We start from the raw sequence: 144,179 nt of genomic DNA on the forward strand, positions 1-144,179 counted from the left end.
CTCTATGCACCCAAGAAACATCCTCAAGGAGGATATAAAAGACATCATCTTCAATCGAGAGTCACTCCCAAACATGGCCAAAAGGACTGACAACCTGCACATCCCAGGCAGGCAGAAAGCCAAGCCATGTTTGTAAAATGAGGCAAACAAGAAAGCCATTGTTATCCCTGGGAGAGAGAGTATCAATAATAAATTGTCCTGGATTTGGAAAGGAAGGAACAATGTGAAATTTTATTTTCTTCTCAGGACTAGGCTCCGTAGGTAATCGGTTTACAAAAACTTGCAAGGATCTTGCTTGGTTTAAGAAATTCTTTAACTATGGCTCCTAGTTTGGCCTTTGACCAAGGATTGAAAAATACCTGAAGAGAATCACCCATTGCGTTGGGTGTTCTTATTTCAAAAGGTAACCATTTAATAGTCTCTTCAGAATGGAAAGGCAATTCTAGACAATATTCAGTACTAGATTGAGTACTCAAAGAAAGTAAAGGGGAATTACATCAGTCTTATAGGTCAGTCTTACAATTTTTTGTGTAAGATATCTTTTATCTCTTTACTTTTTCATGGGCCTTTTGCCATGAATCTTTCAATGAAACTATTTTAATGAAAGCACCTACTTAATTGGCATGAAATACCTGGTATCCCATTTAAAATAGGTATCCCATTCTCTTTGTCTTGCAATTTTGGAGATGTGGCTTTCTAATTTAGTTTTGAGAAAAACAAGTTTGGCAAGATAGAAAGTTCCCAGGGTGCTTTGGTGGCTTAGTTGCTTAAGTGCCTACCATTGACTCAGGTCATGATCCCAGGCTCCCGGAATGAGTCCTGCTTCTGGCTCCCTGCTCAGCAGGGAGCCTGCTTCTGCTTCTCCCTCTGCTCCTCCCTTGTGCTCTTGCTTTGCTTTCTCTTGCAGGCTGTCTCTCTCAAATAAATAAAATCTTAAAAAAAAAGATAGGAAGTCCCCCATAATGGCCATTGAAAATTTAAATTATCTCTAGTTAAGTTGCCATTACTCAAAACCAGAGGTTCACAAAAACAAACAAGTACTCCCCAGAAGGGAAAAAGACTTCATGAAAACAAAAAGGACAAAGCCTTTGAACAGATCCCTAAATATAGCCTAGAGAACTCAAAACACAAAGAGAGTAGAGCTTGAAAACATACCCTCAAACTCCAGGGTCAGGGACAAAGCAGTGAGCTCAATGGCCTCAGTGGGTACCGGCAAGTGTTTGATCACCAGCCTTGGAGCTGTTGAGGTCTTTTCTGGATCCTATTTCTCTGGCACCAAGTAATGTCAACCTTAAAAGTAGAACAACCCATTATTTTACCAGCCAAATGTGTTTGTTTGGGAATAACAAAGGAATTGCAATCCAGGACATGCAAGCTATGGCAAACCAGAGGCAAGTCTGGAGATCAAAGAAGAGGTGAGAAAGGAAGAGAGTTGGGAGGGGTTGAATGCCACATAAAACTGTGTGGTGTTATTTAAAGGTCGACTCAGATTAATCAAAACTATATATTGTGAACTCTAGAGCAACGATTAAAATGTTTTAAGAAGTATAATTGACACACTAAGAGATGATAAAATAGAATTATATAAAATGTTCAGCTAAACCAGAGAAGGCAGAAAAAGATGGAAGAAACAAAAAACAAATGACAAATGCAATAAGTAGAAAATGCTTTATTTATCTACATAAATAATCACTTTAAATGTGAGTGGTTAAATACACCAATTAAAAGACAGAGATTGTCAAGGTGGATTAAAAAAACAACAACACAGGATTCAACTATATATTACAATAAATACACTTCAACTCTAAAGACTCGGGATAAAAGTAAAGGGATAAAGATATGTCATTCTAACACCAATCAAAAGAAAGCCGAGTAGCTATGTTAATTTCAAACAAAGCAGACTTCAGAACAAGGAGGTTTATCAGGGATAAAAAGAAACACTACTTAATGATAAAAGGGTCAATTCTCTTTGAAGACGTAGCAAACAGTCTTAAATATGTACGCATCTAACAACAGAGAATCAAAATACATAAGGCAAAAACTGATAGAGCTGAGAGGAGAAATAGACAAATCTGCTATTAGAGTTAGGGCTTCAATACCCTTTCATCAATAAGTGCATAGATAAAGCATATAGAAAATCAGTAAGGTTACAGATCATCCAGATAGCACTATCAATTGATCTAACTGGCATTTATAGAACACACCATCCAATAACAGCAGAATATATTTTCTTCTCAAGCCCATCTCTATCTTGGAACATCCACCAAGATAGACCACATATTGGACTATCACACACATCATAATGAATTTACAAGAATGAAAAACATATAAAGTATGTACTCTGACCAAAATGGAATTAAACTAGAACTCAATAACAGAAAAATATCTGCTAAGTCCCCAAATATTTGAAAATTAAACAACACATTTCTAAATAAGCCACTAGTCAAAGAAGTCTAAAGAGAAACTTAAAAATATTTTTAACTAAATGAAAATGAAAATACAACTTATCAAAATGTATGGAATGCAGCAAAAGTGGTGCTTAAAGGGAAATATACATCCTTACATGTATCCATCAGAAAAAGAAGAAAGCTCTCAAGTCAATAACCTGAGCTTCCACTTTATGAAACCAAAAAAGAGAAGAACAGTTTAAACCTAAAGCTTAAAGAAGATAAAATGGAACCATAAAATGCTTGCAACTAGAAAAGAAAGTAAAAGAAATCAGCAAAAGTGGTTAAGTCTGTAGTTGCCCTCATATCTGGTAGATAAGTCCTTGATGCATTCTTTTTAAGGTTGGCAGATTCTCATGGAACTTAGACCTTAATTCCTCCACAAAAGTTTTACAGCCAGTTTATAAAAGCTCATTTAAAAATCTAACTGGATTTTATTTTTATATTGAGCAACCAACCCATTTATTGAGTGGTGTGAAGGCTAGGAATTTTAAGTGGTCCAAAATAAGAAAGGGCTCTCCAGCAGAGTGGTGGAAAGATGGTCTTCTTAATGAATGGCATTGGAACAACAGGAAAACAAATAGAATACCTTACACTATAGTAGAATAAACTGCAAATAAATAAAAGATTTAAATGTACCAGAAGAAAAATATCAGAAAATTCAATTCTTAAGAAAAAGATAAGAAAATTTAATTAAAAACACAAAAGTACTAGAAGAAAAACATGAGAAAATTCAAATAGAGCCTTAGAGAAAGGAAAGCCATTCTAGTTAAGATTAAAAATCTAATTAAGAGTAAAAGGCTAACAAGTCCACATAGATAAATATAAAAACCTTCCTTATAGCCGAAAAAAAAAAACTTTATATTCCTTTTAAAAGGAATGTGTATAAAGCTTCTTTGATAAGTATAAATTTCATATACTTAAATACTTAAAGTTCAATAAATGTGAAATCCTTTGGCATATAAAATTTGTCAAGTGAAGAAAGTTTCCTTGCTTTCCTAATTTTCCAAAAGTTACTTTTACTAAGATCATAAATGTGTTTTTCAATTTTCTAATATAACTTGCATAAAACCAGAATTAGCTTTTCCTCGAAAATTCTATAAACTGTACTCATAAAAGTGCATGGGCTGGCGGGTTTTGAGCGGGAGGATCTTTGGCCATCATTTCCATATATTTAGTTCTTATTGGTTGATCCAAGTTCCCTATTTCCTCTTGCATCAATTTTGTCCTTGTATTTCTTTCTAGGAATGCAGCCATTTCATTCAAGTTTTCCATTCTCATAAAGCATATATCATTGATAATATTCTTTTATTAATTCTAAATCTCATTTCTATGATTGTTTTTCCTTCTTCTGTATTATAAAGGATACTGAATCCAGCTCTTTCTTCTATGCCTATATTACCTTTATTAGGAGTTGATTCTTTTGTATTTATTTTAACATCTACATTTTTTTTTTAGAAGAAATCAATAGAGCTTGGAATTGGCCAAAGAGGTTGTCTTTTTAATAGAGATTTTCCTTGTTGAGACTCCCAAGGCAAGTTGCATGGCCAGGCCACGAGGCTTGTTTGAAACTGAGATGAGGGTAGAAACCAGAGTAAGAACGATTTGAAATGCAGAAAGGAGGAGTGAGATTAAGAAATCAGGCAGCTAGAGGTTGTTATTGTACAATTTTATCACTTAATGTGTCAGATGTAACGTCACCTGAGGCTGGCCTCTGAGTATGAGAAGCACATTCTGTCTCTGCCTATTCCCAAGCAGCACAAAACTTAGTGCAAACAGGACAAAGGACAGCCATCGCTCATTGCTGATTTTGCCCTCAATTCTGTCTGAAGAAAATGGGCCCATCTTTAAAACTCAGATTTTACTTGCACACATACCCAATTCTGGATTTTAGCTTAATTAATCAGAAGGTGTTGTGTGGCAATGAGCGTTAGCAATATTCCCTCCTCGAGCATGTATGTTTCTCTTGGCCCACTGCTCATCTATTTGTGTTATCTGCCATCTTAGGTAAACATTTGAATTTTTGGATCCTGGTATTATATAGTCCCTTTGCAATCATTACAGACTCGTCACCAGAGAACATAAGGTTTTCTGTGCACGGACCCACCATGTCCTGCCATTTATGCTCCTGCCCACCAGCACAGCATCCATGTTCTCTGCTCACACCTGACCAGTGGTAGTTACCAACCCATAACACGCCCTAGCCAGACCCTGGGTTTTGAAAATATCCTATGAAATCAGAGCTTGCTACTTGCTCTTGAATTTAACTTTTCATTGTGATAAGAAATGTCTAAATGTATTGCATTAAAAATTGTGTCTCTAAAACTCTTATGAGGATTAGTGAGAAGTGCTCCTAACAACTAATACAAGGCTTTCAAAAATAGGATAACAAATTGTGCATAATCCAAACTATATAAAATAAAATTTAAAACAATTTAAAATCATTTGGAGAAGACCTTATGGATGGACATGTACCAGAAATATCTTAGGTGTTGCCTCCACGGGTAATGTGACTGAGGGTGTTTTTTGTTGTTCTTGTTTTTTACTTCTCTTTCCTGTGTCTTTCAAATTGTAATGAGAATGTCACAGATGCCATGGGTGATGCTCAGATCTCCCTTACTCCCCACAGGCCATCCCAGCTGCTGCAAGTGATTACTAACAGCTTGAATCTGTGACCTTCTCCCCAGACTCCTCCCTACCTGATGGGACAGAGGGAATGGGCCACCTCAGGGCCTGTGTATGTTTGATTCAGAGTACAGGGGAGACAATGCAGTGTTAGAGTTTAAGCTCCAGAGTACCCCCTCCACCGACTTGGATCCAGACAAGGCAAGGCTTTACCTGCCTACAACCTCACTTAGCCCTTTTCTCTTCCCTACAAAGCTTCCCTCACTGCCTTGCAGGGTTTTAGCAACCAACCCATTTACTGAGTGCTGTGGAAGCCTGGGAATTTTCAGTGGCACAGAAGAAAGGAAGGCTCTGCAACAGAGCTCTATAAGCTGTGGCATTAGCAGCCCTACTACTCGAGCCATTTGGACATATGTGTGAGTCCTTCCGAAATTCATATGTTGAAATCCTATCCCCCATTGTTATAGTATTTGGAGGTGGGGCTTCTGGGAGTTAAGTAGGTCTCAAGGGCCGAGCCCCCATGATAGGACTGGTTTCCTTATAAGAAGAGAAAGAGGGCACCTGGGTGACTCAGTCAGTTAGGCGTCTGACTTTGGCTTAGGTCATGATCCCAGGGTTCTGGGATTGAGTCCCTAGCTGGGCTTCCTGCTTGGCGGGGAGCCTGCTTCTCCCTCTGTCTGACACTACCCCCTGTTTATTCTCTCTCTCTCTTTCTTTCTCTGATAAATAAATAAAGTCTAAAAAAGAAAAAAGAAGAGGAAGAGTGCTCTCTCCCTCTCTCTACCTATTTCCCATCCTTATTTCCCCCTCTCTCCCCAGTAGCACTTGCTGAATTTCCCAATAGTCAGATCTACTAAGTGTTCAAGGTGTCAATAACTGAGGAACACCAGGAAAAAAAAAAATTGGAAAGAATTCAGTATTTGAAATTGCACAAAACAAAAAAACTTACTATAGGAAAAATTAAAAGCAGAACTTTGCTGAATTTTCTTGTGCTCATTATATGGTTCATTATGGATTTTCTAACAATATGTACAGTCAGGCAATGTAATCGTTTTTAATACTTAGGGCTCCTAAAGATCTTAATCTAGTCCTGTCCTTTTCTTTAGCCCCTACTAATCTTCAGGTCATGACAGTATGGCATCCTAAGTATCCCTGGCATCCCCACTGTCACCCACACTGCCCACACCCCTGTCCTTAACTGCCACCACCCTAGATCGGACTCCCGTCCACTCACCTGACGTTGTACAAGAGTGCTCCTAATTATCTCCCTGTCTGGATCACACCATCCTTCCCACAGGACCGCTGGACTGGCTCCTCTCAAAAGCAATTCCAAAACCATCTCAGTCTCTTGCAACAAACAAACTAACAAGACAGAACAAAGCAAAATAAAACTTCATTAGTGGGTACCACATGGACAACAGGAACACCTTAGCGTGACTCTCAACAGTTCCCCTGGTGTGTTCCAGTGGTTCTCAAATGTGACTTTCTGACCAGTTTTATCAGATCCATTTGGAAACTGTTGAATTTCCTGGAAGGGGGCCCAGGACCTACATATTTATCAAGTTTCCCTAGTATAAAATGTGAAAACCTCTGTCTACCACCAAGCTCAATTCTTGTTACTCACTCACTCACCAACAAAAACTGTTTCCCAGCCTGAGGCTTGTGAAAATCATCTCGGACATGTTTTTTTTTTTTTTTTTTCTTTTCTTGTTCTTTTTTTTTTTTTTTTTTTTTTTTAGCAGCAGTACCCAGGCATCTCCAGACAAAATAAAGATTATGTGGGAATGAAGACCAGAATTTCCTTTTTTTAAGATTCTTTTTATTTATTTGTCAGAGAGAAAGAGAACAAGGAGGGGCAGCGGCAGGCAGAAGGAAAAGCAGACTCCCCGCTGAGCAAGGACCCCCCTAAAGTGGGGCTCGATTCTAGGACCCTGGGATCATGACCTGAGTCGAAGGCAGATGCTTAACGGACTGAACCACCCAAGTGTCCCAAAACTGGTAGTTTTAAAGCCCAAGTGCATCTAATGTGCAAGGAAGATGATGACCCACTGGCAGTATTTAAGGTTGAGCTGCTCTGACAAGTACACACACACACACACACACTGCGCCTTACCTCCATTCTATAATTCTCCCTACGTAGAACATAGCTCTGCCCTGATATTTGCTGAGCTAACGCCCCTTAAGACTTGGCTTAGCTAGGGGCACCTGGGTGGCTCAGTTGGTTGATCGTCTGCCTTTAGCCCAGGTCATGATCCCAGGGTCCTGGGATAGAGACCCGCATCGGGCTCCCCGCTCAGTGAGGAGTCTGCTTCTCCCTCTGCCTGTTTCTCCTTCTGCCTGCTGCTCCCCCTGCTTGTGAGCTCTCTCTCTCTCTAGCGTGCTCTCTCTCAAATAAATAAATTAAAAAGAAAAAAGACTTGGCTTAGCTAATGTTAATAATCCCAGGGAGCTCTCTCAGACTCCCTCCTGCAGACTGGGTTTGGTGCACTTTCTCTGGGGTCCTATACTAACTGCATTTCTCTAACATTGTAATATTGATCACTGTGTACACAATATAATTGTTCCTCTCTATCTCCTCCAAATAAGTTTGGGCTCTTTAAAGGCAAAGACAGTCATTCATGTATCTTTGCCTCCTTTGAACTTAGTGGTGTTTGGAATGTAGTGGGTATCGGATAAATAACTGTTGACTGAATAAATGAGTGAATGAGAAAAGGAATGGCTTACTCTTCTTGATAAAATCGTGCTTGGGTCACCTGCCTAGAGTAAACGTCCTAGCGTGAAGTTACAATATTGGAAAGAAGACAATATTTGAGAGCGTAGTTGTAAATTGCCAGGAGATGAGTGGAAAAATGGAACTTTGCAAATATACAAAAGTGTGGGAATAAATTTCCTTACTGTATTTAAAACATTGGCTTAACCATGCAATCCTCTGTATGTGTAAGGTACTGCAGGTACCGCAAGGCTGTATGAATGTAATTAGGGAAGTCCCAAAGAAGATTTAGTTATTATTATAATGGATGGTCAGCCCTTTACACCTTAGTGTAAATAAAAGCTTTGAAGGTAGAAGGGTGCCATCTACTGAGAAAATGGAGCATAACAGAGACGTGAAAGCTTCAGAGATTTCTCATTTTTAAATTGTTCCTAGAAATTGTCCTACGTAATTTCTTGCTTTGTCCATCACATATTTTATCAAGTATTTTTCTAGGTAATTTTAAACATATCCATATTTAGGAAAACTTCATATATCCTCAATAAATATTCCATGCCCATTTTTTGAAAAAGATTTTTTTCTTTATTTGAGAGAGAGAGAGTGAGCAGGAGTGGGGGAGAGAAGCAGAGGGAGAGCGAGACGCTGACTCCCCACTGAGAAGGCAGCCCGATGCAGGGCTCCATCCTAGGACCCGGGGATCAAGACCTGAGCTAAATACAGACACTTAACTGACAGAGCCACCTAGGTGCCCCTCCATGCCCATTTTTAAATACATCACACTTTGGGCACCTGGGTGGCTCAGTCAGTTAAGCGTCTGTCCTTGGCTCAGGTCATGATCTCAGGGTTGTGGGATCAAGCTCTGCCTCGGGCTCCCTGCTCAGCAGGGAGTCTTCTTCTCCCTCAGCCTCTGCCTCTCTCTCCCCCACTGCTGCTCGCTCTCTAGCTCTCAAAAATAAAGACATAAAATCTTTTTAAAAAAATCACACTTTGTTCATATTTTCCTTAAAACTTACAGTGTTTTTTCCTAAATACCTTTAATTAAGATTTTAAAGAATAAAAATTAGTGGATAGCATACTTCCAACGTCCAGGATGCTATTCGTTCATAAACAGAAAACACTGCCACTTGTTCTGTGAATAAATTCAGGGGAGGGGAAGCAGTTTTGACACAAGGCAAGGACCACGTATGTTCACATTATTTAATACAAAAGGCAAAGGATGCACAACTAAATGCATCGTTGGAGCCTTTACAAGAGGGCATCTGTGACGTTGTGGAGCACACACATACAGCAGAGGGAATCACGTGGACCACTCTTGAAGGAAGGGCCACCTGAAACCTGCTTGTTAGTTCCGAGGGGCAGAGTATGGCTCATACTCTGTTAGTTGCATAAGATTTTCTCAGAATCCTTCCTTGTTCCCAAGAGACTTAGTTATTATTCAAATGGGAGCTGAACCAGTCAATTCCGTGGCGTTCCTGCTGTGATCCCGATAGTCCAAGCACAAGCAGCAACCACATTTATTGACCAGTACAGTCCCTAAGATTTTTACCTTATAGATGGTGTATCATTTAATCAAAATGTTCATAGGAGGTAGGGTTGATTTCGAGTTTAATGAGGAAGAAAAAGAGACTCAGAGAAACGGAAGAAACTTACCGGAACTCATACATCCAGGGAGTAGCTGAAATTCCAAGGCCAGTCTCTCTGACCCTCGGACCTAACTTTTCCCCACATGCTGAGCCTACGTCGCAAGGGGAAAGGAGACAGTCTCCCTAAGAAAAAATAGTTGTGGACAGCATTAAAGAGAAACTAATGCTTAGACTGGGGATAGAGAGTTGAGCAAACCCCCATTAATGGAAATTCTTTATAATATCTGTGGGGAAGTGTTTCTCAAAAGGCTTGATGGGAAAACTCACCATTCTCAGGGTCCTCAGGAAAAAAGGGTGATGCATGTTCAGTTGGATTTGGGACTGCAGCAACCCGTATTCTTTCTTGAAGAGTCAAAATGTTCATTTTATAGCAAGAGCTCTGAGAGGTAAAGAGCTCTGTTTAAATTGATTTATCTAAGGCTTCATGCAGAATTTTTCTTGTAGCACATCTAACACCTGGGGAAAGAGTTAGAAAGTCACTGTGAGGGGTTGTTATTGGGTTTTAAGCAGGACATTGACGTGGTCGGATTTGCATTCTGACACAGCACTCTGGCAGGTGGGTTTGGGACTAGGGAGGGACTGATTATGAAAAGCAGCCACGACCTGAAATAAAATATCTGGGGGAATAGGGAGAGAGAGAGAGAATGGAAAAATATTTAGGAAGTAAAATCAATAGGACTTGGAGAAAGATTTGATTTTAAAGTAATAGTGAAATAATCTGCAGATTTCTAACTTGAGGGGCTGAGTAGATGTTATAACATAAGAGAGAGAAAAATTGGTTTAACATTTTAAATTCAGTGATTTCCAAATGTGTTTAAATCTAATCTCTTTTCTTTTTCCTTCCTTCCTTCCTTCCTTCCTTCCTTCCTTCCTTCCTTCCTCCCTCCCTCCCTCCCTCCCTCCCTTCCTCTCTTTCTTCCTTTCTTTCTTTCTTTGATATCGAATGGAACTGATGTCCTGCAGAACATACTTTCAGAAACACGGCCAGGAGAGGCTTATGCCTCAGAAAGGCGACTGGCCCAGAAAATCTGCTCTACGTCATTCAACTTTTACAGGGGAAATCCTGAGAAAAATCTCGTTGAAGCAAATGACTTTTGCAGTATAAGTTAACGGTGTAAAAATAATTTAAAGTGACATGTAAATGTATCTGAAGAGAACCCTGATCTTTTCTGCCACTCTGAGATCTAGAGCAAAGGGTCGACAAACTAGAGCTCTCAGATCAAATCCAGCCCACCGCCTATTTTTGTAAATAAAGTTTATTGGAACATAGCTGTACTCCTCTGTGTATATATTGTCAGTGGTCACTTTCGTGCACCAATGGGAGCATTGAGTAGGTGTCCCAGAGACTGAATGGCCTGCAGAGTTTAAAACATTTACTATGTGCCCCTTAATAGAAAAGTTTGTGAAACCTTGAGCCAATGAACTGTGAAGCACATTGGAGATGTTTGTAAAAAATCAGCAAATTGATACATTGAAATCCAAGAATCTGAACACCGATACATTTGCAACCTATTTCCTCAGGCTACGCCAGCTGATGAGAACAAAGGAATCACCAGGAAGAAATTCGAAGTGGAGTTCTCTGTCCCGCCTCCCACCCTGCTTGCAGAAACTCAGGAACCCCAGCCCAGCACTTACCTACCAAGGCTTATGTACACTTGGCATTCGCCAGCTCTCCCACCATCATTCTTGCCATTGCCTCTCACATCCCTGGTTCCCACTCCCCCTAGCAGGCTGGCCCAGGTAGCCACTAACCAACACCACCTTGGTGCTTCCTGGAGCCTCGATCAGTTCGGAATGTTTCAAGGGCAAATAGGAGATTCCTTCTATACAGAGATGTCAAAATACACACACACACACACACACACACACACACACACACACAATAGGTGTCTCTACATTCAAAAATATATATAGCCATAAGCATCGAGGGCTGGTTCCAACCAGGAAAGAGAAAGGAGGAAGAATGGCAAAGGGCTGAGGGAGCACTCCTGCCCGAATTGTCTTTTTCAAAGTCTTTCCTGGTAGCCCAATCTAATGGCTTCCATGAACACCTCATGACTCAGGACTAGCTCACATGGAAATCTCTTCCTTCAGGGAAATCTGGAAAGATGAGTGTGTAAGCTTTTCAAGCCATATAGTAGAGGAAGGGAAAGGACACTGGGAATGGCTTTGCAAGTACCCAAACTACAGTATCTGGCTCGGTGCTTTTGCTTTGTTCCATTCTCCAACACGTTTTCACCATTGTTGGTCCAAGCAAAGACAATGCCTCCCACTCCAGTTGGTACCCCCACATCTATGTGGGCCCCACACAGTCCTGCTGGCCGTGCTCAGCAGCTTACAGAGATGTAGATGTTGTGGTCTTGTGTTTGCCATTGGCCTTGACTTTGCCATTATCTCCCCTCCTTTCTCATTCTAAAGCTTGAAAGAATCTTGTATGTGTACCAGGTCTCTTCAAGAAAACTCTTTCTGATGTCCTCCTTAGTATCTCGTGTTAGTTCATCTCTGGAAGGTCTGTCAGATATCGCCAAACAAGGCTGAATCTACAGGTTGTATACAGCTCTGGATCCCCTTCTGTGATCCTCACAAATCAAAAGTAGATGGAAATAGGTTCAGGAACACCAGAGTGCTCAGGGAGGGAGTATCTATGAAATACCTACCATTTGCACAAGTTTAAGGTCTACATTTTAATGAAAAAATGTTGAATATTTAATATAATGTAAAATATTAAAGTCTGTATTTAAATTATGGATATTTTGCCTTTTTAAAAACCAGACCAGACAGAAATTCTTGGAAACATGGTGACTAGTACAATGTCATCTTCTTAAATTTAATAAGAGTCTGTACTGAGAGGGTGGATGAAGGGTTGGTTGATTAACTAATATGTTTTATTAAAGTCTATACTAAAAAAATACAAAATATGTAATATTCATTCATATTCTAAAAAATAATCTGCCTTCCAATCAATCAGATAGAGTTTTTATTCTCTAAATCAAAGAAGTTGTACTCAACTCAAATGCATCACAAAATAAATATTTACACCTTTACTAAATACATTGCTTTGGTCACATGTGACACTAACTGGGAATCTAACACTATAACATAATAATAAATTTTGGTATAGAAGATTCTAATTCAATTCATATGTATTATCCCATTTGACTTTCACAATTATTAAGTCACTCCATTTTCTCCAGACTGGATCAGCCAGCCACCTCAGAAACGTGGCTCCAAATTTAAGGAGCACTAGTTAATGGCTCCCTACCTCCCCCAAATATTTTTGCAAACTGCTCTCTAATGCTTGACATATTTTCATAAGAGATAAATCTTTCATTCCACAATTAGAAAGAAGACCAAGCAAAATGTCCACAGAACAGGTAATATTCTACTCAATTTCACACACAGGTGTGAAGGTTATGCACAGATGAAGGGTTCAGTCTCTAGACAGATAGGCCAAGGATCCAACATGAGCTCAGCCATTATTATGTTTTCTCGTCTGTAAAATGGGATGATAATTCTCTGTACCTCATGTGTTCTTTTTCCACGATTAAATAAAATAATATTTACAAAGCAATTAGTGAGCCTGTTAGCTAGGAAGGACTCCATAAATGTTAGTTGTTCTTGCTCTTGTTCCTGAACTCACGGGAAAAGGAGAGACGGTACAAAGGGCACCAAGGTATCTAACGGGAGAAGGGATATATTTCCACAAAGGAAAAAAGAACACCAGAAGAATAGAGAAGTTCCTGCGGCACATAATGGACAAACAGGCCAAACTTCCCGATTTTTGCACTTCGGTCGGTGGGCCGGCCAAGGGCTCAGGGGCAGTGGAGTCTAGGACTCACTGGAGGAGTCAGTACAGCAATCCACCAGCAGATGGCAGCATAGAGCCGCTACGGTTTTCACCCTCAGGCAGCATTGCAGTTTCATCCTGCTGAGCTGTATATGACGTTCTAAAGAATTGGGTTCAGAGCAGTGCAAATCGGTAATTATCTCAGCCAGACTCTATAATGCACAATCTAAGCCCTGAGTGCTAGTGTTCCGGGGATCCTATTTCCATCCACTTTCCCTCCCTCTACCTTTTCTTCTTGCTGTTCTTGGGAATAGAGAATGACTAGTAAATCTGATTTACTTGAGCAAGAATCAGTCTACACCCAAAGTAAAGAATTGCAGGGTTCACTCTCCAGTAAGCATTTTAGCTGTTCTTTCTAAACCCGTAGTACTTCAGCTATGGCTAAAACTTTTATTAAAACAAACCACCCTTCGCTGTGCTTAACAGAACCACGAGTAACAGGCAACCCACATTCCGACAAGAGTCGTTCAAAAACAAAGATGCCACAGAAACCAGAAACACAGAAACCAGAAACACAGAAACAAAATTGCTTTGTTTTGTAGAAAAGTCAAGCATTAGGGGTTCCTGGGTGGCTCAGTCATTAAGTGTCTGCCTTTGGCTCAGGGCGTGATCCCAGGGTCCTGGGATCAAGCCCCACATCGGGCTCCCTGCTCCTCTGGGAAGCCCGCTTCTTCCTCTCCCACTCCCCCTGCTTGTGTTCCCTCTCTCACTGGCCGTCTCTATCTCTGTCGAATAAATGAATAAAATCTTTAATAAAAAAAAAGAAAAGTCAAGCATTATTCCATCAACATCTTTTAAGACCAATTTTCCAATACTGAGTAGCTTCTAAATGGATTCCTACAAATAAAGCCTATTTCATCCCCAAACCCAAAATCTTTATGAATTTTCATTATCGATCCAGAGAAACAGGTCCTTTTCCTTTATAGCCACAATTAGGAATAACAATGTGATCTCCCCACCATAGATCAAAATATTGTAGGGCCATCAATCTAAATCTGTTCATTTTTAATTGAACCAAGGAAGTCATTCAAGGAGAAGCTCACAGGTATATATAATATTCCCTGAATGCTATAATTTACATTTGGTGCTTAGATTTAGTCAACAGATGTGAAAAATATTTGTATCCAAATCATTCCCTAGAAACTATACACTTGCAGAAGCTAACAACATTCCTGCTTAGGTCAACATTCCCTTATACCTGAAACATTTCCCTCATCTGAATTTTCGCCATGGTAAGACTCAGCCTGGTACTGCAGTATATTCACATCCCATTTCTGTAGATATGCCCAACTTGAATATGGATTAAATGGGAGCACATGTCATTTTAAAAAAAAAATCCAAAACTGTTTTTCAATAATGACACTACACTGAGCTGAAGAAAAAAAAAATCCACTATTTGATTTGAAATACATGTTATTACCCTAAAGTTAATATCACCAGTAATCAACTTTTTCAACTATTGTAACAAACCACAAAATGTGTCTCTTAATAGGATGCCCTGAGAAGGCTGCAGTTGTTCTCAGGAAGGACTCCTTGAAAAAAGCAGTCATGAGGAAATCGTGCGTAAACCCCAATTGAGAAACATTCCACAAATAATCGGGCTATATCCTTTAAAAATGGTACTCATGGAAGGCAAAAACTGATCCAGATCAAAGAAAACCAAAGAGACATGAAAACAAAATGCAACATGTGATTCTGGATTGGATCTCAGATCAGAAGAAAAAAACTGCAGTCTAGGACATTCCTGGGACCAAAATGTGAAATTCACACAAGGTCTATAGATTGGATATTAACCATGTATTGATGTAAAGTTCCCTGATTTCGAGATTCGTACATGGTTGTATAAATGGATGTCCTGTTTTTGGGAAATACACACTTAAGCATTTAGGAGTAAAAAACTATGAGCTCTCGAATGACTCAGAAAGAATATATAATTTTTATGTCTATAAAATACACATAAGAGAAAGTGCAAACATGGCAAATGTTAACGATTGGTGAACCTGAGTGAAGAGTGTATCAAAGTCCTTTGCACTCTTTCTGCAACTTTTCTATAAATTTGAATTGTTTCAAATAAAAGGTAATCCATTTTTTAAAAGTAGCCAGAAAGTCATTCCAGACTCAGATCCAGTAAAGCAATTTTGACTTTACTCTTTTTTTTAATAAAACAGCATGTACCAAGGGGGAAAAAAGGAACATTTAAAAAGAAAACAAGATCACCAACAACCCCCATCCCTATCCTGCAGGTGCTCCCCTGTCTCCAGGGTTCCTCCCCCATTTTTGCTGCCATGCGCCTTTTGTATCCTCTCTGTGGTTGCTGCAAGTGTCCACCTAAGCCTGCATCACCTCTTGACTGGAGATTGGGCTCCCTTGCCTGCACCTGTCCGCTCCCCATCCATTCTCACCAGAGCAGCCAACATGTGTCCTTTCATGTTCAGCACTTTCAGCAAAGTTGGACACAGTCACCAAAAACAAACAAATAAAACTCACCAAAGTAGAGATTTTGGCAAAATACATAATCTAGTGTCTGGATAAATATTTTGGTGTTTGAAGACATCCAGTTTTGTTTATGATCAGTAAACTCCTTCTACTCTCGTTCATCCCTAGAGTTCACCTTCTGCCAAATGCCCTCAACTCTAATTTCATCCTCCTCTCTCCACCCCGTCTTGAGTGGGCTGGCCAAATTCTACCTTACACTGTGGCTCCCTCCGCTGGGGCATTTCTGAAGCCAGGCAGCTGTATCTTAATCTCTCAGATCAGGTGAGATTGGGCTCTGCCCTCTGGTAGAGCCAGAGCCTCACGGGTCTCCCTGAAATCTTCAGGTCAAGGGTTAGGCCCTCAAGGCTGAGTGTAATTCTGAACTAACTGGCTGCAGGCCTTTGGCAAATTGTATAATCTTTCCTGTTCTCAAGTTTCAATTAAGCAAAACAGAGGATTAAATAATTCCTAAAATCACTTTTAGTTCTGAAAGACTGTAATTCTATGATTCTATAGCCAGGAAAAACAGAAATAATCAGAAAATCAGGAGCAGAAGAATTTTGAAATGCAACAGAATGAAAGATGATCGCGAGCATTATAGGTTTATTTTAGGGCTTCGATGCAGAGGATAGAAGAGTAACACTCCGCTCACACAAGCTGGTAAAACAGAATTAGGTGATTAGAGACTAGTAATTATAGAATGAGATAATAAATGACTTAGTAAAAACGGTTGACCCTCACTCTGACCAGCGATGGATGAATGACACATCTCCAAATGCTGTAATTAACTATCTCTGAAACCAAATTCTAGCAGTGAGTAAGCTTTTCTTCCTTTATACTTTCAGCAGCTTGAGAAGTACAGTTTTTTTAGGTTACTTAGGTCAGTGGTTCTCAAAGCATGGTCTACGAGTCTAGACTAGAGATCAGAGCATTTCGGTGAGGAGGGAAGTGTTGATGAACAGCAAGTCTAACTTTTCATTAAGCAGATGAGGAAAGTAAAGACGAGACTGGTTGAAAGACTTGTCAAAGGTCACACAGAATGGTGGCTCACTCCCAGAATGCCTGACGGGGTGTCTCACTGCCGTATGTCCTCATCCATGAAACGCTTCTCACCGGTCCGTGTTAGGCTCCTCTCGATGATTTTACTGAAGCGAAGGCCATGATTGATTTCCGGCATTGATTCACACATTTCAGCGCTGTCCAAGCCTCTGGGACCGCATGTCAGCCTAGGTACATCATGTACGAGGCCATCTTTTGCAGTGTTGGGGTCATTTCACCCCTCCGGGATGGGGTCTGACATGCACACCTCCTGCCTCCCTGCTGTGGGTCCCTCTCTAAAGTGGATCCAGAAAATACGATCACAGGCAGCTCTTCAGCTGCAACCACCCAGGTGTTTTCTTTTTCGCAACAGCAGTAAGACACTACTTAAGGGCTACTTATTGCCCCAGGGGCTTATCTCTCCATCAAAGTGCCTCTAGAAATTTGTAATGTTGGAAAGCCATTTCACTAGAGTACTTTGTGCATATGCTGAATTCACACCAGCATGTCAAAGAAAAAAGCCAATTCACTTAGAGGAATCCTCAACATCTCTTCCCTGGATTTGTCTGGAAAGAGAAAATCAAGTTAAGGGGAATTCCATGATAGAAGACAATTCCCTTCATTACAGCTATTGGCAATAATAAAGATGGCCTTTGTCACTTGATATGGTGATGGTCACTTCCATTTTACCATGTGAGAAAACAGAACAAATAGGCATCATGTTTCGTGCTGGCTCTGTAGTGAGCCTTCTCCAGCACCTCTTGGGTTAATCCCTAGACACTGCCAAGGCTAGATGCGAGCTATGCCTTTGCAGCAACCCCTGCTCTGTGCAGGGACCACTTCCTCCAAAACCCTAGGATCCAGCAGAACCTGCTATCACGTATCCCCTTGCAATATTTTTTCACGAAAGCAAATATAACTTTTTTTTTTTAATCAGGTAGGAAGCATCTTCAAAACAAACAAGAATGTAATCCCTTGCATCTCAAGGTCTCGGGTCTTGACACTTAATAAAAACCTTTCCAGTCATCTAGGTTTTGGGTTTGTTGTTTTTTTTTTTTTTTTAATTGTGACTCTACACCTTGCCAGGTCTCTCAAGCTCTTTTGTAATCCATAGCATTCCAGAAGAATGAAAGTGATTCTTCGTCAGTTCAAAAGTTTGAGAATTCCTAACCCAGGAATTTGGATTTAGAAGGACAGAAGTTCTGAGTCCCTTGTTCTAGAGAATCTAGACACACAATTTAATTTGTGAGATTCTTCACAGGAAGGGGGAGTAGTAGAATCAGAGGATTCAATTTCTCCTTGTTGAAAATCAGATTATTTGCATCTAAATAAATATCCCTTAACTTACTAGCCACGGAGCGTGGGCAAATCACTTCACCTCTTCAAATCTCATTTAGGTCATTGGTAAAAACAGGTTTGATAACAAGTTGGATAATAAACAACACATTCCAGTTATTATTATTATTGTTATTAGCAGCTGCTGAGAAAGCAATATCACATAGCATTTAAGCTTGTGGGCTCTGAAATTACATTGCCTACTTTAAAATCCTGCCTCCATCCCATACTAATTAGGTGAATATGTGCAAGTCATTTAACCCCAAGTCATAGGTGTTTCTTCTGTAATGTAAGGTTGAAGGTTGCCATGAAGAATAAGTGAGAAAGAAAAGCAACGTATCCATAGAAAGTGCACAGCACAGTGCGTGGTGCACAGTAAGCATTTAAAAATATTAGTTATTGTGATTACTAATGGAAATGTAGCAACAGCGGCAGCAGTGGTAATAATATTGCTTTATTATGGAGACAACTCGTAGTTATTAACAGTGGAATATCTCCCCCAAAAATGTTCTTGGCAGAATGAGTGTTTCCATCTTTAACTAGTGCTCATCACAAACACCCATCTTCTCTGAATGGTGCAAGGACCTTTGAAAGAACGTTCTAGAGGAACTGAAAGAACGCATTATCCAGTAATATTCTAGACAAGGACACATTTTTCCCTCCTGAGCCTATCTGTTCTGATTTTATTAAAAATCTTTCTTGTGCCACTTTAATCGGACACTGATAAAAACAGTAACAATTCCTGCCAATAGTTCTAATATAAGAATATTCACTGGTCTCACATTACGAATATTTTAAGTATTTACCTGCAGTCAATTGGTTCTCAAGAAGCACTGTTATATAATAGACGGGCACTGGATTTGAAGTTGAAACAAAACCAGACACATCGTATATTAACTGCCCCTCCATCCACCGTCTTGGACAGAATACTGTGGTCCTGGACTGTTGCTGAATATTTTTTTAATCTATTTCCTCATCTATGAAAATAGGAACCTTAGGAGCTGCCCTGCCTGTCTTCTCAGGTTGTTATTGGAGATCAGATGAGGGAAAACTTGGATGGGATTGTAATTGAAGTCCTGGTACAAATTTAATTTGTTCTTATTTCAAAATGTGAGCTCACTCACCCACACAAACACGAATTCTTGGATTTTGTTTGTACTCACTGAAAAACAACTTATTTGCTTGGTACATTTACCCCATCGTCGGGGCCTGGATTTGGCTCTGGAAAAGGAGGGACAGGCAGCTGCGGAATATGCTTTCAGGTATTCAGATGTAGGTCTATCTTCTCTGGGAACAGGGAGGCCTGCTCCGGCCCCAAGAGCTTTTCAAAGACTCCTTTAAGGAATTTTACCAGGCCTTCTCAGAGCTGTGCACGCGCCAAAACATATATTGACATGATAAACCACAATGGATTTAAGTGTTTAAAGTCAAAAATACACTGTTAAAAATAAGTACTTAAGTTGGCTGATGGCGCAATCATACCTGGATGCTGAATTGAATTTGTTTAGCATAAACCACAGAGCAAACTTCTTCTGGACATTTTGCACAGAAGCAGGGAAAACCAAAGGTGAAAAACACAATTCCATGAAACGTTTCCTCGTTGCTACAATATGGAACAATTGCAACTCGTAGCAGAGTTTCACAGCTAAGCCAACAAACCCTGACATCTCTGTAAAAATGTTTAGGTTCAAATTAAAATTAAATATGCTTCCCGTGCCCCTGGCTCTGTGTGCTTACTTCTGTCTCACACTTGTCCCTGATGCTTCCTGTTCTCCCCTTTCTGATGTCCAGAAAATTTGCTACAGAAGAATCCCCCAAACTTGAAAAAAAATTTGCTGAAAACATCAGGTGCCTATTTTTCACCTCTGTGTTCTGTGTTTGCTTCTTGGCGTTAAAAATGGAGGCATCCAGACTCTTTTCTTTTCCTTTGGTATATACAGTTCCTATTACATGTTCCAGTTGTCTCCATTGTTTTATTTTTATTTATTTTTATTTTGGGGGGGAGGTGGAGTTGGGGCTAGAAGTTGGCCTGCTTTGAGTCTTGGACCCATTACTTAGCCTCTCCGTCTATCTTATACACAATCTCATAGATCTCTCTTAGGTTTGGATTCTGTAATAATAAGCCTCCCTTCTGTTGGGTCAAGTGAGTTTCTGGGTTATTTGTTTTTTGGTGTTTATTTGTTGTGACAATGAAATGATTATGACTTAGACTCACTGTGTAGTCCCATACGAGGAATTGCTGAATCCAAGTGAATAAAAATATTAATAGAGAGTATATCCTTATACACACACACACACACACACACACATAATGTACACACAACACACACACACGTATATTTGGATGCTGCCCTCTGAAAAGATTTCACCATTCTGTTTCTATATCCATTTTCTACATCTATTAACAATGGGATCATTTTTCCAAACTTTTAGGTAAAATGTTTATTCCAATTTTTTTTATTACATGTAATTTTTTATAAGATAAACTTTTTTTTAAACATATGTAAGCTATTTGTTTTTCTTCTTTCATTGATTGTCTTTCTTGTACTTCGTTTATTTTCCTTTTTGGGTAATTGTGCCTTTCTTAGTGATTTCTAAGTAATTTCTTCTTACTGATTTGCAAATATGTTCATAGTTTTAAAGTTCCTTGCACTTACCCATGGTCCTGCCCCCACTGTTGTCCTTTGCTGCCTGGATCCTGGGAAGCTTTGACACTAATTTTCACTGGTGCATTTTCATTTCCTCAGTCAACATGATTTTCAAGTTCTTTATATGCCTATTCCTGCTCTCACTGGGACGTTCATATGACCTCTTTTACTTCCACATCCTAAAATCCAGGAGACATTCATTAGAAAAGCAGTCAACCATTTGGGCGGTAGCCTGAACCACCACCAGAGAGAACTGAGCTCTGTTGCCCGAGCCCCTTGCCATACCCAATACAGCCCCTGCCCACCGACATCTCCTTGCTCCTCCCCCTTCTCTTGCCTTCAGGGTCCTTTTGTTCACAGCACTTATAATTTTCTAATATGCTATCTAGTTCATTTATTGTGTTTATTGCTAATTCTCTTTCTCTCTCTCTCTCTCTCTAATCAGAGCAGTCCCAGGAGAGCAGGGGTCTTTGCCTATTTTGTGCAGTAATAAATCTCATTTGCTTTAAATCTCTTTAAGGACAGTGTAGTACCTATAGTAGGAATTCAATAAATATTTGCTGTACAAATGAACAGGTGCCAAAGATAGGTACTTCTCTAACACTCAGGTTATAGAGCCCCCCTTACTGACTGCTCAATCTTTCCCTTGCTTACTTTCCTCATCTCTGGGTGCTGAACTCTGGCAAAATTTTAAACTCCGTTCATCTCTTTCTTCTACAGTCCCCTGTGGCCCAGAACTTTTACCTAATCAAAACACACCCATTTCTTTGATCCATTCTGACCCATATTCTTCAAAGTGCCTTATGTTTCAATATATAATTTATTCACTCGTGGTTATTCACCCCTTCTAAGTAAATCCATCCCATCTTTTGTTTTCTTGTTTAGGGAAATATTCAGAACCTCAGAGTCATAAACATTCCAGGAGGAAGGTCTCTATTCAGATTAGCATAATGCTCTATCTTTGTAAATATGCTGTTGTCTGATTGAAGATTATTGAGTTGCCAAACCATACAATCTTATGCATCTGACTCTCTCCCTAAGAGATATCCAGATAGTAAAATTACTATAATTGATTTGGTAATCACTCAGCACTAAAGAACTCTTATGCGAGGGTTCTATTTGAGAACAGGAGGAGTTCAAAACATGGAAGTAGATACTATGGATCTACTATTCCAGCAAATAAAAAAGGATAAGAGCCTTGATTTTCAAAATTTAAACCCCATTATTTGAATGGAGGTTTCGTAATTTTTTTTTTTTTTACTTTTCCTTCTCTTGAAAAGGTGGTAATAGAGAATAAAAATAAATAATCCTTTATGGGGTTTCCTATGTGTCAGTCCCTGTGCCAAAGCTTTTTACAGATATCGTTTGATTCAATTCAACCACCCTCTGAGGTTGGTACTTTACAGTTTTAAAACTAGATACCTTTACATCGAGCAGTTTGTCCAAAGCTCATGGCTTAGCATAGCTTAGGATAGTTAGAAAGAAGTGGGGGTATGAATCTAGTCAGTACAAAGCAAAGCACACACCTTCAACGACCAGCTGTGCATGTCCTATACTATACCTCGTTTCTGCAGCTTGTCACATCTTCTCTCCACTCCCCCTTACCAAAATTATAAATAAAGGATTTTTTTCCCAAAGAGATAGAGGTAAGTGACCCTAACACTACTCTAAACAATCCTATACTAGATACTAGGGGTCAAAGGCTGTGAAGGGCTGGAACCGCGGACCCTATGGTTGACAGGACTGCAGAACAAAGTAACCAGTCCAGGTTTTGTTGTTGTGTCCTCATTGTTCGTTTTTGTTTTCCCAAGAGGTAAAGAAATGTAGTCTACTGAGGTTGTGCAAGGCAGTCTTCAAAAGTGGGAATTATATACCGAAGCTGCCAAGGGTTTGGAATGCTGTTCTACAGGATGACATATACATCTGAAATGAAAGAAACAGAGAGACAAGATGGCACTCCAGTTGCCAAGTATACGAACTATCAATTGAAAACACCCCCACCCCAATCCACAATTCTCCGAGTCTTTAAGGAGCCTATATGTGTGTCAGGAAGCTCTTCAGTACAACGAAATGACAAAACCAGCCTTTTTATCCAGAAAAAAACAAAAAAAAATCCACTCTGCAGATTACCCGGACCTTTTGTGTTCCTCTCCCGTGCTATTTCATGACAAAAAGCACTGTCCTCTCTCACTAATGTCACATCTCACTATCACTTCAAGAGCAGACGCAGAGACAGGGTTGACAGGGCGCACAGAGTCAAACATTTTGAAAGAACTCATCAATGAAAGGTTTGGTAGAGAATCCACTATACAGTCAATGGTGCTGACTAATTTGTAAATTTCCTCCTAGAATATAAATTTTCTCATTCACTTTTACATCCCCTAGAGAAGCCTTTTATCTGTGTGCAGACTCAGTAAGTGCTAATTGGCAAAATGAATACTAATCTGAATAATAGCCACAGTCAGGAGCCGCAAAGAAACGGAAAGGCACTGAGGAGGCAGTATCCACCACAAGGAAAACGGGAGTGTGCGTGGGGGGCAGGCAACAGGACAACAGTGCTCAATCGCAGGCTCCTTAAGCTACAAGGGTCTCAATCTCCCATCTGCAAGCCAAGGAGAACACCGATTTCACAGGGTTGGGGTGGGTTTTAAATCCGATCGATCATGTTTCTGACAATACCTTGTGAACTGCAGGGTGCTGTGCAAGAGTGAAGGACCATAACGGTCTCTGCTTTTGCGATTCGGGGCAGGACGTGACTGATACAACCTATGTGTACGATGCTGGGACAAAATGACAGGCACCAACATATAATCGGGGACAGAGTCAGAGCTGTACAGAGCACCAAGGGACAGGGAAGGGGCAAAGAGGGAAAGCTGCGTGTTAGGTTGAAGAGTTACCTGGGGACTAGGAGGAGTGTGGGGTACAGGTGACACACTGGAAGATTTCAGGGTGTCATTAGAGCTAGAGGTGGTCCCTAAAGGGAATGGAGGACAGTTTTTGAAGGGAAGAGAAAGGAGAGAACATTATAAGGAGAGAACATTCTGGGCCAAATTATATTGTGAAACTATAAAAGTGAAGGAGTGAAATAAAATAACAATCAGTTTGGCTTCTAGCACACATGGAGTTGTTTGGGTGTTATTCTAGGGGGGATTTTAAGAGAAGGGATCAAGTTGACAAGGTTATAGTAATTGAGATTACAGCTTTACCAAAGTAGACCAAAAATTAGCTAGGCTTTCACTTACTACAAATAAATTCAGTGTATCTATTTCTTATAAATGCATTTCAGGTGTTAATATCTACTTGCACAACACATGTGAAATCTTCTTTGGGTTTCACAAGACCTATAAAATAGGGCATTTTAAAAATACATATTCATGGGGTGCCTGGGTGGCTCAGTCAGTTATGCGTCTCCCTTCAGCTCAGGTCATGATACCAGGGTTGTGGGATCGAGTCCCACCTGGGGCTCCCCGCCCAGCAGGGAGCCTGTTTCTTCCTCTGCCGCTCCCCCTGCTTGTGCTCTCTCTCTCTGACAAATAAATAAATGAAATCTTTAAAAAATACATATTCATAATAGGAAATACTCTAAAAGCTGAAGCAATTTACTGTACAGGCAACAAGTGGCAGAGCCAGAACTCAAACCCAGATATTTTGACTCCAGACGCAATGCTGTTTCCAATAATGTCATGTTTTACTTCTGTGTATTAAGCAGGACTTTCTGGTGTAAGTTCTGGCATTGGAAGCTTTATTTTCATCATTACTGATCTTTTATTTTTAATTCTTCAGTGCTCATTGCCATCCAGAGCCAGCGCCCTGCACCCATTAAATCACTCCCATCTTCTCTCAGCCCCTCATCAGTTCTGTCAGGCCCTCTCCTCCCCTTGCCTAAACGTCCCTGCAACCTGCCTTCTTTGCCCTCCTCCCGCAAATACTGGAGTATGACTCTGTGAAATGACCTTTTCTTTCTTTTCATTTCTCTGGAGGGCTATCAGTGTTGGTGGGGGAATCGGAGTTGGTCCCAAGCCGATTTATTTGTGGACTCTAAACATAGTGATAAAAGAAACTGAAATGTCGAGCCCCTGCATGTAGGTGAGGTTGTCGTATAGACGGGTGACAGTGTTTGTAGACAAACGGATTTTTAAATGTAAATTTACAAGCTTTCCTGGAAGAAAGCAGGTGCTGTGAAACAAACGTTGCATTCAGTGTGCAAGAGCTCCACCCAGTAGACAGAGGCAGAGCCCAGCACCCTGAGAGACGTCCAGCAGGCTTGCGGAGTCTGAAGGCGGGAGGGGGGCAGACCTCACACTGACCACTGCACGCTCAACCACTGACAATTGAAACTGTTCGTAATCTTAAACCTGTCAAGGAAAATTGTTCTTTCTTGTGTGCGCAACTGAAAAGCAAACCAAGCCCACCTCTTTATAGCTCCTTTTCAGAATAAAGCATTTGACACTTAAGCAACATTTCTCATTTCCTTATTCTACAAAATAAAAACAGAAAGTGAGAAATTAAAAGAACGCCTAGGTGACTTTATTTGCCTAATGTTACCATGTCCGCAGCTACCCAGGGAATACACAGTGTCACCATAGAGATGAGCAGGGAATGAAGAAGTGACATTAACTCTGACCGGCAGTGCTAGGACTAGAGACGATCCATGTAAACTAAACCTGAGAGAGCACTTAACTGCAGCACTTGAGAGATGGCCACTCGAGTTGAGAAAATTGGTTGTGTTCGGGCAATGGAGAAGGTGGGGCAGCAAGACACCCCACAGGGCAAGGATACAGTGGGATATTTCCATATCTGCCTCCCTCGCTGAGATGGAAGGTCCTTGAAGACACGGGATTGATCTTGTGTGTCCAAAAGCAGACCCGTTCCTCACCTCCTCAAGCCTGCGCCCTTCACGAATGACCCCAGATCTTAAAGGACCTTGCGAACCAAGAGAAGGAATTTGGACATGTGTCCTGATGTAATGGATAAGTCTTGGAATTTTAAGTGAGAATTACTGTATTTGCATCTTGGAAAGACTCTCCAGGCTGCAGCATAGCGAAGGAATTGGAGTCAGGCAAGAATTTATGGAGGAAAACAGTTGAGACAGTTGCAGTGATCTAGGATCGTTGTAAAACCCTGTCTCGGCACCTCCTGAATTATTCTTCTAAACACGAACTGGATTTGACCCTCCCCATCACAAAACACTTTGTAGCTTTCCTTTAGATACAGAATAAGGTTTAAAGTCCCAAGCATAGCATTTAAGGCCCCTCATAACGTGAACCTCTACCCGTCTACATTTCTTCCTTCACATACTCTGGTCTCTGTCAGTAAAGGCTAATCCTCAATACCCCACATGCATGTGTCCCTTTGTGTTTATTAAGGTATTTACCCTCTTAGAAGTTTACTTTTGCTTCCACTGTGGTGCTCACTTCCTCCTCCCACACAGCATAGTGAAGTTCTTTGAGGGCCAGATGGTGACTTATTCATGCATGCTCCTCCACGCTGTTTAGCCTAGCACTTTGCACATTATAGGCACTTGGCAAATATTTGTGGAGTAGAATTGAACTGTAATAGCAGTACTTATACTTGGATTCATTTAATATTTATTGACCACCAGAAACCATAAACAAAAAGACTGGTCGATTTAATTACATTAAAATGTAAATCACTGCACAGAAATTTTAAGAGACAAAAGATATAGAATACCAATGACAGAGACGTAGTTTCCTTACAATATCAAGAGTTCCCCAAATCATTCACAACAATCTAAAAAAAAAGGACAAAGGAAATAAGTATACCCATTTAACAATTCTAAGGATGAAAAGGTTTTGAAGGACCCAGTTGGTGGGGGGGGGGGGGCTCTGGGTGGTGCAGTCCATTAAGAGTCAGACTCTTGGTTTTGGCATAGTCTTGAGATCCAGCGCCTCTGCACTCCGCCAGCATGGAGTCCGCTTAAGTTTCTCTTCCCCTCCCCCTCTGCCCCTCCCTGCCTCTCTCTCTCTCAAATAAATAAATAAATAAATAAATAAATAAATAAATAAATAAATAAATAAATCTTTTTTAAAAAATTGAAGTACCCAGTGGGACTGAGGGTGGGAGGAAAAAAACACTCACAGGCTTTGTTCATTGGAGTAGAAACTTGTGTGTCCCTCCAGGGAGGGTGGTTTTTCAATACTTACAATATTTAAAATGCAAGGGCCTTTAAACTAGAAATTCTATTCTTAGCAATGTATTATAGAGATGAAAACAGAACAGGCAAAGAGCCATACACAATAATGCTTGTTGCAACCTTGTCTCTAATAGCAAACCCATCAGCGGGAGGCTGGTTCAATGACAGTATAACCACACAAGGGAAAACCGCAACCGTTGAAAAAAATGGAGCAAATCTGTAATCACTGGTAGAGAATTATTCCCAATTATATCACTAAGTGAAAAAAACAAGGTACCTCCAGCTTACACACTATGCTATTCCTTTTGTGCGAAAGAAACAATATACAGATATCCTTTATATGCATAAAAACCTTGAAAACTTTTTGACACGGGCTGCTTCTGGGCAGATTTATTGACACTGTATACCCTTTTGCATTATATGGATCTTTGAACATTGCATACCCTTTTGTGTTGTTTGAGCGTGTTTTTCAATGTGTCAATTTTAAAAAGCCCCCCCTCAGCCCCCATACATACACATTTGTTGATCAATTACACACACTAGAAGCTTACCAGGTAGTAGGAATATAACCATGAATGATGTTGCTTATATCCACTGGGAGCTTTCAAGTAGGTAGTGATTCTTAAAAGGATTGTTTCTACATACTGCACTTACAGCGTTCCACTCTCTCCCACTGTGTGGAGAATCTGCAATGAGACGCTTCCTCTGAGAGATGCATGTGAACACAATAAAATGCCTTCTACACATTTTGTTAGTTGATAGTTGATATCAAAGGCTTGCCTGAAAATTTTCTCATTGCACCAACACACATCCTGATACAATTGATTTATCAGGTTAATTAGCTTCACTTCTCCGTAGTGTCTTGGAAAGAGAAGGACAATAGTGGCAAACTTGACAGTGGGGATGGGACCCTGCCTCTCCAAAGTGATGCAGCAAGGTCTTGCACAATCTGGGTACAAGAAGAGGATCCTGACGTGATCAGGGTATGTGTAGAGAGGCAAACAAGGAATTAGGGAATTAGTGAAGAAAAATTTAGAACTCAACATCCTTGCCTAAGTGGAGCCATATTATGATTACACACATTAAAGATTTACTGGTCAAAAATCCCCAATTAGTTTGTCACCAAGAGTACTTCACAGAAAACACACTTAAAGAAACCATTCATCAAAAAGCTATGCCATTACTACAAAGCTACAATAATCGAGACAGTGTATAGTATATTATACAGTATATATTAAAGACAGACATATAGATCAGTGGAATAAAATTCAAAGTCCAGAAATAACTCTAAAAATGCAATCGATTTGCAGTAGGAATGCCAAGACAATTCAACAGGAGAAAGCATAGCCTTTTCAACCAAAGTTGGTGGGACCTGGACAACCACATGCAAAAAAAAAAAAAAAGAAGAAGTTGGATTCCTACCTCATACCATACACAAAAATTAACTCAAAATGGATCAAAGACTTAAGGATAAGAGCTAAAACTACAAAACTCTTAGAAGAAACATGATGTAAGTCTTTTTGACCTTGAATTAGGCAATGCGAAAGCAACAAAAGAAAAAATAAATTGGACTTCATCAAAATTAAAAAGGACACCATAAAGTGAAAATACAACCCAGAGATGGGAAGAAAATATTTGTAAATCTCTATCTGATAAGGGACTTGTGTTTAATATAAATAAAGTACTCTCATAATTCAATAATAAAAATACACTACCCAACTTAGAAATAGGCTAAGGATCTAAATGAACATTTCTCCAAGGAAGATATACGACTGGCCAATAAGCACATAAAAAGATGCTCAACATCACTAGCCTTCAGGGAAATGCAAATCAAAACCACACTGAGATACCAGCTCACACCCACTAGGATGACTGTAATCAAAGGCAGATAATAAGTGTTAATGAGAACGTGGAGAAATTGGAACTCTCATACATGGTAAAATGGTGCTGCCACTTTAGAAAATAGTTCGTCAGTTCTCCCAAAGCTTGAACATAGTTACCATGTGACCTAGCAATTCAAGTCCAGTGGATATATTCAAAAAGAAATGAATGGGGGGCGCCTGGGTGGCACAGCGGTTGGGCGTCTGCCTTCGGCTCAGGGCGTGGTCCCGGCGTTCTGGGATCGAGCCCCACATCAGGCTCCTCCGCTATGAGCCTGCTTCTTCCTCTCCCACTCCCCCTGCTTGTGTTCCCTCTCTCGCTGGCTGTCTCCATCTCTGTCAAATAAATAAAATCTTAAAAAAAAAAAATGACCACACAAAAACTTGTACACAAATGTTCAAGAAACCGCATGACTCATAATAGCCCCAAAGCTGAAACAACCCAAATGCCCGTCAACTGATGGATACATAAAATGTGGTAGATCCATACATGGGAATGTTATTCAGCAACAAAAAGGAATGAAGGACTGATACACGTAACATGAATGAGTCTTGAAAACATCAGGCCAAGCAAAAGAAGCCAGTCACAAAAGACCACATACTGTATGATTCCATCCATATAAATGATCGGAATAGGCCATTCTAGAGACAGAAAATAGTTGCCCAAGTGTTGGACAGGTGGGGAGAAAGGAAGGTGTTAAGAGGAAATGAATGTGTGCTTATGGTTCTTCCTGGAGTGAATGGTTCTAAAATCAATTGTGGTGATGGCTGCACAACTTTGTCAATATACTAAAAACCACTGTATTGTACACTTTAAATGGATGATTTATATGGTATCTGAATTGTATCTCAATAAAGTTGCTGTTTTTTAAAAAAAGAACTAGGCAAAGACAAACAGCTGCCAGATAAACATTGACATTGGTAGGTACATTTAAAGAGGTGACAGTAAAATTCCAAACCCTTAAACAGCACACTTAAAATACTGAAATGCTTGTCACACAAGTAACTCTTAGTTTCTTGTCAGGTCCTATTTTAATCCATCATTTTTAGATCAATCAATACAAACCAAGGAATTTCTCAAACAATCCATCTTTTATTCAAATGGAATCACATTTAACAATCAGGGTCATATGGCTTAAAAACATCTGACCTGGGTTTTGGACTAAGACCAATGAGATGGATAGTTTGTTGTCAGCAGCCTTTAAAATAATACTCTTGATCCAGCACCAGATACAGAGAAGGGACATGAGCTATTTGTTTTCATTGATTTTTTTGTATACGTTAAATTTTGTTAAATAACAGGTTCTAAAACTGTTCTATAAACGAAATAAACTGGATTTGAAAAGGTGGTGGGTATGAAAGCTGACACACAACCCACCCCAATCGCCATATTGAACATTCCTGTGTTTATAGCAGAAAATGAAGTGGAGCTCTAGTCTCATCCCAGTGTGTTCACCTGTGAACCTTCATAACCTTCCCAGCCCATCTCTTTCTGCAAACAGAAATCCCCCCTTCTAAGAGAATCACCCTTTTTTCGCATTACTGTGCTTCAAGAATACTATGCCTGTGGGTTATCCAGTATGTATGGATTTTAGTCACAGAATCCTTTAACTAAAGCCTTTCCCTAAAGAAAGAAAAAAAAAAGAAAACCAGTTCTTTGGCAGTCCATTTATTTAAGACAACCCTCCTGCACCCCTGCTTCCCTGCCCAGTCAACGTACTACCCTTATTTAAACAAAGACAAGGGAGTGAAATGAGCACAAAGGTCTTTGGACTGAAATTTGAGGCCCACCACACATCCACTCTGAACTTACCTTCCCAGTCTCTGTTCTGCCACTCCACCAACCACCTCAAACTCTAGGTGGAACAGTCTACAGACCACTCACCAAAGTTAGCTTGAGCTTTCTTTCCAACATGCTGTTGCTCGCATCATTTCCCATCCTTGGAAACACCACCTACCTTTCACCGCCAGTAAGTGTTTACTTGTTACCTTTGCTTGTTACCCAGTGGAAAAGCTCCACTCCTCACGTCACCTTTCCTAATGCCCCCTTACCTTCAGGAAGTCACGTGAACTCAGCGGCATGGCACAGCCAGTGCTGCCAGACTATCATCATGGCAGTGAGAGCAAACACAAAGGACGCAAGGCTAACTTAACTTTATCTCCCCTTGTGGAATTTAAGATCGTCTGGGTAAGGCCTGAAAGGGGTTAAAAGATTACAGTAATCTGGGGCGCCTGGGTAGCACAGTCGTTAAGCATCTGCCTTCGGCTCAGGGCGTGATCCCGGTGTTCTGGGATCAAGTCCCACATCGGGCTCCTCCGCTGGGAGCCTGCTTCTTCCTCTCCCACTCCCCTTGCTGTGTTCCCTCTCTCGCTGGCTGGCTCTCTGTCAAATAAATAAATAAAATCTTTAAAAAAAAAAAAAAAGATTACAGTAATCTTCGTGAAAAATATTCATCTATTTCTAAATGAAATAAACAATTTTAATGCAAACAGTCAGTAAGGCATCTTTCCCATTGCCCCCAGGATCTCGTCTCTTTCTGCTGCTGTAGGCATAGATGGCTTCACTCCATTCTGTCTTCTCTGGACCATGATAGAATTCTGCAATTGGGTATAAAAAGAAGAAACCAAAATCAGTCATGTATTAATGCTAATCATTTGCCAGTTATTGGCCACTACTTCCTCAAAAAGGAAATTCTAAAAACCAAGTATAAAGATGAATCAAAAAACTAATTCTAGGACTTCAGATAACGTTTTTCAAACTAACAATTAAACAGAAGTGATCATTCCCCTAGGAATATGTTGATGGTGATTGGGATGGGAATATATACTGTTTAAGTACCAGAGCACAAGAGTCCAGTCCATCAAGAGGATCTACTAAATAATTGCCACATGAAAGCAACAGTTAATTTAGAAGAGGGAAAGGAAGTAGCTGGATCCAGTGCTCAGAGAAACAGAAATCATATACCAATGTCTCAAGAAAAATGGGACCATCATAACAACCAGGGGTGGCGGTGGGAAAGGAGAAGGCAGAAATGGAAGCCTAAAATGCGTTATGACAGAGCAAGCTCTCCATGCTGTTCATCTCCAGGAGAACTAAAATTATAAGAAGGTTATTGTTTTAAGACTGTGGCTCTTAAATACGCATAGGAAGACCGACCTATATGAGACCTGCATTCTTCCAGCCTGGAGGAGGAGGAGGCAGCCAATAAGGGCTCTCAAGGATCCTTCAGGACACACAGAGGAGAGTCAAAAAGTTAAGTTTCCCCAGTCATCACTAAGAAGAGATTGTGGTACTAATTTTGGGCTTCAGTTTCAAGCCTAAGAGAGGAGTTTTAACACAAAGGTAACCAAGCTAGGCTTACCCAGAATTTCCGGCAGTTTTTGTACTTCAAGAAGTAAGTGGAACACTGTTCCCTGTCATAGTTATTTTCATCCATACATCTGGTAGAAGCATCAGATTCCTTAAATATGTAAGATAGGCATCATTTAAGAGGGTGGAATGGGATCTAAAAAAAAAAAACCCCAAACTTCTGAAGCCGCTTCCCCCCAAAGCAGGTAATATGAACTCGTTCCTTTCTGTTCATTTTAATGAGCATATAATGAACGGAAACTGAACTATCTTTCTAACCATTCCAGCACTCATTCTGCTCAGGGCAGACATCTTCCTTTTCAGAGTCTGGGTCAGTTTTCTGAATATCCAATCGCGGGAACTTGAGCTGGAGCATGAACTGAGATCATTTATCCCAGTAACCATTTAACAAAGAAGCTGAGGCGAGGTGCAAGGTGCTGAAAATCACTACTGCACAGAGAGAATCAAAACCCAGTCTCCCAATGCGGACTGCAGCTGTCCTGCTTTTCCAAGTTCTCACTTTGACTTGACTGTTTGATGTTAAGCTGGTTTCAAGATCCTAAGTAAGTCGCTAATAACTACTCTACATCAAGGCAACTTAAATTAACACCACTCACTCAATGTATTTTTGGCTATCGTTCCCTCCATTACGCAAGTACATATACTATTATGTATGCAGTTTTAATAGATATCATTAATATCACTTCAAAACCTAAGAGAGCAACACAGGGCTGTGAGTTCAAAGGAAGGTAGGAGCCATTTGGGAATTAAAATTAAGCTGTCTAAACTGGAAGTAGATTGGATAACAAACTTCAAAGTGTAAAGTATGATTCTGAGAGGTCATCTAGAAGAAAGCTTTAACTAAAGGGGTAGGTAATTTGCTTCACAGATCTAAGAAACACGGTCTATCTAAAGAGACTTAATAAAGCTGTTCAAAACAGACTAATATACGAAACAAAGCTAAATTTCTATGCCAAATATTTAACATGAATGTGTATATTTGAAAAATACATATAGGTTCAGGGAATGGCACCAGTCTGACGACTGCATTATTCCAGGGTGACAAATCCACAAGTCACTATTGCTAGTCATACCAAATAAATTCCAATAAGACCTTATTACTACAACAAAACATTTTGTGTAGGTGATACCTTTGTGGAAAGCTTTAGGCTTTAAATAGGCAAATTCTATTATAGACCCTTATTCACAGCCAGGCTGTCTCAAGGACAGGATGAAATTATTGCTATTAAGACATCAATTTCAGTGGTAGTTGAAAAATATGCTTTGCAACTTTTCACTTTTGGACTACAGATTTTCCTTGGTGTTATATACCTCTGTCTGGTATGACAGTGGCTAGTAAATACTTGCACATTATACAAATGGAAACTTCGAAGGGACGGATCTTTGTTAGCTAAATTATGAATTCCTAAAAACACTCTAGTGAAATAAGGATACACTGGCCAGGAATATTTCTTGTATAGAAATAACTTTATTCAAGAACTGCAGAAAACAGATGCCCACAAAAACAGAACAAGCCTGTTTTTCCAAGTTAATACTCATGAAAATTAAAAGCAAACCACCTTACCGACAAGCAAGGGTTTATGTCAGGATCTCTCAGCCTCCTTGCTACCATGGGCATCTTAACAGTTTTCTTACTGCAGGCAAATGTTGGAGAAAAGAGTTACACAGTGAATGACAGAAAATAAATCAACACATCTCATTAGACCCATGAGTGCTTGAAAAATTAATTTTGGCATAATGATTATCCACTAAGGATCTTCACATGTCCTCTGTATTATGAGAATAAACATTTGTTTTTTTCCTTTGCATTGCCATGGTGCCTCAGCACAAGGGCCATATTTAAATTCATCCACTAAAATTTGATTATAACGTCCAGGAAGATAGTTCAGTTGTAATTCAGTTTTAGTTTATCTTTACTTCTAAAGGTTAAGCTATTAAATATACTAAAAAACCTTAAGAATACAGCATGCATTCTTTTAAAAGATTTTATTTATTTATTTACTTACTTATTTGAGAACGAGCAAGCATGTGCAAGTGGGGGTGGCGGGGGGGTAGTGCAGAGGGAGACAAGCAGACTCCCAGCTGAGTGGGGGAACCCACTGCAAGGCTTGATCCCAGGATCCTGAGCCAAAATCAAGAGTCGGACGCTTAACCGACTGAGCCACCTAGGCGCCCTAAATACAGCATGCATTCTAATGATTACTTCCTTATTATACATTTGATCATCACACAAAATAAGAGTGGAATAGTTAGTACAACCCAACTTTAGCAAAAACATTTGTTTACTAAACTTAACCGTGTACTCTGTAGCTAGCACCAGGGTGGTCAATATACTAAAAAAACAAAGTTATTTCTTAGTTGGCATTTTGAAGAGCTGAAACTTTACCTCCAGTGACATCTATTTAACATACTTCCCTTGGTTAAAGGAAGTCGCAGAATGCTACTGTGGTCCATTAATCTTCCAACTCAACCCTTACACATAAGTCTTTACGGATTAAAGATGATCACAGTTCCCTAAGAGCCACCTAGTGATTCCAAGTCAAGTCACAAAGTACTCATATATGTCAACTATATTGCAGGACGACCACTCTCTATAATGGAGTTCAATCGAAACTGGTATGCCTATTATCTTTGAAGACATGTCATAGAAAGGAACTAAAAGAGAAAATTAAAAAAACAATAATCAACGAACTGTTAATTATTTCAAAGTGATTTTTTTCATTTCAGTATATCGGTATACTATTGATGAGCCACTCACAAATATTTTTAAATGCTCTGCACTAAGTTTAAGGGGCTGAGCTAATCTGTACTCTCGAATTCGGTTCTAGCTTAACCATCCTCCACCTAAAGATGGAAGGAGAAACAAGTAATAATGTAGTATGACCTACATAACACCACCCAGTAAAAAACTGCATTAGTCAGTATAACCAAAGATCAGAATTTTTGTATGAAGTGGTTTCTACTTTTCTTTCCCTAGATGACACCGTCAAAAAATATCAGTAATGTTAAAAGAAATAAAGTACATTCAGGAAAATCAATCAAACCCCATAAGCTCCTAAATAGTTGAGGTATTTGCAATCAAGAGTCACCCAGTTCAGAGACCAGTATGCCCAGGCTAAAGGAGATCAATCTTTGCAAAGAAGCATGGGAGAAAAGTTTAGTCATTCCAGGATCCTTGAATTTTTAGGAATCCTCTAAGTAATCCTTACATTTCATGATTTCCATTGAACAACACATGAATATACCTAGTTAACAGAAGCATCTAGGTAAAAAAAGAAATTCAAGGTGGTATTCAGTTATATCTAGAAGCTTCTTCCTCTCCTAACAGAATTCTTTTGCAGGCTTGACTTCTTACTAAGAGATGATGGTACTAAGTAAACTCACACCCTTCTTTTTTACATCCATTCTATGATGTAAGAATACAGAACTCTGCTTAACTGTTCATGTTCGTTATATATATAATCTCAACAATGATCAGACATAGACAAAACTCTGGTTGCTGTGCCTTACATGAAAGTGTACTTTCACTGCATTTTATTATCATCAGTCAAGAATTCTTTAAAAATAACATCTAGGTAACATCACATACACAGATCAGGTTTGGAGAATGAATTTATTCAAATTTCATTTCCTTTCCCTTCTGGATTCTACATACAAGTCAATGTAAGTTTGGATTTCTAAATGTCACCTTCTTTGCATGAATCCTCACCTATCAACTGGAAATAAAGAGGAAATGTCAATTTACAGTGAGGAGAGGGGCTAAAGGGAAGATCGAGTGTTCTGCTAGAGAGGACTTATCTGCTTACTTTCTTAAGGCACTAAACAAATACTACAGAGCTCTACTTGCAAAGCTAGAAAAAAACCCAAAGATTTGAGGGAGGGGCCGTAAAAGCACGGCACAGTAGAGGAATAGCTCTAAAATCTTCTCCAAAAGGCAAACTGCTTTAAAAAGTATGTCTTGATTTCCCATCCAGTTCACATCCCCACTCTCCAACAAGCTTTGAAAGGGAAGAGGAAGAGAACGTTACTGAATACATCCATGCTCACATGCTGGTCAGAGCCAAAGCAGGGTCTGCGGTTCTGATAAAACGCAGATGGAACTAGCAGGAAGCTGAAACACGTTATGCGAGAACCTAAAGCCCTTAACCCACTGCTGGGCGCAGAAAGGCAGGGTCAGGAAGTCGGCATGGCACGGCGGGGAGGGACGGGGAAGTCGAATGGAGAAACTGGAGATGCGAGTCCCCGTTCTCGCTGCCTTCGGCGATGCTGCCTGTCCGTCTAACGGTGGACGACCCGCACAGGTGAACACACCTTGCTCTGACCTTTGGCAGAGCCGAGTGGGGCAGGGGGAGAGGAAAACGCAGGAAATTGGGGTTGGGGGTTGGCAATTACGCCCCAAAGCCTGAGAAGCAGGGTGAAGGATGAGTTAGAGGTGCTCAGGCAGGACGAGGATCACCTTCCTCGTCTCCAGCTCGAATAAACCCGTGTCGTGGAGAGAAGGAGCGACACGAAAGGGCCTGCGCTGAGGCAGGGCCTGGTGACAGCGGCTTCACGCCGAAGGAGAGGATTCGGGCCCGCGGTGGCCCAGGTGCACCCCTCTCTTCTCGCATCCCCGCAGCCGCCGCGGGAGGGGCGGGGGAAACCCACTCACCTCGAGCGGCCGCTTCGCCAGCGCCCAGGCCGTCTGCAGCTCCAAACACGTCAATGGCTCACGCAGCTGGACCTTAAGTAGCGCGCATCCCAACGTGCTGCCCCCGCTCCCCGGCGGCCGCCGGCCCAATCAACGCGCGGCGTCGCCAGACTGACAGCTGTTCCGGGCCCTGCCGGGCGGGGGCGGGCGGGTGTCGCCCCGCCTCCAGCTGGCGGGGGGGAGGGCCGAGGCGGGTGGAGTGGGCGGAGCCGAGCGAGAGGTCCCGCCCCTTTCCTCCGCCCCGCCGCGCCCCCCGCGCCGCGGCCCTCCTCTTAACACTTTAGTTTGACGGGCGGCGCCGTGGCCCAATCGGCGAGCTCGTCCCTGGCGGCGGCGGCGCCTAGTGGCCGGCCCCGGGGCGGAGCGCGCGCGGGGGGCGGGCACAGCGGCGGGCGGGGACCGGGGGCGGGCCGGCGGGAGGCGGGGGCGGTGGCCGAGCAGGCCGGGGGAGGCGGCGGTGGGCGCGACGTCGGCGGCGGCGGCGGCAGCGGCGGCAGCGGCAGCTGCAAGTTGGGCTGCAGGGGCAGCGCATACACTACAATGGCTGCTGGAAAGAGGCGTAAGGAAACAATTTCCAGGCCCGCCGCGTCCAGCCCGAAATATGAGAAAAAAATTATTAGAAATTCCGCGGGCGGTGTAAAGGCGGCGGACGGGCCGGAGGGAGGATGTTAAAGCCCCGCGGTGAGTTCTCCCGGGGTCCGGGGCGGCGGAGAGGCGTTTAGCGGGAGAAATATCAGGGTTATTTAAATTATGGGACTAGCTGAGGGGGCAGAGGAGCAGCAGCGGCGGCAGGAGGAGGAAAAGTTTGTGCTACTCTCAGCCCCTGCTCAGGACCCCAGAGAGAAAAATAATAATAAAAAATAAAATAAAATAATTAAGCGGGGGTGTGAGGACTCCCGAAGTCGCTTCTGACAGGGCAGGGGGCGATGCGGCTGGAGACCCAAAGGTGAGGTCGGTGGGAAAAAAAAAAAACCCTTTATTCAGGGTCTGGAAAGTTTGAAAAGTTTTCCTCCTCCTCCTCCTCCTCCTCTCTGGTGCTGTGAATATTGTGACAGCGGCAGCGGCAGCAGCGAGAGCGGAAGACATTAGAGACCCGAAAAATAAGGGAAAAATTAATATAAATTCAGTTTTGAGAGTAAACTCTCCGCATTTTCCACCAAAACATCCCGGGGGAAGGTCGCTTCCCAAAGGGCCTGGCGGAAACCCGCAGTCGGCAATATTTGGGGGGCACTTTGAGTGACTTGGGGTAACTTTGCCCCTTTTTCAAAAGAGGTTTTTCTTTTTTTGAGAAATGAATTTGTTTTTGCCCTTTCCTCAGGTGGGCGAGTCGGGGTCGGGGTGCGGGGTCTGCGGGGAGGTGTGAGCCCTGGATGTGTGGCTGCGAGGGGGGGGTAGGGGGAGGGGGTGCTAAATGAAAGCAGGAGATCTGCACAGAGCAGGGACAGCTTGTTGTCAGTATCATAAACAACCAAAATGGAGGGAGAACTCAGGCATATAACCAAATAAAAATTTTTTAAAAATCGCAAAAAATCCCTAAAAATCCGGGATGCTCCCCCCTTTCTCGCTAAAGGTAAAAGTATGAACCGCCTTTCCCCTGAAGTCCATTTTGACTTTGCAGGGACCAAGGAGTTAATATTTATTTATTTTTTAAAACTTTCGAAGGGCAAAAGCCTTTTATAACTCAACCGACAATGAGAAAACGTGAAAATCCGATGCAAGAGAAGGAGGGGGAGGGAGGGGGGAGGTGGTAGTGCAGAAACTGCTAAACTTATTGGTAATGTGGACTGATCTGAGATAAGATAAACACTATATTTGCTATTTTATAACTCTCTTTTAATGATCTTTGCGGGGTGGGTTTTTTTTTTTTTTTGGTGGAAAAAAAGTGATGCCATTTTCTTAATAGAGTTAATATGTGTGATTGGAAGAATAAACCTTTCCGGCTTTAGATTGCATTTTCGTCGCATTTATGTTTCAGGTTTTGTTAGTGGCTCCCTCCTTTCTTTAAACTGGGCTGTACAGAGGAGGGGTAGAGAGGTGATGTTGCACAGAGAAACTGGAGTGCAGGACTGGAGCACCTTTTGGGGAGGGGTGGGGAGTTGCTTGGTTTCTCCCTTCCTGACCCGTTTGCTTCACCTGTTCGTCCTCAGTAAAGAATATTAAGCTGAAGTTTTCTGGTTTTACGTATATAAAAGGATGGTGCCTCTTGCATCACATTGAAGTTAATGGGAAAGTGCTGCTGATGTTGGTTCCACGTGGGATATGGGACAGAGCAGGGCATTTTAAAGGGACAGCTTCTCTTTTCTTAAGATTTTCATCACCTGCACAGAATCACTGTCTGAGGACCAAAGGCAGAGGTGCTGGGAGGGTGTGTTGGTGGAAGAGGCTCCTCTTTCCATTACTCAAGTGCACCCACCTTTAGGAGTGATGGAGGGAAAGGAGGGATAAACAGGCTCAACAGAAGATGGATATTGTGTAGATTAGTTTGTATCCAAGCTGTTCTTTTGTGTAACAAGCCTCCCAGGAACTTTTCATGTTACATTTCTTTGCTTTGGAAGCTGATATTGGAAGGATTTGTGGAAAAATGGAAATAGTTTAAGGTGTGTGGTGTAATGGTATAGCATTATTGAACAGTTATGAATTCTGTGCAGTAAGATCAAAGAGCTGTGTATGCCCATAATGTGATTTTACAGCCATTTTGTTAAAGCTGTAAAATACCTAATATTCAATTTGGCTTAAGGTACATTGAGGACTTCTGGTTGAAAATTGCAGACAGAGTGGTGGAGATTCTTTTACACTGTAAGCAGTAGGCATTTCTTTAAAGGAAAAAAAAGCACATACACCAACACCATGGAAAAGTTTACGTATACCCATTTTTAAAGCCCATCCTATACATGTGCTGTAACTCTGCTAGTTTGAAATTAAAAGGTTTTAAAATCCTGAGACCTCTCAGTTTGCATCTTTTAAGTTGAATTTATTTGTGTTATTTCACAGGAAATGTTTACTGATGATATACTACTGTTGACTCTAGTGGTTGACATTTTCACAATATTTTCAAAATTTAAAATATGTCTATTTTGGTCTGAATTCTATTTGAGATTAAGGTTCATCTCAAATAGAATTTACTTGTGCTCCATTTGCCACAGGCATATGGAGTTTTGAAATAAATGCCTATTTTCCTTTGTTTTTTATGAGTTATAGAAATTAAAATTAGAGCTGGATTTTTAGACATCTTATACAGAATATTTTTTCTTTCCATACTGTACAGATTATTATTTTGAAGCCCATTGTATGTTAACATGTGTTCACAGCTGAGCTCCTATCTGCACCTTTCTGTAAATACCTCCCTAACAGCATTACATCGGTGTAGTGTTTGAGTACATCATCTCGTGGTTTCTGATTTTGGAAGCAATTACAGCTTTCTAAGAACTCATTAAAAATTATTCCATGGACCACTGTTAAATCAAAACTGATTGGAAAGTGATTAAACTATCAATGGGAAAGAGAAACTTCCCCTTCCCCCAAATAATCATCTATCCAGAGGTTTCAGAATGCCATTAATATTTATACAACCTTTAAAATTTCTCTTACATTTTTATTGTACTTTGGCTGAAGAAAGTTACATTATCTGTAAGTAGTCAGAATTAGGCTCTGTGTTTAAAATAAATGAGACTTTTAGATCTTGAATAGTTGCCACTTTGACAGACTAGATACTAATATTAAATAAATTCAGTTTCTGTAGAAGTGAAGGAAAAATATCTCTTCCAGTTACATTAGACCATTGAGTTAATCAGTTTGTTTGGACACTTAAAGTTATGATTAGTATATTGTCAACCTAAATAAAAATGCTGGTATTGTGATTTTTTTCCTCTCTCACAAAGGGTGGTATAAAAGTTTCTTCGTGTTTGGGTTTTGCACAACTAGCTGCTTATCTGAATTAGAAAATGCACTGAGAGTGCACAAGTATAAAATCTGCAATTCCTTAGAGAGTCTTATTTAGATAGGGCAGAGCACAATATCTAATTTGAATTGGTTGTATTGAGCTTTTTTAATGTCTCAGATATACTGTCTGTTGAACATACTTTTTCTGAAGCTACTACTAAATTATACCAATTTACAGAAATAATCCAAGGATATTGTGTACTCAAAATCCTTATTTCAGTTAGTGTTAGAGAAACCTCCTACTTTGAGATTCTTACTCTAAATTTAAATGCCTAATTGTGCTATTTGAAATTCTGTGAGGAGTTTAACTGTTGTGGAAGATAATTTATAGTTATGGGCTAGTACTGATAAAATTCCATATCTGTATATTTATTATAACTAAAATATTTTAATAGACAAACAGACGTCTTACAGCTAAATAAATTCGTGAATTTGCTTTTATCAATATAGTTTAAAATTTTTAAGGGTACTCTTTGTATTTTAATATCCTACAAAGGTGGGGATTTTTTTCCCTTCATTTTTGACATAATCCTGGTTGTTGCTATACACATTTTGGTTGGTATTCTGGAAATTTTCCTTCCTAAGGATTAAATTGTTGTTTGCTAAATGAAATGTAATGCTCCTGTCCTTGATATTTGAAAAGCCAGATAACTGAAACATGTATCTATAGCCATCTTTTAAGTTTTGTTTCAATAATCATTTGCCCCTTGAGCTGTGTAATCAAAATATTGGTTCCTTCTAGGAATGTTTTAATATTTTTTATTTAGAATTCTGTTCTTTGGAAAATTAAGATATACAAAAAATTACCTGTTACACACACATTTATGTACACATACACACAAACCCAAGAAAAAAAGAAGTTTTTCTGAATGAGTTTACTTACACTGCCTGGAATACTCGTTCTTTTTGATGTGTTTCCAAATGTATAGGGAATAAATATAAATTTTTTTCTCTTTGTGTTGATAACATCTTAGATTCTTTAGTTATTTGAGTAAGGGAAGAGTTTCAGAAGAAGGAAAAAACAACTGAATGTGTTCAACAAAATCCAAGATAGTGAATATGTTAAAGGTAAAAGGGCTATAAATTGTCCCTTGAGCCATGTTTTAAATGTTTTAAGAACCTGATAAACACCTTTGCTGAAACATCAAATACTTTGAATATGTATCAGCCACCGTGAAGAAACAAAAGTGGACCTTTAATTTCTTTAATTTTAACAGGAATTAATGTAGGCAGCATATTTAACCAATTAGTAAGTGTTTAGGTAGCCTTGTGAAAGTATTTACAAATAAGTTAAATGTGAGGGCAGGGTACATCGGATTGATAAACTGTAAAGTTAATTATGATTTTAGGATTAATGTGTGGGAATTCTTTTCCATTTTATGATAAGATCACTTTGGAGGTAGCTGATTTTTACTTTTTGCATTTATTTCAGTGCCTATTTTTTTTTTGAAATGCCTGAACCTGTCATCCACTGTATTACTGCTTTTCATTTGTAACAGGACAACTTTTATATTTCATTAGCAAATTTAATTTTTAAGCTTAATTAAGAGAAATTAAATGAAAATGTTTAGTTCATAATGTTTTATAAAAGTATCAGTGTATAGTTATTAACATTTGATGTTATAAGAAATATACATCTATGAAAGCCTTCTAGAAATTATGACAGAGGCATAAGTTCATTCTTACTTTTAAATCGCTTGGCCTGCTGTCCAGTGGTTTGCATTCTACTCAGTTTGTACACCTGTCCCTGCCTCCTCTTTCCAGAGTGGTATTGACAAGGATAGGGTGTTGGGGAACTACCAAAGGTGCTTTGGCATTTTTGTTTTCTACATGTTTGGTATTTTTGTTTTGTGTGTATATTGTTGTTTGTTGTCCTTAGGGTGTTAAGTCTTTTGCTTTTTTTTTTTTTTAATGTTTATCAGAAAACAAATCCATTTTTATAAAACAAATAATTTCTCATTTTAAAAAAGTGAAGTGGTGTGATACTGCATTAAAATTGTTAGTGTTTAAAAGTCCCTGGATGTCTTGTAAACAGAGTTACTGCAGGATCATGGTATTAAAACTAACCACAGTGTGTGTTGGGAATTTGAGATGACTACCTAAGAAATGTGTGTGCGTATGTAAAATGAGTGAATTTAGGCAATTAGGTCCTAGGTTAATAGGATAAGCAATTTGCTTGAAATGTTGTCTTGCATTTTTTTTAGAGTGAATTTTTTTTCCTAATCAAAAAACAGAAAACCTAGAACTATGAAGGTGTTAGAAAGTTTTTTTGATGCCTTTTAAAAATAAGAGTTTAAATAATGAAAGTGTGTAATGGGAACATAAGAATGGACTAAAATGTCCAAAATTGATGGGAAAGAAGTAGGGAGATGAGAATTTCAGAATAAAATAAAAATCATGGTAAATTTAAAAATTGACTTATGTGAGTAAAGAATAACTGCCTACAAAGCAAAAATAATAAATTTACCCCCACTAAAGGAGAGAGATAATTGGGGGAATCTATGAGTATTTCCAATACAAATTGCTGACTTTATGATAACCTTTTAAAAATAGATTCCCCCAAAGCCTTTCCTTCATATCTTCTTAGATTTGAATTAAACTAAATTAAATTCTAAGAATAATTTGTAGTGGTTATATTCAATTCTTTATTTTTACGTAAGGAAAAATGATTTTTTCCTATTTTGAAAAGATTTTAAAGATTATTTTAAATGTGTACCTAAGTGAAGAGTTCTGAAAAAAATCTTAGAACTAATATTGAAAATTGTTTTCTCCATTCTTCATCAGAAAGTTTAAAGCTTTCTGTTAGGTTAATGAAATAGATTTTAAAAACTTAGTCTAAGAACAAGGTACTTTGTGGGCTTTTTAGAGCAATTTATATCATTCCTACAGACTTAATAACACTTAAAAAGCTTATCACAAGGTAAAGATAAGAACAGTCAACAAAGTTCTTAATTTCTGGACTGTTTTTAGGTGTATGCTGACAGTTAAAGGAAAATTTTCTTTCCTATTTATTAATTAGCAATTGATTTTCTGAAGGAGGATCTAGACTTGTAGTGTTATATTCTGGTGCAGAAGTTTGCTTTAGTAGGAGAAAATCTTTTGAGAGTAGAGGAGGCATCTTTTCCTCAATGGCAACTGAATCCTCTCTAGATTGTGAATGATGATCTGCCCTTGCAGGGTCTTGAACTCTATTTTTTTTGAGAACGAGAGCCTCATTTTAGCTTTACAGTTATCAGATATTTGAATTATTGTCTCAAACCAATATTGAAATTGCACATGTGCATATTGATTACTTATGATAGCTATCTTTTGGTATCTGAATATGGGAATACTAATTCTCAGATTAAATGCTACAACTAAAGGGCTGTCATCAGTTTTTTAAAAAATTTCTATCGTTTTAATCAATAGTTAGACATTAGAGCCTTTAATTTTGAGATACATTTTTGGAGACTGTTAAACTAGAAATCGATCAGAGAATGAGGGATTTAGCTCCTTTGGCTAAAAGGCAAGCTGAGAAAATGTTTTAATCAGTTTTGTACACTTGAAGATATCTTAGTAAAAAGTTGATTGAATTGTTCTCCATCAGGAGAATTTTAAGAAACCGAACCTGGAAGATTAAGGTAGTTCAAACGTTCAGGTTAAAAATAACACCAGTTGAATTTTAGTCTGCTACAGTTTCTAAGTAATTTTATTTTATTTTCTTGTATTGTCTTAAAGCTGGAAATATGTAGTCCCACATCGCTTTTCACCATACCCTAAAAGAGAATAACAGGGTTGTTGTTTTTTTAAATCAACTTTAGTAAATGAAATGAAAGTACGGTTTTATTTAAGAATATATTACCTTTCTTAAGCTTTTTGTATTTCCTAAATATAATTTCTATAACTGTTCCGTTCCAAAGAAGAGAAATTAGCTCCCTTACTTTAAAATTGAATTTGTTCTAAATTTACAGTTTATGAGAGAATTGTGTCTTTATATAGCTGAATAAGATCTATTATAACCTTAAATATTAATATGACTAGTATATCTGATTAGAACCTACATCTCAAACATGAATTTGCTTTCCTTGTATTTCTAAACTTATTTTCTAAGTAAATTTGAGAAAATGCTTTTCATGTGTTTTTCTAATTTGTTATTGTCTGAGGTCATTTAATTAAATTTCAACCTTGGTTGTGTTACTTTTCTAATACTAGTAGTATTTTATTTGCAAATCACTATTCAGATGCTTAGGGTTTCAGCTCTAAAAAAGAATTAGACATATAAAAAAATAGGTAGGTAACTTATAGCAAAAGTGGTGGCAGCAGCTCTAGTAGTTCTTATTTGGGAGAGTTTAAAATGTTTCAAAGAAGGAAAATGGCTACAAATACAGGGCATTCTTCTAACAGCAGTTTGTGATATTTTATGCTTTTCTTTTAATGCTTCATAAAATTTGAGCATCCTCAGAGCTCCTATCATATAAACAGATAACTGATTTAACTGTACCCTGTGTAAAGTATATGGGTCAGGCTTAGCTTTTAAGGTAATTTGTTTTAGTTTCTTTTTAAGAAAAAAGTATAAAACAAATATTCCTTAGAAATAATTTGGCGTACAGTACATTTAAAAGGTAATACATGTAAAATATATAACCATAAATAAAATGAAAGTAACTATCATGTAACAGATTTAATTAGACATAGAATGAAGGTTTTAAATATTTGGATAACTTAATGTACTGCTGAAATTAGGGAATTTTAATTGAAAGCGGTTTCTGTACCTGAATTTATTTTTATATGCCTGGAAGCTTGTAAACAAAATGAATAATATAATTATCTGACAGGTTGTAGAAGTTCATAAACATCTATCTTTTAACACAATTAATGAGAATATGTTTTTCACATTTTCAAATACAAATTCTCTAATTACTTAGAGAATTTTAATATTTGATTATTGTAGTTATTTTTGAAGGAAGAATGGTGACAAATGGGTTAGAACTGTTTTTATCTATGTCACTTGAATATCTACTACATTTAATCATTAAGCATTTAAGAATCTTAGGGATATTTTATTTCATTTTAAGTAGCATTACAGATGTTTTCCTTAAAAGTCTCTCTTTTTGGATGTTATAACATAATTACGACAATTACTTGAAAACTTTAGCTGCTTGTATTTAATAACAGCAGTTTTGTTCCCAAGATCATATTCTTCTTAAAAGAAGTTTCTACCTTGAAGCACTTTTAATCATAGCTCAAGTGATCTTTTTAAATATGCACTAGGCTTCTCTTGTTTCTCGAGGTAGGCATTTATCACTATGAACTTCCCTCTTAGAACTGCTTTTGCTGCATCCCATAAACTTTGGTAGATTACATTTCCATTTTCATTTTTCTCTTTTACTTCTCTTTTTATTTCTTCTTTGACCAGTTGGTTGTTCAGTAGCATGTTGCTTAATCTCCAAATGTTTGTGAATTTTCCAGTTGTCTTCATGTTATTAATTTCTAATTTCATACCACTGTGGTTGGAAAAGATGCCTGATATGATTTTAATCCTCTTAAGACTTTTTTTCCTGGTCTAGCATATGATCTATCTTGAAAAATGTTCCATGTGCATTTGAGAAGAATGTGTATGCTGTTGCTTTTGATGAGATGTTCTGTGAATGTTAAGTCTATCTGTTCTAATGTATAATTTAAGGCCAATGTTAACTTATTGGTTTTCTGTCTGGATCGTCTCGCCATCAATGTTAGTGAGGTATTAAAGTCCCGTATTATTGTACTATTGTTTATTTCTTCCTTTATGTCTGTTAATATTTGTTTTATATATTTAGGTGCTCCTGTTTTGGGTGCATAAATATTTACAAATGCTGTATCTTCTTGTTCAAATGAACAACATAATTTTACACCTCAAGGAGCTAGCAAAAAGAACAAATGAAGCCCAGAGTTAGTAGAAGGAAGGAAATAACATATATTAAAGTAGAAATAAACGAAATAGAGACTAAAGAGATTAAAAAGACAAGAGGAAAGATCAATGAAACTAAGAGCTGAGTCTTTGAAAAGATAAAATTGACAAACCATTTGCTAGACTCACCAAGAAACAAAGAGAGAGGACTCAGATAAAATCAGAAGTGAGAAAAGGAGTTGTTAAAACTGATACCATGGAAATACAAAGGATCATGAGAGACTACCATGAACAATTATACACCAACAAATTGGATAACCGAGAAAAAAACAGATAAATTCCTAGAAACATGCAACCTACTGAAACTGATTCATGATGAAATAGAAAATCTGAGCAGACCCATTACTAACAGACCAATTATTTGTAAGGGGATTGAGTTACTAATCAAACATTTTCCAGCAAACAAAAGTTCAGGACCAAACATTCAAAGAAGAATTAATACTAATCTTTCTCAAAATCTTGCAAAAAAAAATATATATATATATATAAGAGGAGGGAATTCTTCCAAACTCACTTTATGAAGCCAGCATTACCCTGATACCAAAACCAAATCGGATGCCACAAGAAAAGAAAATTACAGGCTAATATCCTTGATGAACATAATATAAAAATCCCCAACAAAATGTTAGCAAACTGAATTCAATAATACATTAAAAGAATCATATACCATGATCAAGTGGGATTTATTCCAGGGATGTAAGAGTGGCTCAATATTCACAAATCAGTCAAAATAATAACCACATTAACAAAATGAAGGATAAAAGTCATATGATCATCTCAGTAGATGCAGAAAAAGCATTTGAAAAAAATCAGCATCCATTTATGATAAAAACTCTCAATGAAGTGGGTATAGAGGTACCATGCTTCAACATAATAAAGGCCATAATAAAGGCCAAGCCCACAGCTAACATCATACTCAATGGTGAAAAGCTGAAAACTTCCTCTAAGATCAGGAACAAGCCAAGGATGTGTGTTCTTGCTGCTTTTATGCAACATAGTATTGGAAGTTTTAGCCAGAGAAATTAGGCAAGAAAAAGAAATAAAAGGCATCTAAATTGGAAAGGAAGATGTGCAACTGTCAACTATTTGCAGATGATGTGATATTATGTATATGGAAACCCTAAAAACTCCCTCAAAAAGCTGTTAAATTTAATAACCAAATTCAGTGAAGTTGCAGGATACAAAATCAATATACAGAAATCTGTTGCATTTCTATACACTAATAATGAAGTATCAAGAAGAGAAAAAACAGGGACGCCTGGGTGGCATAGTGGTTAAGCGTCTGCCTTCGGCTCAGGGTGTGATCCCGGCGATCTGGGATCGAGCCCCACATCAGGCTCTTCTGCTATGAGCCTGCTTCTTCCTCTCCCACTCCCCCTGCTTGTGTTCCCTCTCTCGCTGGCTGTCTCTATCTCTGTCGAATAAATAAATCTTTAAAAAAAAAAAAAAGAGAAGAAGAGAAAAAACATTGCCATTTACAATTGCATCAAAAAAGAATACCTAGCAATAAATTTAACCAAGGAGGTGAAGGACCTATATGTTGAAAACTAGAAAACATGAAAGAAATTGAAGAAGATACAAATAAATAGAAAGATACTCCATGCTTATGGTTTAGAAAAATTAATATCATTCAAATGTCCATACTTCCCAAAGCAATCCTCATATTCAGTGCAGTCCCCATCAAAATTCCAATGGCATTTCTCACAGAAACGGAACAATCCTAAAGTTTGTATGGAACCACAAAAGACACCAGATAGCTAAAACAGTCTTGAGAAGAACAAAACTGGAGACATCACATTCCCTGATTTCAAGCTATATTATAAAGCTCTAGTAATCAAAACAGTATGGAGTTGGCATAAAAACCCACACTTAGATCAATGGAAGAGAATAGAGAGCCCAGAAATAAACCCACACGTATATAGCCAATTAATTCATGGCAGAGGAGCCAAGAATATACAATGAGGAAAACACACTGTCTTCAATAAATGGCACTGGGAAAATTGGGCAGCCACATGCAAAAGAATGAAACTGGACCACTACCTTCTACCACAAGCAAAGATTAACTAAAAATGGGTTAAAGAATTGAATGTAAGATCTGAAACCACAAAACTCGTAGAAGAAAACATAGGCAGTAAGTGCCTTGACATAGGTCTTTGGTGATGATTTTTAAAATCTGACACCAAAAGCCACACACACACACACACACACACACACACACACACGCAAAATAAGTGGGACTACATCAAACTAAAAAGCTTGTGCACAGCAAGAAAACCATCAACAAAATGAAAAAACAACCTGTTGAATGAGAGGAAACATTTGCAAATCATTTATCTGGTAAGGGACTAATGTCCAAAACATATAAACTCATACAACTCAATTGCAAAAAAAACAAGTAAAAAAAATGAGTAGAGGATCTGAATAGACATTTTTCAGTGAAGACATACAGGTGGCCAACAGACACATGAAAAGATGCTCAGCATCATTTGTCATCAGAGAAATGCAAATCAAAACTACCATGAGATAATCACCTCACACATATTAGGGTAGCTCTTTCAAAAAGCCTGGAAATAACAAGTGTTGGCAAGGGTTGGTGTAAATGTAAGTTGGTACAGCCACTGTGGAAAATAGTGTGGAGGTTCCTCAAAAAATTAAAAATAGGACTACCATATGATCCAGCTATTTCACTTCTGGGTATTTATCCAAAAGCAATGAAAACACTAGCTTTGAAAGGATAGGTGCACCCCCATATTCATTGCCGCATTATTTACAATAACCAGGATCTCGGAACAACCTAAGTGCCCTTGGATGGATGCATGGATAAAATGTGGTATTTATGGATAGTATACTATACGTTATGGACAAATGTGTAATATATAATATTATTTATAATATATGTTATATAGTATTATGAAATTTTATATATAATGGAATATTATTCACCCATAAAAAAGAATGAAATCTCACCATTTGTGACAATGTGGATGGACTTTGACGGTATTATGCTAAGTGAAAAGACAGAGAAAGACAAATAATACTACATGATCTCTCTTTTACTGAAATTAATTTAAATATATTAAAACAAAAACAAAACCAAGCTCATACATACAGAGAACAGATTGGTAGTTGCCAGAGACAGAGGGTTGGATGAGGGTAGGAGAAATAGGTGAACTGTTTTTGTTTTTAGTTTAAATAAATTGGGGGGGGGGACCCACAACACAACAGCAACAAAATGTGTGTGTGTGTGTGTATATACTTAAGATACAGTTGCTCTGCTTACACAATGGGTATGATGCGGTGCTTAAATTTAATCCTACTTAGTTTACCTTTTATCAGTGCAGGAAAAGGAAGAGAAAGCAGTTTGTTTTGAGAAAAATGCAATTGATCACATTCAGAGACTGACTCATAAGAGCTTTTCTAAAATGCAGGATACCTCTGCCAGAATTAAAAGGAATTTCTTAATTAAAACCAAAATCCCCGTGTGTCTAAGAAGTGTTTTCATAATCAGATTCCAGGCACACTTGTGAGGCTGCATTGGCCATTCAGGCATTCTGCCGTGGGTCTGGATTTCGTTCTCAGTGCTGCCACCCTGTGTATGGCAGTGCCTCTGTGCTGTACGCACTCCCTTTCCGTGCTTTGTGTCAAGCCATGACGTCCAAAACCACTTCTGAAAAATAAGCACACACATTACTATACGTTTTAAAGATCTTTTCGTATACCCTGCTTCTGTGTCTAAGGCTGTACTAAATCTAGATTTTTGAAGTTACACGGTTCAGAAGGATGGTATCTAGCTGCCAAAAAATGAAATTTGGGAATTTTTAAAGGTAAACACCTTTATCTGTTTCATCAGTTACTTCACTAAAATAAGGTGGGATTGTACTAGTGTTTCTCAGAGAGCTTGAAACTGATCAAATAAGAAAGCAGAGGTTTTGATCCTTTAAAGATGAGAGCTATTAGAAGATTTTTTTTTTAATTTTAGCCAAGTTTTAGTGAAAAGTTCTTCCTAGTAAAAGCAAAACCAAAATGAGCACAAAAAAGAGACTGTTTCTGTTTAAAAGAAAAAGAAACTTAACTTGATTGGTTAAATTATTCCCCGAATCATTAGCCAACATGACTTTTAAATTATATCACCCAAAATATTTTGAGTATTAATGCCATGAGTCCGTTATAAAGGACTTTGGCTGGATAGCAGTCTTTGCTCTTACCTATATTCTCTCATTTCATTCTTACCACAGTCTTTTGAGATAGGAAGTGCAGGCATTATGTGTACATGCAAGGAACAATCATGATTTCAGAAACTGGAATTTGGTGACTTTGTATAAGTAAGTCTTTGAAACAGGTAGACCATGTAAGATAGTTATTAGTACATTAATTTGCTAGCATACACCTAAATTATATCCAGATTGGAATTTATGTATTTATTTTAAAAAATTTGTAAAAATAAAATTTTCAGTCATAAAGTTGACACTGACTCAAGTTAGAAAGTGCTGCGTGTCTACTTATTTTTAAGCCATGTATTAGGAATTGGGGGAAAATTATATGTTTGCTAAGTTTACAGTGATTTTTAAAAGTATAAACCTAAACTTTGTTTTATAGGATTTAATGATCTCACTAAGTGTAGTTTTGTCAGTTTTTGCTTCAAAACACATTTACAACAAAACCATTCACCCTCAGAGTGAGTGTCTCTTTTTGAATTTTTGAATGGTCTTCGTTCAATAAACAGTGTAATTCTTTATTGTGACAATTGAAAATAGTGTTTAGTTAATTTCATATATTAGGCTTCTGAGATAGAAATGTCACTGATGATCTTAGCACTCAGGAGAATTGAAAGAATTTAATGCAGTATATGATATCATCCCGAGTTCTCCAAAGTTCCAAGTTAAGTTCCAGATCCCCATTTTGTTATTTGTGTACTCACCTCTACAGATTTAGGGGATTCAGAGACACACCCCACATTTACTGTGAATGTTTTTTACTTTGGCCAGTCCCTGCAAAGCTTGTCTCTCGTACCTGTCCACATCTTACCTGTCCAGTAAGTCCCACTGCAAACCATCTTCTTTTTGAAGTTTCTTTATTCTCCAAATGGGAGCCAGAAGTAGAAAGAGTACTTCCCACCCCTTGTAGGGTACTCCTATTTGCCCTCTACCTTCTTCTTGTCTGTCTTTTATGCCTTGTGGATGATCGGTTGACATATTTGAAAGAGAACACAAGGCAGTGTTTCTTAAAATGCAAAACGAATGGTACAGACAATAAAAATGACAGGTATTCCTGGGAGGGAGAGGTGGAACTTGAGGTGGGCTTTGAACAGGTGTGAGTTAAGAATGGGCAGAAAGAAGGGAGGGCCTTCAGGTGAAATGAATGGTTTCAGCAGAGGTGAGGAGGCAGAAATGTTGTTATTGTCCTCAGCCACCAGGAATACCAGTCTGACTGGAAAGGAGGGTTTGTTGGGGGCAGCACAAGGTGAGACTAGAAAGGTATGCTGAGGCCTGACTGTGAACAGCCTTGATTGCCAGCCCAAGGAGTTTGCACTCTGTGCTGTGGAAGGCACTGCAGCTTTTTGATCAGGGGAAGATGAATTAGGAAAGTAAAATCGACTCAGAATTCAGAATAAATCAAGCCTGTGGGTATGAGATGAGAGTTACAGAAATTGTACTGTAATCCAGATCTGAAGCAGTGGTCCACTGCTGTGTACGTGACTCCGCTCCTTATCACTGCTTGTCCCTTCCTTACTGGCAAGTTCTAGATGTACATTTTCAAGGGCCTCTTTTGACATGGTTGCCTGAATGGAAGGCTGGCATCTCAAACTCTCAACATCCCTAGATCTGGCAGTTCAGACTTCAGTAGTTGTATTAATGGCCTTGCCATTCCTTCAGGCTCCTGGGCACCGAGCTACCTTGTCTACATTCAGTTGGAACTTCTGATGTGGGTCTAGTACTTCCATTGTAGAGACATGTAACAGAGGGGACATAGAGTGGAAGAAGCAGTTTGATAGCAGTAGGTTATTCTCTCTGCAGAGGAGGTGGTCCTAGAGCAGCGGGTGGAAGGGGTGGCCGTTCTGGGCCTGTGGCACATGCTGGGCCCGTGGCACATGCTGGGATCTCACCTGGAACTAGAGTCTAGGGTGTCAGGGGTGAACAAAATGATGGTAGGTGAGGCTGGAAAGGGAGACTGGGACCAGGTGAATGCCACACTGAAGGATTTTTATGCTGTTGTGAATGAGACCCCCTCCCCCATTTGTGCCCCTGAGATTCACAGTTGGGTCTTTAGTGATACAGAGCCAGTCTTTTAGCTGTGTGTCTGTTCTTCGTTGCTTTGTTCAGTCCTCTCTCCTCACTGATTCTCAGCCCTCACACCCTCATTCCCCACCCTTGCACCCAGTGGCCTGCCCAGTCCATGGAGAAGATGCAGGGCATCACCACAGCGCCCCCCCCACCCGGCTCCTCATTACCTCTTGCTCTTCCAGAATAGCGGGCCACCTCTTGTGAGTCTGACAAGCCTTCATAGGAGCCTAGGGAGTCTGTCTAGGGGAGGCTGGGCCTCATGGCCTTGGGAGGCATGGATCAGTTGGTTGGAGCCGACTGGGTTACTCCTTACCCCTCCCATTCTGGTATTTCCCATCTCTTCCTGTCCACGGGCAAAGATGCTTCAGTCTTCCCCTGTCAGAAACAAAATATTGTAGAAGACCTTTGCCTTCATCCCCCCACTGCGTATCTTCTTTCTTCCCATTGCTGAAAGACGCCTTGAAAGAGCAGTCTCAGTCCAGTGTGTTTCCTTCATCTTTTTCTGTTTACCTGATCCTGCACCACTATTTTGGGTCTGTATTCCAAGAGGACATCCTTCAATAGCCCATCAGTAGCAGCATCTTCCCATTTTATTTCCACTGGGCTTTTCTGCAGGACTCGTCAGGTTTCTGAAAACTCCCTCGTCTCCCGCTTTTCTGGCCCTGCTGCTCCTGCTCTGACACGTCCTGTGCACTTTCCTCTGATGGTGCCCATTCTTCTACATTTGGCCATTTCCTGGGGTTCCAGGGTCCTCCTCTTCCCTCAGTGTACAGCCTTCCTGAGCACCGGCTTCCACTCCTACCATACCTGTGCTTGGCAGCTTTGTGCTGAGAAAGCTTCAGTCTCTACCCCCCTCCTGGACCTCCATGCCTGTTTCTCTCTTTACACAAACATCTCCACGTCTGTGTGCAGGACACTTTTCCTCACATCTCTTAACTCTGTGAGAAGATGTGACAGAGGGCCTCCCGTGGGCCAGACGCTAAGCCAGACTGAACGAAGGAGAAGTAGACAGAATTCTCTCAGCTTGTGGCAGGTGGTATGAAGGAAATAAGGAATACAAGGATGAAGAGTTGGGGGCCTGTGGGAGAAGGGACCCATAGAAACAATGCTCAGAGAGGATGTGTTGATAAAGGAAACTTCGTGTAGAGGCCTAATTGATGAGAAGGAGCAAACCAGGAAAAACCTGGGCAGGGCACTTCCAGAGAAGACACTGACAGAGGGGGAGCCCAGCCAGGCAGAGGTAGCGAGGTAGGGGATGAGGCCAGAGAGCCATTCTGCAGTACCGTCTCATGCCCTCTCTGGGGACAGCTGGCCCACACTGTGCTTAGAACTCCTGAGCACTGCATGGGTTGGCCTTTGCCAGCTGGCTACTACCTCGGGCCTCATCCTCATTCATGACCTCCCTTTCCTTGTAGCCAGAGGACCTGGGGTGCAGTGGTCATCCCCTCCCTGGTGTCCTTGAGAGTGCGGCTCCCTGGGACTAGCGACCTCCCAGCTCACACCTTCCTCACCTCCTCCCTTCCCTGCTCCTCTGAAGCTTGGTTGCTGGGTGTGTCCCAGAGCATGTCCCCAGCGTACTTGTGGTTGGGGTGACACCTCTGTGCTTGCACAGCCGATTCCATTCCCCACTCTCAGGCACTCCTCCCATCCTGCGCATGTCCAGCTTCCTCACTAGACTGAGCCCTGACCTCCTCCCTCTTTCGGTCTCTGGAACCAGGCACACGGCAAATATCTGGGGAGGTGCGCTCTGCCCTAAGGGCCAGAATAAAGGGTTGGCTACGGTGGAGGGAAGCTGGAGGAAGCTTGGAGCAGTGGCTAGGCACTGTGTGACAAGAGTTCTCCCAGGGGGTGTCCCAGGACAGCATCAAGGAGAAGAATGGCGGCAACACAGGGACCATAGAAAGGCCAGCAAGAAGAGACCAGGGTGTTGCCCTCAAGAGTGGCAGCCAGTCTCTTGTTAACCGAAGTGCAGGACAGCAAGTTTGGGAGGTAAGGAGGTGGCTTATTTCATCTCTGCTGCCCCCCACCCACTCCGTAGACCCCTCCCTTTTCAACCGGAGCCCTCGCCACAACAGGTAGAAGCCCCTTCCTTGCCCTCAGCAAGCCTTGCAATGGGGCTATGGAGCCAAGTACACACACCCCAAAAAAAGACAGACAGACATGCTTATGGTGGGAGAGGAGACACACACACCCAGAGTCCCAGAGAGAGAGACTCACAGACACACAAACTGAATACAGTGGGGAGAGGAGACCTGTACACCCAGGGATACTATGTCTATGTATATATGTGTGAATTATTGTTCATACTTTAGGGAAGGAAGAGAGAGAGAGCAGCACACAGCTCATACCCAGATAGGGGAGAGATACAGAAACTCTGTGTCTGTCTCACCCCTGCCTTGGGGACACCGATAACTGGGTAAGGGGGAGAAAGTGGCACACATCCAGAAGATGAAAGAAGGTAGAAGGGGTGGGGAGAGACAGATTCCAGGATCGGGGGTGGGGAAAGAGACACACACCTAGAAAGGTGGGGGACAGTAGACATACTCATACCAGCATGGGGTTAGAGACACTCACCTTGGGGGGACAGGAAAGACACACATACCTCCAGAAGGTGGAAGAGAGAATTACACTCATACCAGGATGTGAAGGGAGACACTTGTACACACACATATGCAGAAGGTTGTGAGAGGCACACCCGCTAGGCACACTCATACTGGGATGGGGAGGGGGAGGCACCCTCATGTCCAGAAGGAGCTAGACACACAACAGGCATCCAGAGAGTAGGAGGGACACCCCCCCCAGAGTCAGAGGAGAGACACCACATACGCATACCTTCAGTAGGAGAGAGAAACAGACTCCTAGAGGAGAGTAAGAGACACACACCTCTAGGGATGCGCAAACACACATACCTGGTGGGGAGGCGGTGGAGTAGGGGCAAATACCAGGGGAGGGGAGAGAGATCTATATATCCTGAACTGGGAAAGCAGAACAATAGAGAAATTCAGAAGAGAGTTGGCACACTTGTGCACACACATGCACGTGTCCTCACACACACACACACCCCCATAGAGGAAGCCACATATACACATACTAGGAGGGAAGAGAAGCCAACATGCAGAGGGGGGGTCCACACATGGGATGGCGCACAGGGCAGTGAGAGGAGACATGACAGGGGAGATCCCCACGCTGCCTGAGAAGTCAAGAGAGACACACCGCTCACCCACACTATTGGTGTTTGCACGACCACACCAGAGACTCAGGGTTAGGAAGTACTCACTGTTCCTCTCAGTCCTGGGGAGTAATGTGTTCCGACATTTGCACTGGGTTTTCCCGGAGGGCAAGTCTGTAAATGGGCATAATCACTTGACTGCTGAGGGTACCCTATACTCCAGTCTGTTCCCTTCAGGTCACACATCTCTGGAAAGGTCACACCTTATTCCTCTCACCCCAATTAAAATACTAAAAAGGTATTGGGCATTCTCATAGACGTTTTTTTTTTCTTTTCTGAGTGTAACATGCCTGTTAATCACAACCATCGCAGGACTGCTTGTTAAGAGTCCAGCCGTCTTCAGTAGATTTCAGAATTATTTAATTCAGCCCATACTGTAGATTGTTACCTGAAGCACTACCTGGAACCCACCCTCACTTGACTCCTTCAAGTCCTTCAGCTTGGGATTCTCTTTTCCCACTTCTCATTAAATAATGCCCTTTCCAGCCTGACTCAGTGGTTCTTCTGTGCCCAGAGTCCTGTGTTAGTGCTTGTGTTCTGGTCTCTAGCACACAGCTGGCTTTGACTTTGTGTCTGGGATAGCCTCCTCCCTGGCTCGTGGAGCTAGGTCTGTCTTCTCCAAATAGCTTCATACAGCAAGCACTTGGCAAGTTTTGTGAGGCTTGAGCTGTAACAGTTGGAAGTGGAGTCTTGCGTCCTGTGTTCTCACCTAACCCAGAGCTCTTGGGGGTTGCCTTCCCCCCCCACCGCGACCTGCTTGCACTGTCCCTTGTCCCCCGACAGGAAGCCAGGCACTCCAAACTTCAGGACCCCTTGCTTCCTTGGAGTTGGGCTAAGAGGGCTGCAGGCCGGGGAGCCTATACATGCTTTCCCTGGCTGCTGGCAATGACTCTGGGCCTCCTTGCAGCTGTCACCCCCTTCACCCCTCCCTAGACTCTGAAGCTGGACCTCATGATGGCTGCGCCACCGCCCCACTGCCAACCCCTCAGCCCCCGGCCCCCTCTCTCCCTTTGCATGCCCACTGCTGTGCTGCTCTTGCCTCGTGGCAGGTGTCCTCCGGCAGGCTGGTTAGCTCCGTGGGGAATGCTTTGGCAGCCAGGCAGCCCTGCTGCAGACCTGGTGAATTGGGAAGGTAGCTCACTGGGAGCAACAGTAACCCCTGACACTAGGAAGTGCTTACTCTGTGTTTGCTGTCCAGCACACTTAACACATTGGGACTTTTTAAATGCTTGTAACAACCCCGTAAGAGGTACTGTGCTTATCCCTCATACACAGAGGAAGATAATGAGGCTCAGAGAAGTTAGGTATTAAATGAGATGATGCATGAACAGAATTCTCAGCATAATACCTGGTTCATGTAAGTGCTCAAATGGCTTTTGTCTAAGCAACCCTGTGCACTCTGTTCTATGAAATTCAAGCTAATAATGCTGACAATGATAATAGTTCTCATAAAACGAGGATCTCTAATAATCTAATCTATTACTAGACTAATATTAATCTTAATATTTTCTTCTTATATTCTAGTACTTAATAAAATAAAAATACCTAATATTTTATGTTTTGATGATTAACACTAATCTATTAATAGTTAATAGTCTGAGATTCTAATTAGAATCTGTAGTAGACATCAGGTAAGTGTCCCAAGTTCACTGAGGAAATGGATCTATCAGATATGTCCTATCTACAGTCTGTCCCCTGACCACAAACCTTATTGGCACCCTATCCCTTTCTTTTCTTGGCTGCTGGGAAGCTCAGCTCTCCCACCATCTCTTTTCCTGTCCCATGGAATATAGAAATGTGTACACTGCATTGACTGTTTTTCTTCCCAGTAGACATGTTCTGGGCTGTCCAGACCAAAGCAGCTTGAAGCCCTCACTTGACTATACCACTCTGCACTTCCTCTTTCTTCCTCAGACCGTCACACCTTCGCCTCCTTTCCCAGACCTTGCTGGCCTAGCTTCCATGCACGTACACGCACACACACACCTGGCCAACAGATGCTTTCCCCTGGTGCCTGATCCGTCTGCTCTGTGACATGGGCCCTTCCCCTGTGGTGTGCCACTGCCTCCATGAGCCACCGTATTCATCTACCCCCCAGCCTGACACAGTTCTCTGATCCTGCTAGACCAATCTGTTCTCCACCTTTACTAGGGTTTAAAATTACCCAGTCCTTGTATGCTAAGTGATTACTTGAAAGCCTAAATGTTAAAAACCCTCTCCCAGAATACTTATTTCTAAAAAAATAATTTATATAATTCTATAAAAGGCCATGACCACTATAGATATTTGTTACGGTGTTACTTTGACATACACGTACAGGGAACTACTTGGCTTTGGTAGAGTAGCGTCAATCAGTTGATTGGCCTGTGACCTTTGTGGCAGGGTCGGAGCTTCAGAAATGATCGTGTATATTCCTTAGTTCACAGAAGTTGTGTCATAAACTACATGTAAATAATTTCTGACTTCATCACTGTCCACCAGTTTTTATTAAACACCCATGGTTTGTAACACACTACGTAATAGGGGTTACGTGTAGTGCTGCCTTGAGAGATTTTTAAAGGACTTTCTGTTGTAGAATATTTCGGAGATACACAAAAGCACAGAGAATACTAGAAGGATCTTCATATACCCGTAACCAGTTTCAGTAGTTGTCACCTCAGTAGCCAGTCATATTTTGTCTGTACCCCTACCCATGTGCATCTCTTCTACAGACAATTTTGATGCAAAATTATTTTATAACATTACATATTTTTGATGTGTATTTCTAAAACATACAGACCCTTCCTAGAGATATAATCACAATATGACTGTCACACCTCAAAAGAACAATAATGTCTTAATATCACCAAATATTTAATGTTCAAATATCTACAAATTGTCTTGGTTTTTTTTAACAGTTTGCTTTACCCATAAGGCCCATATCTACAGGTAGTTGATAATATCTCTTAAATCTTTTCTGATCTACTGGCAACCCCTTCCCTTTGTTCCCCTTTAAAATTCATTTAAGAAGTGGGGTCTTTTTGGTTTGGTTTGGTTCTGTAGAGTTTCCCACAAGTCTGTTTCATGCTGATTGCATCCCTGGAGAATTGTTTGTGGCCCCTCATTTGATGGAAGATTCGGGCTCTGCGCTTACCTCCAAACATATTCGAGTCTCCTAGAAAGAGAAGTTGGAAAGATTGAATTTGTGGAAGAAGTAAATATTGAGTTAAGTACCATAAGCCAGAAGAATAGCATTGATATGCATATAGTATATATAGATATATGATATTATGTTTCTGGTGTAATATTAAAGTTCACATCATCAAAACTACGTTAAATACAAACAGTGTTTTTTTCTTTAAACTGCCTAGGCAACACCCGAAGGAATATTACTCAGTCATCAAAAAAATGAAATCTTACCAATTTCAATGACGTGGATGGAACTAGAAGGTATTATGCTAAGTGAAATAAGTCAATCAGAGAAAGACAGTTACATGATTTCACTCGTGTGGAATTTAAGAAACAAAACAGTATCACAAGGGAAGGGAGGGAAAAATAAAACAAGATGAAATCAGGGAGACAAATCTTAAGACACTCTATAGGAAATAAACAGGGTTGCCGGAGGGGAGGGGGTTGGGGGTATGGGGTAACAGGGTGATGGGCACTAAGGAGGGCACATGATGTGATGAACACTCGGTGTTATATGCAACTGATGAATCACTGACCTCTACCTCTGAAACTAGTAATACACTAAGAATTAATTGAATTTAAACAATTAAACAATTAAATTTTAAAAAATAAACTACCTAGGTAATACCTTTGTAAACCGAATTGAGATCTTCTGTGTTTTGTATCCTACTTTTTGAAAACCTAACATTGTGTCCGTGTTCTTTCCCATGTACTTTTATGTCACTTCTACGTATTCCTCAAAATCTAGACTGCTTGTGAATGATCACCGCGGTTTATTTAGCCTTCTCCTGTTATTGGGTGTGTAGCTTATCTCCAGTCTTTACATAAGCAGTGATGAATGGCCTAGTGTGTGCATCTCGGGTTATTTGCTGCAGATAAATTCTTAGGTGCAAAATGGGTGGAGAGAATGATAAATGCTTTCCCTGGCTCGGCAGTTGTGTGGCCACTTTGACCCCTGGAGGACTTGAGTCACTAGGAATACGTGGGCGTGCCCATTTCCTTAACCTCCCCCACATGGGCTACGACCGCTTAAAGAACCCTCACTATTGTCTGTGCTTTTTTCTTTCTCTCGTACGTATTTCCCTTTCGTATGTTTTCTCTCCTGAGCTGTGCCCTCCCGCTGCCATCATGACATTTGCCTCTGACACCTGAGGCAGCTCATCCTCCCTGCGCCAGAACTCAGCCTCGTTCTGCCTGAGAGCTTGGCACTAGGTGAGGGAAGGCACACAGCGCTGCCTCTGTCATAAAGAGCATGGAGTGTATGGATTTGTAACCTCTACTTCAGCTGTTCAGACCCTTGTTCCTCCTTTCTGTTTTTTCTCCCTGTGTCAGAACATTGATGTTACAGGACAAGTGAAAGATCGCTCTAGAATCATACTACAAGTTCATGTTACGGTGAGGGGAAAACCTGTCACATTCTGAACTAATCAGAATTTTCAAAGCAAATAAATTATGGAAGTAATTATTCACATTACCTAATTCTTTTAAAAAATAGGGATTTAAATCAGTACCTCTTTTGGTATCTTCAAGTATTAACTGGGGGGGGGATGTCAGTTGAGAAATCTAAAAATCAGGAAGGTTCAAATGTCATAATCAAGATTCTCTGACACTATCATACAAACTAAAGTACCTCACATTTGCATTCTGCTTTCCAGAGTGTCACTGTCACTTCAGCTGCTCACCTCTGTGCATCTGAATCCCAAAGTGAGCCTTGCCAGCCACAGCTTGTGTCCTTCCACTCCACTTGCTGTCTTGCTCTGCTGGACGTGGTAGCCTCACACTGTTGATGCTCTCGGCCTCTCCTTTTCTCTTGGCGTGTCTTCACATGCTCTCTGCCACCCCAGCTTGCTCTCGCTAGTGCTCCAGAATATTCCACTGCATCAACTGCCCTCTTTCCCACCTTACTACTCCCAACCCTGAAAGAATACTTGCTTTTTCTTTCCTTGGGCTTCCAGGTGACAGCCACATCACCAGATGCTTTAGAAAGTATGTGTAAAGTGGTCCTAAAATGACAGCTAGAGTCCAAGGCCTGTCATGATTTGGTCCCAGGTTACCCTCTGGCTCCCTTCCCATTTACACCCCCGCAGCACCAACCTGAAGTTCCTCAAGCTCATCAGTCTGGGGTTCATATGCCTGCCCTCGCTCACACCATTTCGTCTGTTGGTATGTTCTTACCTCCTTTTGCCCACTTGGCCAGTGCCAGTTCATCCTTGAAAATTGTGCCCAGCTGTCCCCTCCTGTGTGAGGCAATGTTAATTTCTGTCTTCTCTGTCCTCTGCCTGTGTGTTGTATGGTCTTTGGTCAGCATCCACACATCGCCTGTCCTGTACCTACTCTTGTGCTCTGGGTCCCATTCCTGCTAATCCATTATCCTTTCTCCACCTGAACCTATCAGCATGTAAACATACCAGCCTCTGCCATCTTAGAAACGAACACAGGGACAGAAAGCTCTCTCTTTTCTATATTTTCCCCTTCAGCTGATACCATTTCTCCAGAGTGTTGAGCCTCTGATTTCTCACATGGCGCTCCTTCCTCAACCTCAGCATTCCATGCTAGTTCCTCTATCCCCTGACATAGGTTTTTCCAGGATTACGAAAAGCCTACATGTCCCCAAAGCAAGAGGGAGTAGAATTTAGTTCTTATCATGACCACTGTCTCCATGAAATTCTCTCTTCCTTTTGCTCTTCTGACAATACAGTGGCCTGGATTTTCCCCCCTATTCCATGGCCTTCCTTCTCCCCTTACACTGGCCCGTCTGCTCTGTCCATTCTGAAAGTAGTAGAGTTCCTCCTTTTGCCTCTCTCCACGCTCCTTCAGCTAAACACCTGTGTGTCGTGAGCAGTCTGGCTCCTATGTCTCCGTCACAGGCCACTGTCCACTGTCATCCTTCCCCTGTTCTTCAAAGCCTGTGCTGGTTTTCCCTTGTCTGTTAAAGACGCTGCCAGGGTCTTCGTGTTATTGGCGTTCCTCAACATTAGTAGAACTCTTGAGTGCCACTGGCTGTAGCATGTGCTTTGCATGTGATAGCAGATGCCATCTATCCCTTGTAGCAACCTCTAGGGTTTGATGATCTCCCTTTTCAGCTGGAAACTGAGGCTGCAAAAGGGTCAGTCATTTCTTAGGCACAGCATTGCAGCTAGTCCACTTGGCCCCCGTAACCCCCAGACAAGATTGATTCCACAGGCACAAGTGAGTCTGACCTCGCCCACAAAAGTGCCTTTTCCCTCAGTGCTCAGCTTCCTTCAGCCTCCTTCCCCTCAGCCTGCCTTTCTGCAACCTCATTTCCCACTCCCTTCCTGAAGCCATCATCGGCTCCAGGCGAGGAAGAAATAACTGCACCTGCCACAGTCCACACGCTCCACAAGCCCTGCCCTCATCCCTGCTCCTCCTGCGGGGGCTGCACCTCACCTCCCCAACCCCCCCCCCCAAACACCATGGCTTCTGTCTCTCCACTCACCATTCACTTGGCTCTTCCTTCCCGAACTTTCACCTCCAAAGCTTGAATGAATCTTTTATCTGTAGGAATTCCCATTATTCTTAATCTACACTTATTTTAGAGCATTTTCTACCTTCTATTTTGTGTTACCAGTAATTGTGAAGATTCTTTTGAGATATCTCCCCTTCTATATTACACGCTTCTTGGTGGTAGGACCAGTGACTGATTCATCTTTTTGTTTTCCATTATAGCTTAATTAAATAGTGGAAAGCTATTTATCCAAAAATTTATTTTTAGAGCCCATTCCAAGAGCCTCTGTGCTCAGGTGGGGAGACCGTAGTGGTATATTGAGGAAGACGAACTTGCTAGACATGACCACAAGATGGCACAGTGACTGCAGTGTCCTGGTATCTGTTGAGGGTGGGCCAAGAGAGGAAAGAAAACAAGGTGTTCTTGATTGCCGGATACTCAAGGGAAATCCAGGAGAATTTTCAAATTTAAAGTATTCAGTCAATTCCTAATCATTCACAAAGGTAATCAAATAGGTTGGGCAACTGTTTTCTTCCCCAGATCCATTCGGCCAATAGAATGGAAACCTTCCCTTCCTCCCTCTTTACTCTTTCTCCTCCTATTCCTTCAACAAATATTTGAGTGCCTCTGTGTGCATCCAATGTTCTAGATATTAGGGACACAGAAATGGACAGTAAAAAGCAAGATCTCCACTGTGATGGAGCTGATTCTGTAGTCTTCACTGAGATTCAGTGGACGATATTGGAGACAGATCCAAGAGTTTCCTTGCTGTTTTTGTTTTTGGTTTTTTGTTATTCCTGACATCACTTTTCCCCTTCTTGTGCAGCATGGATTGATCTGTAGCTTTGTGTTATCCAAATGAGATTCAGTTTAAAATACAAAAGTACCACCAGTCAGTGTATTGTTGTGACCAGTTTTGTTTTGGCCATGATTTTGTGTGCCCTTCTATCTTGATTAAGGTATCCCAGTTAATCAAGAATTGACTGTGTTCTCTTTGCAGTTAGAAATACTGAGGCTCCGGAAGGTCAAAACATGCATATTGCTTGGGTAAATACGTGGAAAAATACATACTCATGTCTCTGTATCATTCATTACCTCATGATCAAGATCAATACCAGTCAAATTCTTTAAGAGAAAACAAGAAGTCCAGCATTATGGCAGGTGCCTATAGATAAATTTGACATAAACTGTGTTGTTGCCAAAGGTAAATGTTTGCCAGGGTGGACCCAATGTAAATTTATTTAGTTCAAATTGCATCTAGTGTTTAGAAACATTTCTTCTGCAAGAGGAAAACAAGAGTGTAAAAGTAATACAAGTATGATCATTTGGAAATCTCAGAAATCACACACTGCTTGTTTGAAAACTGTGAGAAGTACTACGTACTGCAGCAGCCTCCTTTGTAATGTGTCGTAGTTGAGCACTGATTTTTTCCCCAGTATTGGATCTCCATCACCTCCCTGTGTACCTGATCCCCCACCAGCCTGGCTCTGCAAGACGGGATTCATTTTCATGCTCTTCTTGCCAACCCTTGCTTCAGTTTCAGGAGGATGGGGTAGGGGATTAATCCGAGATGCCATGTGAAAGAGACATTCCCATGGTGTAGAAGTCAGTGTGAAATTTTGGTTTACGTTTCGTGTACTTCGACGGAGTACGTTTTTTCCCTAATGTATAGCTGTTTTCTCTGATTTTTAGTAGTGTTAATATTTTTGGAGGTGCAATATAATCTTTTCCCACAGTTAAGCTGTAGGCAGGGGTCAGTCCATCCCTGGATGGTCATAATCACATATTACCAAATTACCATTCAGTTCAACACGCAAAATGACTGTTGGCTCCACATGAATGGGTTTTGTTTTAGCTGTGAGTTGGGGTTATCTGTGACTATGACCACCATAAAATTTAAGGTGCACACACCACCTATGTCACGGAGATGAGAGAATCAAAAGTACAGTACTTACCAAGCGTTACTCTTACTCTTCTTCTTGCATCACACATGCACACCGTCTTCCCTACGTGGAGTATTGCCATTGTTTGTCCTTCAGAGATTCTCTTGGGTGTGATTCTGTAGGAGCCTGGGCCAGGAAAAAAAAAAAAGTCCAAACCCTTTATTTTTAAGTGCATATCAGGCCATTGGGGGGGGTGGCCTGAGTAACACACTGAGTATAATAGCTTTGCATTTGAATCCTCAGAACTCTGCCAGAGACTGGATATACATGACCGCGTTTACTTTTCACCACAAGGTAAGTATCTATTCCTGTCTTGCAGGGGAAGATGCTGAACAGAGATTAAATTGACCAAAGTTGCTCTTACAGTAAGGCTCAGGCCAGATTCAAACGCTGTTCTGATTCCCAAAAAGCAAGCCTTGCCTCTACACATTGTTGTTCCCTGTAGTGCTCTAGGCTCTGTGATTTGGTGTGTTTGTGTGGTGAGGCCCTCTCCAAGTCTGAGTCTCACAGGAGCAGTGTAAAGACAGTTGCCAGAACTATACGGGTTAGGATTATGGACTGATTAGGATTATGGGCCGGCAGCCTTTCTGTAATTCATGTCCCTCTCAGAGTGGGGCAGGGGGAGCGAGCAGGGGTGTGGCCCGCAGTAGAGAAGGGGCTGCGCCAGGTTCTGGTTGAGGCTTCAAGAAAGAGGACCCTGAGGCCTCACAGTGACAGATTTAAACTTAACCCCTTTTGTTAATTACCTGTCAGCAAACACTGCAAAGGCCTAAGTGAGTTTATAATTTCAGAAGGTCAAATTTTGTTGAAAAAAAAATTACCCTAAATAAAAACTGAAAGGAGAATCTCCACTTAATTATGTTTCAGAAAGCAACAAAAGCGCACAAAGATTGGTGGTTTTCTGAATTATCTCAAAACATGGCTGGGGATGGGAGTAGGGGGAGCAAATTGTACAGGTACCTACATTTAGGATAATTTGTAAATTATCAATATAATTTAAAATTTTTCAGCCCTTGGTAACATGACTCATATAAGGCCCCTCCACTCGTTGCCAGTCTCTTAGCTGCAGTCTGTCATTCGCTCTGGCTCCACAAATAACGAATTGCCTCAAGTTACCCCGACCCACTCTACAATTTCTGACTCCCACTACCTGCCCAAGGTTGACTAGTACTTGTTCTTTTGTTATCTTGGCTGTAGTGTAACTTCATTTATTTTTTTTTAAATTTTTTCAAAGGCAGGCCTGCCAATTAGCATGGCACTTCTTTCTTTTTAAGGCTACTACTGATTAACATATTTAAAAGGTCCATACAGAGGCTGCATTGAATCCCTTCAGTGGGTACTTCCTTTGGTATTTGATAAATGGAACTTATCCCAGAACTCTGTATTATTAGTAGGTCTCAGTTCCAGCTAGAGTGTATTCCTGGAGCCTTTACATCATCTAGTATGATGAGCCGGTCTGTGAAGCAACAGGTGAGCTGCACTGGCTTCCTCCAGGGGCAACAGCTGAGAATGTGACTCTGAAAACTGCCTAGACAGCCTTTCTAGTAAGCACTGAATGTGACTCTTGCATTTAAGCCAATATTCCTCTTTTTCTTTTTTTTCCCCCTGTGAATGGGAAGGAAAGATTTTAGTCATTTTGAGTCATTGCCGTTTTAAAGGATTTTAGTTTATCAGTTCACAGAAAGTGGTTTGGGTTTTTGGTTTTGGTTTGTTTTTGTTTTTTGGCACACTTAAGGAAATTCGTATGAAGATTTGTCATCATCATTAATTTTGTTTTTCTCAATATGAAAACTTGGGCTTTTTTTTTCTAGCTTTATTGAGGTACGATTGATACTTAATAAACTGCAGACATTTAAAGGGTATAATTTGCCAAGTTGTGACATATGTCCACATCCCTAAAACCTTCACCACAACCAACATAGTGAACATAACCATCATTCCCAGAAGTTCACTCATGTCCTTTGGTGAGCTGTCCCTCCCAGTACCCCCTTCCCGTCCCCAGATAACCACTGAGCTGCTTCCTGTCACTATAGATTAGTTTGCATTTCCTAGAATTCTATATAAACGGAATCATTTAATATTTACTCTTTTTCTGTCTGACTTCTTTAATTCAAAGTAATTATTTCGAGGTTCCTCCATGTTGCTGTGTGTGAACAGTTCATTCCTTTTTACTGCTGATTAGTAGTCCATTACATGAATCTACTACAACTTGTTTACCCATTCACATATTGAGGGGCGTTTGGGTTGTGTCAGATTTTCTTACTATTACAAATAAAGCTGGCATGTATATTCATGTACAAGCCTTTGTATAGATACGTGTGTTCATATCTCCTGGGTAGACATAGGTGTGAAATGGCTGTGTCATATGGTATACACACGCTTAACATTTTAAGAAACTGCCAGACTTTTAAAAAGTGATATTATTTTTACCTTCTTGCCAGTGGTAGGAGTTCCATTTGCTTTACATCCTCACCAGTACTTGATCCAGTCAGATTGGTCAGTGTTATTCATTTTAGTCATTCTAGTAGGTAGATGGCGGTATCTCACTGTGGTATTCATCTGCATTTCTGTAATGACCTATGATGTTGAGCATCTTTTAATGTGCTTATTTGCCATCTGTATATCTTCATTGGCAAAGTGTCTTTTCAGATATTTTCCCATTTTTCAATTGAGTTGTTTTCTTACAGTTGAGTTTTGGAAGTTCTTAATATCTTCTAGGTACAAGTTCCTTATCAAATCTATGCTTTGCAAAGATTTCCTTCTAGTGGCTTGTCTTTTAGTTTTTTAAACATGGTCCTTTGAAGAGCAGTTTTCAGTTTTGATGAAATCCAGTTTATCAGTTTGTTATTTTATGGGTTGTGCTTTCAATGTTGTAGCCAGGGAATTTTTGACTAACTGAATGTCACAAGATTTTTGTCTGTTTTCTTCTAGAATTTTTATAGTTTTAGGTTTTACATTTGTGTGTCTGATCCGTTTGGAGTTAAGTACGTATATTGTGTGAGGTATGGATTCAAGTTATTTTTGTTGTTGTTAATGGACAACAAACTCTTACATTATTTGAAAAACCATTCTTATTGGTAAAATTTTTTTTAATATAAAAGTAGGACATTTGTAAAATACAGAATATAAAATCTACATCTTGGTGATCTTTAAAAATAACTTACCTAAATATATTTAAGGGTATTATAGGAGCAGTTCTAAGTGTGTACTTCACAAAATTGGAATTATAGTATATTCTGTCTCTTAAAAATTTTAGCATTATATCAGTGTTTTCCTGTCTGATTTAATATTCTTTAAATGCATGGTTTTTAATGGCTACATAGTTATTCTGTCATATAGACATATACTTTACCCCTTTTATTAGACATTACCAGTTTTTATTCTTAAAATATACTTTGAACATGCTTATACTTAAATCTTTGTTTTTCACCTTTTTTTTTTGCTTACATTTAGAAATTTATCAGGCCAACATTCATGAACATTTAAAACGCTTTGATTACATATTTCCACAATTGAGTCCAGAAAGTTTTAACAGTTTACACTCCCACCAGCAACTACTAACAAACTCTAATTCTTATGGCAAATTTTGTTGTTGTTGTTGTTGTTGTTGTTGTTGTTGTTTAAAGCATTAGGGATGCTCGGGGACACCCTGTCTTGTTCTCCACAGCATCTTTCTAACCTTCACTCTGGTCAAGTGCCTTGCTCCCCCTCATTCTCCTCATATGACTCTTCTTGGCACTGGCAAAGTTAAGCAAACTCCTTCCATCTCTTGCCTCTTTTGCCAAAACATTTATGGGTCGAATATACATTTCTCCCAGGCCAGTAAAGAAGCCCCTTTTCTCATCTAAGATGAAAAGTTCTCCCTTTTCTCAGGCTCCCATTGTGCCCTGTTTCCCAGAATGCTCCATTTTTCTTCCCTGCCTCTTTACCCTCACTCAGCACAGAAGCCATCCCAGGTCTTCCCCACCTGACATCCTGAGTTCCCCCTCAGCTACCAGCCTGTCTTTTTCTTCTCTTCCAGTGCAAAGCTCTTCGGAAGAAAGCATCCTTTTGTTGGAAGTCACTTCCTTCTTGCTCAACTGACAATTCACATGGGAGTGTTTCTCCCTCCTCCTCCTTCCCCATTCTTGCCCTCCCTCCCACCCCACCCCACCCCACCCCACAGTCTTTCTTGCTGAAGTGTGGTGTCTTCATGCCTAAGTGGTGATCTCTAGGCAAGAATTTCAGGGTAGTTCTAGAATTCCTAGTAGCTTTGTCTTTTTGTGGGGCTCGCCATCTTTTTCTTCCTTCTCTTTGAAGCTCTGTCTCTGCCCATCTCCTCTTTAAATTAGAGTGGCTGTCACTAGACACCAACTTGAGTTAACCAGTGACTTGGTTTGAGTCTGTCTGTATAAGAGTGAGCCGCACATGGGGCGCCTGGGTGGCGCAGTCGTTAAGCGTCTGCCTTCGGCTCAGGGCATGATCCCAGCGTTATGGGATCGAGCCCCACATCAGGCTCCTCCGCTATGAGCCTGCTTCTTCCTCTCCCACTCCCCCTGCTTGTGTTCCCTGTCTTGCTGGCTGTCTCTATCTCTGTCAAATAAATAAATAAAATCTTTAAAAAAAAAAAAGAGTGAGCCACACAACTCTGTCTACCTTCTTCCTCATCTCCTTTGTCACTGTGGTCATGCACTTAAGGACCTGTCCGCTTTCCTCTAGGAAATGCCCGTTTTTGCTGGTTTTTAGCTCTCTGCTTTAGACTACTTCAGCACCCAACTTCTATATCTCATTCAAACAAGCATGCCCTATAACTTCTTGCCTCCTCCCGCCCTCCTCCCACTTCCCTAAGTGCGTGTTCTTGTGCTTCATAATTGCCCCACTTCTTGTCATTAGTACCTGAATATACAACGTCCCAGCCACTTGGGATTCAGTGCACTTTTCTCAATTGAATCTTTACTATGTCTATAAACTACACTGCACCCCAGCCAGAGCATCATCTTAGAATCTGTAATCATCTGTGGTGTTCATCTCTGAGTTCTTCTGGCTAACTGGAGTGCCCCCCCCACAAACACCCCCACGCCCACCCTTGCTTTATTGTACTTTCTTCAAGGTAAAAATCACCAAAACTCCATTGTATTCTTTTCCTTTTCCGACCTTCTGAGGTACTTATTTATACCATATAATAGTATTCTTTACTGTTGATTTGTTCTTCTAATACTACCTTATGAGGGCAACTTTTATTTTAATTAACAGGTGTATCACTTCAGTTGACATAAGGTATCTATCCCATGGCCACAGCTGTCTTGGACACTCCTAGAAAACAGGGGCCATGCCTGTTTGCATCCCCAGTAATTTCAGATTGGTGCCATATGTAATAGGTGTTGGTAATATTTATTACATCGGTGTCAGCTACTTATCTTAATAGAGCGGGTGCCACATGCAATCGAGCGTTGACTCTCTGGTCTGGGGAAATGAAGCAGATGACTTCTGCAGAGAACTCTCAGCAATCCCTTTTCTGTCTTGATTAATGTGCATGGTAGCAGGTCTTCCTTACCTGTACCAACAGAACGAAGCTGTGGATAATCCAAAACCTTGAGTACTTCGGAGTACATGTTGGTGTTTCTTTGTGTGTTGCTGAAAATGGACTTGCCTCCTGTGAACTCACTTTAAAATGAATAATAGTCTCATCATAAAGACACACTCAGGAGCTGAGCAGTTGTCTGTCTGCTTACTCTGCCACTACTCTGGGCCATTTCTGGTTCGCACCCTTGCCTGTGAACACATGATCACAGGTAAACACTAATCCTGTAGGGTTTCTCCAAGCTTTTGTTTAGAACAAGATCTACACCTCAAAAGGTTTTTCCAAAAACTGTTATAGAGAAAATAGTGGATGTGTTTCAAATATAAATGAAGGAAATAAGCAGCAATTTCGAGGAATGACAGTAAACTGGGAGTAATATTTGAATAAAAATATGAAAAATCTAGATAAGTTGTGATTAAGGGGGAAATATATAAATCTAGGGATATCAATTTATTTACTTTTCACTTTTCAGTGTACTGTAAATATTGTGTTTCACATTTGTTTCTAATGGGAATTTAGATTTTCCGATAAAGTATGAAAATACGATAATGAATAAAAACCAATTTGGCTCATACGCCATTAACCAGATTGGGTTGCACTTTTGGAATTTCAAACTAACTCTTCTTTTCTTTTTAGGTTGCCTCTTGGTGCTGCATTGGCCGTATTTGGCACCCAGAATGCTTCATTCTGTGATGGTCTATTAATAAGGTTACCTTGTAGAGTTTGGAGCAGGGCCTCAGGTAGGTGGCTTTTATCATTATATGGCATGGCTTTCGAAGTGATCCATTATTTCAGTTTCTGAAGAATTAAGATATCATATTAAAAGCTTTGAAAAGCATGCCACATAATAAGCATGCCACTTACTATTTTAAGGTCTATCAATATGGATTGTGTTCAGCAGGACTTTATTAATAGTAATAATCTAATGGAAGGATTGAAATACTGGCAGTGAGCAGTCTTCCTTACTTTGTGGACAAAATGCATAGCTGCCATAAAAGCTTATTTGTTCATGTTCCCCAAATAGCCCACAGATGAACTCTTAAGCTCTTCTTTCTCCGAATCTTGCTCAGAGTGATAGACTATCCCATGTTACCGCTATGTCTTCTTCCTGTCTACTGGGAGGGATCTGATGAACTATGGGCAGGTGGGGAGGGCTGCTCGCTCTGCTTGCTGGGATGGGGCAGATGCTAGGATAAGGAGCTCCGTGGGACAAGAGCAGTTTGCTAGCCTTGTTGGATAGGGGACACACCCCAGCATCTGGACTTCCCAGACCGTAGATGCAGCTCAGTGGCACAGAATTGAGGTGTAGCGATACTTGGAAGTCCAGGCACCTGTGGATGTGGGACCAGGTAAGTCTGTCAGCGGGACTTCACACACAGTACCAAGGTTTAGAGGCCAGGACCCTCAGCCATAGGGAAGGAAGAATGGTATGAACAAAGATGGCTGTGCCAAGTGCCAAAGGATAGGCTCAAGATCATAAATTCCACTGAGGTCTGTCAGGGGCCCAGCCCTGGGGAAAGGAGAACAGAGGCTGAGAGCCAGGAAGGGTCCCACAGTATACATGAACAGAGCTTTATAATCAAACAGAAGGTACATAAACTTATCTGGCTAAAATTCCTGATTACAGTATTCTCTGAAAATTAAACATTAAAATCTAGTTAGCGTAAATTTTTAATCATTTGCATATTTGTGTAGTCGATTTTTAAAAGACGTTATTGGTTTTCCAGTGTTACGGATTATGGATTTTTTCCTTTTCTACTTCATTGTCGTTTTTGAACTACTTTTTGATGAAACTATTTTAGCAGCTGGAAAAAAGAGAAAAGTTTTTCATTCCTTTTATGGCGCCAACTACATTTATGTAGATTTTCTCCTTTTTAATTTCTCTTGCATCAGTAATCCCTCAGACATTTTCTCTGATATTTTCAGCGTCATCCTCACATTTTAATTTCTCATGAAGAACATCCTCTTTCAAGATTTTGAATGTTACTTTGTTCCTTTTTCTTTCCTATAAAACTTCATTGGTATTTCCAAACAATAAGTTGTAATGGATGCAAGCTGCATGCACTTAAGGAGCTGTGGAATAGAACATTTGAACGCAGACATGTTCTGAAAATCCAGGGCGACTGAGTGCACCCTGCCTCTGCCTGCCTGCCTGTCGGGTCACCTGTGGGCCTCTGAGTAGTACATGCCCACGTGTTCCTAGCTTTCAGCATCCCCTGGCAAAAACAGGAGAGTCCCCCAGGTGGTTGTGATGCTCCCCTAAGTTCCTTTTCTTCCGCCAAAGCAAACTAACAGCCTCATCCTACAGGGTTTGTCTTCTGAGCTTGCTTTACGCTGATTCGAAATTGTAGAAACACCAAAACATGTTTACCTGCTGTTTTGATATCTGAAATCCCTTATCAAGACTATAGTTATGTTCAACAAGTATTTACCAAATGTCTACTCATGCCAGGACACTGACCAGGTGCTGAGCGTAGAAGGATGAATAATAGTCTCCCTGCAGATGAATTTAGAATCGCCAGGGGTAGGGGAGACAGGTCATTTCAAGGAAAGCTCCACAGTCTATATTAGAGGTAAAAGGTGCCCCGAGAGGTAAAGTTGTGAAGTTCTTTCTTGTTCAAGTAAAAGTCAGTCAAGGAATGTAATTATAAAATCTCTTGTTTGTGACGGCCTGGGTGATGTACATGTCCTCTGGAGGTAGAGGAGGGAGTGGCCACCCCGACTTGACGTTTTTGCGTAGAACTGATCCTATTTACTCAACTGTATAGGAATATATAGAGGTGGTGGTTTCCAGAAGTGTTTGTGATCTGGACAGTCACACGGGCAGAACTTAAGGACAGAGTAATGGCACATATAGAGCCTTCCCTGGATTGGGCTCTTTTTCATGATACAGTTTAATGCTGCTCAAAATTTTGCACACATACACACACACACACACACACACACACACACACTTAACATTTGTATCTCCTCGTATACCACAGCGCTAGCCTGTATTTCAAGCACACTTTACTTTGAGATGCTTAAAACTAATTCTCTGCATGAGCTTTTGTAACGACACAAAATTTTCTCTCCTCATCACTTTTGTTTGAATATGTACTGTTTATGCCTTCCCATGTGGATTTGTAGGCAGATTCAGTAGGAGTGCTTAGAGCGTTCAAACATGGAACCTAGATGATGCTGTGTTCATCATTTTAGTAGTATCAGGCAGTTAACCCTAGATGAATGGAGGCATGTTCTCCAGGTGTTTGGGGTCCATCCGTGTGAAAATTTTTAGAGTTGATGGCAGGCATTTTTGTTGTCGCCTCGGGAATATAAGGAGTCAGTAGTCATAAAAACAGCCCCTCACAATTTGGGAAATAGGCAATTTTCAGATTGGGCTGACCTGTGAGTCACCTACTTTATACTTAGCCAGAGCACGGATATTTTGGAAATGTTTCGTACCAAAAAACAAAGCCAGGAAAACCTCTAAAAAGAGTTAAAGTTTTGAATGCGCAGTCTTACTTGGTACTTGGTACTTTGTTCTCTCCCAAGCACCATTGCTTCCCTTGTGCACAGCTCCCCTCGCACATTCTGTTTGCAAATACTGACTAAAGTTGCCCCATGTGACAAAAATGGAAATACCTGGTATACCACCCATGTGTATTTTTTTAGCTTTTTATTTTGATGAGACTATACAATCTTACGGGAAGAATCCTTCATGTAGTTGTTAAAAGGAAATGCTGACTTTCTAAGTTATGGATCATTAAAAGAGAGTTTTTAAGAGAGAAGAAAAAAATTTTAACATGACATTTATGTTCTATAAAATAAATAACCAATGAAAATATTTCAGAATTGGAAGATAAACTTTGATTGTCTCTTCCTTCTCTCTGGGTATTCTAGAAAATGTAATAAAACAACCATACGCAGGTTCAAGGTGGCCCAAAAGGAACATCCTAATTTTAGAGAGAACTGATGTTGGGATTTGTTCGTTCCACTTTGGAATCTGTTGACTTTCTCCTGTAGGTTCTTAAAAACAAATAGGTCTGCTTTTTCCCTTCACTTGTCTGTTGGTTTTTATTCTTTGTATGTTAAGCATAAGGCTTTCTACATATGAGTAAGACTTAATTTTCTGCTAAGTTTCAAAAGGGTTGTGTTAGAACTACATTTTAATGAACTGCTCAAAAGTTGAAAACATCAAGTACAGTCATTCAAAACAGGCAGCCTTATTTTTACTAGTTTTACTATAACTTCTTTAGGAAAACAAGTACTGTAGTTTTCAGTATTTGGGGTACAAAATATGTTAATCAGGTACCTACTTACAGCTTGGGTGGGTCAAGCACAATCCCAGCTCTTTGCCCTGTCTCCTGCTTCTTTCTGTCCACTTGATCCCCATCTAACCATGCAGCCATCCAGCCATCCTTCCTGCTCTGTGCCAGGCATGGGTGCAGATTCCAGGCATATTTTCACTTTAGCAGTTTTATTAGGAATGGGAACGGGATCGATACTCTCTACTTGTACTGATTCCTTAACAATGGATCAATCCGAGAAGGCTTGTTTTCTGAAACAAAACAAATATTTTAGATTTTACGACAATTGCTATTGTTTTAATCTAAGACTTTACAAATAGCTGGTAAGTTTCAAAAATACCTTTCTAGTGGCTTAGTTTGTTGGACCAAATTGTATCCACACCATATTATTTTTTACTTGAAGATAGATATGTATATTCTGTCCTGTGTCTGTTATGGTGATTGAGCAAGCCTATAGTTCATTTTGATGCTGGAAAGCACTTGCCCTTCTTTAATTATTTTCATTCATTTGTACAAAAAAATCTTTACTTTTATGGGAAACAGCAGTGAATAAATAAAAGTGACACAGCTCCTACCTCAGTGCTGCCTACAGTCTATTTTTAATAGTCTTGCAAGATATACTTCTCCTTTTATTATCCCTTAATAAGGGATTTTACATACCTACAGAAATTGAATGCTGTAAAAATTTCCACATAACATTCATGATCAAAAAAATGTGCTAACTCTGCCGTTGCCCTTACTTCAGTACTGGTCCGCAGTTATGTTATCTTGTTAATTTCTTACACATTATTCGAAGCTCTGTTGTGTTTTGTACATGTGAATTAAAGTACTAACTATTGGTAAGTTTCCTTTTGTAAGCTACCTATTTATATGAAAAACATGTTTTAAGCAAATGTTTTTCTGCATTGTTTACTCATGGTGTTTTATGATTAGCATATGGGAACATAAATGAAGCGTTGATTATCGATGGCATTTGCCTTTAATCATCAAAGTGTATGTTTGACTTTTAACTCAAATATGAAAGAATTATTGATGCAGGTAAGTGTTGTAAAAATTCACAGCTGTTAGACAAATGACAATCAGAGCTGTGGAATTGCAAGTATAGAAACAGTTTCCAGTACAGGGCTGTTCTTATGCCGGCATCCTCATAGGAATTTGTTTTAGTAGACCCTCTGATGTATGATTCATTTTTGCTTGTTATGTTTCTGTGTGAGTCACTGGTTTAGAATGTAAAACATAGGACGATGAACATGTGTGTGTGCACGCACACACAGTGTTCCGTTTACGTACTGTTTTTATGTATGCAAAGTTGCCCTAGAACATAAATGTGTGTTCTCGTACCAGCAAAAACTGGAAGGGCATCCTGAAGTGTTATTTTCTCAGGGCGTGTTGAAATGGCTGTTGTGGGTATATTGCTTCACAATTCTTAGATCAAGGCAAAGAAGAATTTTAATCCTTTGAAAAGCAAAATAACTGCTCTTTGACACATTAAAAAAGAAAGATAGGAGTACACATTTTGTTGTAGACTTTTCAGAATTGTAGTTAACAATAGTTTTTAAAAGTCTTTCTTATTTTTGTAAAAAAAAGACCACAGATAATTTCATTTGACATTTTAGTTAGGATTACATAAATGCAAACGGTATATTTTTCAATGTTTATTTTATCAAGCCAAATAATAATGAACTCTAACTGGCTCCTGGTTTCCTTTGTTTGGGGAAATAATTAGCAGCCCTTTGAAATTATTGGGTCATTCATAAGAACTCAAAATAGTTAGATTGAAGTTAGGGAAATTAACTGTGACTTTGGAATTATGTTTTGTGATAAAATGAATGGAAATGATGGCTTTATTATTTTATTTCAGGCTAAAATATGTAATAGGTAATTTGTAGATTATAGTAATATTTCACATCAAGATAGAAATTTTAAACTATATTGAAATACTTTAACTCTAAAGTTTTTATTATAAGTGCCATTGAAAAGTAAGCATCAATGAAATTTTTATGAATGTATTTGAGGTATAATAAAATTTGTATCGGTCAGGAAAAATACAAAAATTTATTGTTTACTAGTCAACTTTTACATTTTCTACCCAAGTCACTGTCCACTCAGATACGTATGCTAGTTGTTATTTAACTGTTATGTAAATTACTTAAAATTTACTTTGCAAACTGCCTTTATTAAAAGAAGCGAAGTCTTACATTTGTTTCCTTTTGGGGATCATATTGGCAGCTCTGATAGAGAAAATAGGCACTATTCCCTGTTCTTGTTTTTTAAATGTAATGACGGGATTTATCCACGTGCATATTGGTTTGCCAACCTACGCTTCTCCTAGAATGCAGCCATATAAGAGTGAAAAAAGGAATTTTAAGGTTTATGCCCCTTCTTGACCACATACATGCTGTCAGCATATTCAGCTTCTGTGAGCCTCTCACCTTAAAATGGCAGTGATGATAAGTGCATCCACCTCTCGGGTCCATTGAATTTTCCAGGGAGGTCATAGAGATGAAAACACTCTACACTTGCAAGGTATTTATATTATTAAATAACACAATACACAAAACAGGCTTTCATGTTCTTAACTACCCTACCAAAACCTGGGCAAGTAAGTATTTACAAAGTTAATTTTATTATTTTGCAATTTTGATGTGCGGAATTCAGTTCTTCCATTTATGCATGTCCTGTGCTTTACAAAAGAATGGAGCTTTTGCTTTAACTGTTTAAATATCTTTTATTAGTCTGAATTTTTATTTTTCTTTTTTTAAAACTATGAGAATAATGCTTTCAAATATACCTGTTATTTTTGTAATGATGCTTGAATGTTCTCTAGCAAATATTTTATTTACATATCAAATTCTTTATGTGAAAATTTTATATCAGGAGAAATTAATTAGCTTTGTGTTTGGAACGTTACATAAAATTGCTTCCATTTAGCTTGTCCTTGGTGGATCCTTTTATTATTGTATTTTAACAGTTTGATTTATGTTATCCCCCTCGTGTTCTTACAGTCACGATTTCTGAACGTTCATCTCTAAAATATTCAGAGCTTATTTCTTTGTGCCCTGTAGTCTCTACAATAGATAATCCTAGTTGTTTTTTCTGACTTTTGACCATTCTTTCCACATTTACTTGTACAATCAAGAATTGTTAACAGATTTTTTTCTCTATGCATGTTCTTAGTTTATTGGAGATCGTGCCAGTAGGCATTTTTTACAGATATTTTAAGATTTTTCTTTTAAAACCCAATGATGCTTTTTTCGTGATACCTCTGCAGCAAACCCTATATAACTTCCCTTGCATGCTTTTGAAATCGAAAGAGCACAGAGTTATTGCTACGTTTAGCAATCCTTGCAGCTTTCTGAGAAATAAATCGGCAGGTGTTGCAGGTGACAAAAGTGCAGCTCAGAGAGGCCTGCCTTGCACAAGTGTGTGTGCCCTGTGGGCGGATGAGGTGATTTCTTCCAGAGGCTGCTCTTCTTTGGTGAGGTTCCAGATGCACTGAGTTTGTCTCTTCCATAATATTATTAAGCTTAATGAAATTTCTATCAGTTTGGTCTACAGGTAGTAACCCTAATATCCATTCCTCTCAGTAGGCAAGTTAGCTTTAAAAAAAAATTAAAAATTGAATTTGGGAAAGAAGTGGGGAGTCATTCAGCATCACAAAATGCCATTTATATAGGTAATACTACTTTACTTTTCGTTTCTGCCTTTTATTTGGTCATGTAAGTGTGCTTAGAACTAATAAAAATTTGCAACTGGTGAAAATTAATGCATGACTCGTCAGCAGAGTATGGAATGTAAGCATGTGCCATGAAATTGCAATTCTTTTATCCTTTATTTTCTATCATTTACGTACTGATTCCATTTAGAGTATAGTCCATTCTTATTTTTTGTTTCACAGATTGGCCAAAATGGGAAGGACTGGATTCCGCTCTCTTCCACGAAGAGTCAATGGGACTGGCTAAGATCAAGGTCTGAGGCTTTTTCCATCTGTCATCAGGTATGCATTGAACAAGAATCACTACAGTTCTATGCATGTATCTTTAAAGTATTTAATAACGCATATTATGAATGTGGACTTTTATTCAATGTTGAGCTCACAGCCTTATATTATCCTATAGTTTTAAATGCACCTATAACTAATTTGAGTTTTGTAATGTATTGAGATGAAAAGATTTTATTAGCCATGAAAAAATTTCAGCTGGTCTTAGAAAAGTGTAATATTTGAAGTCTGCTGTTCTTCATTGCTCAGTATGTACATCCAAAGATAACAGAATTCACTTGTTAACTCCATATTGAGTATCACCAAATTTAATATAATCAAATGTTTATGTATTGTTTCATGGTGTACTTTCAATACTTTTTTTTCATTGACTTAGAAGTTATCATTTTTTTTTCCCAACTGGAATGCTCTGCCCCTTATGGTTGGAACTCTTAACACAACAATGACAGATATGACCAGTCTTTGAAATAGTTTCAGATACTAGTTATATACAGGGACTTAGATACTTTACATTCCGTGTTGATTTTTCAGTTGACAGATTTATCAACTTGTTTCCCACAGTGCTCTAAATAGGTGCATAAAAGCCTCATGTTAGGAAATCAAAGAGTCAGAATTACTGTGTTTTTTCCTGCCTTGGCAAAGTGCTTTCTACCAATTTACAGTGTCACTGCCGGTCACAGCAGAATAGCTGTGTAGATAGTTTGGGGAGCTAGAGAAGCTGTCTCTTGAATGAGAATAAAACAGGGAAAGAACAAGTCCCTGAGATTCAGGAAATCTCAAACCAGGGGAGCATATTGTGTTAGCATATTAGTGATGTCAGTTGTGTTAACTGTATTAACGTCACTTTCCAACTGCAGGGGAGATTTAGACAATTTGCACAGCTTGAAGGGAAGGCCTTGTCTGTATCTACCTACTGATGAAGAAAGGGTACACAAAGCAGACACGGGCCTTACATTTTAATCAAGTGAGCGGATAACTGCCCTATTTTGCCTGTTTAATGACAGCCTCTACATTAAAACACAGTGGGATCTACTGTAATATACACGTAGTCTTAGAGAAATTAGGTTAAATTTGAGCCCCTGCAAAAGTGTAACTGGAATCTGCAGGACTCAGTAGGACATATCTAGCTCATAAAGGCAAACTAGGGTCAGTCTGATGCTAAAACAAGGGCTGTAAAGAAACTGGTTTTTGTGTCTAAATACATAATAGGATGAAAAATCCAATTGAGTAGTGTTTGATTAATATTCATTTAGCCATGTGCAGTTTTCACTTCAAAAAGCAGATCTTTTTAAAGAGAGGCTGTAGGTCTCCTCATTTCTGTGTCTCTTAAAAGTACATTGCCAGACTGGCAGTCATAAAACTCGAGTCCCTTTAACTCTTTTATATCAGGTGGATCTTCGGGGACTTGGTTTTTTACTCTGAGAAATACAGTTGATAATATTTACTGTCTCTTGTCCATGAATTTTCAAAGTTTCCAATCAATTTAAAAATTTTTGTTTAAGTAGACATACTCTTTGCCGTATGATCCGTACATGTCATTCTTCCTCACAGCACCCATATTGAATTGAAACTGATACACCTTTTACCTGAAACGCCTCCATAATGACGTGTCCTTGCACAGGTGTTGTGCTCCAAGCCAAAAGTCGCACTGGTGTACCACACATGGGTTTCAGGTGTGCCCAAGACTGATCCCCTCAGCTCTTGGGGAGGCCTGAGGACTCTGGCTCATCCACTAACCTCAGTGTGGCCAATGAAAGAATCATTTTCTGTGGTGTGAGAAAAGGTGAGGGAACTTGACCAAATCTTTTTTCCCCCCAAATGATAAGGAGCCATGATCCTCACCTCAGATAACTTCACAGGGTGTTACCATTTCAAGAATGTGTATTTGTTACAAAGAGAAGTCATTTCCACTCTTGACTCGGAAATCCCTCTGTGTGTGATGACACTGGTACCAAGAGCAAATTTCCACTCTGGGTGGTGCCTTCAACTCTTTCAGGCCTCCCGTGTGTGCATTAAGCACTTCTTCCATGAACTAAATGGTTCACAGGGTGCCTAAAAGAGTTTCCAGTCACTTATCTGCATTTCTCTATAACACAGAGTCTGACTAGAGTTGACTTACACAACTTAAGATGCTTTTTCGACCTTAAAATATTTGCAGAAACATGTTTCTGTTCTTAGTCAGATTTCTGTTGTCTAATCCCTTGTCAAAATTGAAGCTTCATAATGCCACTTTGAGTGTCATGTTTTGACACTTCTTGAGAGTTCCTGAAGTCACTACTGCTTTCCCTAAATATGACATTTGTCAGGTGGAATTTCTGGGGGTGTGTGAACTGTTCATTCTGAGCAATGCATTAATACGTATTTTGGCAAATGTAAAGAAACCTACAGATATTACATTAGACCAGCTGAATCCATTTTATGGTTTCTTTTTGAATTCAAAAGCATCACATAGCAAATAAAAATTTTAAAAATTAGTTACAAACTAGTTGTTTCTTATTTTTTTTTTCCAGTCCCTTTTTGCTTTCTTTTACGACCACATGAAACTTGAGAAGCCACCTAAAGCTAAATCATTTAGTGGAGTTGGGCAGTTCCCAAGTGTCCAACAAGAAGGCCTGCTTTAGGCTGCGATGGCCACTGTCATTCCTGGTGATTTGTCAGAAGTAAGAGATACCCAGAAAGTCCCTTCAGGGAAACGTAAGCGTGGTGAAACCAAACCAAGAAAAAACTTTCCTTGCCAACTGTGTGACAAGGCCTTTAACAGTGTTGAGAAATTAAAGGTTCACTCCTACTCTCACACAGGAGAGAGGCCCTACAAGTGCATACAACAAGACTGCACCAAGGCCTTTGTTTCTAAGTACAAATTACAAAGGTATTAAACTCTATTTGTCTTTCAGATTATATTTTCTATTATGTTGGCCATGTGAAGCCGTTGTAAACGTATATATATTTGTATACACATTCTTGAGCTGCTTTGCAGAGAGGAAATGTTAACGTAGATTAGACGTTGGCTAGCTTTAGTATTCTAAGTCACATACTTTGATGTGTTAGTATCTTTGGATTTTTTTTTAAATGCAATGCTTAATGAGAGTAGAATTTCCATTTGTACAAAGAGATTACAAGGAGAGGGTATGGACGTTTACGTGAGTATATTCAGTCTCTCTCATTGGCTTTTGTAGTAATAGCTACGAACCAGCGAATCCTGAAGTGGCAACTTCAGCGGCTCGAGTTCTGCAGTGTTTAGGGGTGTTGACTGTCCTTGTAGCGCATGTTAAGTTAAAGCGTGTCCAGTAGCAGGAAGCCTCTGTTTTAGCATAGCAGTTTAGTTTCCATTTGAAAAGTGACTCCATGCCACTTGTGTCGTGATACTGACAGAATATGTCTGTGTTTCAAGGCACATGGCTACTCATTCTCCTGAGAAAACCCACAAGTGTAATTATTGTGAGAAAATGTTTCACCGGAAAGATCACCTGAAGAATCACCTCCATACGCATGACCCCAACAAAGAGACGTTTAAGTGTGAAGAGTGTGGCAAGAACTACAACACCAAGCTCGGGTTCAAGCGTCACCTGGCCTTGCATGCCGCTACAAGCGGCGACCTCACCTGCAAGGTCTGTCTGCAGACTTTCGAGAGCACGGGAGTGCTGCTGGAGCACCTTAAGTCGCACGCCGGCAAGTCGTCTGGCGGGGTGAAAGAGAAAAAGCACCAGTGCGAGCACTGCGATCGCCGCTTCTACACCCGGAAGGACGTCCGGAGACACATGGTGGTGCACACGGGAAGGAAGGACTTCCTCTGTCAGTATTGTGCACAGAGATTTGGGCGGAAGGATCACCTGACTCGACACATGAAGAAGAGTCACAATCAAGAACTTCTGAAGGTCAAAACAGAACCGGTGGACTTTCTGGATCCGTTCACCTGCAATGTTTCTGTGCCTATAAAAGATGAGCTCCTTCCGGTGATGTCCTTACCTTCCAGCGAACTGTTGTCAAAGCCATTCACAAACACTCTGCAGTTAAACCTCTATAACACTCCGTTTCAGTCCATGCAGAGCTCGGGACCTGCCCACCAAATGATCACAACTTTACCTTTGGGAATGACGTGCCCGATAGATATGGATGCTGTCCATCCTTCTCACCACCTTTCTTTCAAATACCCATTCAGTTCTACCTCATACGCCATTTCTATTCCTGAAAAAGAACAGCCACTAAAGGGGGAGATTGAGAGTTATCTGATGGAGCTGCAAGGTGGCGTGCCCTCCTCATCCCAAGATTCCCAAGCATCATCATCTAAACTAGGGTTGGATCCTCCAGTCGGGTCCCTCGATGATGGTGCAGGGGACCTCTCCCTGTCAAAAAGCTCTATTTCTATCAGTGACCCCCTAAACACACCCGCCTTGGATTTTTCCCAGTTGTTTAATTTCATACCCCTCAATGGCCCTCCCTATAATCCTATCTCAGTGGGGAGCCTCGGAATGAGCTATTCCCAAGAAGAAGCGCATTCTTCTGTGTCTCAGCTGCCCCCCCAGACACAGGATCTTCAGGATCCTGCAAACACTCTAGGTCTCGGTTCCCTGCACTCCCTGTCAGCAGCGTTCACCAGTAGCTTCAGCACGAGCACCACACTGCCACGTTTCCATCAAGCTTTTCAGTAGGAGTCCAAGACGTGGATTGATTACAGAAATCTATGTGTAGCCCTGCCTTAGATGACCATTTTTATTTTAGTGCCTACTTTAAAACAGCATAAAAACTTCTGCTTTTGTACAGTACCAATTTTCGTTAAGCCAGTATGAAATAGAAACAAGCTTTATAAATGAGCTTTGGAACCATTTGCGTTCAGTTATGTTTACCTGGGTATTTTGTCCACACTCACTGCCAATTGTCATATTTTAAGATGATTTTTCCTCTAGGAAAGCCATTATTAGCAGTAAAGTCTTATGAGTTCCACATTCAATTTGCTTCGAGATCTTAAAATTATCAGTTCTGTCCAATACCAGTGGCTCTACCTTTTGACATTTGGCTCATTAAAAATGATTTTGGCAATAGAATGTACATTTTCTAAAATGTATATGAATAACCTGAGAGTTTTTAAATTTTTACTAGTCTCTAAATGGATTCATAAGCAAATGTTTTCAGATGAATTCAGAATCCAGTTTGGGGAGATAATAGATGTTTCTTAGATACACCGTGATTTCAGGTCAGTATATTTTGAAGACTTTGCTATTGTCTGGCTCAAATATTTGCCGTCTATATTATGCACACATAAGGAAAACAAAACCTAACTACAAAGCACCAGTATTTATAGCAAAAAGAGACTCCTAATGAGGTGACACGGCATTCCATGTTACTCAGTAGTTGGCCTTAAACTAGTACGCATGACATTTTTCCATGTTGCAAAGTTGCTCTCTTTCCAGTTTAATAGTACTCATCGTGTTACGGCATCAGAGTCTTCACAGTCAGTGTATGGCTAGATGTCTTTAATCTTTCCCACCTTTCATGGCCAAAGGGTGGGTCAAGTGCAGCCAGCAATTCTATTTTAATTGTCGGCCCACAGTTAGTCCAGAATCGAGAGCCATTGTGGAACGACGGATGTTAGGGGTGTTTATCCCTGAGCGGACTGTCTCTTCTTCTGTGGCGTGGTAGTCTCCTAAAAAGAAAGTTAGATGTGAAGCACTTGGTTCAGCTTGGGGAACTTGTCTAGGGATCCTGTTCCTTGTTGCCAGGGTTGGAAACTAGACTCATTAGGAGTAAAGGAAAAGCATATCGCTCACATCACTTCTTGCTGAATTTAATACAGTTTTCTTTCCCATAAGAACCAAAAGCAGAAAACAAAACAGCCCTACCCCCATGGTATCTTTCTGATTCAGTGTTGATTTATCTTTCCTTGCTATTTTCAGATGGAGACTTTAAATTTAAATGCATTAGAAAACTATTTGAGGAATGACCACAAAGTTTTAAGCGACTAAAAATATATACAGTAAAACCCCACTTTTACACGTCTCTGGGAAATTGGGGGAGAGTTGCAAATCAGTTGAATTTGTAGAGGGGGAAAAACTAAAGCAAAACAAGCACTATCTTAGTTAATGTGAAAGTAACAATCAAGAATATTGTGTTCACTAAATAAAATAGTTTTTGTGGGCTTTCCTCATATTAGACGACCACCATAACTGTTTTGAAGGTCCAATTATACTTTTCTAAATATTGGTTGGGGCATCAGCCTACAAAACATATCTATTAAGCACTTGTTAACACCTTATTTTGGGACCCTGTCTGTTGGGGTGGGTATGAAGGGGAAGGTTTATAGAAGAGTATATATCTCTTAAAAAAAAAATATTTCTGAGCACTCATTAGCCCTATACGGAAGCTTCTTTTTTCATTTGTAGGGCCAATTATCACTGCAGATTGCGATGTTTACCAAGAATTTCTAAAAATGAGTGCAGATTACTGAATATAGTACATTATTTAAAATATCTGGGAGTAGTATAATTTGTGGAGAAATGTAAATTGTAATAATGTAAATGGGGGTTTCACTATATATATTATACACACGTACACACACACACACACACACACACACGTATCGCACTTCATAGAATCAGAGTTGCTCTCTTAAGGGAGCTTTGGCTCCTGATATTTTATCATGCTCCTATTTTTTTTTTTTAATTCTAGGAGCAGTAGTTTTTATACTTATGTATTTAAATTTTATTATAAAAAATTACATTTTATAAAAAAAGTGTGTTCCAAAGGCATTAAAATTATATATGTTTTAATAAGGAAATACATTTAAAATTTTTCAAACTGCTCCTAAGCTTTTGATTAGGAGAATATTTGCTCTGAAAGTAGGCTTTTAGCTCTGCTTTATTACTGCTTCCTTTAGTTTCTATGAAACAGATTGCTTACTTAAATCATTAGTTGAATGATTAGTGTTCAATATTGCTTTAATCACCATTTAAAAAAAAGGAAAAAGAAATTGGTGACAGAGCACAAATAAATAGAAAACCTATTTTTACGTAGAAGTCACAAATACAAGTGTGGAAGCACTACTTTACTTTGTCTAAAATTTGCTTAAGGAGAAGTCAAATTAATGACCTGAGACGTTGGCCTTAGCAGGCTGTATTTCACCGCTAAGAAACAATTCAAAAGGGAGTACCAGGATTTATTCAATAAAGCATTTTGGAAATGGGGAATGGCGCCATATATGTATGTATATTTTTAGCCTTATTCTCACCCTGCATGGAATTCAGACACGTGGAGGCACATCTTTCAGGGCACCAGGGTTAAAATCTAGAGTCTTAATTTTCATGTGAACACCTCTTTGCCTGTTGCCGCCTCATAGACTTGAAATAACACTTCCAAGGAAGAGGGAATTCAGCTCATGTGTTTTTCAAATTGATTCTACTGGTCACTAAACCCTTTTCAAGAGAATTTCTGTTAAACATGAGGCAGACTCATTTAATTGCACAATGGTCTAACAAGGATGTAACCCAGAACTGTCTCGTTTTTTCTAGAAAAAAAATTGACATTTTTTTTACATCAACTGGATGTGATTAAAAATAATTATTGCCAATGCTGTGGCCAGAATCATCATCCTTGAAATTTCTAGTAGTGCCTTTGCTTGGTTTAAAAAAAAAAGGGATTATCATTAAGTAAAATATTTCAGTTTAGAATTTGGACCTCAGACAAGATATTGAACCTCATTCAGTTTGAACTTCCACACGTGTGTACAAATTTAATCATCAGACACAAAAGCATGAGTGTGGAAGGGTCTCGGCACTGTAAGCAATATTATCCACTGATGTATGCAAATATCATCTTTATAGTTATTGGTCACTGTTAAATTTCACATTTTAAAATCGTACTACCAAGTGCAGTTTTCAAAAACTTCAGTTGTCCTGGCTGATCACACACCACTCTTTGTGCAGCTTTTTAATTTCACTTAGTGTTTCTTCCAAGCTATGTATTTTTGCCTATTTGTTACTTGTGCTTTATTATTCTTAGTCATTTGTGGAATATAGTGATATATTGTGTTAATTTGGACAGTAGCGGTTTTTAAAAACCATATACTGACTGAAACATGAGCCAGAGCTGATTGCTTTATTAAGCTAATAATGAATGTTAAAGAGTACATATTTCAGGATCGTTCATCTAGTAAGCAATACACATATATAGGCCAATATTTTTTTAAAAAATAGAGCTTGGTCAACCTCTATACTACACATATTACAAGATATAGCACTTTCAAAACGAATCTAAACCTTTACAGAAACTTTCTTATAGGTTATGCCTTTTATTTTAAGACTTATTATAATTTGTTTCAAGTGCCATTAGATGATATATATGTAGGCCTTTGATATATAATGCTTTGTGTTCAAAAATGGTAGATGGTATTTTAAACAGGTACATTTTTACAGTGTTTTCTTATCAATTTGCTATATTGCACAGAATCAGTGTGTGTCTTTTCATAAGGTTTTACAATGGTTTATTTTTTTACAAGGTTTACGTGTTTCAAAACACACTGTCTTCCCAGTATGTAAATTAAAAAATACCAGTTCGCCCAAGTTGCTTCTAGCCTACTGAGATCCATGTGACATTGAAGGAGGTCCTTTAAATGTCGACTATTCTTCATTAGCAATAGCGGACTGTTATCTCTGACATATAGTGCCTAAGTTGACTCTATGTCGTGCTTTTTTCACACTGTGTCAGCAGCCGTGTCTACAACACAGTCTGTCGTGATTCCATAGATCCACAGGTCGCCTTATGTAGTTTTGTGCTAGAAACCCATACAGAGCGCCTTTTGGATTACATAAAACAAACTGATACCACCCACACTGGTAAAGGCACACTTAGATCATCACCCTTAGGCCCTTCTCCGTTATCAGCCCTTTGAGGATGGAAAGGCAGTGTCTTTTGATAAGTTTATCTAGCTCTAGAAATGACAGAACTATTGCTAATGTATAAAACACTTGTATAAGCTTCAGTGGTACAGATGAACCAGAATGAATGTTTATCTTCTCAGAAACACTCCTTCAATATTATGTTGGATCATGCTGCTAATGGAACTTGGGATACAACTCTTCATGGTGCTACAAACGTCGCTGTCTCGTTCAGTCATATTTTTTTAGCCATAGGAAAAAAAGGACTCCATTAGGCGTAAAGGTGTACAATATATTTTTATACTGTGACTTGATCTGTCATTAACAGACTTTTACACCACCCACCACAATGTATTCACGTGCACTTGCAAAAAGAAATCTTGGACGTGCAAATGTTACCAGAACAAACCCAGCTTTTGTCCACAAGGTGACTATAACTCAGAATGAAACGTGGGCTTTATAACATGGTGTGGAGTGAAGAACATGCGGTATGTTACTAACAGCCCTTTGAATTGAACAAAAACTGGGAATCCATTAGGAAATGGATTGCATCACGCCTGAACATAAGCTGGACTGCTGAAATTGTATTTTTAGCAGACGGAAAAGTGTTTGGACTAGTACTCTAAAAATGTTCTAATGATAAAGTTTTGAGTCAAAATAGAAAAGAAAAATCTGCATTCCAGGCCGAATTTTGTATATTTTTATTGCATTTAAAATCGCTATTCTGTGATATTGGAAAATCAAGTGGCTTATCATGTATATCATGTACTTAAAATGTATTCACAAACTACTGTTGTATTTGTATAAAATATAGACAAAGATCGTATTTTTTGTGTGTGTATAAGCTCTGTAAAATAGCACTCACATTATGAAGCTGCAGTGATACAACATTTTAATCATCCACATCCAAAGAAGCAGGCTATTTATTGTCCAGTTACCCAGATATAAAATATTACTTTGCTGCTAATGAAACAATAGTACTGCAGCTTCTTGTGGCCTACAGTGTTATGTTTGCTGTAAGAAAAAGATATGTGAACTCCACAAACTATATGAATAAAATTATAGAATGGCTTTAGATAATGTAGATCTTCCTGAAATTTTAATAGATGATACATTTCTATTTGGTATAACTTTTTCTTTTCACTTTGAATTTTTAAGTATTTTCTCATTGGGTAAATATACGATTCTAATAGCTGACTCGAGGACAATACTTTGTTGTTGAAACGAAATGTAAAGTTCCAGGGTTTCTTTTGTTTTGTTTTAAAACTTTTGTACCTTTAAAGGAAGGATAGAGACTGTAAATAAAAAAAAAAAAGTTGAAAGATCCTGCATCAAAACTGTAATCCAGGTGAGCATCCAAAAAAGAATTCCAGAAAGGTGATTAGTATGTATAAATCAATAACGTCTCTTGTTTGTGTGAGAGAAGATTGGCATTAAGCATTCCTTTAACGCTTGCTGTCTGCCAGTACTGTGATCCTTTTAGAGGTTCCCTTTGGGCTCTTTGTCTAAAATTTTGCTGAAAACCCTCCCTTGACAGTTATCTGGACCAAAACACACACACCACTTCGTCCAAAACTCATCAGTGCAACAGCAATGCAGACAGCAACATTGTCTGAAGATTCAGTTAATAATCTGAGCAGGAATCAATTGTAGAAATCATGTTTTATGTATCTCCTAGCACCTCTTTCACGATGATAGGAAAATTCCCTCTTTACCTTTGACTTTCCTGTTTTAAGGCTCTCCCACTTTCAGAGAGAGAAACTGAACAGCGATTTGCAGTGTCGGCAGTCCCTCTTTTCACCTGCTTGCTTCCAGAAAATCGAAAAGCATGCCTTTGTGAATTCTTAACACTAAATACATTTTTACTTAAATTCATACGTATGAAATATTTCAAGGACTGCTTATCAAAACATGATGCTTTTCTTAGTTACGATACTTTGAAAAAGAACGTTTGGGATTAATTCACTTAAAATATAATCTCCCTTATGGAAAAGTAATTCAAAATGCAGTTTGTTTATTGCATCATAGACCCAACGGGGCTGAAAAACTTCATATGTGACCCTGTTAAATGAAAAAGTTCATACCAATGCCTTACCATGGAGGGGAGATGGAATTTCAAGTCTGGCTTTAGATCACTTGAGTTTTGCTGTCACTTTTCCTTAATCAGACATTTCTTCAGTAAAAGGCATCACTTTGTGCTAAGTCCTAGGGGTATTTCCAAAGAAATCAGCTTTATAAAAAGAAGGTTGTTTTCTGATCAGGCATTTGTGTGACGATGGCCGCGTCATTGCAACTGCTGGAAAGCCTAAATATTGTATTGAACCATACTCAGTTACCCTTTTTTTGCAGATCAAAAATGGTCAAATATTGGCAGTTTCAGCCTAAAACTAAAACAAAACAAAACCCAGAATGTGTTGACTTCACCTGCATTCTATTCAACACAGAGGTCAATAATAAATTTTTCTACTCTGAAGATGTTTGGCTAGTTTGATGGTTAATTTTATGCGTCAGCTTGGCTGGGCCAGGGTAGCCAGACTAGATGTTGCTGCGGAGGCATTTTTTTAGATGTGATTAACATTGATAATTAGTTGACTTTATGGGACGCCTGGGTGGCTCGGTCGGTTAAGTGTCCAACTCTTGGTTTCAGCTCAGGTCATGATCTCATGGGTCATGAGATAGAGCCTGGGTTGGGGCTCCAGGCTCAGCGGGGAGTCTGCTTGGAAATTATCACCCTCTGCTCCTACCCCCTCTCTCTTTCTCAAATAAATAAATAAATCTTTAAAATACTACCCTCCATAATGTGGGTGGGCCTTATCCAATCAGTTGAAGGCCTTAAGAAGAAAAGACTGAGGTTCCCCAGCAAAGGGGAATTCTGCCCCCAGACTGTCTTTGGGCTCGGGCTGCAACATCAACTCTTCTCTGGATCTCAGCATGCTGGCCTGCCCTGCAGATTTTGGATTTGGTCAACCTCCATGATCACATGAGCCAATTTCTTAATATACATACACACATTTATATATTTATACACACATCCAATTAGTTTGGTTTCTCTGGAGAACCCTATTTAATACGACTAGTTTCAACTGTCATTCTTTAGTTGTGCTGGTCTTACCTTGAAAGAAATAGAAATATCTTCCTCTGATACACTGTTATGCCAGAAAACGTGAATTCCCAGGTTCTCACTGCTTTAAAAAAGAAACACACACACAAAAGAGCACAGTGCTCAATGGAGATTGTGTCCATAAAGTAGTCCTCAGAATCTCCTTTTCTGTACCATTATTTTGGCTGCCATTGTTGCAGATGAAAAGGGTTTTCTACCAATGAGCAAGTTTTTAAAAAATGAGAACAGGCTAATCTTGCTTTACTCGGTAGAAGCATACTTGAAATGTAGACCAACATTTATTACACACGCACATGTGGAAATGTTTGTAAATTGAATCTTTTTCGAAAACAGGCAGATAGTCCATTTATAATAATACCACTTATGACTTGGGGTTCTGAGGGGATGAAAGTCAGAAGTATAATGGATCCTCACATAAGCTACGGAATTTTCTGTTTTATGATAGAATTGTTGCAAAGATTTAACTTTTGGTTTATTCTATGTGTAATTAGAGAACTTTAATCTTTTTATGGCCAGGGAGTGGAGGGGCCCTTTCAAAGTGTTGTTAGTGCATTTGGTAGTCTTATTGGAATGATGTTGGTAAACTGCCCTGCTTCTAAAAATACATAATTGATCTGTTATTAGCATTCGCACACCCCGGATGACATTTCTAAGAAGGCTCCTGCAACCAGATTTTCATGCCCTGGGAACGTTCATTGTGTAAGTAGGTTAATAGCCTAAGCCATGCCCTATTTAAGATCTCAAGGTATGTCAGCTTTTCCTACCCCAGAATTAGTGGTGCTCAATGGCTGTCACAGATACACTCTCTTTTAAAGGTCTCAAAGACCATACTGTTGAAAGATTTCAGGCAGATGAGTTCAATTCATCCCATTTTCTAAATTCAATTACCTTGCAGGAGTAAAGTGCTACCTACTGTTGTATTTTCTGTTGTCAATGCTTTCATATGATATTTCCATATTTACTTCTAAATTACCTTCACTAAGAGATCATCAAGTTAGTACCAGTCAGTGATCTGAGGGACCCTGAAAATTCTCGTCCATTCTTAGCAGTCTGCCCATTGCCTCCTCTTCTTTCTCTGATTTTCATGTGAAGTTAATTCACTGTTCCCTGTGCTTATGCATCCGTTTGCCTACACTTGTCCCTGGAATGCCTCCTTTCTCTGCTCCTGCTTATGAATCCACATGCCAAAATCTCACCGTCTTCCACCCCCTTTTTTAATGGTGGCTCTTCCATTCCATACCTTCTCTGGTCTCACCCACTGAAAGGTAACTTATTTCCCCTCTGAATATTTATTACAGCATATGAGATCTCCTCAAGGATGTGTATATTTTTTTAGCTCTATTTTTATAATAATTTTTATTTTGTTATGTTAGCCACCTTACAGTATATCCTTAGTTTTTGATGTAATGTTCCATGATTCATTATTTGCGTATAACACCCAGTGCACCATGCAATATGTGCCCTCCTTAATACCCATTACTGGCCTATCCCAATCCCCCACCCCCCTCCCCTCTGAAGCCCTCAGTTTGTTTCCTAGAGTCCACAGTCTCTCATGGTTCATTCCCCCTTCTGTTTACCCTTTTTTAGCTCTTCCAAGTACTTGAGGGCAAAACCCTGTTCACACAGTTCCCTGCCCATGGCAAATTACACTTATTTGTTGGCTGAAGGATAATCAACCGTCTTGGTAATCAGGACACGTTTCTTTAAATGAAAGACTCTTTCAAAATATGACCCTAGGAAATTTTGTAAGTAATAATTTTATCACTTGGGTTACCTTTGTTCTATAGAAAAGTTTATTTGATACACTAAAGATTATGTGATCACACTTCCGTTTTGTTCTGCCCTTTTGCACCAAAACGAGCAAATTCCAGAATAACGTATGATTTCTTCGGAAGTAAACCACTCTAAATGCTTTCACTACAAAGGATCAAAACTAAGAAACTGTGAGAACTCTAATTCTTATAAATTTGGACTTCAAAAGCTCTAACCATGGAGTCTTTTGCTCTGTTTAAAATTTCTGGAAGCTGAGTGACTAGGTAACAGGCATCAGTAGGTGGGGTTCTTAAGATCGTATTTCATCAAGTACTGTGATAAGTCCTCGTAACAGAAATTCTCTCTTTGAAATCACCTTCGGTCTTATTTAAACTTTAATTTGCCTTTTCTCCTTCACAATTAGACCACTAAGAACCCACTAAAGGGGAAACTATTTGTTTGCTTACTCAACACAGACTGTGAAAATCAATTTGTCCTTAAAAAAAAAAAATCAAAACCAAACTCCAAAACTAAAGCAGACCTTGCAAGTTCTCCCATCGCCTTTACACACTAGCCCTGGGGTCACGCAGGTAGACCACGCAGGCCCTGGGGTCTCCTCACACAGCCCGGAGCTCCTTCTGCTTTCAGGTGGCTGAATTTCCCCAGCTGAGCCAGCCCTGGTTGGGAGATGCGCCACTTACTGGGAGAGGCGTTACTTACCAGGTGCAGGGCCACAAGCAGAAATCTCTTAAAAGTCTCATGCTTTGCCTTCAAATTTCAAATTCTGGGAAGAAAACGAAAACCACATGTCTTTGCTTCTCTTGTCAGTACTTCCTACTATCTTCATTTTACATGAAGAAACCGAGGCTCGGAGAGCTGGTGACTTGGAAGTGGAGGGATATAAACCAGGTTATTTGACCCCAGGGCCTGTGCCCTTAACCACTATAGTTTCAGGAAAGCCAATACTCAGGCATCTGGAAGGAGAGAAAAAAGTGGGGATTGAGCGTTGGGGAAACAGTACTCCCAAAATACTATGAGAATTTTTCCCCCGAGCCGAAGGAAGATCCAACACATGAGGTCAACACACGTTAGAGACGATTACCAAAAAAGGTCTGTTCCACCAATTCAAGGAAAGTGGACTGAACATTTTCACACATAGCAGCAAAATATATGGAACAATATTTTAGAAATGCTAGGAGGCTTTGGTCAAGCCACAATCTTACTTAAGAAAATATGGGGAATTGTGAGAGTAAATGAAAAACAAAAACAAAAAATATAGGTCCCGGATACTTACAATTTGAAAGAAAATCAGAACTGACATCAGACTTACTGAAATACTGAATGATAGAAGCCAGTGGAGCCAAACGAGCTGTCAAACAGACATTCAAGCAAAATATGACTTCTGACACATAGACATTTAGAAAGTAAATTATTCTCTCTCTTTTTTTAAAAGCTACAAATAACCCAGAGAAGCAATAATGGAATCAAAATGGACATCTCAAGAAAGCAGAAAATATGTAAGTGGTGAACAATAATGCTGATAATTTGGTTAAATCTAAAGTATGATCATTTGCTAGTGAGTAAGCATTTTTGAAAGAGATAAATCCGACAAAAGCAGATGTCTTCAAGTGGGTGTGTGGTAATCACACAAGTGGCTAGGGCTTATATATCAAGATCTGATCACACATGAAAAGAAAATTTTGGAGACTTCTACATGAAACCGTCTAACAAGGTACTATGGAGTGAGATTTGGAGCAATCCAGTTTGGTTGGGAGCAATTCAGCGCAAAAACAATACTGGAGAAACTCAACCTTTTAAAGAAACCTAAGGAGACCTCCCAAATTCTCACCGTAAGGAAGAAAAAGGAGGGAGACAATGGTGGCTACCCTTCAGGCATCAAAATCAAAAACTCTCAGGGTTGTAACCCAATACAGCAATTCAGACTTGGGGGGACTGGATTTGCTCTAAGTATGACCAGCACCCCCTGCCCAAGTTTGATTCCTGACGAACAGAATCCATTCATTCTACAAACATTGATTAAGCACCTACTTTGCACCAAGCATTACTCCAAGTGCTGGGACTACAGTATTGGACAAGACCGAGTTCTACTCCCATGGAGCCCACATTCATTGGAGTGAGTTCCCAAGGACTGTGAAAGCCAGGGTTCCCTGCTCCTTGTTAAAATGCTCCCCAAATACACTCCAGATCTTGCTAAGAAACTACACTTCCTTGTTTGCATCCAGTCAGTGGTCCTGGGTCTCAAAAGTGGACAGTTGTGTCAACCAAGCCACACCTCAGTGTTCCCCCAACACCCCACCACCACCATCTCAGAGCATGCAGACCCACTTTGAATGGTTGATGAGGAGATACTGTGGTTATGAAGAAGAGATCACACTCATGACAAAAACTGGGGGATGACCTAGGGACTACCCCACTTCTCCATACCCCTCCCTCCCTGGTGCCCATCCAACCTGGAACACACGATCTTGATGGGGTTCCAGCTTCCAAACTCCTGAACTGTTTGGTGCAAGCACAGCTTGAAAAGAGCCCGCTAATGGGGCCAAGCATGACCAACAAGCCCAGGGTGTCAATGTCAGGAGCAACCCTGAGGCAGCATGCGTATCAGGGAATTAGGAATCCGTGAATGTCAAATATGTCTTTTTAAAATGTTCATGAGACTTCAAAATTGACCACATAATGAGTTACTAAAAACAAACAATACATCTCCCTCCCCCCATAGTAAGATATTTCAACAGGCATGGCAGAATTTTGAGTTCTCCCAAACTTCTTAAATTCTGATAAATATTGCCAGATTGCTCTCCAAAATAGTAACACCAATTTACACGTGTTTACTTTTTTTCTAACTGTTGGATGAAGGTGAGCACTTTTTATATGTATTTATTCTTCTCTAAGTTGCTATTTATATGTTCTTATCTTTCCAGATGGATGTTAATACCATAATGTCACTTTCTTCATTATTAGGACCTTGAAATATCCCAAGGATTTTGGGGGCATAAGAGGAATGCATATCACTATTGGTGCAAGTTCTCAACTAGCTATAAAATTTGTAAGTATAATTAGCAAAATTTTCCAAACAAACATTACTAACGCAACTCATCAAAACTTATTAATTGTATCTAATACATTAACATTATCATTGCTTACAAATATATTTAAATGAATTTGCTTAGGCATTTTATATGAATGCAAATGATGGGCAATCTTTTTGTTTTCTGGTCTTGACCACTATGAACCATACTTTAGAAAGCATTCATGATTGGGGCGCCTGGGTGGCTCAGTTATTAAGCGTCTGCCTTCGGCTCAGGGTGTAATCCCAGAGTCTTGGGATCGAGCCCCACATTAGGCTCTTCTGCTGGGAGCCTGCTTCTTCCTCTCCTACTCCCCTTGCTTGTGTTCCCTCTCTTGCTGGCTGTCTCTCTCTCTGTCAAATAAATAAATAAAATCTTAAAAAAAAAAAAAAAGAAAGCATTCATGATCATAGGTCCTTATTAATTGATCTATGAGACAAACTCTCAGAAGGGGTCGAAGAGTATTTGAAATCTTAATTTTAAGGGATGTTGCCAGATTGCTTTCCAAAAACGTTATATTGTTTAGTTGTTGTAAACACTTCACATTCCTATGGCAGTATGCAAAAACACTATCTCCCACCTCCCCAACCAGTAACAGGCATTAGGTTTCCTTTTAATTTCGCCTGTCTTAATGGAGTAGAGATATTTCGATTGTTGCTTTAATTTGCATTTCCCTGACTTACTAGTACATTTGAACGTCTTTTCATTCATTTGGTGGCCATTTGGATTTTCTCCTCTGTGCTTTCTATCTATATACCCTTTGCTCATTTTCACAAGATGTTTGTTGTTGGTCAATCAGTAAGTTTGCTTTGTATAATAGAGAAATTATCTTTTGCCATCTGCATTATAAGCTTTTCCCAACAATATTGTTTTTTCATGCCTTTGGTACCAAAAGATGGCATAGAGACCATTTTTAAAGTTTTAAATTTTTATATAGTCAGATATGACTGAATTTTCTTCTGTGGCTCTAGATTTCCAGGCTTTAGTACATAGGATAGATTCTCAGGAACAGAACACCTGGGTTGAAGAGTATCTGTATCACCCTTACCTCCCAGATGTCTTATAAGATTTTTTATTGTTTTGATTTTTATACTTACATTTCAATCTGTTTTTATATCATGTGTAAGATGCTAGTAAAATTTTAATATCTTCCAGAAGAGTAGATTGCTGTGCTGCTATCACTATTGCCCGGCCTGTCCTCATCTGAACTTCCGCACTTGTCATATATTGACTTCTTGTATAAATTGGGGTCTAAATCTAGATTCTCTGTTCCACTGATCCATTTGTCCATTAGTTCACCAAGACTCTTTGCTTAAGGTGACTTTAGCATAGGTTCTGATAACTAGTATGGCAAACCTCCCCTCTACTGTTCTTTTTTTCTTTAAAAAAAAAAAAACATTTAAGAGAGAGAGAAATAGAACAAGCAGGGAGGAGGGGCAGATGGAGAGGGAGAAGCAGGCTCCCCTCTGAGCAGGAAGTCCCACCCAGGGCTCGATACCAGGACCCCAGGATCATGACCTGAGCCAAAGACAGAGGCTTAACCTACTGAGCCACCCAGGCGCCTTTCCAGGTTCTCTTAGCTATCCTCATAGGCATCTGTTCAATATAAGAAGTCTAAGAATATTTTATTCAATTATGAAAAAGCCTCTGTCGATTCTAATTGGAAATTAGATAAGATTTTGTTTAATGTCTTTTAATATTACAGGGTTTTAATATTGGCCCTTAGTCTTTCTTGTTAAAATTTTTCCTATGTAATTTAAAATTTGTCTTCCCATTTCACATCTAGATTTTAATGACTAGAACATTAAAAAGTGGTTGGTTTATTTTAATATTTATTTAATCTCTATTTAACCAAATCTGCACAATTATTCTAATTGATTGGGTTTCTTTTTTCCTCCACTGTTCTCTTGGGCTTGCCAAAGTGTACATTCATACCATCAGCAGAAAAGATACTTTTATGTACTTTCTATGTCCATGCCAGGCATTTCATGTTCTTGTTTTATCATAGTCACTAAAATCTCTGAGACAATATTCAATAATAATAATGACAGGGATTGCTTTCTCCTGTTGTTCACTGCAATGGCTTTAGTGTTTGGAATTTAATCTATTTGCTGATAGTTTGGGGGAACTCAAGGCATTGCTTGATCAGTTTCTACTGACCTCATCTTCACTGTGGCAACTGCTTGCTTCAAATGCTCCAGTTCTGGTAGTTGGAATTGCCGGGAAATCACTCATTTCCTGCAGGTTTGGGCTTGCTTGCTGTGGTGCTCTTATGATGCTTTTTATCTCCACTAAAAGTCCCTTAAGTCTGCCATCCTCCCTTCCATCCTCTACCCTGCCAAGTTGACCCATCAAAAACCATCACAGTTCATTTGTGACGTCAACCTTTTTTTGCTTGCTTTAATTTTGTGTGTGTGTGTGCAACAGCTTACTGTCAGCTCTTAATTTTTCACTTAACCTAACAGTCTTTGTCTTTTAATGGGTTGATCCAGTTCAATCATATTTTAGACTTTTATTTTATTCCTTCTATCTTATTCTATACATAGTATATTTAATATTATGTAATATTATATCATTGTGTACATTGTTGTACATTGTTATGCACAACAATATTGTAATATATGTTATCATTGTTTATATTATTTAAGGACTATTTGTCTTTTTCTTTTACCTTATTTTTTTGTGAGTTTGATAGAGCTGTTATGAATTTCACTTCTTCCTCTTGTTAGTTTTGATCTTACTTGGTATATTTTCATCTCATTAATCATTAGTGTCCTATTTCCCCTGCTTTATTAGTCAGTCGCACACAACTCTCCTTTTATCTGTAGACAAAAGTACCAACTATTTCCCTTCCTTGAACACTCCCCATAGCACACTAATTCTTCCTTCCTCACTTCCTGTACCCTATTCCTCAAGAAAGGATCCTTTTACCTCCCTACCTGCACAACCCCCCACATACTACCCGGGGATTTTGCAACATAGTTAAGCATTTATTATTTTCTATAACTCTCTATGAACATTTAATGAAGTGGTTCGTTCCAATAGCATATTTTTAAGTTCTATAATTTTCATTTGGTTCTTTTCTCTGTGGAGATTTCTATCTGTTTGTTTAGGGCATATATTTACTCTTATTTCTTTGAGCCCAGATTTCAACTCCTTTCCTGCTAATTCTAGCCACGGCTCGTTCTTAGGGTCAGCCTTCAGCAATCACCTTTTTTCTTGTGTATGGCTCACATGTTTCTTTTTCTTTGTATTTCTAGTAATTTTGTGATTTTGGTATGTTTCTCTAGAGAGTATTGGGTTTGTTTGAGGTTTGTCTCCTCTAGGGTGGGCTGCAACTGACATAGAGGTTCTTTTAGCTTAAATGGGGCTGCTTGGAGTCTGCCCAGTAAACAGATGGCGTATTTCAGGGGTGAGAAATCTGGGCCAGTCTATACACAGAATTTGGCTCTTGCCCGATGACACTCTTTCTGGGATTCTCCCCCTTCCCCTTTTCAGCTGCTGTTTTCCCTTCAAACTCTGTGTCTGGTTTTTCAAGTTAGTAAGACTGCAGAGTTTTAGTTGCCATTGGGAATGTAATAAACTTGGAAAGTGAATTTTATTTGCCTTGGTTTATAATACCTGCATGTGAAAAAGCTATGAAATCTATTAAACCCTAGAAAATGTTCCTCTATTTTGTGTGTGTTTCCTTGGTTTACTGTGTATGGCCTTTGCATACAACATGAAGGGTTATTCTTTTTTTCCATGTAACCTGCCTGGATAGCAAATATTCTGTATGATTACTAGACCATATGATAAGTATATGATTAACATAATAAAAAAGTTTTATACCATCATCCAAAATGGCTGAACCATATTTTTCATTTCCGTGAATAATGAATGGATCTCCTGTTGCGCCACATCCTCCCAGTGTTTTGATGTTATAGAATGTTTGGATTTTAACTGGAATCTCGTTGTTTTGATTTGTATGTCCCAATGATAATGATGTTGAGAAACTTTTTCATATACTTACTGACAACTATGTATCATTTTTAGTAAAATATCTGTTCAGATCCTTTGCCCATTTTTTAAACCAGACTTTTGTTTTTTATTAGAGTGATTATTTTCTTGTTGTTGAATTTTAAGAATTCTTTATATATTTAGGATAGAAATCCTTTATTAGATAGATATTTTGCATAGACTTTCTCTCAGTCTGTGACCGTCTTTTAATCATTTCAGCTATCTTTGAAAGAGAGAAAGGTTTCAACTTTTGTAAGTCCAATTTATATATTTGTTCCTTTGTAAATTGTAGTATCTCAAAACTCACCACAAAACCTAAGGTCATGCAGATTTTCTCCTAGATTTCTTTTCAAAATTGTATAGCGTTATGTTTCACATGTAGATCCATTTCTATTTAATTTTTGTACAAGATGTGACGTATGTATTGAGATCCTTCTTTTCTTTTCTCTTCTTTTTTCTTTTCTTTGGCATATGGACATCCAATTATTCAAACACCACTTGTTTATTTATGACTTTTCTGTTCCATTCTGTTGACCTGTGTCTCTTTCTTTTCACCAGCATCACACTGTTATAATTCCTGTAAACGTCTCAAACTCAGAACATGTGAGTCTTCCAAGCAAATTTTTCTTTTTCAGAATTGTCTTGGCTATTCCCTTTGTTTTTGCATACATTGTGCAGATTGTATACACTTTAGAATCAGCTTGTTAATATCTACTAAAGAGCTTGCTTGGATTTTAAGATTATATTGATTTATAAATCAAATTAGGAAGAATAGACATCTTTCAAATATTGAGTCTTATAATGTATGAGCCAGGGTATAGATCTAATCATGCAGATCATCTTTGGTTTTCTTTATTGCTGCTTTGTAGTTTTCTGCATACAAATCCTGCACATTTTTGTCACTACTTTCTTTTCGATTATTGTAAATGGTATTTTTTAAAATTTCAAAATCCAGTTGTTCATTGGTGGTATATAAGAATACACAAAATATTAACTTTGTTTTCTGTGACCTTGCTAAACACATTTATTAGTTCTTGGGGATTGTGTGTGTGTGTGTGTGTGTGTGTGTGTGTGTGTAGATTTGGGGAGATTTTCTACACAATCATCTGTTAATAAAGACAGTTTTATTTCTTGCTTTCCAGTCTCTATGTCTTTTTCTTGTACAAACTAGGACTTCCAGTATGATATTGAATAGGAGCAGTAATTGAGAACATCTTTGCCTTGTTCTAGATCTTAGGGAGAAAGCATTCAGCCTCTCACCATTAAATACAATGTTAGTTGTAGGGTTTTCATGAAAACTTTTTATTAGGTTAAGGAAGCTCCTGGTTTGTATGATTTTTAAAAAAATCATGAATAAATGCTGTGTTGAATTCCTGTTTTACATTCACTGATAGGATGATGTTTTTACTTACTTAGTATAGTAATATGGGGAGTTTCAGTGATTGATTTTGAATGTTAAGCCAGCCTTGCATTCCCAGGATGAACAATACTTGATTGTAAGGTAGTATCCTTTTTTGTATATTGCTGGATTTGCTTTGCTAATATTTTGTTAGGGATTTCTGTGTCTGTGTTCATGAGAGATGTTGGCCTGAAGTTTTCTTTCCTCTGGATATATGAGAAAGAGTGTGTGTGTGTGTGTGTGTGTGTGTGTGTGTGTGTGTGTGTGTGTAGAGATAGATAGGTAGATGATAGATGATAGATAGGTAGATAGATAGATTAGATAGATATTTTCCATCAGTTTACAGTTAGGCATCCAAAAATTTCAACCCAACAACTCAGAACTCAGTCTAGCATTTTTCATATATTAACTGCTTTCTCCAACAGTGAGAAACCTGGCTCTCATTATCCACAATGTATTTACTTATCCAGTTATGGAATACATATAAAGTAGTTTCATAATTGCTCACCCACACTTACTAACTACAGCACAATATTTGTTTACAGTTCTTGTGGTCTTTAGCATGTGGGCATATATTCAAAATACTGTGTTCAAAGTTATCCTTCATGCCCTTTCAGTGTGGTCATGTTATCCATTTAGAATATATTTAAGTTCATTTGTTTCTGTGTTCTGTTTTTTTGTTATTTCCTACCCTTGTTAATATTTTCTTTAACTATGTGAAACATTAACATAGTTTTAAAATTCAGAACATATTAAAAAGTAAATCAAAGAAATGCCCCTTTGTCATCACTTCTATTCCAGTGCCCTCATGCTTTCCACCCAATTACCACCCATTAGCCTTGGAAAACAGTCTCATTAGTTTCTGGTCTGTTCTTACTAAGTTTCTTTTCTTTCTTTCTTTCTTTTTTTCATGAATAAGCAGACACACTTGTATTTTCCTATCTCCCTTTCTTCACATAAAAGGTATATTATAGATATATACTGATCTACGTTTTGCTTTTTCAAAGAACATATCTGGGATATCACTCCATATCAGTTGATAGAAATCACCCTTATTATTTATTTTACTACATACTATTACTTTGTGTGGATGTAGCATAGCTTATTTAACCTCTCTCCTATATGTGGGAACTTAGATTGTTTCCCATATTTTACAATTACAAATAATCATGCAATTAATGACTTTGTTCATATACATTTTCATATTGTCAAGGTATAACTAGAAGTTGGATTGATGAGTCCAATGTAAGTGCATGTGTAGTTTTGTTGATTTTGCAAATTCCTCTCCAAAACAGTTGTACCCTTGCACATCACTCAAATGTGGCATGATAGCCAGTGACCACCAGACATTTTGGGCAAATCCCCACATGGAAGATACAGAGACCAAAATGGAAAAAGAAGAAGAAGAAGAAGAAGAAGAAGAAGAAGAAGAAGAAGAAGAAGAAGAAGAAGAAGAAGAAGAAGAAGAAGAAGAAGGAGGAGGAGGAGAAGGGGAAGAAGAGGAAGAGGGAGAAAGAAGAAGAAGAAGAAGAAGAAGAAGAAGAAGAAGAAGAAGAAGAAGAAGAAGAAGAAGAAGAAGAAGAAGGAGAAGAAGAAGAAAGGAAGAAACGTAGGTGAAACAAAGGCAATGAGGAACAGAAAATAATTTTTAATCCCTTAATTAATATTCTCAAGGGTATATTTTATTCACAAAAGACATAAAAAAGCAGTGTGTGTATATCCGAGTAATATAAAAACAGATGTATAGATGTATGTATATGTAAACACACACACACACACACACACACACACACACACACACACACACTCATGCATGTTATTTCCTAACTCTGCTTCTGAGAGGGCTCAGAAGCAGTGATACCTAGTAGCAGTGAGCACACTAATAACCAGACCTTGGTTTCTAAGTACCATTCTCCACTAACCAGTGCAGAGCTCTTTGGACTGCTTCTAGGACTTGAAGCAAGAAAAGTACAAGACAGTCCTGGAACATCTTGTACCAGAAAGTAAGGAAAGGTTCAAAGGTTGATATGGAACTTATGAAAAATAACACAGAAGCCACCTTGAAGTGGCACCCATTGGCTTAATTTCGGAAAATGAGAGCGTAAATAAATAAATAAAGTAACAGATTGGAACCCATGGAATAAAAGAATATAAAAGGTTGTGATGATAAAAATTAAATGAATAAATATAAATTAGTAGAGAAGTGGAATTCCACCTAATAACTGGAGAAAAAGAATGATGAAATTAAAAAACTATGAACTGGCACCTACCATAGTGATAAGTACTTCACAAGAGAAACATCAATGATATAAACTAGTGAGCTATTGATGAGAAGCAGCATATTTACATAGGATTAAAATATCTTCCAAAAAAATACTTATTAATTACAAAAAATAACAACTTTACAATAGAGAAACCAAGTGGACACCAATTTCAACAACTGATCAGAGTTAACCTCATCAGTAATGGAACAAATCAATAGTCTGTAATTGATCAAATTTAAGCTCATCAGTAATGGGACCAATCAATAGACTACACTGAGAAGAACACAATCTCATTTTCCTTCACTGATATTCCTGCCACAATTTTGTAACCTGAATTTAGTCATGGGGAAATAGACAAACCTAAATTGAGGGATGTTCAACAAAATACTCCCTATAAGTGTCAAAACCAAGAAAGACTGAGAACCTGTTTCAGATTAAGAAAAACTAAAGAGACTTGATAGCTGGATTAGTTTTCTATTGCCGCTATAAAAAATTACCACAAAATGAGAGGAGAGAGAAAGCCCAAGAAAGACCAAATGTATCCAGGACTTGCTGGCTTCAAAATAAAACTGTTCTTGGGGCGCCTGGGTGGCTCAGTCATTAAGCATCTGCCTTCGGCTCAGGGCATGAGCCCAGTGTTCTGGGATCAAGCCCCGCATCGGGCTCCTCTGCTGGGAGCCTGCTTCTTCCTCTCCCACTCCCCCTGCTTGTGTTCCCTCTCTCTCTGTCTGTGTCTCTCTCTCTCTCAAATGAATAAATAAAATATAAATAAATAAATAAATAAATAAATAAATAAATAAATAAATAAATAAAACTGTTCTTCTCTCCATGATTCCTAAGATTTTCATTTTGAGAAAAGGCTGCAGAGACAGATAAAATCCAATTTAGGACTCTAAGTCCCTTGTTAATACCTCAGAAAGTGCCTCCAAAAACCACTCAACCAGACAAAATGCCTTCTAAGGATCTTGAGGGTGTGCCCCAAAAGAACCTCTGCATTGGGTTCTAAGAATAGGGTTTCTAAGAATCTTCAGTGTGTTGTCCCTCAGCAGCTCACGTGGAAGTCCACTCAATGACACTTGTGGATGTAATTTTTTTAATGGACTGATTTTGTAAATTGATTCACAGGAAACCCATAATGTTTTTAAAGGAATTATATCAGCATGGAATGGAAGGGTAGGGGGCAGTGCAAAAGGAAGAGGGATCATAAGGGTGTGTCTAACAGATCCTTTCCAGTAAATGGTAGGACTTCTAAGAATCTTGAGTCTACTGTCTCTCAGCAGCTTCATTTGAAGTCCAGTCAACAGGATTCTGGATTTCTACAAGTTGATTCATAAAAAAACCCCACAAAGTTTTTAAAGGAATTGTATCAACATGGACTGAAAGGAACAGAAGCAGTACAAAATGAAGAGGGCTTTTTACACTCAAGACTCTTTGCGCAAGGAGCAGGCCATCAAAATCCCTCAGCTGCCAACATGGCTGCCTTTTATGGAAAAGGAAGGCTAACTCAGAAGGCAGAACTAGGACCCAGGGCTATGGTGAATCATCCCACATGGTGGGCTCAGCCCAGTCAAAGCAACATGTACCTAGCTGGACTTCAGAATTGTGCAGACCAGTGATTCCTGTGTGCTTCTTATTGTTCCTTTTTTATGAATGAGAGTTAGTCTCTCACACAGCAGTGATTCTATACCTATCCCACCATTGTATGTGGGGTGTTTAGTTCCCAGGTCTCAGATTGAGGGAAGCTATGCTTGAGGTGCTGCGTCAGGAGCTGCACTGGAGCCACCATCCCCAAGCGCCTCCACTCCATCTAAGCCAGATTTAGAAAACAAGACTCTGGACCTCAAACCTGAGTCTGTTCTATAACAGATGAAACTTTTAGGGATACTGGGAAGATGATATGTAATTTGCATGTGAAAAAATGTACATAATTTGAGGCCAGAGAGTCAGCTGTGGCAGATTTAAAATGTGCCCACAAAATCTTTGACATTCCTTCTATCAAATGAAGAGATCTAATCCCCCTTTACTTGAACCCGTAATGACCTTAGTGACTCACTTCTAAGAAAAAGAACGCAGCATAAATGCTGTTGTGAGATGTATAAGGCCAGGTCGTAAAAATGATACAGCCTTCCTTTGACTCAGTCCCCCTCTTAGGACACACACCTTGGGTGCCCTGAGCTGACTTTTAGAAGGCTGGCTGCCTAGAAGCTGCCATGCTAGAAAATCCACAGGAAGACATGGGAGCACAAGGAGCACTGGGTGTTCCAGTCCCAACTGTTTGTTCCCAACCCAGATACCTGACATGCAAGTGCGTAGACCTCCGGGAAGTGCCATCCCTCAGTTTTCCAACCATGAGCTGGCCCCTCTGACTCATGAAGAAAACAGACACATCGTTGCTGCTGTTGTTTTCAGCCAGTACATTTAGGGATGCAAGAAATAACCGGAACTGTTGACTACTGATCATCCAATACATTTAAAATTTTTGCTAGATTGTTCCATAAAATGAATTTTCTTTCTTTTTCGGTGTTAGATTTCTTCATATGTTTTGTGATTTGACTAACAGTCTCATTTTGAGTGAGATATTTGCGGTTTGTTTGTTTTTCTCTACTTCCCCCTGTTTTAACCCCTCACTGTCTGCCAGTTTTACAGTTGTCCCCATTTGAGTTCCCTTCCCTATGACCCCTGGTCCACAATAGCTCTTATAATGTCTTATTGGGCTACTGTCACAGGATGCTTAATTGGCCACATCACAGGTTCATCCCTCGAACATGATCCTTGGTCCCAAAGATGGTTGTGTTCTCCCATCCCTCCAGGCTCCCCACTTTCCTAAACCCGTAACCCTACATGATAGCAGCCTTTTTGGAGGAGGAGGTATCTCCCCTGTAGCTCTGGACTTCAAGCAGGATCCTGGCTTTTATCCCTCCAAGTATAAAATTTTCAGATTCATCCCCAACTTACCTAGGATCCAAATGGCTTGCAGCCACTGCCAACTTCTGGATCCAAAACCCAGACAACATGTGGTTTCAGCGCCATTCACCACTTTGCATTTCTGTACCATGTATAGTTTCTAGAGACCTTTATTTTGCCTTTCAGTCAGACCGTGTCTTTTTTCCTATAGCGTTATCTATCATCGTTATGTGTTTGGAGCAGATGCAGTGCATCAAAGCATGACATCATTGCCCCATAGTGACTGGTGGTTCCCTTCCTGTTCCTTGGAGAGCTCGGTCTGGGAACTGGATCGTTTGCTATTGGGGTGGTTCAAGTCAGGCACTTGTTCATCACATGAGGACACTAGTTGTTATAGAAATTAAACAAAGGCCTTACTTGGTTCATCTAGTTAATACTTAAGAACCAAATAAATAGGGTGCCTGGGTGGCTCAGTCAGTTAAACATCTGCCTTCAGCTCAGGTCATGATCTCAGGGTCCTGGGATCAAGCCCTGCATTGGGCCCCTGCTCAGTGAGGAGTCTGCTTTTCCCTCTTCCTCTGCCACTGCTTGTGTGCTCCCTTTCTCTCACTCACTCTCTCTCTCAAATAAATAAATAAAATATTTTTTTAAAAAACTGCATAAATAATTAGCACAGCCCAATGTATCTGTGGGACAAATATTTCTGATTACTATCTCTGCCTTGCCATTAATTACTGGAAATACAACCTGTGACCTTGTGATCATTTATCACTATTGACATTGGGGAGCCCATTTCAACTGCAACATCATGTACTAGAATTTCTGGCTTAGAGGGACCAGCAGGAAGTCACTTTTTGAAGATTCTGGCACTTTCCTCACTAGCATGACACATTCTTCAGCCTTGTTCCAATGTGCAAGGATTCAGAAAATACAAGAGTCATGTAACTTAGCTGAGGAAAACACTTGGGAAAGTCCTCTAACCCTAAATTCAAACCAGAGAATGAGATGAGAAGCAGAGCAAAACATGGTGAGCAGTAGATCCTATTTTAGATGACAGGAACATCACTTGGAGTTCATAATGTAAGTTAGGTAAGTATTCTTGAAAAGGAAAAATAATTTTAGCCTGCACCTAGGTATTTTAAACTGCTTCAGCATGGCCAGAAGTTACGGAGGGAGAAAAGGCACTAGAAAGGCATCAACAGGTTTTGTTGGTGGGAGGAGGTTAGGAAAGTGTCTTAGGGTGGCACTTATTATTTTGCTCTATTGTCATAATGAGAAAACATTTTAATTGTGATTTCAAGATCAGGATGGTAACTGCTAGGAGCCCTGGAAAGGACAGTAGAACTTGAAAACTAATGAGGGAGAAAATTGATCAAGTCAATAAGAGTAAGAAAGGGAAAAAAGAAAAAGAAGAAAGATAAATAGCAAATATTAAAATAAGTTAGAAAAATTAAATTTTATCCAGTTTTGACATTAAATGTGAATTGTATGAATCCCTAAACAAAAGACTTTTTTAAAAAGAATATATTTTCTATTAAAACCTAAGAGAAACAGCTAAAGCTTCTTGTCATAGAACAGTGGTGAAATGTGAGTTTGCTTATGAGTGTTGGGAAAGGACTGGCTAAATGGAACTAGTTAATGGAAATGAAACAAATTAATAAGTGAAAAAGAAGAGAATTAATCATAAGTTCATAAAACTTATATATGTTGTTTCCAAGAAACATACTTAAAAAACCAAGGGATAAAGTAGGATTTGAAATAAATGGATTTTCCTTTTTTTTAAAAGACATATTTATTTTAGAGAGAGAGAGGGAGAGGCAGAAGGGGAGGAGGGAGAAACTCAAGCAGATTCCCCACTGAGTGTGGAGCTTGACACAGGGCTCAATCCCATGATCCTGAGATCTTGACCTGAGCTGAAATCAAGAGTCAGATGCTTAACTGACTGTGCCACCCAGGCACCCCAGGATTTTCCTTTATTAATATCCAGGAAGATGTAAGGAAACTAAGAAGGACCTAGATTGATGATGTAGCAAGAAGTGGCTCCTGACAAGATAAAAACACAGCGAGAAAGAAAAGACAGATTTTGTGAGTCTATAATTTTACCCATTTTCAACTGCAGGGGGGATGCCAATGGAAGTTGTGCTCAAAAGTGTTTCATCGTGTGACTGCTTATAACTTCATTGTAATTTCCCACATTTAACTCCGTACCTGAGTATTCTTTATTTGCTGTTTCACAGTAGCTGTTTTTTTTTAACTCTGTACCTGCCTTTAGACAATAATAGTAGGAAAACAAAAATAAAGTCAACATGTTTTTTGTGTAATTATTTATGGGTTCCATAATAATCATGGTATAAATATTCTTCCTGGTGTTGGGAGTGAAAATTGGCAGGTGTGTGGTATAGTTATCTATATATGTTGGAGTAGTAGAGACAGCCGGTTAGTTAATGATTACATTGGTTAGAAAGATAATCAGGATGGACAGATAAAAAGATAGGTAGGTAGGTACAGAAATAGATAGATGATAAATGATAAAGTGGATCTGATCCTCCCAGTAATGTACATTCAAAGTCAGACAACAACAAATTGGGTAGATTAGTAGGCACAACAGCAGGAGGAACCACTTATATGTGGTGTTCTTTATGGTTTACAAACACTCCCACAGCCGTTACCTTCCCTCATCCTCAAAAAAGTAGGGCATGTTTTATCATCTTCATTTTACAGGTTAAAGATGTAACTCTAAGGTAAAAGAAAAAATGGGATGAGAAATAGATACTAAGTACAAGCAAAAAAATCATCACACATGGCATTATTGTTATCAGAACACATACATTTAAGATTAAAATTTTCAAAAATGAAAAACAAGGACATAAAATAATAATACACAATTTTAAGTACAAGATATAGTAGTTATAAATTTGTTGCGCCAAAAAAATGGCAGCTAAATATATAAATGGCAATTACAAATGCCAGAGCTTCATTCTAAAAATTATATTAAAATGAGAGTAATAATTCTCAGAATTAGATATAAAAGACAAAAATAAGAAAGGTTATAAAATCAAATAACATAATTGAACTTGATATGTATGTTAAATAAAACTTTATCATTTGAAAAAGGAATACATACACACATGTATGTATGTCCAGGTATCACAAAATCTTTTATGCATTTGGTCAAAAAGAAAACAAACATATTTTTAAAAGTATAATGTTAAGGGCCAGTCTCTTAATAAAATTAGAAATAAATAATAAAATTCTGACTTTAGAAAATATATAACTACTTGAAAACTAAGAAACATCATCCCAAATATTCGTTGGACTAACGAAGAAATCCAAACTGAAATTGCAACCTACCTAGAAGAGGTTAAGAAAAGGAGAATGTGTCATATCAAGACCTCTGAGTCAAGTTTAAGTTGTACTGGAAAAATACTTGTCACTTGGAGTTCCTTCATTATTAAAAGAGAAAAATAGAAAATAAAGGAACTTCGTGTTTAGCTATGGGGGAAACTGGTAGCTGTCCTTCAAAATCAATTCTCTCCTCTTCCCACAGTAAAAGAAGAGTAGCTGGGCACGTGGCATGTCTAGCCCAAGTACTTTACCTTCCCATGACTTTCTGGCAGTTAGATGTGGCCATGTGGCTAAGTTCTCAAATATAAATGGAAATGTTATGTGCCTCTTCTAGGAACAGGAGGCATGCCTTTTTCCCATTTTCTTTCCCCTCTCCACCAGCTGGAAGAAGGCACAGTGGTGACCCACTTTGGATTATGTACACAGGACATTGCCTTAGAGCAGTATCAACAAACTTTTTCTGAAAAAAGGCCAAAGAGAAAATACTTTTGGTTTTGTGGGCCATCTGGTCTCTCATGGACTAGTCAGTTCTGAGCTATTGAAGCTCAAAAGTAAAATGTAGGCAAAACGTAAACAAGTCAGTGTGGCTGCATTGCAATAAAACTTTACTTACAAAAACAGGTAACAGTCAGGAATGTCCTTCATGTGGTATGCTGACCCCTGCCCTAGAGAATGGTAGAATTTCCCCATTTGATTGTGTTCCTGAATGACTTTATGGAACAGGCCACGTAACCATCCTGGATTGTTCCACAAAAGAAAATAACAAAGAGGTCTTGGGATCCATCCCCTGCTCCAGCAATTTAGACTTCATCCTAACTAACATGTCAACTTAATAAATTAGAAAAACAAAGAACAATAAAGTAAATTAGAAGAAAAAAATAGAAGAAATAAAGTTGAACTCAGTGAGGTAAAAATTAGGAAAAATAAATGCAAAGTTAGTGCTTTGCCACAAGATTCGATAAGGTAGAAACCCTTGGTGATCCTGGCCAAAGAAAAAAAGGAGATGAAGAAGAGAGAAAAGAATTATAAGAGATGACTACATTGAAACCTATTGAAATTATTTTGAAAATTTAGAGGAAATGGATGTTTTCCTAACAAAATAGCAATTATAAAGACTCAAGAAGGAGTAGAAAATTGGACTAAACCAAATGCTAATCAAATCAAATAGACAAGAATGGAAAAGTGATTAAAACTCTATTATTTGGAAAGACCAGCACTTCAAGGATTAAACTCATAGCTGAGTTCTATCTAAACTTGCAAGAGTATGTATTCATTCATTCTATAAATATTTAGTGAGTGCTTTCCACCTTCCAGGCACAACTCTGGCCAGGGTGAAAAAGCAGGAACAAAACATAGTCCCCACCCACATGGAGATTAGATATTACTAGAGGAAGATGGACAATAAATAAAAACCCAAATAAATACATGATGCATATTGTGATAACAAATGCTGTGGAGAAAAGCAAAGCAGAGATAATGAATGCCCCTAATGACAGGGAGTTTTCCTAATGGCACATTTTTGCATGTGGTTATTTGTCATCTGCATATCCTCTTAGGTGAAATGACTCTTCTTGTCTTTTGCCCATTTTTTAAACTGGATTGTTTGATTTTTTAACTGCTGAGTTTTGAAAGTTCTTGATATATTCCAGATACTAGTCCTTTGTTGGATATGTGGTTTGCAAATGTTTTCTTCCACTCTGTAGTTTGTATTTTTATCCCCTTAGCAAGTTTTGAATTTTTATGAAGTCTAATTCATCAATTTTCTCTTCTATAGTTCATGCTTTCAGTGTTCAATCTAAGAATTATTGGCATTACATTAGAGCTTGAAGATTTTTCATAGGTCTTTTCCTTAAAAGTCTTTTAGCTTTATGCTTTACATCTATCTCCTTGACCATTTTGAGTTAATTTTTGTATAAACTATGAGACTTAGAAAAAGGTGGGTTTTTAAAATTTGTTTGGTTTTGGTTTTTTGCTCATAGTTGTCCAATTTCTCCAGCAATCATTTATTGATAAGGCTATCTTTGCTCTTTTGAATTTTTTTTTAAGATTTTATTTATTTATTCGACAGAGATAGAGACAGCCAGCGAGAGAGGGAACACAAGCAGGGGGAGTGGGAGAGGAAGAAGCAGGCTCATAGCGGAGGAGCCTGATGTGGGGCTAGACCCCATAACACCGGGATCACGCCCTGAGCCGAAGGCAGATGCTCAACCGCTGTGCCACCCAGGCGCCCCTGCTCTTTTGAATTTATCTTGAATCTTTGTCAAAAATTAATTGGGCATATTGGTGTGGATTTATTTTTGTGTTCTCTATTCTATGCAATTGATCTATGTGTTTATCCCTCCACTGACACTACACAGTCTTAATTACTATAGCTATATAATCAGTTTTGAAATGGAGTAGACGAGTTCTTCCCATTTCATTCTTCCTTATCAAAATTGTTTTAACTCTTCTGGCTTCTTTGCATTTCTACATAATTTTTTGAACATTCTTTATATGTACAAAAAGATCTTGCTGGAAATTTGTTAAACCTGAATATCAGTTTGGGTAGAACTGACATCTTTTACATTGTTGTCTTCCAATCCATGAATATAGTATGTCTCTCCATTTCTTTAGGTTTTCTTTGATATCTTTCATCAGTGTTTTATAGTTTCCAAAAAACAAATCCTGTACATGTTTTGTTAGAATTACATGTAAATATTTTTCTCTTTTTTTTGAGTGACTGTAAATGGGATTGTATTTTTAATTTTGGTGTGCATGTATTCATTGCTAGTATGTAGAAATGCGATTGATTTTTGTACATTTTTCTTGTATCCTATGAACTTACTGAACTCACTTATTTATTCTAGGAGGTTTTTATAGTTTTTGAGGTTTTTCTGCATAGATAATAAACATGTTATCAGCAAATAAGAATGATTTTATTTCTTCCTTTCCAATATCTATGACTTTTCCTTTCCTTTTCTTGCCTTATAATACTGGCTAGAACTTTCAGCATTTTGTTTAATAAGAGTGGAAGAACAGACATCCTTGCCTTGTTTCCAATCTTAAGAGAAATACATTCAGCCTTTCACCATTATGTATACTGTTGAGTGTAGATGTTTATAAATGGACTTTATTAAGTTGAGGAAGTTCCCCTCTATTCCTAATTTGTAAGGAGTTTTATTATGAATAAATTTTGAATATTTCAATTTTTTTTCTGCATCAGTTAATGTGCTGATGTGACTTCTTGTTCAGCCTGTTAATATTGTGGATGACATTGTTTGATTTTCAAATATTGAACTAGCCTTGCATTCCTTGAATAAACATCACTTGGTCATGGTGTACAATTATTTTATATGTTGCTGAGTTCTATTTGTTAATATTTTGTTAAGGATTTTTGCATCAATGTCCATGAGGAATATTGGTCTATAGTTTGCTTTTTTTGTACCATCATTGGTTTTGGTGTCAATGTAATACTGACTTCATAAATGAATTGGAAAGTGTTCCCTCCTCTTGTGTTTATACTGGTATAGATTATACAAGTTTGGTGCTAGTTTTTCTTTAAACCTTTGGGAGAATTCTCCAAAGAAGCCATCTGTGACTCAAGATTTCTTTTATGGTTTTCATTTTTTGAGGAATTGATCTATTCATTTAATTTGCCAAATTTATACATATAGAATTGTTTGTAGTATCTCTTATTATCTTTTTTATGTTTGTAGGATTTGTAGTAACATTTCCTGTTTCAATCTTGATATTGGTAATTTGTGTCTTCTTTTTTCTATGTTAGTCTTGCTTGGAGTTTGTCAATTTTTTTGATCTCAGAAAGCTTTATTTTGTTCTGTTGATTTTCTATATTGATTTTCTGCTTATAATTTCATTGTTTTCTGATCTTTTTTATTTCCTTTTTAAGCTATATCAGTTCAATGTTGTTGTTTTTTATTTCCTTTGAGACTTTTCCCTTTGAAACATGGATTATTTTCAAGTGCGTAATTTAGTTGCCAAGTGCTTGGAGATTTTCCTGTTATCTTTTTGTTATTCTTTTCTAGTTTAATTATATTATGATCAGAGAACATACTGTTTGGTTTCAATTTTTTTACATTTGTTGTGGTTTGTTTTCTGGATTTGGTCTTCTTGATATATTCCACAGACACTTGAAGAGAATGTGTATGCTGTTGTTGTTAGGTGGAATATTCTATCAATGTCAATTTGAAATAATAGAGTACAAAGAAATATGTTGAACTATACCATGAGTATGTAATCAGTAAAATCCAGACTAGGGAAAGTCTACAGATAAAATGGCCCATACGCTTCAGCAGATAATTTGTAAAGAAAAAACAATGGGATAGAGAGGAAATCTGCAGATTAAAGACCTTAAAATACACAGCAAGGTAAAAATCATGTGTGATATTAACCATAGTGTCTAGGGATGGACGCATGGGTGATAAAAAACCATTAAACACACACACACACACACACACACACACACACACACACACACACACACAATGAAGTGATTACTATAAAAGTCAGGGTAGTGGTTACTTTTAGATAGAGAGGGTTATGATGGGATACATGGAGGGGTTACTGGGGTGTCTGGCAACATTTTATTTATTAGCTTGTGGTTTTATTTCTTGACTTGAGTGGTAGTTACAAGCAGTGGTGTGCTGGTATTTAACAACTGGCTCTCTAGGGGGAAAAGAAAGCCTGGACTTGTAGCATTTCCTGATTTCCATCATGTAAACACTACCACCATGGCCAATTTTCAAGCTACCAACATGATGTCATTGTATGTGGAGCTGGGAAGAAATTGCACAAACAGCTCTGAGGGGACTGTGTGAGCCAGCTCCGGCACAGCACTGGGAGGCTAGGTTACTTGTAATAACTCAGTGAGCTGTACATTTACTTTTGGAATATTTTAACATTAAAAGGATAAAAAAAATAAATGTAAAACAATAGCACTGGATAAATGGCTATTTCTAGGATGGAACAGGAAATATGTAAAACGAGCCTTGAATGTCTTTTAGTGTCAGAAAGTAAGGAAGTGCTCAAAATAGAAATAAAGAGCCCATAATGATAGGGGTATGTCAAAGGGACACAGTAATTAATTGAAAGCGTTCCCAATGGTCAAAGCTGGAATGATTTGAGCAGCAAGATAAAGTAGTATTGGATTATAACCCAAAGTATAAAGTAAATATCCATGACTGCATACTGATATAAATAAATGATTGAATACGGAGGAGAATAGACACATCTGTTGTGCAGAAGAATCCAAATAACTTATGTATATATGCAACCATATAACTCCCTGCCTCTTAAGTAAGGACTGCACATAGTGACTTCTTTCCAATGAGTACAGTATGTAAAGGGGGGGTGGTTAAAAGCAGTGACTTCACAGTACAGAAACATGACAAACACTACCTCAGCCATGTGATCAAGGTCAACATCAGCAGGGATAAGTCATGTTGATATTTTACACCCTTGATATATGATGAAAATGGCATTTTTCTTCTGTAGTTTTCCTTCCGAAAACCCATAATCCCAGTCTAATCATGGGGAAAACAGCAGACAAATCCCAAAGGGGGGACATTCTACAAAATACTTGATCAATACTCCTTAAAACTATCAAGGTCATCAAAGACAAGGAAAGTCTAAGAACTGCCATAGGCAAGAGGAGCCTAAGTAGACATGACTACTAAATGTAATGTAGCCTAGATGGGATCCTAGAACAGAAAACAGACATCAGGTAAAATAATAATAATAATAAGGTCATCTGAATAAAGTATGGACTATTGTTAATAATGTATCCATACTGGTCGTTAAATGTGCCATCCTAATGGAAACTGAGTGTGGGTTATATGGGAATTTTGTACTATCTTACAATTTTTTTGTAAATGTAAAACTGTTCTAAAGTTACAAGTCGAAAATTAAATAAAATTTTAAACTCTGTTTACTCCACACCCTTTCCTTATAAAAGCCACACATTCAGGCTAACTCATCTCACCTAAAATTGGTGACCCCAAACCTCAAGTGGGTGCTTGACATTGTCTGGCAGTCTTACTATCTCGTCCTGAACAAATTTCAATGCCTTTCTCCAAGTCACATTTCCTCGCTCCTCACATCTCCTCTATGCTGCTCCCCATCCCAGTCCCCATTGGTGGTCTTGCTTCGTATTTGACCAAGAAAATAGAAGCAAACAGAAGAGAATTTCCACATGTTTCGACCACTAAATCTAACCACCTGCACTTCGCCTTCCCTCCTGTTAAAATAAATGACCTGTCCACACACCTCAGACCAGCTACTCCATTTCTGCACTGGGTCCCATCCCCCATACACCCCCCATTAAAGTAAAATCATGACTTCTCCCCTTTGTGTAGGATCATTACCATCAGCAGTGTGGTATGCAAACATGGTGCAGTATCTTGATATCCCATAGTCCCCTTCAGCTTGCCCCCCATTTTCTATTCTTTACACCAAAATGCCCTGAAGTAGTTATCTATATTCACCATCACTATTGTTTGAAAATATCATGTATTCATAGAAAATGTGAGGTATTGTAGTGCCAACAGATCAGGAAATGACTACCATTGAAAAGATAGTTTGTTGCTCATAGTTCCTAAAGGCAGAGGAATGCCACACCATCGGCAGACGGAGAGGAAGCCACTGTGGACAAGAGCTTTATAATGGCTTCCACAGGAAGGAACAGGCAAGGCAGGGCAAGCAGACTTAGGACTGACTACTTTGAATCATTCCAGTGGGCTCTGGGGCGCAGGGTGTCCCTCATTGTCTGACACTTGGCCCTGGGTGATCAGAGCAGGGATCTGGATTGTGGAATCCAAAGGGGAAAAAAAAAACTCATAGAAAACAAGGCCAGATCTGTGGTTACCAGAGCAGGAGGCAGAGGATGGGGAGACTTGGAGGAAGGTGGTCAAAGCTACAAACTTCCAGTTATAAGATGAAAAATAAGTATGAGGGGTGTAATGTACAACATGCTGACTACAGTTACCGCTGCTGCACAGTATGTGAGTCATTCAAATAAATCTTAAGAGTTCTCACCACAAGGAAAAAATATTTTTTCTTTTCTTTTCTGTTTTAGTATCTATATGAGATGATAGATGTTAACTAAATTTACTTTGGTAATCACTTCACAATATATGTAAGTTGAATCATCACGCTGTATACCTTACACTTATATAGTGCTGTATGCCAATTGAATCTCAATAAAATGGTGGGGGAAGTACATACTGGAAAAAGAAAAGAGTTTAAAAAATTATAACGCATCAATATAATGGGTAATATGTCGATAAAAACCAATCAGTAGCTATCTGTGCACTGACATGGAAATTCCTCCAAAATATAATGTAAGTAAAAAATAACATTTAGAACAAGATGCACAGTGTGCCTCTTTTTGTGTAAAAATAGAGAAAATAAGAAGGAGAAAAATAACAACAATAAGGCTCTGTATTGGTTTTGACTTGGTTTTACATCAACTCTGAAAAGATACGTAAGAATCTAGTAACAATGAATTCCATGGTGAGGAGGAAGAAATGGACAGAGACACAAGCAGGAAGGGAGGCAGATTTTCACCGTGTATCATTTGATACTTACAGATATATTACCTATTGGGAAATTAAATAAATAAAGTTCTTATATTACTGGGGGGGGGGGCTGAATATAGAAGATAGATTCTGAGCCCAAAGAATTTGAGAACTTCTGCTCTCACTTACACAAAATGCCCTGTGAACCCAGAGATGGTTCTAGAACCAGAGTCTGCCATAATCTCACATAACAAAAGTGAAAGAATTCTCTTCCCATTAGGATGAGAGAACTTCTACCCCTCAGGGTGATGTCCTTAAAGAAAGCACAGTGGGCTAGGTACACATCCACATCAATACCAACAACAAAATAGCAAAATAGCAACCAGGCGGTTATGAGGGACCACTATTATAACAACCTTTGCAACCCCTAAACCCTGCAATGAACATAGGTAGACATAACATTTCATCTCTTCCTTTTGAATCGGCATCCTCCCTTCTCCTCCTATCCTCCCAGGCACTTTTCCTTTTCTTATCCCATCTGGCACAAACTAGTCAAGAATTCCTTGGCCCTGGGGCACCTGGGTGGCTCAGTCAGTTAAGCCTTGGACCCTTGATTTTGGCTCAGATCATGATCTCAGGATCCTAGGATCCAGCCCCGTCAGGCTCTGCACTGAGTGGGGAGTTTGCTTGGGCTTCTCTCTCTCTCCTTCTGCCCCTCCCCCCCCGCTCTTCCTCTCTTTCTCTCAAATAAATAAATCGAAAGAAAGAAAGAAAGAAAGAAAGAAAGAAAGAAAGAAAGAAGAAGAGAAGAAAAAAAAAGAAAAAGAAACCCCCATCCCTAAGTTCAGTGTGCAAACGACAGGAAAGCACCAGGTCAGCTGGGGTCGGGGAGTCCAATTGTGTCCAAAACTGTGAACCACCATCTGGCCTTCTGGCTGGTGGGGCCTCCCTGACCTTCTTACCTTACTCCTTACCGTCAAATCAGCCTCCTGGGCATTCCCAGGGCACTGCCCACACTTTGTTCTTGGCCTTCTGTGTGTCCCATCTGCTGGTGGGCTTAATGGATGGGAAGCCTGCCTCTGTGATCAAGGTCCACGTCTTTCCTTCAGCCCCACTCTTTTCCAGTTGGCCCTAAAACAACAAAGTTCTAAAATGTTCCTAAATCTCTGGGAGTGCCTCGTGGGCCCAGCAGCCCTGGGTGAGGGGCGAGGGGGGGATGGGGTCTTCTAATTCAAAGTTTGGGGTTACTAGAACACCTTCCCAGTTGGCTCCCTTCCTCCAGGCTTGCTTGTATCCAATCCATTTTCCAATAGCTACCAAAAGAAACTTGGTAAAAATGTAAATCTGATCATATCTCTGAGGCCACAGTGTGGAGCACAGGTGGCCCCAAGGAGGGTCTGCTCCTGCACAGCCTTCATGCGATGACTCTGAGTGAATTTCTAAGCAGTATAAAAATTGGGGAGTGATCCTTTATAAACCTCTTATAATTGTTTTCAAATCATAAATTTCTTGTGATTAATAGAATGAAAGGACAAGTTGGTGATGGTGGCACTTTCAAGTCACCCATGCATTCTATAGCTGTCTGACAGAATAGGTATTTGTCTAGGGACAACTGTATACCTACTTCACCCACCTCCAGGGATCAAACCAAACTAACAATTCTAAATAATGAATAGCCCCAATTCCTTTTCCATTAACTGCTGGAATTTGGCAGGTGCCCCAGAAATATCTTGAGATGTTCACTCAAAATTTAAAACCACAGAGGACACATGAAGGCAGCTCCTGCTCTGCCCTCACCAGTCCTGCGTATGTGTTAATATCTACTTATCAAGTCCAGTCCTGAGAACTAATGGATAGGTCCAATGGATTAATCAATTTTAGGTTCCTGTTCTGAGTGCAAGGGTCTACACACATTTATCATTTTCCTGATTTCTTCCCCATCACTACAGCACAGGGGAAGGAGATAGATAAAAGTTTCTAAATTAATGGACCACCCTTTAATAAGATTTCATGAGTCCTTGATTGAATATGCTTTCCTAGACCTTTCAGAAGACCTACAGAAATTCAATTCAAACAACTGTTGAGCAACATGGAGAAAACATGCATTCTATTCACAAGGGAGAAGACAATGCTCCTGGCTTAAGAGTTTCATTTACAGCCTCCAGCTACTCCTCAGAACCAGAGATTTTCTAAAATGGAAGCTCTTGGATTTGAGCTTCTGCTGGGTCCCTAACATCCCGTAGGCATTTGCTTTCAGAACAGGAAGAGTATGAATTGCCAGATATTTGGCACCTGTCTGCTGGCCACATTATTGAACTACCACTATGAAAAGGTTAAGAATTGTTCCAATTGGTGCCAGCACTTGTTCAAATGCCTCCCCAGCTGGATGAGCAATTGCATTATCTCCGCACTGATCCTTATTATCCCTTTGGGAAATTCCAATCTAATCACATAATCCAGCAGTTAAGCCACTGAGACCTAACACTTCCAATCTTTATAATGAGCAGTGCTGAGATGCTTCTTAAAAAATGAACGTTCTCTTAAGAACACCCTCTATAACCACTGAGTTTCAAACTTCCTGTTTTCCCAACCACCTCCATCAAAAGCCCCAGCAGCCCATGAATGGACACCACCCTGAGCCACGCAGCTAAGCCTTCTGTGTCAGCTCCATGAGCAAATTTGGCCCTTGGACACCTGGGCCATTCTCCCACCTATGCCTTGTGACCCCAACATTACAGGTAGAAATGGAGCCCCATGAGAACTGTGTGTCATCAGCTCTTGCTGGGGCAAGGGCACCATGGAGGAGTCTCCCCCACTCTTTTCCCCAAAGGCCTGTAGGTCTGCTGTCACATTACTGTGGGGGAATTCACTACTAATGCCTACGCTGTGTTCCATACCTAGAGATAGATGCAGGATAGAGCTAGAAATAGAGGAACACCAATTTTCTTCATATGGACTGTTAGAATTTGGAGTTTCCTAATCAGGAGTTCATATCCCAGAGTTAGAGAACTAGCATGTCAAAATTAAGATGGGGGAAATATATATATATATATATATATATATATATATATATATATATATATAATCAAGAGGTCTAAGAGATCTGAGAAATCATTGGTGAAATGGTCTTCAAGACATTGCCTAGCTATGGATTCTATGGACCCCACGATACTTTGAATGAATGAACAGAATTCAGATAACACGGAAACCAAAAAGTAGAGCTGAAGAATCCCTCCGCTACCAGAAGACTTGGTGGAACGATGTGACAACCATGGTGGAACGACGTGACAACCATGGTGAAAGAGCATGTGTCTTCTAAGGAGGATATCTACTTATCGGCTATGCAAGGTGTCGAGGGGACACTGTGAGGGAGTGCCCGTAGCCTTCTTCAGGACTCAAGACTTTTTCCAGGTATTGGAGTGTTACCAATAGACCCCTCCATTGTCACCCTTATTTCAGAATGGCGCAGTGGAGGAGCACCACCTTGGCTGCTGTCAGACCCTTACACAGGGGCAGTCCGCATTCAATAACTGGTCGGGGTAGGTGTACAAATTCCCCACCCGCTCGCCCTCATTTGGGACACCATGAATGACCATCCCAGTTCTGGAACAGTCACGCGACTGCCTCAGAGCCCATACTGTGTATCTCTGCACAGCCCTGCTTCCATTGGTCCCCAGAACACTCCATAATGAACACCTTGCACAGTAATCTCCATGTCACACTGTTTTTCCCCCCCGGGAATCCAGCCTGCTACAGTTGAGTCAGTGGCGGTCTACTGGCACTGAAGCACCCCTACCTGCTGATAGTTAGGGCTCTTGGCATGAGATAGAGACAGATGGGTTCTGGTACAAAGTAGCAGAGTAAGTGTTACAACTTGAGCTTTGATGAGCTGGGATGGGATGGTGCTGTGTACCTGCTAGTCATCCTGCCAAAAATATAAGGTAAACAGTAGCTGTAGAAATAGTGGGATCAGGTGGCAATTGCTAAATGCAGTGGACTCTGTGACAAAAGCTGAAGAAAGTTTGGGAGTCATGAATCAGCACATGAATTAAGTGTGGAGGGCAGAGGCTCCCTTGGTGTCATAAGAAAGACATTCACTTCCTAGAGCCAGAAGGATATTAAATATATTTTGAAAAAATCTTTTTTTCCATGCTATGGCTTGCCTTTTTATTTTCTTAATGGTATCATCATTTGAATTGATTCATAATGTCCACATTCCATCCAAAAAACTTTGCCTAGCCTAAGATTATGATTTTTTTCTGTTGCTTTCTGCTCTACTGACCTACAATCTTCTCTTTATTATTTCTTGTCATTTCTAGTTTAAGATGGAAGGGTAAATCAGTAATTTGAGACCTTCCTTTTTTCTAATATTAACAGTAATATTTCCTCTAGACACTGCCTTAGCAGCATATCAAAAAATGTGATATATTGAGTTTTCATTTTCATTCAATTAAAATTAATTTATAATTTCCCTGGGATTTCTTTTGGGGCCCATAGATATTTAGAAGTATGTTTATGTCATTTGCTTTCCAAATATTTAGGGATTTTCCAAATCTTTCTTTTATTGATTTTTAATTTAACTTCACTGTGATGTGAAAATATATTCTATTTGATATTAATCCTTTTAGATTTATTGAGACACATTTCATGGCTTTTCTTGGTGAATGTTCTTTCATGCATACTTGAAAATCATGTGTATTTTGGAAGTTTTGGGGTCAACTTCGTTGAGAATTTTGATGGTTAATTTTATGTGTCAACTTGGCTGGGCCGCTATGCCCAGACGTTTGGCCAATCATTATTCTGGATGTTTTTGTGAGGCATTTTTTTGAAAGAGGTTAACATTTAAGTTGATGGACTTTGAATAAAGCAGATTACTCTCCATAATGTGGATGGTCCTCATCCAATCAGCTGAAGGCCTTAATAGAACACAGACTGACCTCCTGCAAGCAGGAAGGACTTTTCCATCACATTCCCTTAGGATTAGAACTGCAAATTTTACCTGAGCCTTTAGTCAGTCAACCTACTCTGCAGATTTTGGACTTGCCAAACCTCTATAATTGCATGAGCGAATTCCTTAAAATAAATCGATAGATAGATGATAGATAGATGATAGATAGATAGACATCCTATTCATTCCTTTTCTCTGGTAAACCAATTTTCAGTTCTTCTGTATACCTGACAATTTTTTTTATCTACCCATTTTATCAATCATTGAGAAAAGAATGTTGATCTCTTCAACTACAATTATGGATGGTCTACTCTGTTCAGTTTTGTCTTTTTTGCTTTATTAATTTTGAAGATCTATCATATCCATTTAGGATTATCATGTTCTCTTGATTCCTTTACCATTTTGAAGTGTACTTCATAATTCCTATTAATAATTCCTTAATCTGGGGCACGTGGGTGGTTCAGTTGGTTAAGCAACTGTCTTCAGCTCAGGTCATGATCTCAGGGTCCTGGAATCCAGCCCTGCATTGGGCTCCCTGTTCAGTGGGGAGTCTGCTTTTCCCTCTGCCCCCTACCTCTCTCTCTCTCTCCTTCTCTCATAAATAAATAAATAAATAAATAAATAAATAAATAAATAAATAACTTTTTAAAAATTTCTTAAAGTCTACTTTTATAGCCATTCGATATCCTTTTCATTAGTCCTTACACAGTATTTAATTTTTCATCTTTTTACTTTTATATTATATGTATCTTGATAGCTAAAATAGGTTTCTTATAGATAACATATAGTTTGGTCTTGCTACTTTATCCAGTCTGGCAATCTGTGCCTTTTATTTGGAACTATTTGCTGTTAATGTAACCGTTGATAGAATTAAGTTTGATTTTGTCATTTTACTATTTGCTCTCTATTTCATATCTATAATTTGTTCTATTTTTCCTGCCTTCTGTTGAGTAAGTTTTAAGACTTTTAAAAAAATCTCCTCTATTGGCTTATTATCCATACCTCTTTGTTTTATTGTTTCAGGGGTTTCTCTATGGTTTAAACATACACCCTCATTATGGTCTACCTTCATATAATATGTCACTTCAGTTATAATGTAAAACTTATAATGGGTTTCCATCCCCCTTCCTCCCTTTGTGCTAATGTTGTCATGTTTTCTACTTTTACATATGCTTTAAACCCAACAGTGCAGTATTAATATTATTTTAAATATTTGATTGCATTTTAAAGACACAGTTTTAAATTAGAAGAACATTTAGCTACACATTTACCATTTCGATAGCCTTTATTCCTTTGTATATGTCCAGGTTTCCATCTACTATCATCTTCCTTTTGCTTAATGTACTTCCTTTAACACTTGTGATAATGCAGGTCTACAGGGAACAAATTCTCTCCATTTTTGTTTGCTTGAAGAAGTCTATTACATCTTCATTTTTGAGTAATTGTTTTGCTAAAGATTAAGAGATGGATGCCTAGTTTTTTTCTCTCAGCAGTTTAAAGACTGTTCCATTATCTTCTAGATTACATAGTTTTTGATAAGAATTCTGTGGAAGCAGGAGAACATACTAACAAACCTTACTGCAGCCCCAACTGAAACCTTGATTGCAATGTTCTGGGAGCCTCCGAGTTAGAAAGCCCAGCTAAACTGCCCTTAGATTCCTGACCACAAAAAAAGTGTAAGATAATACACGTGAAATATAAACCCCACTAAGTCCTGGGCCAATGTGTTATACAACAAGAGATATCTAATTCAGAGGCTATCCTAAAAACTTCCACAAATGAAAAAATTAGTTACATGCAAGCACCCAGGAAAAAAGAACTGGACATCTCATTAGCTGCTTTCAAAACTGGGAAAATCTATTTCAATATACAATTTGGGCAAGCCAAATCATTAATAAAATGTCAGGATAAAATATATTATCAGACATGCAGGGACTGAAAAAAATGGATCTCTCATGTACCCTTTCTCAGGATGTGAGATGTGTTTCAACAAAACAAGAAAATAAACCAGACAAAAGGAAGATATGGAATGCAAGAAAAATTGGATCCAAACCAAGAGACAGGCAAAGAGAATTCCAAGAGTAAAAATAAAGGGCCAACCCAGGATGCGTAGCTATGTAATAGACTAGAACCACCCATTCTGAAATAGAATGGCAGAAGTGTGTGCAAGAATGGGTAAATACCCAGTTACACAGCTTGCAAAGTTGTAAGGGGTGTCTCTGCGTAACAGGTGAGAAAGGGAGACTGGTGAGCATGGCTCCCATGTCACCAACCTGTAGGGAAATTCTATCTCAGTCACCATGGGAACTTTCTCACATCTACCACTGCCCCAAAGGTAATTTATTTACTGCGTCACGTAATTGATGTGTCTACAGTATCTTGCTTCATGCAGAATTAGTTCTAAGAATTCAAACACTGTTACTCCATCTGCATCTATGTTTGACCACATCTTTGCTCTGCTTTATTCTGCATTCGCTTCTCTCTCAGGTAGGTACTTCTGCTAAAGGTACTAGTTCTTCATTGGTCTAGAAAATTTCTGAAACTGAGACTCATTGAACCAATCATTTTGGCCAAGAGAAAGAGGATATGATGATTAGCTAGGCCTAAAGGCCCTAATAAATGAAAGACCCCCTTCATCACTGGAACTTATGGAGAAGTGAGAGTCCAAAATAACCTAGCTGTGCAAACATTTCAAGTGGGCCAGACAGGCCTGGTGATACTGTGCTAGTTTTTCCCTTCTCAAGAGTAGCATAAGAATTGATTTATTATGGTCCTAAAAAAAGGAAACTATCCTTGAAAAGTTTGAATGTGTGGAAAGCACATTTGAAAGGGACTGTTATGAGGATATGCAAAGAAGGAGTCTTTGGAATCTTCTACCACAACCCAAACTATAAACCTGAAATAGCATGAGGGCTCTTGAGGATGAAAAATCATCACAGCCGAATACAGGAATTAGAGGCACTCTGGTAGTTCACACCTCCACATCCCCCTTCATACCCTGGTTTTTGCCAGAGATAGGTCCCCTGGTGAGTGTGGAGTGTATTTGTCACCTTTTGGCTACAAAATACCCAGTCCTTCTCAACACACTTTGGCTTCCTTTTGAAAAATTGCTTCTCCCCCAATGTTTCATGGTCTGGTTGAAATTTTATCCAGGTGTCTGCTTGCTTCCCATAAGTGAAGCCAAAGGGTGATGTTCTCTCATTCCCCATGCTGGTCCAACCAGGAACCGAAAAGTGAGCAAGACTGACCTGTGGGCTGCTCCATCATAAGGCTAAAGAAATGGCTGGGGGATATGCATTCCAGTGGTCTTTTCCTGGTCATACTTTTCTGTCCAGCCTATTACAGTGTTTCGTGCTTCCTAGTTCTTAACCAATCTCTTGGTTCTTGCTCACTTCTGAGTATGGTTCTTCAGGCTCCCACTGAGTCTGTGATCCTGTAAAATCTTTCCAATAAATTTCTCTTTGCTTCAGTTTGCTTTAGTTGGTTACTACCATTTTTTTGGAAACTAAGAACACTAAGATAATAGTTAACTATGGATTACAGTAAACTGAAGGAGGCTGCTCCTGCTGTGTCACTGCTATGCATAATTTTGTTTCTATATTGAAGGATCATCGTAAAGCCCTCTAATTTTTATAGCTTTTACGAATCAAGCTAGTATAGTCTTCTGTCTCCCTGTAACACCTATAAGCAATAATAATTTGATTTATACACTCCCCAGTTTGTGCCATAATGCAGTGCAATGGAATTTAAACTTATGGCCTAAACTAGATTCAAGAATTTATAATCACTCATTGTATAGATACTATATTGATTGGGGTGGGAGGAGGATACAAACATGGAAGACAGCTCGTAGGTTAATTATACAAAATATAAACCAAGCAGTAAAGAAGCGTTAAGTTGAGAGCACTGGAAACCCAAAGCCATTCAAAATGAAAATTTATAGTTATCGCGTATCTTCTAGTATGCTTCCCTGACTCTGTTTTCTGACTGTAGCTACTGTTGTTCAAAGTTGGAGCCATGATTCTGCTTTACCTGGATCAATGCTCTTGCTAATGTGCTAACTCAACACTATTCCTTTTGGTGGAAAATGACACAAGCTACAGAATGTCTTCCATGGGGTCATCTGGGACAAATTATTGTGTAGCCAACCCCCTTCCTTGGGTTGGGCTGCATGCAGGGACCAATATGGACTCAAGTTATTAATAACATCTGGTTACATAATTAAACATTGTCTGTAGGAGAGAGCTGGGTCATACGGGATTACACTCAATTGTGGAAGAGACTAAGCTGTTAAGCTGTTCTTTTTTGGTAATTAGTAAATTAAACATTTTTCAAATGTGTCAATAATAATTGGGAACTATGAACCCCAAATCAACTTCCAGTTGATAGGTCTATGGACATAGTTAAAAATTACCCAGTAGTAATTTTTATAAGTACAAAAGTCTAAATCAAATGTTTCTGTGAATAAGTGGATATATATTTCACAAGTATTCACTGGTATCCTGAGTTCACACTCCAGGGGATCAAAGATTCTACTCATCCCTCCCAGAAGCACCTGAAGCTCCCATATGACATGGGTACCCTTTCCCACACACCACTGTTTCACAGGAGACCCTTGCATTTGCACGTGCGTGCACACGCTCACACACACACACACACACACACACACACACACACACACACACATAATTCTCAGAGATGTTCCAAGTTGCCTAGGTAAATGGGTTGCTGATGTTGCTAAATTTGTTCCATAAAAAATGATTAAAAGAACAAACAAAACTTAAAGATTCAAAGACAACCGGGGGTTAAACCATTGATATGTGTATGCTTTTCTATTTCTTCCTTCTGTGTACAGATTAGTTGTAAATGACAGAGTCAATTTAAAGTTTGAGACCATGATTTTTATCTCTGTAAGAATTTGGCATGGTCGGCAGAATCTTTTGCAACAGGGAACCTCAGCTTAGCAAATGAAGCTGCAGAATCATTCACTTGATGTTTATAAGTCCCTTGTCTTCCCCTCTTCATGTGCTCTTTGCTATCCTGGGCCACCATATTTGGACTCCAGTACTCAACTCTGTTTCAGCAACCTCTAGTTTCAGGTAGGAATCATAAATTAAATCTTTTTGCCTAGCCTCTGTTTCTCAAACACACACACACACACACACACACACACACCTTGTATCTTTCCTGTAACAGCAAATAAAAGGATTTAATGTCCTGCTTTCTTCTTCCCTAGGCTAGATTGATAAAGCATGGATACCACCATGTCTAAATGTCAGGAAGGCATGTCCAGGTGTCCTCAGTTAGTACTAAACCATGACAGTGCATGATCTGTAAACCTTGCAATAGGTGTAGTAGAGATGACCCCAAATTTCAATTTCTCCTTTACGGATCCTGGGACTATGATATCTTGAAACATTTGAAGGAAAACCAGGGTAATCACCATGCCAACCAGATTGATTCATGGTGTGCATGGAAGAGGAGATGATGATCTGACACAAGTTGCCAAGAAAGCAGCCCAAAACCTCTTTAAAGATGTTGAGAGAAAAACTGAGGGGAAGCCCTCCAGAAGGTTCTCTTCCCATTGCCTGCCCAAGTATGACCCACTGAGACTATACCCCTGCCTCCCATCTCAACGACAGCTACAAACCTTCTAATATTGGGTTCTTCCTCCTTCAGAATTATCCACAATCACCTTGCGTGTTGTTCAAACAAGTTTCCTGATATTTCTTTTCCAAAGATGTGAGCCAGGGATGCCAGGAACTTCACTATAAAATGCTTTTTAATTTCATGCAAGATTAAGCCTAAAGCATTAGCACTGAAATCCTCAAGCTGGCAAGGAGGCACACTCTAGAAATAATTAGAATATTTTTTTGTCCATTAAAGGTAGAACATTTGAGTACTTCAGAACAGATGAAAATGACATAAATCTCTCCCCAGATAAGTCCAGACTGCAGAAGGCCAGGTGAGAAATGAATTGTTTGTATTTCAAATTTAAAAAGTCTTAGTCTAACAAGAGACATTAAGAAGATACATTATATATTTTATATAGACATAGATTTAAGTCTTATATTTTATGAGTTTTTCTAAGAAGAGGCATCAAGTAAGGCAATTTTTTTTTAAGATTTTATTTATTTAACACAGAGACAGCCAGCGAGAGAGGGAACACAAGCAGGGGGAGTGGGAGAGGAAGAAGCAGGCTCATAGCGGAGGAGCCTGATGTGGGGCTCGATCCCATAACGCTGGGATCACGCCCTGAGCCGAAGGCAGACGCTTAACTGCTGTGCCACCAGGCGCCCCGTAAGGCAATTTTTTAATCAATAAAAGAACTACTTACAGTTTTACATACAACCTATCTATCCAGACACACACATAAAACAATTCTCTTTGTACCAATTTAAAAAAAAAAATGCCTTACTTCCAAAAAGCACTTGGGGTGCTATAATTATCAAATGGTCTGCTTGGAAACTTCTAAGGGTTCTGTTGCTTCGATTATATATACAACTTTGTGTTTACTCCTTTGGTTGAATGTGTATAAGTATATATGTATTTGTATAAAGCTAAAATAAGAATGGGTTTTAAGCAAATACAGCTATTTTTTTACAAGCATGGTCTCAACCTCAAAAAAGAAATATAACTTACCCAAATGCTTCTTAAAAACTGGAATTCTATACTGTAATTAAAAATTAGGATAATAATAACTATTATGTACAACGTGACATCAGAATTTTGACCCAAGTAGAGAGGCTCTCAGACAAAATCCAAAAGCTTATAATATTTTATCTGTGGTGGCCATGAAAATGTGTCTCTCAGACCGCCAGTGGCCCCAGAGTAAGCTGTACTTATTCCAAAATCCACCATGATGTCTGTACTGAATGAAGCCATGCTTCCCAGCACTGCTCCCAGCCAGTGGCTCTGTGCAGCAGGGACTCAAAAGCCACCCCATTCCCAGGAGACATGGGATTCCTCTAATGGACAACTTTGACTTGAGGACTCCTCGTCTGTTTTATTGAACCTTCTTAGGACTACACTACAGGGTCTACACTATGGGCTAAAACTCTTCCACCCCATCTTCCTTTTCTCTCTCTGTCCTTCACAAGGGTCAGAACTCCATCACGGGCTGACAACTCTCCAGCTGCCCCCAGCTCCCTCCTCATTTCTCCTCAGAGATGTTCCCCTAGTAAGTCTCTTGCATGGCTAATCCTGTCTTGCTATCTGTTCCTCAGAAGAGCAGGACTAACATAGCATCCTTTTTTAATAATATAGAATTCTAAGATACTACATACCTCGTTAAAATCTTCTTGGAGGAAAGTTAAAGATTTTCGTACTGGATTGTGATAAAACTAACTTACAGAATCATTTGGATTTCATACATTGTAAATTTGGGTATAATGTGATATTATTAAGTTGGCAGAAAAATGTTACCTATTAGATAAGGAAGCTAAAAAAGAATAATAAATTTTAAAGGTTTTAATATCATCTCATATTTACTAAATTAAATATTAATGGGATATGTGAAAATATGTAGGGTCTAATACTGCTAGAAATTGAACAGAAGACAGAATTAGGCTTCCCAACCAGAACTTGTGCATATGAATTGGATGCATATAATATTACATTTGGTAATATTTAGCCAGTAGCTAAATGAAACAGAATTTGGGAAATTCATTTGCTTGATTTGCCCTTTACTCCTCATCTCACAAAGTAGGCTGATAATTGGTTTCTACCATCCTCCAGAGTTTGAATATCACATAAGAAGAAAACGCCTTGGCCGAAAGCCACCACCTTCTAAGAAAATTGCTGATTACCTCCCAGAACTGAAAAAAATTAAATCATACTAATCACATATGATATATGCACATACATACATGATATATGCAATTACAAAGACTCACAATGAATTATTATGAGTGACTCTACCAGAAAATAATTGGACTACACATCCTTAGTGGCATTAAGTATAAGGATAAAAATAACAGCAAAAAAAATCTTAAACTTTATTTAATAATTTTGTAAGAAAACATTAGTAATTATATTAATTTTGTTTGGAATCAAGATTTTAAGTATAAGAGAAAGGGTAAGGAAATTATCAAAATGTTTTATTTTTTCCAAGATTATTTATTTATTTATTTATTTATTTATTTATTTATTTATTTATTTATTTATTCGAGAGAGGGAGAGAGAGCACAAGCAGAGGGGAAGGGGAGAAGCAGGTCCCCCACTGAGCAAGGAGCATGATGCTGGGCTCAATCCCAGCACCAGTGGGATCATGACCTAAGCTGAAGGCAGACGCTTCACCAACCGAGCCACCTAGGTGCCCCTAAAATCAAAATGTTTTGATTAGGAACTATAATGTTAGAACTGAATTAGAAATATCAATAACTGCAAAAAACCCCTTTATTTAATAATTTTATCAGATTACATTAGTAATTATATTACTTTTGTTTGGAATCAAGATTTTAAGTATAAGAGAAAGGGGAAGGAAATTATAAAATCAAAATGTTTTAATTAGGAACCATAATGTTAGAACTGAATTAGAAACATCAATATGAACCCATGCTTTAAAAAAAAAAAAGTATATGTTTCCCAATTCTGTCAGCTAAAATGAGTGGGAAGAAGGGCCTAAGAGAATGAACCTAATGTGTAAACCTCACTATTATGATTTCTATTCCCATCTTTCCAGGACGTCCTGGAGAAATGGCTGATTCCATGTCTGGGGTAGGGTAGGTTATAAGCCTGGGGCAAATTGTTGTACCAGTAGACAAGAAATAACACAGATTAATGGGACTGTGTCAAAAGAAGACAAGTGTTGTAATTCCCAGGGGTGCATCAATTTGAGCAATAAAAGACAATGAATGTTGGAGCACCTGGATGGCTCAGTCCTTAAGCGTCTGCCTTCGGCTCAGGGCGTGATCCCAGAGTCCTGGGATAGAGCCCCACATCAGGCTCCCTCCTGGGAGCCTGCTTCTTCCTCTCCCACTCCCCCTGCTTGTGTTCCCTCTCTCACTGGCTTTCTCTCTGTCAAATAAATAAATAAAATCTTAAAAAAAAAAAAAGATAATGATTGTTGCAGTTAGTTAAATTACATTGAAGTTTCAGAGGAAAAGCCATGAGTCCATAACGATATACGGGAGAAAAATTAGCATAAAGCTGAATAAAGATGGTGAGCTGAATAGCCTGTATTACTTTTAAATCCTTTATCCAAATATGATGTTATTTTGATTCATTTACTTTATCAATGAAAAATATAGAATTATTAAATATTAAATACATAATTAAAAAGTGTTTTCTGGCTTAAGGGAGGATGTCAGGAAATGATCTCATAAATTGTGACTGTAAATTGGACAAAGACATTCAAGATCACCAGATTTCAATCAGATACCATTTCAAATATCCATAAGCATTTTATGGTCTTAAGAGTATAGAAAAATTACAAGATACCATTAAACTCAATGATCTTTATTTTTTTTTAAAGATTTTATTTATTTATTTGACAGAGATAGAGACAGCCAGCGAGAGAGGGAACACAAGCAGGGGGAGTGGGAGAGGAAGAAGCAGGCTCATAGCGGAGGAGCCTGATGTGGGGCTCGATCCCAGAACGCCAGGATCACGCCCTGAGCCGAAGGCAGATGCTTAACCGCTGTGCCACCCAGGCGCCCCCTCAATGATCTTTAAAACCAGTTTGAAAGGCACTTGCAAAGGTCTTAAAGTCCTGTTAAGTTAAAAGGTAGAGAAGTTAGAAGTTGAACATTACAGAAGTAAAAACATATTTATGTATCTTAAGAGTCAAAATACCAAGTAATCAATTACCAAGTAATCGACCCAGATAAGAGCCACCAACCTCCGTGAATGGACAGAAGAAGCAGGTGGTGTGTGCAGATTTCCACCCGGGGACATGATCCATGCGATCCACAGCATTACTGTCTGGCAAGCAGGAATCTGTGCATATTTCAGATTTTATATACTTGCAACATAAGAGAATTTGGCCTATTCGAGTGATGGCCTGTATCTCTAATTTAAAATGTATAATTCAATAATTTGTTTAGATTGGGCATTTTAAATTAAGATATGACTATGTACAGTATTCAAACTACTATTTAAAAAAACCTTGAGGGGTGCCTGGGTGACTCTGACGATTAAGCTTAAGTGTCTGGCTTCGGCTCAGGTCATGAACTCAGGGTCCTGGGATTGAGCCCCAAATCAGGCTCCTTGCTCAGCCGGGAGTCTGCTTCTCCCTCTGCCCCTCACCCTGCTCATGCTCTCTGTCAACTAACTTTATTTATTTAAATAAATAAATTTTAAAAAGCAACCTTGAGATTCATCACATTCATTGTTTAATTCACTAAATTTATAAGTATTTAAGGTTTTTGGTTTCTTTTTTTTTTTTTTTTTGGACAGAGAGAGAGAGCACAAGCAGGGGGAGCAACAGAGGCAGAGGGAGAAACAGACTCCCTGCTGAGCAAGGAGGCCAATGCAGGGCTCGATCCCAGGACCCTGGAATCATGACCTGAGCTGAAAGCAGGTGCTTAACCAACTGAGACACCCAGGCACCTCTAAATTTATAAGTATTTAATACTCAGGATAGATTAGGGAGAACGAGATAAAAATACTACTCCTGGCCCAAGTTGTGTATCTGAATGGAAATACACATAAATGTAAAATTAATTCTCTCCACATCTAAGTTTGGCCAAGACAGTATGGTACTAACCAAGCAATGAATGATGCCCAGTGCCAATGAAGATCCTTTAATCTTTGTGTTAACAAAAAGCTAAATCCTAATAGTAAAAATCTGGAGATCACACCAAATTTTCACAGAGAAATGATGTACAGACCGATATATTTCAGCAAAAATAAAATATCCAACCAAATAGTTTAGAGAAGTGGCAGTTTGTTTTGACTTGCCTTCATCACCAGAACGAAATACCTCATCTTATTCCATGGGGTGTGCTGTCTGACTGACATTGAATAGAATTAAATATAAGCAACCTCTCCCAAGTGCTCTACACCCTTACAAATTTTGGATTGATTTGATTTTCCATAAAATAAATCCACAATAGTAAAAAAAAAATGCTTGTGCTGATATTAATTGAAGCTCTACTTTTGACAGATCAAATTTTGACAGAATCCTTGTCATATGAAGAAGTAATAAAAAAAGTATACCCCCCCAAATGCAGGGGAAAGCAATATATAGGTGTGTTGGGTATTATTCATTAATAAAATTAAGTGATTTCTCTGAATTTCGTGATGACTTGTGTTGTTAGCTTTCCAAAATGTGTAATTTGTTGCGATTTCTCATCTAAAAAATAATCACTTCCATATCTAATTATTAAATCTTTTTTTAAAAGGGGTCCCTCTGTTTGTACGCTTTAAGCCCCACAAAACCTGGATCTGCCCCTGACCATATTATTTTAGAAAAACCAAAGTAGTTCTCCATGCTTCTGTACTGACACGGAAACAAATCCATGATATATTACTAAGCATAAAATTAAAACTTCAGAATAATCTCGGTGTAATCCCACTTAGGTTAAAAAAAATTTTTTTTTACAAGTTTGACTCTATATTTTTAGTAAAGCACATATCTTCACTTATTAGTTCTTTAGTTCTAAAAAAAATTAGTTCTTTAGTTCTAAAAAAAAAAAAAGCAAAATTTTCGACCTTAATTCATGCTTGTAAACAGCAATGCAACACTTCAACGACTCCAACACGTCTATTCCTTCACATTTTAACATTCTGAAATTGGGTTGTAACCTGAGATCGCTGGGAAGCCGTGGTCACTGGGCGCGCATGCGCAGAAATGGCCGTGGCCGTTCCGACGTGGTCGTCATCAGTGGGGCTGTGTGCGTTGTCGGTACGACCTTGAGTTTAACGGCCTTTTAAAAATGTCTTCCAGAAGATTACGTGATGATTCTGAATTGAAATGAAAACGAAATTCTGTGTATGCAGAAGGGGAAGGAAACACAGCAGCGGGGCGCACACTTGACCCTGGGCAGCGAGCCGCCTCGGGCGTGACGGCCTCGTCCACGTGCTTCTCGGCACCCCAGGAAGCGCCAAGCCGGGACCGACGCAGCCGCGCTGCGGTGCCTGAGGGGCTGAGCACTGACTTCAGGGCCAGGGAGGCCGTGGGACCGTACGTCGTGCAGGGGAGGTGCTGACGTCGTCGTTCCCGCTGCCTGCACACGAGCCGCGCGGGGAGAGGGCCCTCCCAAGCCCCGGGCCGAGGAAGGGAGGCGGTGCGGGTAGCCGGCGCTGCCTCGGAGCCCGAGGAACCGGCCTGGCCACCGGCGCTGACGCCTTTTAGGAAGGGAAACGTTGCGTGAGCGGCGAGATTCGTAATCGGCGCTCCTCAGTCTCTCCGATTGAAATCGAATTCAGTGTGCTTTTCACTCTGCTGTCCGCCGTCACAGCTTGTGATAAATACGCTGTTGTTTGCCTGATACCCAAGTAGCTCTTAACAGAAATGCTGCCAAGCGGGGCAGAAAATGTAAAGCCTTTACTCTAAGAATCTGAGAGCCTTTTGCTGTCAGTGGTTGCACCCAGTCTCTTTCTCTCCTTTGTTTTATTTGCGCTTCCAGGGTGGATAGATAGGGTAGATAGCCTACCATGTTATCAACAAATGTTATTCTTTGCCTTTATTTGGGATGACAAGATTATTGCATTTGATCAGATTAATGTTAACCCTCTGCATTTTTAGTATATAACAGCAAGGCAATATGCTCTTGTATTTTTAACCTCAAATAAAATTTAAGTAGGAAAAAACAGTCAAACTTTAGATTGGTTTAGTTTATAATTAGTTACTTCAGCCCTGGCAGGGTACATTTTAAACCAATACTAACGAATCTGTTTCTTACTGGAATAAACCCATATACACTTTTTTAAAGGGGTCTCATAAATATAATTAGCAATTAGGTATTATTACTCATCAGGTCCTGATCTAAGTATCTGGAATTCTGTCAATCCTGACAGCAGTCCTGAGGTACACAGATTTTGCAGATCTTGTAGATAAGGAAACTGAGGGACAGTAAGAAACCCAGGCCATCCTGCCCCAGAGGCTGTTTTAAAATGGATATTCAATGAAATACCCTTGAGCAGATTGGAGATGATGAATATAATGAACGTGGAGCTTGTGAATGTAAAGTAGCACATTTTCATTAATAGCTTATACGTTACATAAGGAATAAAATCAACCTTTGGAAAATGAATTGTCTATGCGCTTATCTTAAAAATAAAGATAACAAGTCACATCATTTTGCCAAAAAGGTTATGGCACTCTATTACTCTTATTTGACTAACACTCATTCACAGCATTCCTAATACCATAAAACAGTTTCAGAGACCTAAGTTATAATGTCAACTATGTGAAGACTACTAAATAAATTTTGCAGTATAGACTTACTGTAGAATATAATTTCCTTACTTTCTTATTTTACTGTTCACTGTCATCCTTTTATATATTGATTTGATTCAACTGCCTTTCTATTAAAATATTTTATAGTGTGCATTTTTTAGACTTTTGTTGTTATTAATTAGTACAGGGCTCCTCAACTTTTATTCCAAAATTTAAAAAGCTTAATAGTTACTATCCTAATTTCTTAAGTGAAAAAAACTGAGGCTCAAACAGGTTAAATATTATACACAATATCACATACTAAGGCTGATGGGTAGTATAGACTAGAAATCCTACCCAAGGGCTCAACAGACTTCAAATGGTTTATGTAAATGGCTTGTGTTTATTCACATATCTCCTCAGAACCAATATATTTCAGAAGCATAGACCTATCATCATAAAAATGTGGTTAAACATCACTTATGTGTTCTAAGTACAATTAAGTCAGAAGAGAACTTTACCATTTGATTTTTTTAAAGACGTAGATCCTAACACTTGCCTATGTTTTTTAATCAACAGATTAATATTATTGGTCTTTCCCCCAAAGATATGGAATGAAAATTAGTGGGAGGTGGGGAGTTTGTTGTTATAAAAACCAGAAAGGAAGAACCTATGGCTGGACAGCAAAACCCTGATTTAATTTCAACATCTGGTTTTCCACATTATATATAGGCAGTGGTGATTCTGTGCCATTTTATTCAGATTTTTCCTCTCCTAGGATTCTCTCATCTTTGTTATTATTTGAAACTCTGATCGTAGCTCTGGATCTGAATCTGTTCTTTTTTTCTCCCCAACTCTGTTTCAAAACTTCTGTAATTCATTTGCTGTGAAGTCTAGAATCTCTCTTGTGAGTGAGCTTACTGGGTGGGCCAAACTGCCATGGAACAGGATTGTTAGGAAGTCGATATGTTGCTAAGAAGTCTTGCTAATTTGCTATATAAGCTGAATGGAGTGTCAGAGAATTTTCCTTTCCCCTGATGAACTTAGGAGGTGTACGATTTGACCTGTATCAGTGATTGTATTTGGATCGATTACTTTAAGGTTACAATTTTTTATCCATATATGAATGTTGCACCTAATTATCCCCGTAACCGGTTAAACAAATGTCAGCTGTTCGTATTTCAACTCTTTCTGCCAATAACTGCTGGAAGTGATTTAATGCAGCTGGAGAATAACACTGACAATCATTATAGCCTGCAAAGTGTGAAATAATTTCATTGCACTATTGTGGTCTCTTTAGTCTGAGGACTGATCATGTTCAGTGGATGACACTTGAAGAAAAAAAGTCGGTTTTATTATAATTAAGGAAATAATGGAAAAGGGGGGTGAGTCCATGGGCAGCTCAGTGCTGTTTATCTGGCGAACTCTTCATCGCGGAGAGCTTGCTTTTGTAAGAAGTCACTTTAAGTGTTGAAGGGAAATGTTTTCATCTAAACAGGAGGGTTGTGCTTCATTCAGATCTTTCCCCCATCTGATAAAAACCCTTGCTGAGTAACAGCACAGATGTGGCTCATTTGGGGAAAATGAAGGAAGAGGAGAAAAACGCTGGGTGGAGCAGAGTAGTCAGCGATGCTTCCCTTTTTCGCGGGCCCTTTTTCTTTTCTTTTCACTTACCTGAGCCACTCTGGGGTCCACTTTGAAGGCGCGATGCCCTCGCCTCTTCCCAGGCGCAGTTACCTCCCCAGTGCGTTTTCTCCCTCGGTTGACTCGCGGCCCTGCAGCAGCCCTTCCGAGCTCCCAAGTAAGGCAGGGAAGCTCTTCCTGGGTGGCACTCCCCCCAGGGCCCCACGGCTACCACGCCGGCTGGCCTGGTGCTCCATCGACTGGGAACAGGTGTGCCTCCTACAGAGGCTGGGAGCTGGCGGGTTTGGCTCTGTGTACAAGGCGACTTACCACGGTGTTCCGGTGGCCATAAAGCAAGTGAGCAAGTGCACCAAGAACCGACTGGCATCCCAGCGCAGTTTCTGGGCTGAGCTCAACATCGCAAGACTTCGGCACGATAACATCGTGCGGGTGGTGGCTGCCAGCACACGCACGCCTGCGGGCTTTAACAGCCTAGGCACCATAATCATGGAGTTTGGTGGCAATGTCACGTTACAACAAGCCATATACGGTGCCGCCAGCTGCCCCGAGGAGGAGGGCGTGCAGCCTCACTGTTGTGCCGGAGAGCAACTAAATCTGGAAAAGTGTCTAAAGTATTCCCTAGATATTGTGAATGGCTTGCTTTTCCTTCACTCGCAAAACATCGTACACTTGGACCTGAAGCCGGCTAACATTCTGATCAGTGAGCAGGATGTCTGCAAAATTGGTGACTTTGGTTGCTCCGAGAAGCTGGAAGATCTGCTGTGCTTCCAGACTCCTCCTTACCCCCTCGGGGGCACCTACACCCACCGAGCCCCAGAGCTCCTGAAAGGAGAGACCCTAACGCCCAAAGCTGACATCTATTCCTTTGCCATCACTCTCTGGCAAATGGCTACCAAGGAGGCGCCTTACTCAGGCGAGCGGCAGTACGTGCTCTACGCCGTGGTGGCCTATAATCTCCGTCCGTCTCTGTCAGCAGCTGTCTTCACTGACTCCATCTCTGGGAAAAGACTAGAGAAGATCATCCAATGCTGTTGGAGGGCCTGTGCTTTGCAGCGGCCAAGCGCTGAACTCCTCCTGGTTGACCTTAACTCTTTAAGAGCTGAATTTGACTGACTCTTAACCTGTATCCACATAAGCTTTGTCTTTATTTCTATTCATTTTTAAATTAGTGACCATGGGGGGGGGGGGGCAGGACACATTTGCAGGACGGATTTTCAGAAAATAAAGTTATTTAAAACTCCTTTTGGTCTCCAATGCTTTTTCTAAGACAAATAGCACAAATCTAGTAGTCGGTTTAATATTGTTAGTAACTAAACTTATTCCCTCACAGAGTTGTAGGCTTTGCTTTTGCTGCAAGTGGACTGACTTCAACGGTCTTCTAGTATTGGACTGGTGCCAAGTTGTTATTGATGAAGCCAGCTTGTCCAAAGCAGAACTGAATTATAAAATGCCAAAATGTTCTATAAATTCAAATAATATGCTCCATACCCACCACCCAAATAACAGTTTACTTGCTCCCACACCAAACAAATAAAAACTTTTTTGAAAAATATTTTTTTCCTGCTCCTCTGCTGAAAACCTCATTTGTATTGACCTTCATACGTAAAATTCAGCAACTGAAGTAAATTTATTTTGAAAGGAATAATATCTTAAATGATTTCTTGTGATATTTTGAACCTGCACATGCTATGAATTTGAAAAATTATGCTAATATGCTTCTAAACTGGGTCTCTTTTTCCTATTATTTGGACTCAGAAATAGATGACAAAGCAGACTTATATGAGAAAAAAATAACCCTGAGGAACAGCAAAATTTAACATTTGGATGGAGGAGAGCCAACAAGTAAAACCAGACTGCCCATTCTAGAAATCAAGACAATGGCTGCCAGTACATAAGATTTAAAAGAATGAGGTGACTGAATTTTGTCACTAGGACCACTGTGACTCCCATTTAGTAACAGTAGTTTCTGTGAGTGGTGGAGGGCAAGGCCGTTGCAACAGACCAGACAGTTACAGCAAGGACTTGATGTAGAAGCTGTTCTTGGGCTGTTGAGGAAAAAGTGGGGAGCAGAAACTTTCAAAAGGGATAAGATACACATGCTCTTGGACTTGGGGTTTGGTTTAGTTGTCTTGGGATGAAGGAAGTGAGTTTATTGTGAGTGAAGCAAGAAGAGACAAAGATAACTGACAAAATTTTAAAAGTTATAAAAAAATGAAAAGTACTACCTAGGAAAAAAGCTATAGCTTTGCAGAGAAACAGCATCTCTCCCCAGATGTGAGCAAAGGAAGGTGGGACAACTGCCATGGAAGATAAGTTTTTACGTAAGAAAAAGAGACACTGGGGAGGTTCACATCTGTGGACTTCTATTTTTTCTGTTAAGAGTGATTGAGAGTAGGAGGTCTACAAGGAGATCATGGTTTGGAACTGTTCTTGAGGGAAGCAAAAGGGAGCTGTCCATGACAACATAAAATATTGGTTCGGTGCTGCTAGCTCTGTCCATGTAGCTTAGAGAAAAAACCACCCATATACCAATGACTAATTTCCTCCTCTGTTCATTGTAGGAACAGGAGTTCATGTTGGAAAGTTTAAGATACAATGGCTCACAAGCAAAATTACAACAAATCTGTTTGTTCCACCAAGTGTGCTAAGATGAGATTCTAATTATGCTGAATACCTCATTAACAGACTGTCAGTGAGCTACATGAGGATCCTCTATGAAAAGCATTAAGGTCCAGAATTCACTTCCAGAATGAACATGGCCACAGCTTAGATTCAAATATCTTCCCTTCTCCTGGAAGCCACAGTGGGAGATGCCTTGTAAACTCCATAATCAGTGACACGAGGAGACATAGAAAATGTACAGACTCCAAAATGTATGCAGTGATGCCAGATGATTGGACAAAGACTGTAGGAAAAGAGTGCAGGGAGCAGCAGGGGATAGCTCAGGGGAGGACCTGTCAGTGGCAGATCTCAGAAAGTCTTGGCAAACACAGATGTCCTGATAAACAGATACACACTGAAGTGCAAAAGTTGAGGAGAAAACTCCCGAGGACCAGGCTGAGGTCAAACTGAGTGGAGCTTACAGGAATTGATAGAGAAAGACGGAACAGAGAGCAGTGAGGAGGGTCTAGCCACGGCAGAGCTCAGAAAGTGGAAGCAAAAAGCCCCTTCTGGTGGCGCCTGGGTGGCTCAGTCGGTTAAGCATCTGCCTTCAGCTCAGGTCATGATCCCAGGGTCCTGGGATGGAGCCCAATATTGGGCTCCTGCTTCTCCCTCTCCTCCTTGCTATCTCTGTCACTCTCTCTCAAATAAATAAATAAATAAAATCTTAAAAAAAAAAAAAAGCCCCTTCTGCACATAAGAGGGTCATTCTGGGATTGGGGCCAGGCAATGTAAGACAGGCACAGAAGCCTCCTAAACCTGGTTTGTCTGGAGAGAGAAAAAGGTGTGGTTGCCTGAAAAAACCCACAGAAATGCCGTACTTGAAGGAAACAAATATGGTCTTTGGGGTCACAGAGAAAGGAAGTCTTTGAGCTGTGGGAAGACTTTTCTGACAGGAGGTCGGGTAAGCACATGGCATGTTTCACCTGTAATAGTTTATGGTCAAAGGAAATTATTTAAAGTAGACAAATCAAGTCAGAGGTAAAAGCATATTAAACAGTACAAAGATAAGTATTAAAGATATACTGTTGACTTAAATGGGGGCAGAGGAGGAGAGAAGAAAAGGGACATAAGCTGTCAATATTATTACTGTTCATAGAAGTAAGCTCATAGATATCATCTAGGATTAAAGAAATTATATACAATTAAATAATTGAACAAAAATACCACAAACACCCTTCCTCAAAATCAGAACTACCGAAACAAAACAAGGCAAAAGAACCAAGCACAGAATGCAAGACATCAACATAAACAATAGAAACAATAACATAAAATGTGATTAAGATCAAACTCATCTGTCATTATTAATAAATGTAAGTGGCTTAATTCACCTATTAAAGAAAATCTTTGGGGCGCCTGGGTGGCACAGCGGTTAAGCGTCTGACTTCGGCTCAGGGCGTGATTCCGGCGTTATGGGATCGAGCCCCACATCAGGCTCTTTGGCTATGAGCCTGCTTCTTCCTCTCCCACTCCCCCTGCTTGTGTTCCCTCTCTCGCTGGCTGTCTCTCTCTCTGTCAACTAAATAAATAAAATCTTTAAAAAAAAAAAAAAGAAAAATCTTTGTGCTGTAAGATATAGTTCTTTTTAAAAAGCATGGACAAAAATACACAAACTAAATGCAAGGCAAAAATAGGAGCCACAATTTTATAAGAGAAGATAGAATAGAAGCCAAAGGATATTGAACAATGTCAAAGAATACAATTCACCAAAGAAACAAAAGTTAGAAATAACTGTGAACTAAATATTATAGTAATATTTACTATAAAATTCAGTTTTCACAGACCAGAAATAACAAGCAGTAAAAGAACAAATTGAAGCACTATCCACAGGAGACTAACAGATTAGATGGGCACAAAATAAGGTATGATGTAGAAGACACTGAAAATTAATAGAATACATTTGCTTGTAACACAGACATTCAAGATCATAAAAAATAAATATAGCTTCTTTTCAAGTACCTGTGGAAAATTGATCTATATCATGAAAAAACCTTAAATTCCAAAACCTAAAAATAGTAAAGACAAATACAATTGAAATTTTAACAAATTTAGAAAGCTCCTTATTCTAGAAATTTTAATACTCTTAAGTAACTGTGTATCTAAAAGAAAGCTAGTCAAAATTGCAGGAACTCCAGAAAGCAACAATAATGAAAACACATATATTAGAACCAAAGGAAAACAATAAAGTCAAAGAAAATTTGTAGTCTCAAGTGGTTATAACACCTAGAAGAATATATAATATTTTAGAAAACTATAATTTACCAAATCTGGCACCAGTGAAGATAAAAAATCTAAACAGGCCAATTTCTACAGAATAGAGAAGTTTGACCAGTCCTTCCCCTCCCCATACCATAAGGCATAAGACCCAAAGTCCAGTGACTTCTAGCAAACCTTAAGGACCGCAGGTAATCTTGGTGCGACTTAAATTAGAAGAAAAACTTCCAATTCTTTTTGAGAATAACACACTGAAACTTGATAAAGATTGCTTTAAAAAGAAACTACAGACCAACCTCATTTATAACTATCAGTGTGAAAGTTCTAAATAAAACATTAGCAAACAGAATCCAATCCTTAATATTTATTTATTTATTTATTTATTTATTTATTTATTTGGGGGGAGGGGGCAGAGGGAAAAGGAGAGCCTGATGCCGGGCTCAATCTCACAACCCTGAGGTCATGACCTGAATTGAAGTCAAGAGGCAGATGCTTAACCTACTGAGCCACCCAGGCAACCAATCAATAGTTAGTTTTAAAAATCATGCACATATACATGATTAACAAACATGCATGATAAATAAACATAGATTTATTCCAAGATGCAAGGATAGTTCAATATTTAAAATGCTATTAATTCATTATATTAATTGGTCAAAAGAAAAAAATAATATACACTGAGAAGACATTTGACAAAATTAGACATTCATTCCCAATTTTTAAAAAGAGACTAAAAAAAGAGGACTCCTTAATATTTTTAAAAATGCTCTACACACCAATGTTAATTTCTTAGCTTTTATAAATGTATCATGGTTATATAACTTGTTAACATTAAGGGAAGCTGGGTGAAAGGTATACAAGAATTGTCTGTACTATCTTTGAAACTTTTCTATATTTCTGAAATTATTTCAAAATAAAAAGTTAAAAATCGTAAAACACACACACTTATTGCAGCCCAATAGCCATCGTCTTAATGGGTAGTCACTAGAGGCATTCCCACTAAAGTAAAGAATAACATAAGTATGTACACTACTACCCTACTATTTAACACTCTATTTGTCAATGAAATTAGAAAAAAGCAGGAAAATTAGGGTCTAATAATTGTAAAAACAGAGGGAAAAGTAACTCTATTTACAGATTCTATTTTCAGGATGTATAACAGAGAATAAAAAGAATTAAAACAAAAACTAATGAGCAATGAAAAGATTGTGTAAGGTAGCACTACATAAAATTAACATGAAGTATGTCAACTATATTTCAATAATAAAATAATTAATATGAGTCAATAGACTTCAAATAAACAATTTTTAAAAACCCAGAATTTATAGATGATTCCTTTTACAATAGCAATGAAAAAGAGAAAATATCCTTCCTGACACATCTATGGCCTGCTTGGTTGGCGATACTAGAGCCAGAAGATGGGCTATTTGGCCAGTGTGGAAGGGATATTAGTTGTATACTGTGGGCTGAAGAAGTAAACATATTGAAGATAATGGGAACCATATTTTGTAACTGTTGGGCTATAAATACAGAAAGGAGGAAGTCTATAACAAATTGTATTCTGTTAGATTGAAATAGGAGGTATCAGGGTATCAGTATGAACTCACAGTTTTTAATAGAGATAGATGGCTAGAGAGATACAGATAGATACAAAAACAGACATAAATGTGTGTGTGTGTATGTGTATATGCACGTACATGTATTTCCTAGCTCTGTCCTTTGAAAGGGTCTAAAATAACGATGTTTTGTGAAACAGACATTAGCATCAGATCTTATTTTGTGAATTTTAAGTTTTTAGTTTCTAAATTCTTGATTATTCACAATAGAAGGGAGCCAGGGCTTCTTAGAAAAAAATGACTGGGGCGCCTGGGTGGCACAGCGGTTGGGCGTCTGCCTTCGGCTCAGGGCGTGATCCCGGCGTTATGGGATCGAGCCCCACATCAGGCTCCTCTGCTATGAGCCTGCTTCCTCCTCTCCCACTCCCCCTGCTTGTGTTCCCTCTCTCGCTGGCTGTCTCTATCTCTGTCGAATAAATAAATAAAAAATCTTTAAAAAAAAAAAAAGAAAAGAAAAAGAAAAAAATGACTGATTCCAGAGCAGGAAAACACAAAATGGACCTAGAACATCTTATGACCCAAATAAGAAAGTGCTCCAGGAATAAGAAGGACATGTCAAAAGGACACAGGTCAGGTCTCCATTGGCCAAACCTAAGACTCTTTGAACATTAAAATAATAATAGCAAGTAAAGTAGGAACAAATAATCATAGTAAATGAAATAGGATTCATACTAACATGAATAATTAACCAAATAAGAGAGAAGTAAAGTGCTACCTTACAACAAAATTGCTAATAAGTATAAAATACTTATTATTATCCTTACAGTGGAGGAGAACTGCTGACATTATTTTGCAAGTGATGTAGATAGATATAAGCTATTTTATTCAAGTCAATATCACCAGCAATGGGATAAATTG

At 39.2% G+C, this 144,179-nt stretch overlaps 3 protein-coding genes and 1 long non-coding RNA gene across 7 annotated transcripts; 2 read left to right on the plus strand and 2 right to left on the minus strand.

Annotated features, from left to right (window-relative positions):
* Positions 1-31,239: 31,239 nt before the first annotated feature.
* Positions 31,240-36,958, minus strand: CHCHD7 (coiled-coil-helix-coiled-coil-helix domain containing 7). The gene is made up of 4 exons (XM_045789063.2): positions 36,824-36,958; positions 33,737-33,806; positions 32,165-32,263; positions 31,240-31,400 (listed from the first exon to the last, which is right to left on the minus strand). The coding sequence occupies exons 2-4, from the start codon at positions 33,788-33,790 to the stop codon at positions 31,296-31,298; spliced, it is 258 nt and encodes an 85-aa protein (XP_045645019.1). The 5' UTR covers positions 33,791-33,806; positions 36,824-36,958; the 3' UTR covers positions 31,240-31,295.
* Positions 36,959-37,343: 385 nt separating this feature from the next.
* PLAG1 (PLAG1 zinc finger) lies at positions 37,344-90,005 on the plus strand. Of its 4 annotated transcripts, XM_045789064.2 has the most exons (5): positions 37,344-37,543; positions 71,011-71,114; positions 78,562-78,660; positions 81,174-81,532; positions 82,055-90,005. In XM_045789064.2, the coding sequence occupies exons 4-5, from the start codon at positions 81,291-81,293 to the stop codon at positions 83,310-83,312; spliced, it is 1,500 nt and encodes a 499-aa protein (XP_045645020.1). In that variant the 5' UTR covers positions 37,344-37,543; positions 71,011-71,114; positions 78,562-78,660; positions 81,174-81,290; the 3' UTR covers positions 83,313-90,005. The 4 variants fall into 4 exon arrangements, with proteins under 4 accessions (XP_045645020.1, XP_045645024.1, XP_045645021.1 ...); XM_045789068.2 differs by lacking the exon at positions 81,174-81,532; XM_045789065.2 differs by lacking the exon at positions 71,011-71,114.
* Positions 90,006-131,395: 41,390 nt separating this feature from the next.
* LOC123786803 (uncharacterized) lies at positions 131,396-133,830 on the minus strand. The gene is made up of 3 exons (XR_006778055.2): positions 133,611-133,830; positions 131,704-131,801; positions 131,396-131,574 (listed from the first exon to the last, which is right to left on the minus strand). It is a non-coding gene; the product is annotated as an uncharacterized LOC123786803 (long non-coding RNA).
* A 2,949-nt stretch (positions 133,831-136,779) lies between these two features.
* On the plus strand, positions 136,780-137,991 carry MOS (MOS proto-oncogene, serine/threonine kinase). Its single transcript, XM_045789129.2, has one exon. The coding sequence runs from the start codon at positions 136,816-136,818 to the stop codon at positions 137,941-137,943; it is 1,128 nt and encodes a 375-aa protein (XP_045645085.2). The 5' UTR covers positions 136,780-136,815; the 3' UTR covers positions 137,944-137,991.
* Positions 137,992-144,179: the final 6,188 nt, after the last annotated feature.

Source organism: Ursus americanus, chromosome 9, assembly GCF_024610735.1.
Source record: "Ursus americanus isolate L20-20 chromosome 9, mUrsAme1.1.p, whole genome shotgun sequence".
Taxonomy (NCBI): Eukaryota; Metazoa; Chordata; class Mammalia; order Carnivora; family Ursidae; genus Ursus; species Ursus americanus.

Excerpts from the sequence above, each read along its gene's own strand:
- PLAG1 (XM_045789064.2), top strand. The coding sequence starts at position 81,291 with ATGGCCACTGTCATTCCTGGTGATTTGTCAGAAGTAAGAGATACCCAG. Across the intron at positions 81,533-82,054 it reads TCTAAGTACAAATTACAAAG|GCACATGGCTACTCATTCTC; the intron begins GTATTAAACTCT and ends CTGTGTTTCAAG.
- CHCHD7 (XM_045789063.2), bottom strand. The coding sequence starts at position 33,790 with ATGCCCATGGTAGCAAGGAGGCTGAGAGATCCTGACATAAACCCTTGC. Across the intron at positions 32,264-33,736 it reads ACATAAACCCTTGCTTGTCG|GAATCTGATGCTTCTACCAG; the intron begins GTAAGGTGGTTT and ends TACATATTTAAG. Across the intron at positions 31,401-32,164 it reads AAAACTGCCGGAAATTCTGG|AATTCTATCATGGTCCAGAG; the intron begins GTAAGCCTAGCT and ends ACCCAATTGCAG.
- MOS (XM_045789129.2), top strand. The coding sequence starts at position 136,816 with ATGCTTCCCTTTTTCGCGGGCCCTTTTTCTTTTCTTTTCACTTACCTG.